This window comes from Chanos chanos, chromosome 5, assembly GCF_902362185.1.
Source record: "Chanos chanos chromosome 5, fChaCha1.1, whole genome shotgun sequence".
Classification (NCBI taxonomy): domain Eukaryota; kingdom Metazoa; phylum Chordata; class Actinopteri; order Gonorynchiformes; family Chanidae; genus Chanos; species Chanos chanos.
This window is the reverse complement of record NC_044499.1, coordinates 6,618,369-6,761,271: the sequence shown is the minus strand read 5'-3', so window position 1 is coordinate 6,761,271 and position 142,903 is coordinate 6,618,369. Positions and strand designations below refer to the sequence as shown.

General features: G+C 43.0%; 8 protein-coding genes across 8 annotated transcripts in view; 3 read left to right on the top strand and 5 right to left on the bottom strand.

Moving 5' to 3' along the window:
* Nucleotides 1-25,991, bottom strand: part of lamc1 (laminin, gamma 1) — a 48,633-nt gene extending 22,642 nt beyond the window's left edge. The window contains exon 1 of the mRNA XM_030774174.1: nucleotides 25,382-25,991. Coding sequence (XP_030630034.1) covers nucleotides 25,382-25,754 — 373 coding nt within the window. The 5' untranslated portion in view covers nucleotides 25,755-25,991. The remainder of the gene's footprint in view (nucleotides 1-25,381) is intronic.
* A 3,253-nt stretch (nucleotides 25,992-29,244) lies between these two features.
* On the top strand, nucleotides 29,245-35,055 carry LOC115811384 (testicular spindle-associated protein SHCBP1L-like). Its single transcript, XM_030773554.1, has 9 exons — nucleotides 29,245-29,619; nucleotides 30,543-30,760; nucleotides 31,036-31,122; nucleotides 31,946-32,164; nucleotides 32,240-32,345; nucleotides 32,888-33,038; nucleotides 33,896-34,146; nucleotides 34,377-34,484; nucleotides 34,825-35,055. The coding sequence occupies exons 1-9, from the start codon at nucleotides 29,245-29,247 to the stop codon at nucleotides 35,053-35,055; spliced, it is 1,746 nt and encodes a 581-aa protein (XP_030629414.1).
* Nucleotides 35,056-35,813: 758 nt separating this feature from the next.
* On the bottom strand, nucleotides 35,814-47,871 carry dhx9 (DEAH (Asp-Glu-Ala-His) box helicase 9). Its single transcript, XM_030774350.1, has 28 exons — nucleotides 47,783-47,871; nucleotides 47,100-47,227; nucleotides 46,498-46,638; nucleotides 46,251-46,365; nucleotides 45,844-45,974; nucleotides 45,408-45,556; nucleotides 44,287-44,333; nucleotides 43,638-43,774; nucleotides 43,426-43,515; nucleotides 43,004-43,165; nucleotides 42,438-42,515; nucleotides 42,139-42,330; nucleotides 41,631-41,772; nucleotides 41,113-41,195; nucleotides 40,856-41,012; nucleotides 40,417-40,514; nucleotides 39,896-40,109; nucleotides 39,606-39,700; nucleotides 39,379-39,452; nucleotides 39,087-39,239; nucleotides 38,689-38,849; nucleotides 38,391-38,502; nucleotides 37,842-38,003; nucleotides 37,522-37,649; nucleotides 36,936-37,165; nucleotides 36,712-36,827; nucleotides 36,380-36,580; nucleotides 35,814-36,172 (listed from the first exon to the last, which is right to left on the bottom strand). Exons 2-28 carry the CDS (start codon nucleotides 47,208-47,210, stop codon nucleotides 35,818-35,820), a joined length of 3,834 nt encoding a protein of 1,277 aa, XP_030630210.1. The 5' UTR covers nucleotides 47,211-47,227; nucleotides 47,783-47,871; the 3' UTR covers nucleotides 35,814-35,817.
* A 1,798-nt stretch (nucleotides 47,872-49,669) lies between these two features.
* rasal2 (RAS protein activator like 2) lies at nucleotides 49,670-103,504 on the bottom strand. The gene is given in 19 exon segments (XM_030775284.1): nucleotides 49,670-50,047; nucleotides 51,821-51,908; nucleotides 52,279-52,481; nucleotides 52,705-52,839; nucleotides 53,235-54,017; nucleotides 54,019-54,217; nucleotides 54,557-54,735; nucleotides 55,926-56,127; nucleotides 56,537-56,773; nucleotides 57,168-57,312; nucleotides 57,532-57,676; nucleotides 57,920-58,474; nucleotides 58,671-58,769; nucleotides 58,895-59,048; nucleotides 63,856-63,968; nucleotides 67,565-67,671; nucleotides 78,774-78,903; nucleotides 79,482-79,609; nucleotides 103,449-103,504. Coding segments are annotated over 19 exon segments (3,813 nt in total). The 5' UTR covers nucleotides 103,492-103,504; the 3' UTR covers nucleotides 49,670-49,879.
* Nucleotides 103,505-106,431: 2,927 nt separating this feature from the next.
* Nucleotides 106,432-107,443, bottom strand: ankrd45 (ankyrin repeat domain 45). The gene is made up of 4 exons (XM_030773551.1): nucleotides 107,209-107,443; nucleotides 106,860-107,027; nucleotides 106,679-106,773; nucleotides 106,432-106,578 (listed from the first exon to the last, which is right to left on the bottom strand). Exons 1-4 carry the CDS (start codon nucleotides 107,441-107,443, stop codon nucleotides 106,432-106,434), a joined length of 645 nt encoding a protein of 214 aa, XP_030629411.1.
* A 1,332-nt stretch (nucleotides 107,444-108,775) lies between these two features.
* klhl20 (kelch-like family member 20) lies at nucleotides 108,776-116,098 on the top strand. The gene is made up of 13 exons (XM_030773801.1): nucleotides 108,776-108,855; nucleotides 109,584-109,648; nucleotides 110,456-110,822; nucleotides 111,051-111,257; nucleotides 112,548-112,706; nucleotides 113,048-113,142; nucleotides 113,262-113,377; nucleotides 113,791-113,974; nucleotides 114,254-114,397; nucleotides 114,539-114,672; nucleotides 115,148-115,356; nucleotides 115,503-115,609; nucleotides 115,708-116,098. Exons 2-13 carry the CDS (start codon nucleotides 109,626-109,628, stop codon nucleotides 115,790-115,792), a joined length of 1,830 nt encoding a protein of 609 aa, XP_030629661.1. The 5' UTR covers nucleotides 108,776-108,855; nucleotides 109,584-109,625; the 3' UTR covers nucleotides 115,793-116,098.
* A 2,076-nt stretch (nucleotides 116,099-118,174) lies between these two features.
* cenpl (centromere protein L) lies at nucleotides 118,175-120,381 on the bottom strand. The gene is made up of 5 exons (XM_030775932.1): nucleotides 120,359-120,381; nucleotides 119,744-119,903; nucleotides 119,383-119,634; nucleotides 118,723-119,274; nucleotides 118,175-118,249 (listed from the first exon to the last, which is right to left on the bottom strand). Exons 1-5 carry the CDS (start codon nucleotides 120,373-120,375, stop codon nucleotides 118,175-118,177), a joined length of 1,056 nt encoding a protein of 351 aa, XP_030631792.1. The 5' UTR covers nucleotides 120,376-120,381.
* Nucleotides 120,382-121,078: 697 nt separating this feature from the next.
* On the top strand, nucleotides 121,079-130,732 carry dars2 (aspartyl-tRNA synthetase 2, mitochondrial). Its single transcript, XM_030775493.1, has 17 exons — nucleotides 121,079-121,286; nucleotides 121,452-121,551; nucleotides 121,736-121,802; nucleotides 121,971-122,072; nucleotides 122,232-122,327; nucleotides 122,821-122,944; nucleotides 123,032-123,078; nucleotides 123,847-123,953; nucleotides 124,418-124,487; nucleotides 124,944-125,123; nucleotides 125,372-125,479; nucleotides 125,644-125,706; nucleotides 126,580-126,732; nucleotides 128,174-128,392; nucleotides 128,880-128,990; nucleotides 129,564-129,639; nucleotides 130,377-130,732. The coding sequence occupies exons 1-17, from the start codon at nucleotides 121,094-121,096 to the stop codon at nucleotides 130,565-130,567; spliced, it is 2,007 nt and encodes a 668-aa protein (XP_030631353.1). The 5' UTR covers nucleotides 121,079-121,093; the 3' UTR covers nucleotides 130,568-130,732.
* Nucleotides 130,733-142,903: the final 12,171 nt, after the last annotated feature.

Sequence of the window (142,903 nt, the reverse complement as noted above, 5' to 3'; positions counted from 1 at the left end):
TGGCAAAGTCAAGGAAAACTCCTCTACATAAATATGTAAAATATGTAGGTAAAGAAATAAAAGTTATCATGGATGTCATCCTATGCACTAAAATGCACCACGATCAGCTTTCAGTCAAACCTGTCTTACTTAAACTTATACTCTCTTTGAACTTTATGGCAAATCAGACTTGGATTAAATCTGAAGTTTAATCTACCAGTCATTCCCAAGGTGAGAGCATTTACACAGATTTTTGTCAGTTTCCAAACAGGCAAAAAGATATGCAAACTATTCAGACGACTCCACTTCATTACTGCACTCAAACGACCTGGCACCAGTTTACCTTAGTATGTCTCATAACCTTTACACAAGTGTCTAAGCAGCTTGCCCTTGCCTTGATTAGACTATGAGTCAACACACAGCTGAAGTCTGAGGTATGGGTCCCATCTCTCTCACACACACACACTCACGCACACACACAGATAAAGAAATCTCCTGGTGCCACATACATAAACACAGGCACTGAGCTGTTATTCAGACAGCTGTGTTTTACGTACACTAATGGGGGCAAGGGCAAATATAGCATGACTGGAGTGGCTAAATGGTAGAGGAAGTGTGAAATACATAATGAAGACTGAACTTAACTAAACTACTTAACTATTCAACTAAAAGGGTCATAAGTATCCTTTTCCATAATCTCCCATAACCATAACTCACCTGCCCTTTCCATAATCTAACGTTTAGTGTCACAGGTTAACTCTCCCAGTTCGCTTATAGTTCACAGCCACTCACAGTGTGTTATCTGAGTGGACGCGCTCAAACAAGAGCAGCAAACGTTAAGGCAGCAATAAATGAGTGCATGTGCGTGTGAGAGAGACAGAGAGGCAGAGACAGAGAGAGACAGAGAGAGAGACAGAGAGAGAGACAGAGATAGAGAGAGAGAGAGACAGACAGAGAGACAGAGAGGGGGAGGGGGGGGGGGGGGGGGGGGGGGGGACAGAGGGGCCATCATCGGGAACAGACAGCGTCATTGATCTGTCATTGCTGAAACCACCCCCGCATCTTTCCGAAACAAGACAAACAGCATGTGTTGGCGCAGTGATGAAGAGGGAGGCAAGCCTGAGAGGCAAACAACAAAGCCTGTTCATCCGTCTATAACACGGGACAGAGGGAGGGAGGGAGAGAGAGAGAGAGAGAACACACAAAGGACACTTCAACACTGAACACAGGTGCTCAGTAGAGCTTTGCTGTGGTATAGAGACCAGGGTAGCGAGGAGAAGGACGGGAACCAGAGGGCTTTGGACATACAGACCCAAGTCCACATCTAAACTGGGCTTTGACAAGACGCAGTGTTTATGACCAAAGAACTGATGGAGAGGTACGATAATGCCCGTCTGACGGTTGCATGAACAGACGAGGGACGTCTTTAATACCACATTTTCCAAATGACCTTCTAAAAACATCGTTTAATTAATGTAGTCAGAGTTTAAATAGGGAATGAAACAAAAAAAAAAAGATAAGTTACTCTTTGTGATATTAGGATTAGAGTGTAATTTACAGAGGCCTGTAGTGGGGAATCAAGATAGTGACAATGGCCAAAGCACCCAAGAGAAAAGGGCAAATACACACACATACACACAGAGTGATATGGTTTGGATGTATGCCACAAACCACACAATATGAAATAGACGGTCAGAAAAATGATCAATGAAAAGGAAAATTAAGCATTGCCCAGTGCTGAACATCCCTTCAGTATTGGCATCTAAGCTGGGAGCAGATTTTACTGGGAAACGAAACTCAGTGCCAAATAAGGCTCAGACCCGGAGCATTTGACCGTCCTCACTCGCTTGTGATCCAAGAAATATTACGCACGCAAAGAACTATGTTTCACTTCCTTTGGGTCAACAGCAGGATCTCAGAGTTCTACAAGACACGGACACATTACACAAACTGACACAGTCCTCGAGTGCAGCTGTGAGAGAGATGACCACAGATGTCCCCCACCCCCAAAGCCAAAAACGTCATTTATGAATTATGACCACAGAGAAGAGCATTATTGAGATATCTCCAGCTGGGAGTCTAGTAGTATGAAGCGTGAACGATTTTAATACTGAATGTGGCAGGACAATAATCGGCATGGCAGCAGCAGTTTTAGCGGTGCTAAGCCAACAGGAGGTACCGGAGGTTGATTAACTTCAGATTTAAAGCCCATTGTAAACTTTGGACCTAATTTAATTCAAATAGGAGCCGTGTGAGAAAGGCTTTGTTCAGGAATTGATGCAAAGTCCTCCGACAGATGCTTTGCGCAACGCTTCAAAATTCACTTTTTTTTCCTTTTTTTTTTTTTTAATGGCATAGTCACTCTCTGCAGTTCTTGAAAATAATCCTTCAATAACATACAGAAGTAAAATGAGTGGATGCCAATTAGTTCACAATTTAAAGTCCATTGTAAAAAGCTCTAAGAAACCAATTGAGAGGGGCTAAGAATTGAGCTCCATGAATGACAGTAATCCATGGTTTTACTCAGACTTCAAGTCCAGGGCAGCCCCCGGAACAGAGAGTCCAGAGGAATTCCACCACTCCTTCTAGAACAATCCGGGTATTGATAACAAAAGCTGTAGGCTCCCTATTGTGAAGATGAAAAGGAAGAGGCTCCTGACATAGACCACAAAAGAGTAAAGTTTCTTTACCGAAGGCTAATAAACCAACACCGTTGCCCAAAAATATATATCACATATCTAGAGGTCTGCTTTCTGGAGGTATGGTTGAGTGGACGTATAAAAATGAACTTCCTTTCTATTCATGTCAGGGTGCACGCTTGCTTTCATGCAGCCGTCCCCTGTCCACAATTCTTGAAAGTTCACTGAGAAACTTAATCTCCCAACACAGCCCTAACCAAGCTGAGGCTCTCAACAGGATTTTAATACATTTAAAGGACTTCACATAACTCTATTACAGCGCCAAACCTAAGTGCACTTAATCCAGCGACTGTGTCCATTTGCATACCTGCATACAACACCGCTGCTGCTGTCTCCCTGCATAAGGGTGAAAGCAGGGAGAGAGAGAGTGAGTGAGTGACTGAGAGAGAGAGAGGGATTGGGGGTTGGTGGGGGGGGGGGGGGGGGGCGACTGGTCTCTGCGTGAACTGCCTGGAATGTGCTTCCGCACAGCACAGTGACGCCAGTGGAGAGGGGGGTCAGAGAGAGAGAGAGAGGCAAAACAAGAAAGAGAGAAGAAAGAAGTGGGAGAGAGAGGAGAAGGAGAGATAGATCAAATGAAAACGGGATGGGGTGTGTGGGGGTGGGGGGGACACCAGTAAAGGAGCAGAGAGGAAGGGAGAAGAGATGAAACGTATTAAAAGATGGCATGGGATGATAGAGGAGTGGCTATACAGGAAGAATAGGTCTTAGCAAAACTGAAAAAGCAAAAACAGATAAAAAAGAAAAACAGAGTAAATAAGCTGAAATGTCTGCGTTATTACAACAGACCACGACAACTTGTCAGATAGGAGGTCTGAAAAACATAAGATCAAAAAAGCTTTAATTATTTGCCGTCATATATGCAGATGTGTACTTAACATCAAAGCTTTGACATGACTGTCCTCAAGATGAGAACTTAAGATTTCTGTAGATCACAAGTCAGCCATGGCTTTTCCCTGAAACATTATTATGTGGTTTGGGGCAGCTTAACAGGTCATCATGGAACATGGGGTAAAGTGTTTGGGTAGCAGGCTGAGGCTTGTACAGTAACCATAAATACTGGTCTTTTTAAACCACCTGATCTCTGGCTGCTTCATAAAACTACACAGGGAAGGAAAGCAGACTACATACGGATAAGACAGAAATTGCTGTCAGTACCTTTGACCGTCTAACAAAAAGAATGTTTCTACCAGTGGAGCTTAAAAATTACATGACTACTTCTGAATTTGAAAGCAAAAGAAGAGGATGAAATAGAAGAAGGGGGATGAGGAGTAGAAGAAAAACAACTTGACAAAACTTAACATACTGATACGTGCTGTATATCTGTGTCTCCAGTTATCCAAACAGATCCTTATGGCTGTTATACTGTAGATTGAAGGGCAACAGCTGTGAGTAGGACGTCATAAATCCAGTTGAAGTTTGGGAGGGTTGGAGGTGGGGGGGGGGGGGGGAGGTGGGGGTGGTAGGAAAGATCCTTGAGAAGACAGTAGATTGGTCCTGAGGGACGGTCTAAGCGCCCACGCACAACCTGGGAAAGCACAGCGTGAGTTAAGAGGACCAATCTGTTAACAGAAACAGAGCGTCCTTGAGGTTCTCACATGTGACCTGCCTGCTAAAACCTCCCACTGACATTTTTTTCTCATTGCCAATTAACTGCGATCATTGTGTCCTCGTTTAGAAAGGGCTACCAGCGTCTGATTCAGTGACTCTCCAGACTCCTGTTTTTAAAAGCGTGAAAGATGATTAAGGAGAAAGCCCAACGGGATTCTTCCATATAATATAGTCACTTAGTGGACAACTCGTCTATAAAAGTGCCAAGAGCGTTAATTTGTGAGCCGAAGTCAGAGCAAAGTTTTTATGGGTGGATGACCGAACTGAGAGGCCCTCGGACGGAGCGTTGTTCTCGATTCACAAAACAACTTAGCGAGTAACCATTCAAAACAGGGCCGTTGCTAAGAGGCCCTTCATGCTAAAAAAAAAAAAAAATTACAAAAGATAGTCTTGCTGGTATGGGCTTCAAGTGTGCTCTGCAAATTCATCCCGAGGAATTTAAACCCTTAATCTGGAATCCAAAAACAAAAACAGGAATCCGAAAACAAAAACAAAAACAAAAACAAAAAGTTTTGGAAAGTTTCTGCAGGAGCAGAAGCAAAAGCCAGTGTGCCTTTCACATTCAATCCTTTTAAGAGGTGATGTTCTCCGTCTCTGACTTTCAAAAATTCCTTCGGGGCACGGAATTCTCAGGGCTTGAGAACAAGGCAAAGCATTTAACTGCTAGTCATGCAATGTAGTCAAGCCTTTAAGATGCCAACTCTGAGATGTTTTATGGAGATAGCAGCAACAGAGTTCATTTGCTGTGAAACATTTAAAACATTAAAAAAAAAAAAAAACCCTAACGAACAAATCAGCTACACAGAAGAAAAAGTTGTAAGCCCCAGTCTGCCTGGCTCCTGAAGAGTAATTATGACTGCGAGGTTGTTTAAGCATCTTGCTGTGCTGGCCAAAATTCAGAACACCCCCCCACCCAAAAAAAAAAACAAAACAAAAAAAACAAACCATTTGTCTTGTTAGCCAAATAACTAGTCTGAAAGTGCTTCCTCAGGAAGTTTACCCTTGCATACATGGTATCTGGGCTCAAGTAACTTTATTTGCTATTTACTGCAAACAGCACAAGAACCAGTTTTGTAAGGGTGATGGGAGGGGGGTGGGGGGGCAGAAGAGGAAAAAAGGTGTTCTGTAACAGCAGGTCAGAATTAGAGGCTTGTGATTTCTGGTCTTTTCCTGCGAGAACCACCATCTCTGCCCCACCTTTACCTCTGACTTGGGGGGGGGGGCCATAGCAGGGCTGGGCTGGGTACCCATGCACTGCTCTGTCATTAGAGCTCATCCTTACAGGTAAGCACAGGGCTGGGTAACTCCAGGTACAAGCCCAGACTCCAGGCACCTTTTGATAGTTCTCCTGAGCACATGAAGAGCGTCCTGTATAAATGGAATAAAGCAAAAGCAAAAAAAAAAAAAAAAAGGATTTTTTTTTTTTTTTGGAAAAGCAATAAAACACAAACCTGATGACGACTGTCAAAAAGACAGCGGCGGTAAAAAATCAAAGGCTGCACCGTAGGCTTTATTTCAGACAACAATGGAGGAAGAACCGGAGGCGAATCCCTCTCAATGTATGCACGGGTAATTTAAAAAAAAAAAGGGAAAAAGAGCTACAAGGTGGTCCCACACACTGTCATACAAATTCAATCCCCCCCCCCCCCCCCCCAAACTGTAAACAAGAGCAGCTAAGGTGTGTCTTTATCTGCTTTGCTGAATTAGCTCTGTGATTAGTTCAAGCTTTTGACTGCATTCCTTCTACTTCTCCCTCTATAGCCCAGCCTCAGGGAGGGAGTAAGAAAGAGCTCCCCCAGGGGGAAGAAAAGAACAGGGAAGGGGGGGGGGGTTCACTGTGTGTGTTTGTGGTTTGAGGAGGGTTAATGTCCAGGGTAAGGCCTCGTCCCACAGCTACAGCCCAATTAAATTTCCTCCCATGACATCATTGCATTCTTCCCCTTGCAGGATGAACAATGATGGCTTTGACTTTTTCACGTGTGGGCATGACCAATTCTATTTTTTTTTTTTTTTTTGGGGCTGTACACAGATTTTTACCATTGGCCATGCTGGAGGATATGCACAACAGATGTTTGACAGTTCACTCTCATAGCGAATAGCATCAAGCTAATGCTCACACAAAGAGATAGCACATAAGATGGGGTAACGGAGACTCAAGACACGGTTGTGCACCCACACACAGACAAAAAAGAAAAAAAAAAAATCTCCACTCTGTGTGTTTTTAAAACTGAGGTCTTAGTTTGTTTAAGCTTGGCAAAATGTGGAAATTGTTGGGAAATATAGAGTAAATAATTAAACTAAATGGGCTGAAGAAAGCGAATAACATGGTAAAGTGTGTGTGTGCGCGCGCGTGTGTGAGCAAGAGGAAGACGCGCTCTTCATTTTTCTTCTCTGAGTCGTCTTCTTTGGTATAAATTTGGCGAAGTGGCCCTGGGAGCTGCAGAGACTTATGAAGTTCCCACAGGACACAGTTACAAACACAACCACGCAGCAACAGACATGCTCAATTGAATCACTGCCCCTGCAACCGAGGTATTTCCAAGAAAAACCACAGGATGAACTTCTCCTTCTTTCCCAGAAAAAAAAAAAAATTAGTTTAAGTACTCATTCTGAAATTGAGAAAATCCCTGGCCAGATTCAATGGAACAGATTGAGAGATTTCTTTGAAAAAAAAAAAAAAAAAAGAAAGAAAAAAAAAAAAGGTGGGTGAGAGGAGGAGGAGGGAGAAAGACATGCATTACAATAGAGGAATGCAAAGAATGCGCCAAAGGACATCATCGGAGGAGAGCCTGATAGCCGTTTACTAAACAGCCAGGATAAGAGCATCTGATGCAGTTAAAGATTTCCTCACCTACCCGACCCCACCCCCACCTCTCCACGTGACTAAACTTCTAATCCAACTGACCAGGCACAACCACATAATGCCTTCCATCCTGAACATGAACGAACAGGCACAGAGGCTTAAACACCTGCCCAAAGGTTAGTCTGACGGCCAAAAAACAAGATAATTACATATTAGTCAGTTCGTTTATATGGCAGCTAAGAAAACTTAAATTTGCAGGTGAGACCGGTGGTATGTTTCTCCACTTGACAGTACATTTTACATAATGCCCCACACCAGTAAGCCTGGCTCACCAAACCGAGGGCTCGGTGATCAATAGATGAAGGTGTGACAATGCCAGGACAGAGGGGAAAAAAAAAAGTGCTATCTTGTGGGTCCCCGGGACTGGAGTTGAGAAACACTGAGCTAACGCATGTGACCTTGTTGCAGAATCAGAACTGATAAACTTTGTATGAAACTTTGGAGCAACAAGCTTCATTTCAGTGACGTTCTGACGAAACCTTGGTAGTGTCTTTGTGTGCTCTCTGGTGAGAGCTCATGGCTGTGGTGGTGTTGAGCCTAAAAGGGGTGGGGTGGGGGTGGGGTGTGTATGAAGGACAGATGGGTACAGCCCCCCCCCCCCCCCCCCCCCCCCCCCCAATCCCCAGTGTTTTTTCTCGGTTGGGCGGAGAAGAACAAGCAGGAAGGAGGGAGGGCAGGAGACAGAGAGTAGAGGGTGGGAAGTAATGATTGAGTTTAATGCCCAAACCCTCAACTCATTACTGAAGATGCAGAACATGTGAGCTCTGGCCTGAGAAGCACTAATGCATAGCATTAACATATGGAACTGTGTGTGAGAGCAGGAGGCTGACACACACACACACACACACACACAGCAATTAAAAGGCCATACAGGCTGGGACTAGTCAAGTCAAATCCCGATCCAAACCATTTGATAAACAATTATCCAGCGGCGCAAAAATGCTTTTTAATCTGAAATTCCCCTTCAGATTATCCTCAGGAACATCCCGTTCTAACCCTGAATAACAAGCCGCAAACTGTCCAAAACCCAGCGGGAGTTAAGGAGGACACGTTTTGGGACTGTCTTGGCCTAATTTGAATGATTCTGACCACCTACGAAGCACCGAGCCACTGAGAGGTGTTACGGCACAGGAAAACCCGGGAAACAAACATACAGTAAAACAGCCAAGCTCAGCCCACCCTGTCTGTCCTCACACACACGCACGCGCGCACACACACGCACGTGCACACACACGCACACAAAGGAAGCCAGTGGGACACTCCGCAAACAATCGCCATACCACACAGGTGTACGTCTCCCCCCCCCCCGCTGCTTGTGCTGAATGGAAGCTTTCCAGCTGTGCTTGTAATAAGATCAGTTATATGATAAGTGGCTGACTGACTGACCTTAGCGCAATTCCCGTGGTATGAATGAGCCTTTTCATTTTGATTTTGAGCAGCACTGACCTCAGCATCATTATTCAAATTATATGAGTTGCGGCTTTGACGATAATAAACGGTAATTCTGTGTTAAGTACATGCATGTGTCAATTCAGGCTGCTCCAGGGGTCCAGGTTTTAATGTTGGGAGGGTGAGGGGGGGGTGTGACTGTTTCAATATCCTGAAACGTCTGTAGTCAACAGCTTTGGAATTTTCAACTGTGACACAAATCACATGAAAGCCACCAGCAGAGATGCGAGGGATTGGATTTGAGCTCGTTTTAAATCACAGGCTTCCACACTGTTGATAGACAACACACAAAAGAACAACTTCAAGGCATGTGGGTGCATCGTAGCATATAGCGCGACAGACACATCCATACGCTGAGAGACCGCCGTTCATACAATATGACCTTCAAGGAACCACATCAGACACAATTCACAGACAAGCATTTGCCAGACTAGTCAAAACAATGAGCTTCTCTGAGCTGCTCCGAGTAATACCCCACATAACGGTAGCGTGTTGTGTTCTAGACAGCCTGAGGACACTGACGTTTGCTAGTCTGATCTAGTTCTGTCTGAGGTTAAAAATAGATAATAAGATTTTCATGTGTGCAGCAGTTGGCACTGACGATGAGGATGATAAAACACTGCCTGTGAAACTCGAAAAAGAGAAACGCTCATCTTAATGTGCTACATTCGATAAAATCCTCAGTGGGCAAAGAATACGTGAACACCACACTATCTGACTTTACACAGCCTGATATCAAACACAGCAGTCAACTGAAACTTTGTTCAAGGGGGACGAAAAAAAAAAAAAAAAAGAAAGAAAGTAACCAAGGCAACAGAAACTACTTCTTGAACTTCACGCCTTGGTTACATGCCTACACACTTGCACTTGTATACATTAGAGTTAATTATAAACCCTAATGCATTCTTTACATCTGTTAAAACTATACCAGAAAAGAGCGCTTTTGCACTGCACTGCACTGTTCATTAACCTGAATCTTTCTGGCTTGCAAGGACTCATCGCCAAACCCAATGTTGACTGTCTTGAGAACGTTATACTCAAGTTAAGCCTGGATTTGAACATGGGAAAGTTTTGAGACGGGGGCTTAAGACATCCAAATTACTCACAGGAAATACAACAAACAAGTTCTTCTTCTTTTTTTTCCCCCCTCCACTAGTAAAACTGTATTCTGAGGATGCAAGTTTTAACATGGATGCCAAACATGCAGCAGCTGCATAAACAGTTGCTGAAGCCAGGCCAAGCTCCAAATGGAGGCTGGATTTGGGGGGGAGGGTGGTAGGGGGTGGGGGCAGGCAGTATTTTAAGGACCTCTTACTGAAAGGCCATGTCACTGTCTCTGGGTAAAGACTAACTTATGAGAATAATTCTATTACATGTATTAAATCCACAAATTCAAATATTACGCTTTCAAACTTTTCAAAACACAAATTAGCCTATGTCTTACATCACAGTCCTCAATGCTGAATGAACAATACCAAGAAATCTTAGTCATGATGACTAGTAAGCATATCAAATCTATGATTTGTGGTTAGGTTGGCAAGAATGATTTGAAACAGTATCTCAGAGCACACCTGTATCCACACACAGGTAAAAAGGTGACAGACAGTGTGTTCTGCATAACAAAAGAAACTGATTTAACTCTTTGATACACCTTTCTGTGGCTTATCAGAATAATCTGCCTGTTAAAATGAATGCATCGGTTTAATTCTGGGCATCCGTCTCTGACGAAATCAGCTTATCTCGAGCAGCTGCGACTAACGTCTTCAAGGGAGAAAGAGCTAACAAAAGGACCACAGTGCTTGGTTTCAGTCCCTTGTGTGTGTGTGTGTGTGTGTGTGTGTGTATGTGTGTGTGTAAGTAAATCAGTCCGCATGTTGCACACGTTCTTCATAATTACCTGTTTACAGCTCCTTCTGCAGGGCACTTTGAACCAGTCACTTCTTACCCCCTTTCTTTTCCGATTGCCCCCCTCCTCAACCTCAACCGCAAAAAGGATCATACCTTACACCAGACAAAAAATTACACAGCAAGCATCTGCATGTCTGTGAAATGCATCTCTGTCTCTTTCACAGGCATGCACATGCATACAGACACACACACACACACACACACACACACACACAGAGCGTCTACAATAAGGAAAATCTTGCCCCTCCGGCATTCAATCATTTCCTGCGTGACATAAATCAACATCTCAGATGTATACAAAAGAGAGGATACGTGCACGCCTCTTCCTCTTCTCCCACAAAGGCAGTCGAGGCAAAACTTCCACCATGAGACTCCAAGAGGTCAGCCTACATCCTTAAGCCCAATCACTCAACTCTGTTTCCAAAACCTTTGTCTCTTAGAACCGTGGTTTCCTTTAGGTCAGGGATACACAGATTATACTGAATCCTCGTTGTATTTTTTTTTTTTCGCTCTCTTACTGCACAAGAGGAGATAGAGGAGGAAAAACAAAACAAAAACAAAAAAAAAACATAAAGGAAAATGATGCCCTACGGGAGAAAAATGTTTTCGTTGGCAAGTAGACGTCTAAATGGAGTGCGAATTTAAAAGACGAAGATAACTGCGGGTCGATTAATTCCACATGGTCACAAAAAAAAATGCCAGCTGAAAACTGAGTCAAAACATCTCCATCTGGAAATAAGTACATTCAAGTGTTTGCATAGAATTTACGCAAACAATTTGATTCAGAAACCACACTTGGTTAGAGGGACTTCTTATCAAACAAAACGAAACAAAACAAAAAAAAGGTATGGTCCTTTAATTCAGCAGGGGTACATTCGGGTAAGATTCAACTTTCAGCTGCTCACCCCTTCAAAAGAACCACCACCAGACAGCAAGTAGTAGATATTGTGATAACAGTCCAATATGAAAAAGACCCCCCTCACACAAACATACAGCTCTAACTCAGATCCAGGGGGTACTTTCAAAGGGTCCCGTCTCGAATAGATAAGCAGGAGACATCTATCTGTCCTACAACACAATCACAGAACCTAGCCGCATATCTCCTTTTCGTCTTTTTCTTGCTGGCATCAAGGTTTGAATTTCATATCTATGGATCTTTTGGATTTTGGTGTTGTTTAGTCTAAACCAGCATGCATTAGGCATGAGAGATAAGGATGAAATTTTTTCAGTCACTGTTTTATGCTACTTCAATCTTCTACCTCGTCGCATAAATCCATCATGAAATAGCCCAAACACAGGCTAAGCAATATTAAATAGTCCCCACCTTTCGGCCTGAAACGATACATTGATTTCATGTTGTAAATGACTGTGATTTTTTTTTTTTTTTTTTTTAAAGAGCACATTTGTTGATATGCCAGATGGTATGATGACAAGTGTTCGGTCTGGAGAGCTTAGCTGAGGCTCAGGGCAGACATACAAAATATGCTAATTAGCTCTTGCTCTATGTGTAGAATGGTCCTTGTGAGAGAGAGCTGTAAACAAATGGACCAGACAAATTCTCTGGACCATTAAAATAAATAAATTAATCAATAAATAAAACCTGACAGGTAATTGGAGTGTTCTTATCTGCCAATACTTAATATGGCTCTGCAAAAAAAAAAACGTTGGACAGTTGCTACAGCTATCACAGTGGAAAAAGTTCCAAGTGCCCCACCATACACAATGGCTTAAGGGCGGAAGAGTAATGATACAGAGGCTTACATTTTCTGTCTTGATGCACTATAGTTCCAAGACAACAGATACAAGTAGCAATTAGAGACGCTCCAGTAACGTACAGTTGCATTCTTTTTCAGCTCAGCACTGTCCTGAATTATAAAATGTTGAGCAACTTCAAACCTTTGGACTTCCTGTATAGCCAGCAGCAAGCTACATGACTAAATCCAGATGTTACTCTATAAACTGTAACAGACTACATAACCCCTACATTTATTTCCTTTTCCATCCATCTCCAGGATCAACATATAGCCACCTGTTCTCATGGTATGGAAATATTAACCAATAGCTCCAATGACAGCTCAGTACAAAAAACGAAAGAGAAAAAAAAGAGCCCACTCCTAAATGAACAGAAAAAAAACAAAAACAAAAAAAAAAAGGATGATTTTTATGGAAGGTATTTATCATTAATGGGTACAGGCTTGTTCTAGGCCTTACGAGCAGGATGTGCTGATCACACAATCAAGACATTTTGACAGATGCGAAAGCCAAACTCCCACCGTCCTCCATCTTAATCACCCACTCCTACTGACACCACAAACTGACAGCTACAATTCCCCTAACGCTACCAGTTCCTCGTCTCTGGATAACTTATCTGATTCTCAGGGCAGAAAACACAGGCTTGTTAGATGTCCTGTTTCCCAACACCAAGTTGGTGATAGGTTCATTTATTCAGCAGGGCGTCAGTGAAAAGGGATGCTCATTCGACAAACTTTTTTTTGTCTTTTTAAGTACTACACCAAAATTCTCTACAACCCAGACAATCGCAGGTGTTCTTCAAAGTAGTAACGAAGCATATATGATCATGTAACAACGATGCTCCCTTACAATGTACAAGGGGAACTGGCGAGCTTACCATTACAAGGCCTGTAGTTTATCTGGATTTCAATTGTGGGAACCGGGCTGATAATCGCAAGAATGGCATGTACTGCAAGGCCAATAAACCCATCCAAGATTCACCCATGTATGCACAATTTCTGTTTTGGGAACTGCAAACAACTTGCAGGTGGACGAGTTTGTAAGGGATAAAGCCGGGAAGGCATGTGCTTGGAGCTCAAGCACAGAGATGGTTGAGTGACCTTACAGCAGTGTCCTTTCCTGTCCTGCAAACCTATTTGTGCTTCACTGTACGTCTCTGTGGCTCATTTCCCCTCATTTCAACTCTGTGAACTGTATTTCTGAGGCTTCAACCCAAAAATAGTTAAGGAAATAAGAATGTAAACATTGGCCCCCTGTAATTTTGGCTGGAGGGGAACAGGGGCTGAATAAGAGCTAAAGAGAGGTCATGAGTTAATATGAGTCATTGACGAGGAAAGGGTTGGGAGGGTACGGTTAGGTTACTGGTTGTTGGTGTCCTGGGGGCACCATCTGCAGCAATGTATCTGATGAACAGGCAGCCATGTTGGGTCATTAGTGTTCCTATAGAATTCATGTCTTGCTGAGTGTGTTTAAATTGTTTAAATTCAAAAAAAAAAAAAAAAAAAAGAAAAACGAAAAACAACTCACAAGCATGAATTTAAAGAGACATATACACAAAGAGATGAATGTGCAGACATTCTGGCCAGTCATAAACTCTGAGACCTTTACAGGCCACCATACACTTCACATCAACTTAAGATCTCATGAATGAAGTTCCCTTTGGTTGGTTATGGGAACATGTGCTGAAAAACACCCTGGTGACATTGTATGACAGTGAAGCGGTGGCACTCCAGTTTGGTGACCCCCCCCCCCAGACCCTCCCCCTCTCAACCCCTCCTCATCTTGTCACTAGCCTTTCAATTAGCTCCCAACAGCAAGAATGTTAAGTTTCAACTTCAAAGTAAACAGTGATGAATGGTCAGCAAACAGAGACAGTGGTTAAAGCTTTTTTGAAACTATTTGAGTGCAAATCTGAAGGAGTGGAACATCTCATCTAGACGAGGATTGGCTGGTTGACTCCTTGTGTGAAAGATCAAGAGACATGGAAAAGGAGTGAGAAAGAGGTGACTTCCAGCGAGGAGAATGAAGTGAGAAAGTCTGGGGAGGAAATAAGGTAAGTAGGATAAGAAAGAATGAATGAAAAAAAAAAAAAAAGGAGGAAAAAAAGTGAAGGGGGGGGGGGGTATATGGACAGACGTGTAGGAATGACCAAACAAAAAGACTAATCCAGTGACTGGAGAACCCTCCCCCCCATGTAAAGAGAGAGAGAGAGAAAAAAAAAAAAGACAAAGAGGTTTTGTGAGGTTGTAGAACTTGGAGAGACCAGGCAGGACATGGAGGGGGGAGCGCTGGCCCCTGTCTCAGATCTAAAGATAGGATCCTGACGTCGTCACACACACACACACACACACACACACACACACACACACACACACACACAGGAGGCTTCTTTGAAGAGACGACAGTCGATTCAAAGGGCTTTAAGAGTGAGCTGCCATTGAAGACATTCCTAAACCAATTACATTTTTACTTTAACAAGACCTTCAGCAAATGACCCTTTACCACCATGAGGCCAAAGAATTTCAGGGAAACTAAGTAAATGCGGTTAATCAAATGCTATACCATTAACCACCTCCACCAAATATACATAACACAGGCTATTTAGGTCACTGTGATAAGACAGGAGAGATAAAAACAAATCTCTTCCAAGATTTTCAGTCTGAGAAGTATTTTGCAGCTACTGCTGGAGCATACTGCTTCAGCTTACAATCTCATTAAGAATGTAAACTAGATTTCAGATGTAGTTTACAACAACTAAACAGTGAGAGAGGTACAGGTGGTGGGGGGGCAAGAGACTAAAACGTCTTAACTAAACATAAACGAAACGGCAGAAATGTAGATTTCAAAAGCAGTTAAATAAAGGCAGACATGCTTTCAACCACGCAGAGGACAAAATGGCTCTTCTTCTTCTTAACCCACACAGAGCAAGCAGTAGGGTACTTTCTTAAATTTAAGAATTGAATTTATATTGCACAGATATTTACTGACCAGTTTTAATTCCTAAAGCAGATCACTAGAGCCATCGAGTTTTTCAGCTCTACACACCGAGTTGCCACATTGAACCTGAACTTTGCCTCACCTCTTTGTTACTGCTAGCTGATCATATAGCTTAAAGTCATGCCGCTTCTTGTTTGTGGAGGGGGAAAAAAAAAAAAGAAAAGTCATCATTATGCTCCAGTAGAATTCACACCAAAAACAGCCACAGATGGCTCAGATGAACTCAACCAAACAAATGCAGATGACTGAGACTGTCTTGTAGAAAATACAGTTGTCTTTTTTTTTTTTCCCCCCTTACCTCCTTCATGATCTATACCACATTATCTGCACCAATTAAATTCATATTCATCTCGTAGTTCAAGTGCACTATTTCAATGCACGTTCATTTTGGAGTACACACATTAAAAACATACGCTGTGCTCATAAGCCAAGCCTGGGCCTTTTCACGTTCATAGGACAGAGAAGGTCATAAAAGACGAGACCACAAACTTGCGACCGGGAAGTGTATTATGGTTAAGCAGATCTGCTGTCCTGTGAGTGGTCACACCACACAAAGGCTAGAGGAATGTGACAACACAGTGAAACATTTGCCTTGTTGTTCTCTAGGACGGAGATTGTGTTTGGTCAGGACAGACACAGGAAGTGGCTGCTGGGAATCCGATTACAGTCAAGGTCCTACTTTTTTTTTTTTTTTTTTTTTTAAGGGGGGTTTGAGTGACCTTCGGTAAACTCTGCGGATGAGATGGGACCGATATAAACCGCCGTGGAGAGCGCCGGTCCATGAGGCCCCCTACGACATTCCCAAGAACCACACTGAGGTGTTCCTGGCGTTTTAAGTGGAGTCTGATATTACAGAGGAAATTATGCATTCTCTGAAACCTTATACAAGTTTCTTACGAACAAACTCCAAAGCAAGATCGACTTTGGCCCTGCAAAAAAAAAAAAAAAAAAAAAAAAAAGACATAAACGTGATGGATGCGATAAAACGACCCGGTCCAATTCAGAAGTTTAAAAAGTGCAAGCAAACGAAGCCCTGGGATTTTATATGTTTAACTCTGTTACTTTATAATCTGAGAGAGAAGAGCACTTTGTTAACCAGCTGAAACGAGCTCTTTGCCTGTACTGAAGTCAAGCCTGCGGTTCTCCACACAGATATTTAACGTGTCTCTAAGGAGCTATACCAGACCCAGAGTTTAAAGGACATCTCGTGATCAGAACAGATAAGTCATGATGATTAATGTGCCGCAGGCAGTCACGGGGTGCAGAGAGTGCATCATCAGCACCTGCTGAAAGTTGTTGCGGAGAAAAAAAAAAAAAAAAAAAAGAATGTGCTGAAGAACACTTTCTCGTGTGTCTTTCAGTGTTGAGGTAAATCGGCGTCGAACAATTTGACAGAAGGAATTCTGAGAGATACAGTCTCGGCAAAAAAAATAAATAAAACGCAACCCAAAATCATAGGTCTGTATGGACATAATCACCTCACTTCTAAAGACGAGATGCTTAATAGAATGATCTAGAATGTCAAGTACAAATGCCCTGTGAATGAGTTCAGTCACTGGTTTAACCAACTTGGTTGCTGAATTTGGTTACTTACTTTTAGGGAAAGCATGATGAGCTGGTTTGTGAGCGCACATTCAAAATAATCAGTCTACAAAAAGGCAACGTGATGTAAAAATCCAGTCGGGATGTTGAACTGATTTGTGTACCTGCATCAAATGCCTTTCCTTTTACAGTACAGACAGCAGGGGCATCTGACTGGGTCTGTCTGCCGCGTCTCTAATGTGACCTGCATTCTGTTCCATGGCCTATTTTTGATTGTTTCTTTCCTAGACTCCGTGCTTTGTCAAGTGAGTGCTAGTGAATGCGATGGCGTTATGGATGGAAATACAGTGTCTTTTTTATGGCTGGTTCACATGCACACCTGCAGTCACCGGGGCAAAGGTCCTAAATACAACCATGACGATATGAGTTATTCAGCTGTGAGGCAACGATAACCGAAGTATGTGCTTTATATAAAAAGGTTTTCAGATATAAAAGTCTACCAGAGTCATAGTGCATAAATTACAGTCAACAAGAACTGGCACACAGAGGTGTTGTCTATCAGCATTATTGCAAGCAGAGCCACATTCATGGCAACAAACGTAATTTAATGAGAATGGCTTCAAGCGCCATAAATATGAAAACATTAGCTGGTTCAAAGTCATCTGAAATTAGTTCAGTTCGATATAACCACATGATGCATAGCATGGAAAATTCCCGAAGGGCTCCATCCTCTCTTCCAAAGGAATCTAGGAGGATTGTTTGTTTCCCCACTCTGTCACACTAAGACCGTAGTTTGTCATTTTAACCACTTCAGTCTATCACAATAAAGGAAACCCTACAGGCAGATTTATCAGTACGATTGTCTTGTCACTCGGGAGGGGAAAACAATGTCAGTTTTTACAAAAAAAAGAGTCTGCTCAACTCACCATCGTCACGAACCACGTTTTAAGTACAAGGTTAATTTTAATCTTAAAAACAGATTAAGATATGACAAACAAAAAAAAAAGCAAGAGGGAAACATCAGGAAAAATGTGATAGTCGACAGAAACAGTGACAGCGCTCTGATGGTAGAGTTGGATACGTTAAAAACACAACGCAGCAAAAGCAGGTGTTGCCAGAGATGCCTTGAGGAAGTTTTTTTCTTCCCTTGATATGAACCAGTCATAAACCATACCCCACAAACTCTTTAAAAACCTCCTCTCCAGTCATGAACGGAAGTAGTTTTTAAAGGAATGGTGATAAAAAAAAAAAAAACGATAAAAAATGTCCATCGTAGGTGATCTCATAAAATGAGGCCAGACCACTTTGGGACAGAAGTTACACTGAAGTACTCTGTTGATGGGGGTAAAAACAGCTGTATTTGGACATAGACAGTCTGCAAAGAACCCAAAGGATTGGTTTCACACTTCAGTGCCTGGCTGCTCTTCTTTGAAGTCCTTAAACTGTTTGTTGAAAAATAATGAAGAAAAACTCCAACATTGGATATGCTTTTTAAGTATCAAAGACACTCCAAGTTGCTTAGGAAAATAACAAGGCTGTCCAACCACCTGTTTTCAGGGGCACGCTTTGTAGACAAACATTTAAAGTGTAAAGAAATCCTCTTCAGTCAAACAGCAGAAAATCAAATGGAACCGCATACCATGTGGACTTTTTCAAAAAACTATATATATATATATATATATAAAATAAACATTTTGGTAATGAATCATCTTTCCAAGAAATGTACTTTTCACCTTCAGTGTCAGGCATACCCTAAGTCTAACAGATGTCATTCCTGTAAAAAGATGAAGGTTATGCCATTGCTATGGTTCCAAAATTCATTCTGAGACAGGTTTCCCCCCACTGTTCTCTATCCAAACTTCTCCAGAGAGAGAGAGAGGTGCTTGGCAGAGAAGAAATAAGTTTTCCTGATCAAACATGGCTCCAGACAAACCTTTGAGAGGAACACAGGAATTTTTAACTGTTGTTTATGGAGCCCATCAGAACGTTTTACTTTTATACTGAGTGAAGGGTCAGAACCACAGGACGTGAGCGATGACGTGAGTGCTTTGGACCGTCTTTAGACTGGGAAAATGAAAAAAAAGCCATCTCTAAATATATGTTCTCACCTGAAAGGTATTCTCACGTCGTCCAGATACGATGGTGTAAGGGACGCCGAACAACCGAGGGCCTGAGGGCATCCGACTGTTTAAAGGGTCCGACACAAACGAGAACTTCTAATTGGAGCGGGAACAAAGAAAGCTGTGCCTTTTAAACTTAAAGGATTTGAAAGGGCCAGGCTTTACAAATGAGTGAACACTGTGTTTCCTGTGTCTCTGCTGTGCGTAAAAAAAAAACCCCAAAAAACGTGGGAGCAAAGTTAGGAAGGGGTGACAGTTGCACTCTTAATACGATCTCACTGAAAAGGAATGAAAGAGTCCCCGTCCGCAAATCGAGCGAACGAGAGCTTTCAGACCCAACAAAATGGAACAGGTTATTACAACAACATTACAAACGGGTTATTACAACCATCTTCATGATACACTTTCCCTTTCCATTTCATCATCCTCAACATTAAAAATGTCTTCAAAGTACGTGAAGCTTTTACAAACACAGCATATAGGCTATAGATTTTTACGACTAAGCGAATTGCAAAATAAGTTGGCTATGACTTTAAACAAACACGCCCTGTATACTGTAAATTGCATCTCCTCAGGGTATGAGCGCTTCAACCGAAAGATTAGCGCAGCCGCATGTGGAGACTGTCTCCCATTATGAGGACAAGCTAATTTGACCCAAACTTGCGGAAAATCTCGAGAGCTTAACTTTTAATGGGGTTCCAGGTTTTTTTCATGGCCACTAATCAGTAACGGTCATAGACCTCTGCAAGTGAACCCTGTGGGACTCATCCTCCCTAATTTCACAGTCAGACGGGTACGTTACGGATGCACTGAAAAGTAGAAACCAACAAGAATTTGACATGTCCCATCAGCTACAACACAGGCCCAGTATGGGTGTATTCGTGAAGTGTTTGGCCAAATTGGTCAAGACCAACGCTTCACAATGGCTTTATCACCAGGAGGTGAAAGGGAGTCTGTACTTTGTCCTCACTGGGTGGTCTGAATCCCAAAAACCTGCCCCCTCATAATACAATTAAGGAAATCCACAAAAAGCCCTGGCCAATGCCTTTTCATTAGGCACCAGGCTTTGTCAAAATGCAACATAACCTGTGGCGGACATCTTAATAACAGCCAACTAAGCAACATAAGCAGAATAAATATTTGTAGGGGGGGAAAACCCCAAAGCACAAAACATGAGTTAAAGAAAATCTACACATGCGTCATTAATTCCTAATTTCAGTAATTACTGAACAAGTCTTGACAAAACTCTCATGAAAAAAGAAAAAAAGAAAAAAAAAAAGATCAGAACAGAACTTCTTCTCATTCTAGTTCAGAGGAGGAAAGGAAGAAGTCTGGGTAGGAATTGCAATTCCCAGTTTTCAGTTCATTCATACGTCTAAATAAACACCAAGACTACAGGCCACTTCATATACACGAGTTTCCCACGCTGAGATCATACCTTTAACAGAATAACAATAGGCTCTAAACCAGATAACTTGCTCTCCACCATCCCCCTTGACTCAGATTGGTATAATTTGGACCATCTGGTGTCTCTTCAGAAATGACAAGGTCTTTAATGGAGTTTGGGAAAGAAAAAAAGTCGAGAGGGATGAGAGAGAGATACCCTAGGGCCCACAACGCACACTGTTCCCACACTCCTGCTCCATATTCTCACTGAAGACTAGATAGAGAGAGAGGAAGAGAAAAGAGAGCTTGAAAGAGAGAAAGACACAGACAGAGAGGAGGGGGAGGGGAACAAAGATGAGAGGCAGCAAGAGAAGAGAGAAGGAGAGAAAGAGAGAGGAGAGATAGTAAGGGGGGGGGACAACCGAGGTCGAGAGCGAGAGCGAGGTCGAGAGCGAGAGCGAGGTCGAGAGCGAGAGAGAATTCTCTCTTCCCAAATGCACCTCAGGATCCTGTCAGGATTGAAAGTTCACAACTGGTCGGCATACTTCACACCATAACGAGCCAACAGCTTATAGTATTTGTGTTTAGACAATCTTTTATTTATCGGCAGATGTAACGCCTGTAGGCACTGTTCGGAACATTAACGCACAAAGGAGGGGAGAGAGTCTGTTTTGTTTGGCACATATTGGGGGGGAAGAGTACCAATAGGAAAAGAAATTCACTCATATTTAAACAATTAGAAAACAGCTGTACAGTCAGCCCCACTCCACAAAAACATAAGTAAAAACAGGACTGGCTTCTGTTGAGGGAACATGTGGACGACAGAAACGCCGTTGCACATCGAGAGCGAGAGGACATCGGGGGCCCTGGGCGAGAAAAACCAGTAGAAGCCATTGAGATTTCGCAAACCAAGGCCCCTGACCGCAGATGAAATCAAAGTTTACTCAGGTATCGCCACATCCGGCCAATGGCAGCTTGCTCAAGCTCGACTCATTCAGGATAGTTCAAAAGAACGTATCATAAAGGACTGAGGAGCTGGGTGTAAAAAGCCCAAAACAATAACCGACCGCTAATTTATCTATGTTGGCTTTTCTTTTATTAGAAGCAGGAAACAGCGCCAGATAAGGGGAGAATGCCACAACGCTATTTGGGCAGAACCGGATCAGTGACTGAGGGCCTTGAGTTAATGAATCACCCTGCTATAGCAGCTGTGCTGGGGAGGGGTAGTCATCTCTGGGAATTCTTGACAATATGTAGACAGAGCAGAGCGTTTATAAAGACAAAAGGCAGAGGGTTCTTGGGAAGGGAGTGAATAGTGAATTATGTTTACTTTTTTTTTTCCCCCCAAAATCCAGAAATCAACCACAGGATAACAGTAAAACAATACCTCACATGATCCTACTGAAAATACACACTCTAAAAGTTACAGACAGTTTGGAGCTCTGGCTTGGCTTTGTGCTATGTTGTTTGGTCCTATTGGAGTGACAATCTACTATGTGAGCTGTGATGTAAGGGCCTCCTGTCCCTGGGGGGTGGGATGGGGCGGGGGTGGGGGGTCCCTCACGTAACCTGCATAACAAACTCGCAAGTTCTAGTACTGCTAAAGGCCAGAGTGATAGCTAGGCCTATATTCGGAACACCAAATGCAAAAGAGCGCAGATTTACAATTTATCGCACATTAAAAATGAATTCTGTATTCTGTATTTATTGTGTATTTGTGGACTGCACGGACAACACCAAGTATAATTCCTAGTGAATGTAATGTACCATGGCGAATAAAGGTGATTCTGATTCTGAAAAAAAGTTTCCAGATATGATAATAAAAAACCACACACACTCACACACACACGCATGCACACATGAATGTTTGAAGCTCCTCCAGGATGCTGATGAGAGCAATGCAATGCATTTTCATGGTTATGCGTATAAAAACCTCTTGACTCAGTGATCCATACGCAATCTGAAGCATGCTGGACATATTTTCTATGCTTTGAATCAGAGGAGCTCGTCGACACACTGAAACTGATGTGGAACAACTGCCATGTAACCAACCACACAAATCATTCTGCAGAATTTCGATAACATTCGTTGCCACTTAGAATAATGTTGATGGTAGGCAATCTTATCTACTGAATGATTAGCATCTTGAGAGAAAACAAAAAAACCCACGACCAACTAATGTTTCTACTGTATGAGCGGTCAGCTGTCAGTAGTGTATCATCTCCGCCTCTGATCCTTGGAACGTCTATAAAAAAAAATACCGAATTAAAAAAATCTACTGTTCTCATCTCTGCTCAGCCAAGCCTGCCCACTAGAGCAGCACACAGCTAGAATCTTTAGAGAGGAGTGCTGCAGCCGTGTCAAGTCAGGACATGCCTGCTTCCTCACAAAAAAAAAAAACAGTCTCTGAGGGTAGAATACAGATAAAAGCCACCAAAGGCTAAGCACAGAGAAATAAAAGCTTAAGCCTTAGACATGCTTTCTTCTGGTTTGCCACCTACCAAGTAACACACGGAAAGAAAGAAAGCTCCCACCACCGCCTAAACGTATGCACGCGCTCTCACGTGCACAAAAAAAGACTATAACTCAAGGACACCAATTATGACCTCATCTCCCGCATTAAATGGAGAGAAAAATTAAACAAGAGGGCGTGTTCGTTTCGGCTCAGCGTTAGCAGTGATCAAAGTCACGTGTAACTACTGATCACGATCCCTGTGACTCTCTTGATAAAGGAACCAGGAGGCAGATAACCGCTTGTTCAAATTTAGGAGGCTTAAAACAGTAACTAAACACTGAAGCATCACTAAAATGTGCCACTAAAAACAAAGTTTAAAACAATTATGTCCAATTAACTTCTTTGAAGGCAGTGTCTAGATATGGTCTGAATACCACAGAACAGCTACAGCTACAAGTAGATGGACAAATGCTGAGTAAGAGAGATAGCGTTTCAGTTTTGGTTCTTTTTCTCCACTCTCATTTAACCTAGTAAATTGTCAGAACACTGAACATGACAGACAGTGCAAATTCTTTTGATACCATCAAACATCGATAAAGCTGATTTGCGTGGGATACTGTTTGAGAAAGCGTATAAGGCTGAATGTTGCCCTGGACCATCTCGACTATAGTCGCCCTGGTCCGCTGCCTCGTTTTGATTGGTCGTTCTGGGACCTCTCTTTTCCCACTCCCAGAAACACCTCCTCCTCTACCGTATCGTTTTGCTTAGGGTGGCAGAAATTCAATGATTCGCGTAATGCAAACAATTTCATCAGTGAACTCATGCCTGCAGAGCGAGAATGGGAAACTAGCAGAGAGGGCATTCTATGCCAAGTCGTGGCCCCCTCCTATCTCCTGCTTTGTCATTTTTGTTAAAACATAATTTTCACGAACAATCAAATGCGAGCGATGCTCTGTTACCATGAGTTTGAAGTGGAAGCTACTCTGCTTGTAGAGATGGAGTGACTACAACAGCAACACACAGTCCGCATATTATAAATTTATTAACAGGCTTCTGGCTGATGGTAATTTAGCCCAGATTATAAATGAATCCTGAGTCAAGTCATGTTGGGAGCATTTACCAAGTATGGAGTCAATTACTGATGAATTTCACTGTGAACATATACAAATCCATAATCTGTGGCATAAAAAAAAAAACCTTACGCATCCAAGTGAAGTATCATAAAACAGACAATGTACTTGAAACAGAGAAACCTGTCCATACCATTCTGCTATATGTACCATTCTGAGTTTTGCTTCTGAATGTTGTCTTTCCCTTTTCTCCTCAGAGGCTTAATCATGAAATATCTAGTTTTGTTCTTATCACATTTTAGGTTCAAATTCAATGAAAATCCCTGTCTGTGCCTCATGACACATTTCTTTACTCTATGAAAGCACTTGATTCTGACATTGCAAATACATTTGATCAAAATTCAAAATTTAGGAGTACCGTAGTTTCGACTTCCATACTACCTCACACGCAAAGTATAACATTTGTAGTCGTGATAAGGAATTTCAGTTCACACTGCGACTAGATACTGCGAGAGATAACAGTGGCACGTGGTGATTCCGCATCAGAACGTACTTGTTCACCTCGCATTTCTTATATGGAGAGTGGTTTGAAACACAGTAGATTTAAAAGAAAATTTAGAAAGTTACGATTTTTAAAAAGCAAACATCAAACCCTTAAAGTTTTACAGTGGATAAAATAAGTGGGCGTCAGGTGTGCTGTTTTAAGATCACCTTAAATACAGAGGAACCTGACGCCATCTTGAGAAGAACAGACGCTTTTAAGCAGATGTTTTCAAGAAACTAACTTCCAGTAAAATGGTACATGTAACATGTAGATAATGTAACGGGCTACCAGCAGTTATGTTGTGAGCTAAAAAGCATTAGCAAGGAAAGCCCTAACAATATTGTGAAATTATGTAGGAGCAATAGGCTGCTCTGAGATTTAAAAAAAAAACGCGAATCCTAAACCACCAAAAGGATTTCAGTGACAGCTCATTGGGAATTTAAATCTTCCGTAAAACTACCGATTTTCCAAAATAACTAGCTTCCGGACAGAGTCGCATACATGACGTTAGTAAAGTTCTGCAATTCTGCGCTTCATTGCAAATCTACACTAGCAGAATCTGCGTTTGATGGTTATCCTATACTCAGAGAGCTTATCGGATTGCTCTCAAGTCTGTCATTAAATGTGAGTCATTCTAAATTCATACGTGCGCGTAGTCACAGACATTTGACTAACCTGTATCACTTTCAGAAATCAAAAAAGTCCTTGTCATACAGTTTTCGACTTGATCTCTTCAGTAAAACGGACAAAAGAGTGTTTACTCGAGAAACTTTTTGAGCAAAGGAAGGTGAAAATGTATTGCAAAATAATAATAAAAACAACTCATAACAACTGCAGACTTCTGAAAGTGAGATGTGTGGTACAATTAAAGAAGTGGACAGGGATGCAGCCTAATTCCATTCAGTATCATACTGAGGTAAGATAATGATGTTCAGAATAATGTCATGACGGCGGGGGGAAAAGTAAGCTACTCCACATTGGAAGTGGGTGAGAAATAAATACTTACCCAGGTGAAGTGTTAGATTGATAGAGTTGGGATACTGGATGCCCGCTAACATTGTCTGACTTTGCCACCAAGTGGTATCCGCTTGGTTGTTGTAATCGGTGAGAAATACAGCGCTGTGATGCAGCCTAGGGTCCGAGGCATCGCAGATGTGGCATGACTTTGTGACCCCTGTAACCCCAGTTTGTACGCAGTACTCTTCAGGGGGAGAACCACAAGTGTTGGTGGCTACCACGGTTACATTGAAAGCTGCGTTAACAAACTCAGGCATGCACCGCTGAGGCCGATTCGATTCGTCCATACATTCATCCATTGCTCCATGACTGCACGCTGCCAACAAAGTCAATAAAATCAGAACACGAGCTAAACAAAACATTATTGTGGGACCTTGTTTACACGACCTCGAAACCTTCACTTGCCAAACAACAATAATCTCAAATCCCTGCAGCTTCTAAAATTGCGGTAACTCGCCAGCTACCGTGTTCTAATATTTATAAATAAAACCATGCGGGAAACGGTGTTATTCGCTTGTCCTGGGCAAAACGAATTCTTCTGTATAGAACTTCTCCCCTTTCGAGCGCACTCCCCTCTCCTGCTCTTTCGCAAACTTCCCTGTGTTAGCGTTTTGTCACCACCGCCATGGAAAAACTTTTGAAGGAAAAGAACTATATCCGACTACACCCTGCCAGCCAGTGCGCAAGTCAAAGAACTTAAAAAAAAAAAAAAAAAACTACGTCTACTTCCGCCTGAAGGATGATGCTTTGATGACTGCCGACCCGCTGAAAAAGGCAAGTCCGAATGGTTGCGGCCTTAGGGACGGCTAGTGGTGGGAGTGGCGAAGCCAATGGGCGTGTCATCAGACATTCCAAATGGTCAGTACCCGTCAACTTTCGCCCTAACCAGATGGGCGTCAACAATCATTTGCATTAACGAGTTTGTCAATGATGCGCAGAACTATAAATATGCAAGAGCGTGTGTCAACTTCAACAGCATCTCTTACAGTTAGTACACAAGCAGTGGTCAACAGGATTCAATTAGACACAGCGATGGGAACCAGCGTAGTTCAAACAGTAACGAAGAACTTTGTAAAATGCTTCCTTCTGATGCATTATCTATTTGCGTACTGAGAACAACGGTTCACATCTAAATTACTAAATGAACATGTACATTAGTAAATAAAGGATTATACAGATTCACATGCACTAATACATATTTATATATGTTCAAAAAGAACATATATTAGGAGGGAAAAAAATAAATCATATTTGAACAGATGGTTGTCTTATTTTAATGCGTACTTCCACATTGTTTTGAGGTGAAAGCTCTGTGCTTGGAATAACCACAAGCAGTTTTCTTCTTGCTTAGACCAGTGGGGTCAAAGAGCAAGGTTAAATATACTCTACCAGGCAAGGGTGTCTCTTAAATAAGAAACCTAGAATAGCAGTGGGGGTGTTAACAATTTATAGCAGTTGAGTCTTTCGTTACATGATATCCCTCACAGAGTCTAAGTGTGTGGACTGTGTATTTGTTATATCTTTATTAATGCTTTATGTTCTAGTGTGTTCAGTACTTTCATGTGTACTACAAGTTAGCCTGGTGTTTACAGCTTAGGCTCTCATTCTTTGACTGTTTCTACAAATATGTACAATCAACAAGAGCTAATATCAGTATTTCTTTTTTTCCCGCTATCAAACCACAAGGGTGGGTATGTGTTTGGTCGTGCCAGTGTGGAGGAGAGTACATTAAATCTAAATCTAAATCATGAGCATATACATATGTTGCTTGTGAGACTAATTATATCATTCATTCTTCTTAAGGTTTTATAAATGTATTAGAGCTGTCCAGCAGTATTCCAACTCAGTAGACAACCCAGTTGTCAAAAACAAATAAGAGATTTTTTTTTTTTTTAAATCCGTATGTATCAGTGTCACAAACTATCTGCAACTCTCCTCTGCACAATTAGTTTTTAAATTACCTTAGTTTACTCCCCATTCTGTATGTATGTGACCACAGTTCAAACTCTAAATTCCCCACTTCTGTGTAAACACCCTCAAAGGCCTTGTTTGTCTGTCCACACATTCACTGAACAGGAGATGAGGATTAGCATTGCAAGCACAATTCTTAAGGTGCATGTCAGCTTTTAAATGTGGACTCCACTCCTTTCCAATTTACAGAGTACCAGAAAGCAGATTATAAAAAAGAGTTGTTCGCTCTGCAGATAAGTGATTAGCTGGCTATAACATCAATGTTACCATACCTATCACAAGAGAAGTCACTGATACAGTAAAAAAAAATGTTTAGTGATAGGTATGCATCTGCAATTAGACATTATCACATTATCAGTTTTAAGCTTTGGTGACCATTTCATTAGAGAAAGGCAGCTTTTACTCATTGCTGGTTGACACATACCTTGAGATAATTCCATTGCAGGCTGTCAAGAGCCTTCTAATACAGGCTATCAAAGCCAGAAAACTGTCTTAGATGATCCAATCAATCAGTGTCATACCAAAATCTCTTGATCTAAGCAGCAGTGTAATTCCTCATTGAATGGAAAGAGAATGGTTCAGTGGATTGATCTTTGTTATGGAACCGTCCAATACTATGCCTTTTTTAAATTTTATTTATTTGTTTATTTATTTATTTATTCATTTTACAATTGGTTGATGTCACCGAACAGAGGATTTAATCAGTCCCAGAGAATATGATGTGTAACGAAGTGTATTTTTACAGCCCCCCTGTGTTGTGATTCCCCAGCAGGAGGCTCACCTGTGCACTGAAATTTCTCTAATATCAGATCAAATCTCATTCCATTTGTCCAGCTATAATATATATGGATAAGATTACTATGCCCTTGTGCCATGAGCCTGTCCACAATTTTAACCCAGCTCCACCCAACCCAGTATCTATCCAGACAAGTCCTTTAGTCTCTTTGAAATCAATTCTTGGAAAAAAGTGTAAGATTTATCCCTTTGTCACAAACAGAGGACCGACTGCCAATGCTTTCTGTTAAATTCTCATTCCACTCTCCCCTCCACAGACAGGGCCTTGATGATTCAAGCATAGGCACGTCCAAAACATGCATTGTCTTGTATGCTTCAGAACTCTGGGCACATTCATCAACAATTATTCTCTAAGGGGGCTTATGTTAGTTGAGGATACTGGAGGTATGTACTCTGCAATCATCAGAATTCACCCTGGAGGGTTGTGAGACTTTGCTCTTTCATGGGGATGTGGTGAAATTTTCTGGTGTTTTGAAGTATTGCCATATTGATTAAGTGAGTCTGGAATGTGAACAATAATGGTTTTGTAAAAGACTTGTGCTAGAATAAAATGAGCCCTTGTTCTGAATGTCACGCTTTTACAGAATATGATTTAATCCGAGGCAGCCTTAAATTCACACTAATGGAAGTTTCGGATGCCTCTGAAATGTTTAAACTGTAAATAATGCATTTTTATAATGTTATTTAGGGTATTCATTAAATGCATCTTATTGAATATATATTCACAGATTATTGGTGAATTTGCAATGAACAGTTGATTCCTCCGTTTAACATTTGTCGACTGAGTGGAGGTCTGTTTAAGGGTTCCCCCTATCGTCTTTTTGTGGTACTTGACTGCTTTTTGACGCAGGGATTTATTAATACCAAGTCTTTAACTCAACAATAATTAACATACATGATAAAGTTGGAGGATTCTTTTAAATGAACACTTTACAGTACATCCAAGTGTAACTGATTTCTTTCGCGCCATGGTTCACGAGGCTGGACAGACGATTGTAAAAAGTGGATAACATGCATAGCTCGTGCAGTGAAACCGCCGGTTGGACTCCGAGAGTTACCTGGAGTCAACGGAGTCTTAGGTTAGAGATGGCGAGTGATCCTTCGCTAAATGTTTCCGAGGAAGATTTTGAATTCGACGAAACAGAATATACGACAGATGAGGATAATTCAGAGATGAATTCCCTCAAAGTAACGAACCATCAGACTGACGAAACAAACAATGTTCATACTACTGAAGAGCCAAACACCAACGTCGAGACCGCTGTCGAGCCCCCCCCTAACGTTAGCAGTCCTGAAAGTGTGAGGGGGAAGGTAACGATGGATCAGGCAAACCACGACCAAGAGAAACTAGATGACAGCATCGAAGAAGCTAAAATGTTACCACAAATATACACCTCAAAAACACTCACACAAGAAGAGATGTTAGCCCTGTACTGCGATAACTTGATAAGGGATTCTACGGTAAGAGAGGACACAATAATGTATCCAACCTGTCTGTTAGCCTTGTCAGTTAACATATGAATGGTAAATTATCCAGCTAGCAAAGATAATGAGGAGGTGTACATTAGTCAAGAGCGAGGAGCAGCATTTGTCAGGCCCTTTGTATATACATTGCAACATTTTAGTTCTAGTTCAGCACTGGCAATTCTGACCCCAATATTAGAGAGTATGATGACTTGATAAAGTTACACAAGTGTTAATCTGAGTCTAAAACAAAAATATGAACAGTATGAGTGATAGAGAAAAGCAGAGCAAAAGCATATGGACACATAAACAAATATCCTATATGAAAACTTACACATGCCATATTGTAGTGAACCTTGTATTAAACCATTTAATGATGTTTTGCCTCGTTTTGTAAATGTCGGATTTCTCTGAAAGGTACCAAAAATATTTTGTAAAGCTTGTTTGTTTGTTTATGTTCATCATCAGTCTATGACCATATGTCTGTACTTTATACTGATAAAGGGTGAAGATGCAGATGAGCGGATCTGTTTTTATGTTATTGAGAGAATGTGGAGAAAACATTCCTGGACCGCAGTGTGGAGGGCAGAACCAGATCTTTTTTTGGTGAACTGTGATACTGAGGATATACCATTTATCGATATACTGGTTGAGGTAGGTCACTTCTAAGCAGTTAGCAGATAGTTTTTATGTTTATTTTTTGAGTAATAATTCACAGGACAGGGTCCCCAAGTGGAGTAATCAGTATTTTTTTTTAAAAGATATGTGAATATTTTGTTAGTCCTCACATTGGAAATCTATGTGAAATGGTGGTGTTTAATGCCACGGCTATTGCATGCGTCCCTCAGAAATACGGAAAACTAAGACTTTGTTTCGTTAACAAGGTGACCTTTAATGTCTAACATTTGTCATGTGTTCAGGTGAACTTCACATCATGTGATGGAAAAGGTCTACAGTCACTTCAGGTCACAGTCTTTCTTGCTGAACCTTTTTCCTCAAATGTGGCCAATCTGCCGAGGGAGCTAGTTGAGGAAGTTCTGAAGGAACTCAATTATACAGTGCCAGTCTTGGATGTGTACCCCATAGCGGGACAAGGCTCTGGTGTAGACAAAATTGCTGAGGCTCTCGAGCATGCCAGGTTGAAACAGTTTATACATCTGGGCCCTTAGCTGTTTATTAAATATACATACAGTGTTCCTAACTATAAACTGTGACTCTTAGAAGCTTGAAAATATTTACAAATGTCACATGTATGCATATATATATATATATATATATATATATATATATATATATATATATATATATATATATATATATATATATGTATGTATGTATATGTATATGTATATATATATATTCTTATCTCTTTTTGGCTCTCTCCTAAATTTATATTCATTTTTACTTTATTAGGTTTTTTAATGATGTCTTATGGAGAGAATGGGACACTGAGTATAAGTTTGGAGACTATGCGAATGTCATCAAGAAACGGATACAGCTGTGAGTGATGCAGATGTTATCCCAGCTATTACAACAATATTAGCAATATCACACCTCTAAAAATAACAATATCATAACTCCCTCTAGTTATTCTGCAAGTATGATTATAATATGCAGCGTTAATTTCCCAGTTACATTACTCAAAGCAGAACTGTTCTGTTCAGAACTGAAATGCAATATACTTATTTATATATATACACACACACACACACACACACACATACATACATATATATATATATATATATATACATGTGTGTGTGTGTGTGTGTGTGTGTGTGTTACAAACCAGAGCAGTGTGAGAAACTGGTGATGTCCTGCGGACACAGATGTGCTGAAGTCATTCAAAGCAAAGGCCTCTACACTTTATTCATTTTTGAAAGCTGTAACCATCAAAAATTTCACTTCTTTTGCTTCTTTTCTGCTACAGTGGTTTCTGTTCTCTAATTTTGATTGCTGTATTTTCCACAATATAATGTTTTTTTGTTGAATTGCCTTGGTGATTTTGAAAAACATGCTAGTAGAACAGTGGTATAACCACAGCTAATATTCTGTCAGGTATACACGTATTCCTTCAAATTTTGAGTGATGAAGGTCACCAATATTTGAGAAAAAATCAATTATTTATGAATCGTTCTCTTATTTTGATCTCTACTATATATATATATATATATATATATATATATATACACACACACACACACACACACACACACACACACACATATATATATATATATATATATTTACATATATTTACACACACACGTATGTATGTATATATCTCTTGATTTTAGTTTCAACTACATATCTGTGATTGTAGGCATCATAAAACTCAAAATGGATCAATTCCTGGCCCAGCTTGCGAGTGGTATCGCGTAGCACTTGAAGAATACCGCACCAAAAGGCAGGAACTCTACAAGTTTCAGAAGAACCTCAGCGGGGAGGTTTCACCTATGGAAGCCATTGAATGCTGGAAGAAATACTATGAAGTGATGATGCACTCTGGCATTCTCAAGTTTTGGGAGGATTTCAGTGTCTGGTAAGAGCTTTCATTATTTCTTCACAAGACTGGTCAGTTAGCTGCAGATAACCCAGTGACATGATTTTCTTTCAGGAGCCATGCCCTGCCCTATCCGAGGATCATTAAATGCAAAGCGGGATGCAGGGCATCTGGGAGGACGTTTACTCATGTAGTCGCTCTCTCTCTAACAACTGCCATGGTAGGTTCACTGTCCTGGTCACAGGTCAGTGTTGTTTTGGTGGATTAACCCTGACACGTGGCACACAAAGAGTTCAAAAGTTACCAAGTTTGGGCTCGATAGCACACATTAACGAGCAACTAAATGTTTCAGTTTACAGCTGTAGAATTGTACTTTTTTTTCAGTTCAGACTACATTGTTCAAAGGGGATTGAATATAGCTTAAGAAAATAATTTTCTCATCACAGAGCCTCATATTCACTTCAAATATATATATATATATTTTTTTTTCATAAATTATTTAGGCAGCATTAATTTTTGGTTTTGTTTAGATTGCACTACTGGTACACTTAACTCTAATTAAACTCTAATTTACTCTGCAGCTGTTTTATTTTGTGTGTGTGTTTTTTTAAGCTGAGACTTGAAAAAAGATCAGGATTTTTTGGTATAATTACATAATTATAATTACATAATTAAAGTAATTTTTAATATACCTCTTAGCATAGTTCACTGTAATTACATAATTATATACTATTGGTTCCTTCCCTCTCTCTCTGTTTATAGATGAAAAGTTTTCCGCCAGACATGTGTATCAAGCAGCATGACAGTTTATCGGCTGCCTTGAGCCACTGTTTTGCCGGGGACACAGTGGTCATTTACCCAGGAGAATGGGAGGGTCATTTGGCACCGCTCACCGATGATATTGTCATTAAGGGTACCGCTTTATTCATAACCAGGAGTTTCATAAATTTGGATCAAGTAATTTCCTGTTTTCAGTCTGTAGAGTTACATTTAGCCGCAACACAAGCACACGTTTGATTCACTTTAATGATTGACTCTGTTTATGTCTGAGAATCACTTGACAGTAATTGACAGGACAGTGAGAAAATAGCCAGACTCAAAATAACATCTATGACATGCAGTACTAGAAAGCCTTGAGGAGTAAGTTCACCCGTCTGGACATGTGTGCCAATTTTAACCGCTGTAATTAAGTCATCCAGCGTGTCTTTTCCAGTAGGATATTTCAGAAGATTAGTATTTACTATTAGTAGTACATTATTGGTTCAGTGTGTCTGAGCACTACATACTGAATTAGAAGAGATTTAGATCCTCTATTAAAGACCATGAGTGGAGGATACTTCATCCTGTCTCCTGTTAGAAGGAACCACATGAGTAATGACACGATTACACATCAAAAACACTGATTTTTGTTTTTACCAGTGCAATGGGTAAATGCCATTTGACAGGTAAAAAAGAAATCATTCATTGGGAAATAAATATTTTTTTAAAATGAATCATTAATCATAAATCATTTATTTATCCGCTGTTGTTGTGGCCATTATGATTCATGACACAGTTCATTAGCAAGGTCTTCAGTGTAATGTAGTCACTGTAGAAAATCCCTGGTTTTTTTTGTGTTTTTCTAAACATGGCGATAAATCCAGACTGTCTGTCTGAAAGACAAACTTGGAGGTACTGGTTATGATGAGCCCATGTGCCAAAAGTTGTTAACCTCACTACTGAGTTCTGGGTGCTAAGCTCTGTGGCATTGGCTTCCACGTCCTTTTTTAGGCAGTGAAGATAAGCATGAAGTGGTGATCATCTCTGACCCCACCTGCGAAAACTTTGTGACGTCCAACGCCTCTAAGGTGACACTGCAGAACCTGACGCTGGTTCAGAAGGGCACATGCGACGGGATCGTAGTGGTGGAATCAGGACGGATGTGTCTGGATAACTGTGTGCTAAAATGTGAGGGAACCGGGGTACGCGTCTTCACTGGGGCATCTCTCATCATGACCAACTGTGAGGTCACTGGAGCTCAGGTATTTGTCAGTGTTCATACCAGTTCAGCACTTAGTCCATGATATATATATATATATATATATATATATATATATAAATATAAAAATAAAATCACACACATAAATATACACACACACACACATATATTTATTTGTACAAAATGATATATACAGAGAGTAGAGCATTCAGTGACTATTACGTGAAATGACCTGGCCTTGTCACCATGCCATTTTGGGCTGAACCGATTCAGGGTGCTGGGGTAGAGCTGTACCCAGGGAGTGCCGCTGAGTTGCATGGGAATGAAATCCATCACTGCAGTAAAGATCTCAACATTTCATCAGGAGGCATCTGCATGAAGGTAGGCAAGAGGAACTAGACAGTTTGTTTTGTTTTGTCTTACCTTACATCAAATAATGCTTAAAATCATGATCGGCAAGATTGTAAAAGAAAAAAAAACATGCAATAGAGTGATACTGTAACTGACAGTATTTACCACACAAATGGGCCACTGATAAAAAAAAATGGCAAGTTAAAGTTTACTTCTCTGTACGATCCTGTAGAAGGGCAACCTTTATGAAATGATTTCCCCTCCATGTTCATGTGGTACTCCAGTGGTTTTATCACTATTTGATAGCATTCATCTTTGAGCGCAGACATAGCAGTGTCTGAAGTTGAAACACAGTGCTGTCTTTTGTCAGGTTATACCTCACCCGCAGCTGAAGATGAGTAACAATTATCTCCATGACAACCAGGGGTATGGGGTCACAGTGTCAGTGCCTGAAAACACCGCTGTTGACATTACGGAAGTAAAACCTAAGCCAGTAGAAGCAGATGAGTTGTCCGAGACATTTCAGAAACTCCACATGGAAATCTATGCTAATAAAATGGAGGCTAATAGTATGGGAGATATAGGGTTGAAAAAAAACTAGGTCAGTTTCTGATTAAATAAGCTCGGTGCAACTAGTATTAACTATGGCTAGTGCCTGTATGAACGTTTGCAATATAGTGTTTTTTTAGATAATATAATTAGATTTTCTTTCTTTAGGGGTTTTCCCTCAATAGTACACATACCAGGAAGGATATACTGAAACTGTTTCGTTATGCTGTTTCAGACACGATAATTGATCTTTGTTGTTTGATATTCTCTTAATTTTAAATGTGATGTTAGTTTTGAAAGAATGTATGAGGCAATTTTTCAAAATGACCTGGTACAACAGTTCAATAAACACTGTTCTACTGAGTTTTACTTAAACTTGTTTTTAGAAAACTACACACTACACAATGTAAATGTTTCCCCAAAACATCAGTGAGATTTGACATATCCATATTTATTCATAGAAAACTCAACAAAATCAGACTTTCGTGAGACTTGAAGCTACTAAATGTGCATCCTCAAATTTTACCCACATTTTGACTTTTCCAGGAATTAGAAACTTCAGCTTTTCTTGCAGGACCCTGGCATATCCATTACACTGTTAATAGGTTGAACACTTGCAAATATCTTTTATTTAATATATTCTCATAAATGGCTTGGAAAACTTGGTTTAGGAGTGTGGATAATATTGACAGAACTTGAACAGAACATCAAGGTAAACAATCACACCGTAAAAATATGAAGCTCTGTATGAATCAGGTCATACATAACAATACTAAACCTTAACACACACTGTAATGAACTTAAGCTTTAACATCTAAAAACCTCCATAGCCCCCCCGGAAGCCACCTCGACCTCCCCCACTTCCATATCCTCCTCTGCCATATCCCCCTCCTCCTCTGTACCCACCCGACCCCCCGTAACCACCTCCGCCACGGTAACCGCCAGACCCTCTGTATCCTCCTCCACCACCACCACCACCACCATAGTAGCCTCCTCCTCTTCCTCCTCCTTGGTAGCCTCCTCCTCCTTGGTAGCCTCCCCCTCCTCTATAACCTCCACTGCCACCTCTATAACCTCCACCACCCTGATACCCTCCGTGCCCTCTGAAGCCTCGATCTCCTCCGCCATCAAACCGCCCCACCTTTGGGGGCCGAGGGCCGTCTCCGAAGCTGCACAAGACAAAGAAACGAAGAGGAGGTCAGAGGTCAGAGAGTACTTCAGCGCAGGTTTTCCCATATTCAAAACACCATTGTTACAGATTGAACCTGAGGCTGTGGGGAAGGGGTAATTCTCCTCTCAAATACAGACTGATTTCAAGATCTGAAACAAAATCTTGTTCCCTAGCATCTCTGACAGAGTCTGTGTGGTTCACCCACCGTGGGTTACTGGCCAGGAGGTTGATGCCTGCAGAAGAGGGCTTTGAAACCAGCCGTATGACTTGCAGCATGCGTTGGTTGGTTGGATCCATCTGTTTAATGTACTCTGGGTCTTTAGTTACCTCAACAACCAAGGCCTCCATAGCTGCCCTAAGAGCTGCCACACCACCAGCAACATAATGAGGGATTCGGAGCTTGAGCCTGGTCAGGAAATTGATAAGCACTGTCAATAAATCTGAATTTGAAAGGTTGGAGACTTTCATTAAGCTTTCAACTTAATTACTATTTCAGATTTCACTTAATGCTGTAAACATGTTTTTGATGTGACATACCAGTCATCAAGCTCAACGATGTCCCCATTTGAGACGATTTTCTTGGAGGCAAACAGAATAAGCTGTAGAGGGCTGACCAGCGTCATGCCTTTGGCCGAGATTGCTCGGGTTCGGATCTGAAATCCAATCCAAATGAAACACTAGTTTGCTTGCTCCCAGATCTTTTGCTGTTAATTATTCAGACACGAAAGCAGAGCACAACATGTCTTTATTTTGAAACTGACCTTCTCTCCAAAGACAAAGAACGGTGAAGGGTACGTCATGTCCTGGCTGCTGAAGGGACAGTTAACAGAAGATTTGTGGATGAGAGCATTTCGCCCCTCTGTGGTCAAGATCTTCCTCTTCTCTTTATGGTAACACACATTGGGATAGGAGCCAAAGGTAATTAGGGAGATCACCACATCCAGGTTATTGTCAGGTCCCACGTTATTAAACATCTGATTCAGCAAGCACTCTGTATTCAACAAGAAAGGGACAATTTGTGTGAAGGGTGATTCAGCAGCTAATTAAGTGAACTAACTGATCTGTTCAGATCACAAAAAAAAGAGAAGACAAGATTAAAACATGATAAATTAGGCCGCGTGAAGGTCTTGGCAGCAATGTTTGGCAGCAACGTTCATGCCACTGAATTACAATAAGGAAAAAAATGGACAGTTTGAATGAATGCAAATCAGTCTGTGTGGTCACGAAGACATCAATAAGAAAACCAAAACATAATAAGATAATCAACCCAAAATACACTTTTCATACAATAACATCGCAACCAAATGCCAAATCATTTTCTGAAAGTCTGGTGGAAGGTTGACGGACCTTCAGGGAAGCCTGTGTTGATGAGAATTTCCTTCAGCTGAACCTTGGCCTCCCAGGTCATCCTTAGAGTGGGCATGTTCAGCCGTTTTTGCTCACAGAACCTGGTCTCGGCATCCTCGCCTCCCATTCTGAAAATTAACGCAAGGCGTTACTGTTATTTTTTTTTACATCTCCACCTATCACTCAGTCATGTACTCGTTTTAGACTTGTGCTTTTTAAACACCCCTCCTAAATTCTACTGATTACTTCTCAGCCATCACGCCCTCCCAAACACAGTTCATCTGAGAGGGAAAACTGTTCTGCTTCTACTTAAGCCGTACCTGACTTCATCCCAGGTCTGAAAAACAGAGAGCACAGCTACGTGGTCAGAGAAGCGTGTGCCGGCAAAGTTTCTGTGAACGTAACCCAAGCGTTTGCCCTCCGTGATGAAGGGCTCAGGGAAACAGGAGGCTGCTGCGATGGTACACATGGCATCACCAACACTGAGGAAAAAAAAAGAAATGGCCGTCGGTAATGATTAAAAGTTTGAAAGACAGACACAGTAATGAGTAATGCTGATGACAATACGTGAACATGTCCTTCGATGGATGTTTTTTCTTTATCCAGTTAAAAAAAAAATGTATATACAACTCAAACATTTAGAGTATTTCAGCCTTTTTTTAATCACAGAGATATCAGCTGAATATGGTTGTTATATGTAATATGAAATATCAAGTCCTGATGCTCTAAACTAGTTTAGAGTGAGAGAGGGACCTGGTCTGGAACTGGTCCAGAATCACTGTAATACAAAAGACTTGGTCCTGATATTTTAAGATGGCCTTAATATAAAAGGATTTTTCCCCTCATAGTCCTGTTACTGAAACACCTACTAGAGGATGCACCCCATGATCATCATCTTCCCCAGCCGAGGTTCAATGGGCAGCCTGGCCAGGATTCGCCCCAGTGGGGTCAGCTCATCGTTACAGTCCAGGGCATCCAACTCTAACAGAAATAAATAAATAGGCTCAAAAGAAAGGGAGGTGTCTGTGCATCATCTGGACACGGGGTAGTAAGAACTGTATCACCAGCTTTTGTGAAATTGCCTGCAAAATTTTGTGCAATTGCTAGTTTGACGTGTATGAATAACGTGACAGGTGTCAGTGATCACGGGGAATATGTGCGCGGTACCTCTGAGTGTGTGTTCAGCTTCAATAACAGCGTCCAGTGGAGGCGGCTCGATGGCTTTGGCTAGGAACTGGCCAATCGCACCCAGTCTGAGCAGCTTAATGCTGAGGGCCACCTCATGCAGCGGAGTGCGGAAAATCTCCGGGGTCATGTGTGTTTCCAGTCTATGCACGTGCGCACACACACACACACGTACACACACACGTACACACACATCCATAACCCATCTAATCTTAGAGTGTCCAATAAAGAGGCTCTGCTATTTTTGTTGTAGTTGAATAAATCTTCATCAAATCCTTCAGTATACTTATTCACAACATAAGAGCACGAATAAGAACTCCTTAATCCTACAATTTCATCCCCAAATCTTAATCTCAAAGCTCAGTAGTCCTTGGCAGTACCTTTCAAAGCGAGCTCGGCTGCACAGATGGAAGCAGAAGCCCGGTCTAACTCTCCCCGCTCGACCCTTCCTCTGCTCCAGGTTAGTCTTAGAGGCCCACACTGTGGCATAGTTAGTCATGTTGTTATGAGATGTGAACAGCTTCACTTTCTGCCTGTAAACAAGTTCAAATAAAATGTCAGTGACCAAGCTCTGACCGACATAAGTAACTAGACACAAAAACTTGAGGTGAATTTTCTTTAAAATGGACAAGATGTAACGACCTGTTACACTGGTTAAAGATAAACACTTACTTGCAAGAGTCAATAACATAAACAACATCGTTAATGGTGATGCTGGTCTCAGCAATGTTTGTAGACAAGATCACCTGAAAAGACAGGGGGGGGGGAGGTAATTACCAGATAATCTGGATATAATATATAATTATATTCTATGTACATTACTGAGTGACAGGTAACATAGTTTAAAGAGTTCACTTGCATGATTGTGTAAAACTTCAGTCTATGGATATGACACTGACCTTAGTCACACTCTGAGGTACAGGCTCAAACACTCTTCTCTGCTCCTCTCTGGGGATCTGAGAGTGAAGAGGCAAGATCCTGTAACGATGACTACCTAACGCACACACACACACACGTACATAAACAGAGACATGCATCACAAACACATATGCAAAGACCATGTGTTTTTGCCTTATCAGAGTGATTTCTTATCTAGATACGTTAAAAGTAAAGTAATAAAATGTATAAAAAGGAATAATTAAAGGAAGGATGATGTGCTTTATCTGGTGAAAGAGACGTTTTCACAGACCAAAATGAGGGTTCATCTCCAGATGTTTCTGCATGGCGAAAATGAGGTTCCATCCAGGCAGAAAGACCAGTACAGCCCCCTCCACTCGCAGCGTCTCAATGTATTTCAGCAGAGCTTCAATCAGCTCAAACGGAGTCTCCTTCTCGTTCATCTGAGCCATGGAGCGTTTGGTCTCTACATTGTACTCAGGCCCACAGATCACATTACAGTTGGTCTGGGAGACAGGGAGAAAGTAACGTGAAGAATTAAAGCCTTCAGGAAGAAACTGTGATTTCTGGTCTTCTCGATAGAGAAAATAACTAGTGAGATATTATATATTGTACTGAGATGTATTTATGCACATGGTTTGTTGTGTGGTTAATTTATTCCTCGTTTGAATGTTAAGAATTCATACCCATAGTTACCGAAGATTCACTCAATTTGATTAAAACATCAAATTAATTAGAAACGAGATCAATTTTTTAATTACTGGTTGAAACAACATTATGTTGCTCTGAAAAAACAGAAAAAGAAGCACTTACATCATCGTCCCCGCCTTCCTCATCCTTGTCCTTCTTCTTCTTGTCCATTGGTGGAGGGACAAACTGCGTCATTTGAATGCAGTCTTCCAGGAAATATTCTGGAATAGATTACAGGACTTTACTGCATTCGTTTATGGGATTATAATCTGTACTGCTTCTCTGGCTAGTGTGAAATATAACTTATGCGCATTTTACATTGAAAACCTCAGTCTAAACCAGATGCATAGAAGTCTGTCTTTTTTCTGTATACAGGGTATGCATGTGAAATCCAACACACAACAATACAGTACACAATTATTCTACATATGAAAAGGAAAGCAATATGTTAATTACATGATGTAACTGTGATGTAATAATGGTTTAATCAAACTAGTGCAATTATATTGAAGAAAGAGAGCGTGCTCCTCGGCGCTCTGAGGAAGAGGATGGTAGGTCTCACCCTCGACAGGGAAAGTGCGTCCATACACTTCTATGATGGGACAGTTGAAGAAGTACTCTCTGAACATGGTGGTATCGATGGTGGCCGACATGAGGATGACGCGAACATCAGGGTAGGCCTGGACCACGTCCCTCAAAACCACCAGGAGAAAATCGGTCTGGGGAAATACGAAAGCCATACCGTCGAACAACACAGCAGCATGTCTTAATGTTTAAATGTCTTGGAAAACTGGCTGAAGTCAGTAAGTCAGGACTTACGTTCAGGTCCCTCTCGTGAATCTCGTCAACAATCACGTGACTTATGCCTCGGATTCCGGATTCCAGTTTCCTCAGTAGGACGCCTATGAGAAGAGCCAGATCACATTTCCATTTCATTATACTGCAGGGAGAAGACCCATCTGTCCATTTTAGTCTGCATGTATCCATAAATATATAGTTGGATTTAGATACAGATAAACATTATGAGATCATTTTCATATGTGTTTATTTGAGGTCTTCAACAAGTCATCTAAAATCTAACCAACTGTTATGTACAATGCTGTTTTTTTCCCCCAGATCTATTCCCACGGACCGGCTAGATCTGAAACACTTTAAATGTTGCCCCGTGCCGAGTTTCTTCATTTGGCAAAGTGAGAGCAGATTAGAGGAAGAGTAGTAGTTGGTGTATGAAAGCTATAAAAAAAAAAAAAAAAAAAAAGGATTTCGGTCCAGGTGGGCTGGGGTTGAGCAGACGCTAGGTTTATGTCGCTGAGAGGTGTGTGTCGTGGTTGCCGTACCGACGGTGCAGAAGAGGACGCTGGCGTGCGGTCTGGGAAGGGCGGACTCGAAGCGCACGCTGTATCCGCAGCTTTTTCCCACCTCCTCTCCTCTCTCATAGGCCACGCGCTCCGCCACCGACACCGCGCTGATCCGCCTCGGCTACGGACGGGAGCACGCCGCCGTTACGTTCACAGCACTCAACGGACACGCATAAAACCTCACTCTCAGCCATTCACAGAGCTTTCCGCATTACGGGAAGGGAGTGAAGCTGATAGAGCAGTATGAAGTCTAATTACACCTCAAGTTTCTTTCTTTCTTTCTTTTTTTTTTGGTAAAGCACTTTGTTATGCAATGTGGCCATGTACAGTGTTTAGAAACCTTTTTACCTACATTTATAGGACTGAAATTCAGTCACTGTATGTTGTACAGTAGAATACATCAGAGTGAAAAAGTACATCACTGAGGAAACATGATCATCACAAGAAAACATGCTGTAATTGATGAATCTCTGTTAGTCAGTCAGACCTGAGTGACAACAATGTTGCAGTCGGCAGCCCTGCCGCTCTGAATAAACTGGTCCAGGATGTACTGGGGCACCTGGGTGGTTTTTCCACAGCCTGTGGCCCCTCGGATAATCACCACTGGACAGTTCTTGATCGTGTTCAATATCTCCTCTTCAAATTTTTTCACCGGCAGCTGGTTTCTCTCCTCCAGCACCTACGACATAAGTAACCCAACGCAACGACTTGGTCAGGACCCGGAGGGAGGTACGTCTACAGGCATGTGTGTGTGTGTGTGTATGTGTGTGTTACTGACCAACTCACCAACTGCAGGTTTTTGTCCTGTTCTAGCTGATAGCTGAGCTCATGTTGGAGATCACAGCTGATCTGCTCTGGAGTGCACTGTTAGAGAAGGAGCAGAGATTTACAAAGTGAGATTTATAAAGTGAGAAACCCTCCTCCCCATCTCCTCACTGATTTCAGACGTCCATTTACACCTTCACATAACAGCCACCTCCACTAACACATGAAGCCTCCCACTGCGTGCCTTAACAATGTTGCTTAGGGCTATCAAGCAACATAAACTGCTTGGAGTGACATTCACACATAATGTTGACAATTCCATAGTCGCCTGACCTTCACTGACTAGGGACCCCAGTTGAATATGGTAATTGTGGCATGGCCAACAGTGTTCCCTTTAACCCCTAATCACAGTTGGGAAATGTGGCATAGCTGGGATTTGAACTAGGAACTCACGGTTCCTAATAATTCACTAAGCAGGTATATTTCTCTTTAGCTTTCCTAATGCTGCACCTTACGGTTACCCGGTACTGTGATGTTGACATGAAAAACAAACAGTGAGAACAGAGATTTATTCAGTGTTCACTCACGTATGCCAGCGGGCCTTCGTCGATGTTACAACTAGTCCAGGGATTCCAGTTAACCTGAGGGGGGGACCAGGGGACGACGCCCGCTGTGCACTGTCTCTGAGAGGGCTCAAAGTGGGCCATCTTCCCCTGCACCAGAGACACTGGAGCACTGGGATCCAGCGGCTGTCAGCACAGCACAGAGAAACGCATCACAGTACATCTGTTACTAACCAGGTTCTTCACTTTACAAACGTGCCTCATATTAATCCCTTAAATATGCTTTTCAGCCGAGAGGCTTGATACCTTTACATGTTTTTAATGTGAACAAGAATGCGCTTAACACATAACCACGATTCATTGAAGTACTATGAGCCCAAGTTAAGGTCTAGTTGAAACACCAATCTCACAACCATAGAGACTGAGTAGAAAAGAGACCCACGCACAGGTGGAGGGATCTGGATGCCCAGGTCCTGCACCACACTCTGCAACTGCTGCTGGAGCTCATTCACCAGCTGCACCTCATACACCTCCACCTATCACACACACACACACACACACACACAGACAGACAGACAGACAGAGACAATAAATCAAGTGACATACAAATATATTATCAACAGCCACGAGTGTGAACTGTCATAGCTGATGAACTCACAGTCTCTCCCTCTTTTTTCTTGGTCTGTCCCGTGTAGGCCTCGATCACGCCCAGATGATAAAGCTGACGGATGATAGACAGAGCGCACGACTGAGCCGCCAGTTTCTTAGTGGAGCCATGTTCACGCGCAAAGATCTCTGTGGAGACACGGACAGAACCATCAGCTGCTCAGCGCCCGCAATCATACAACCACGCAGCTGGAACACCTGGGAATACTCAGATCTGTTTACACTGATAGGGTCATGCATGCAGCTGGAATACCTGTGAATATTCAGATCTGTTTACATTGATAGGGTCATGCATGCAGCTGGAATACCTGGGAATACTCAGATCTGTTTACACTGATAGGGTCATGCATGCAGCTGGAATACCGGTGAATATTCAGATCTGTTTACATTGATAGGGTCATGCATGCAGCTGGAATACCTGCAAATACTCAGATCTGTTTACACTGATAGGGTCATGCATGCAGCTGGAATACCTGGGAATACTCAGATCTGTTTACATTGTTAGGGTCATGCATGCAGCTGGAATACCTGCGAATACTCAGATCTGTTTACACTGATAGGGTCAAGCACGCAGCTGGAATACCTGTGAATACTCAGATCTGTTTACACTGAAAGGGTCATGATGAAAGAATGGTACTTACTTCTACCCAGCTGTCTGACAAAGAGTGTCATTTCAGCTATGAAACTCCTGAAACCATACGGAGAGATCAGATCAGCCAGCCTGTACACAAAACTAAAGGTCCTGTCAAATTATCCAGTGAATCTGCTTGATTCCAGAGAAGCAGAGAAAAGCACAAAGACTGACTGTACTTAGAAAAGTGTCAGAGGGAAAAAAAAAAAAAAAAAAGATACTTTTTATTTTTTTTTTATTTTACTATTGTCAAGTTCATAATAATTTTCAATCAAAGCACCAACCTCTAACGTGAACGGGTAATGTTTTGTATCGAGCTTAGCCCCAAATCACAGGCCCAGTATCCGCTGTGGTGATGTGTCCCATCATGGGCGCGTATGTTTTTCTGCCAGACTTCCAACCGCCAATCAGAAACCTCTCTCACTCTCCCCCTCAGCCCCTTGGCTCCTTCCAAGTCCTGATGGAGGAGCGACACCAGAAATCACAACCAGACATTGACGCAGGCCAGCCAGATTACCCAGAGACACACCATGTGACAGCTTAGTGCAGCCTAAGCGGTGTCACATGTATTTCCGCATGTAAGAGTGTGATCTCTGGTGTCGCCATCGTCCTCCCAAAAGCTCCTCCTATGTAAACCACCAGGACTCCCTCGGGGAATGTTCTCCCTGAAGGAGCCGTGGTCATTTTCTAGTTTGAGAACTTCATAAATAGGCTTTGTAGTTGTTTTGCTTTTGTACGAATACTCTAATGACGTGTCTGTTAGTGGCCTTTCGGGTAATTATTATTGTTAGGCATCGATTGCTGTTCAAGTCCTCTGAGATCTCTTTGGGGTTAACTGTACACCAAGGAGTTCTCCGTTACCATAGCAGTCCAGCAGAAAAACATACGCTTTACACACCTGGGATAATGTTGATAGCAAACACCCTCCGACACCCTACTCCACTAGATCGGGCAAATTCTTACTAAATCCCCAATCTCACTCTCTCGACAGCACTGGTGCTGTTGAACTGTGCGTTGTACAGACGTCCAAAAACATCAAACCGAAAATGCATTGTGTGCTTTGTAATAGGCTCTCCTGTCATTATGTTTCTGACTGTTGATTTGAGATAGGATCCCTTTGATCTGCCAAACCTGTTGTGGTCAGGTCCCACTTGGCTGTATTTGTAATCTGTTTGGTTTTTCTCCTTTTGGAAGAACTGATTAAGACGGGCCTTGGCGTTCTCCAAAGTCCAGTTGCCATGTAGACCTGCATTCAGGTCAACTTCCTCTGACTCGAACGTCTGAGGGCACAGAGACAGAGTGACACAACATGTCACCAGCACACCTGCCTCAGTTTAAAAAAAAAAGAGGTCATACCTCCTCGTGCTAATGTATCTGGTTAAACACAAAAAAACGGCATACATCATGTTTAAAACTAGAATAAAACCCTGAGGACATTCGCTCTGTGCAGAAATCGATCAATCGCTTCATTCAGTGAAAGTCATACCTTGACTATTCCGTCTCTAAAAGGTAAACAACCTGATTCAGCATAACAGACGTATTTGTTTGTCAGCTGTTCCAATCGTACCGCTTGCGCGTCTTGTTCCTCACGTCTGGAGTAATAGTCCTTTAGGTTGGCACCACGTTCCCACTGGGCATTGGCGTTGATCCCAGAGTAGCCCATGCCAGTCACCCCCGCGACAGGCCCAGAACCAGCTCCTGAGCAAACAGGACCAAATGAACAGTATAGTGCTCCATGGACAAATATCCCCCTGACTAATTTTAAGAGAAGCTACTTTTATATGACATGTAACCTCACAGACGCGCACTGCCATTGAGGTGAAATGTAAAAACACTACAGTGCAGTATATTTTCACAGATGTGCATCCTTATCGACTGTTTAAAAACAGGGAGAAATGCTGAGGGTGTTGGTTTTGTGGGTACAGTGGAGTGGAAACATGTAAGCCCACTGTTTAACTGAAACGACCGTTTTACCGAGTTCAGTCTTAACCGCCAGGTGAGGAGGGAGAGGACAGTTTGGTGGAGGAGTTCCAGAACCACCACCTTCAAAACCAGAACCATCAGGAATGCTCATGTCAGGTCTACCAATCTATAAAAAAGTAGCAACATTGAATGTTCTCTGTGTGTGTGTGTATCTATGAGCATAATAGACAGAGAGAGGAAGGGACAGGGTGTATGGGTAGTCTGTTATTTTAAAAAGTTGTAGAAATCTGATATTAACCCCAGCAGCTGGGACTTCATTGGCGCTTATCTCCCCAGTTCGGACCAGGTAATTGACAAAATCCCGGGCAGCATTGGTCTGGGCATCCTTCTTATTGGTGGAGTTTCCCATTCCAATGTAGTTGAATCCTTCAACACGAACCTGTGAGAGAACAAAACGCTTCTTAAGGTAAAGATGATCAAAGTGTTATAGCTACAGCATTTCTGTGCCATTCAAGGTTATGTAAAATGGCAACTGCTAATCTTGGGCAGTTGTCTGGATGCAGATTATGCTTAGTCACTGATTACATTTCTCTGTTAACTACTGTTTCCCATTGAAAAGCAATGTCAGCTTTCCATGAATGTTTGCAGGAAATACACAAAAGAAAACACTGGTATCACCACAACTGTCCAACTTTTCTAATTTTCAACTGATTATCATTAGGCCTAGTCAATTATCTTTTAGAAAGCATTTTCCATGAAAATGTGTAAGATATATAAGATCCATATGAAAACAACAGCATCACATAAAGTGTTTATACTTTTTCGTTGCTTTGTGAGGCACACAAAGGTTTAAAAGAGAATCACACAGAGAGGAAAGACACATGTCTTATGGCTGCTTACCTCACACATAAACTTCTGCCTGTTTTTAGTTCCAGCTGCTCGAATGTCATAGTTGGGTGTTAATTTCTTTTTTCCACACCATGCATATAGGAAGTTTTTGATGTCTGCCATCTCTATACCTGGTTTCCCTGTTAGCAGAAACAAGCAGCAAACAGACAGACACGCAATTTAATACTGCGAGTACTACTACTACAATTAACAGGAGTGCTCACAAAGTGGCACGAGATCACGTCCGCCTCCAAAACGTCAAAAAGAAACGTTCATACAAAACATTCACAGCGTGATAAAGCATTCCTTGGCCTTCTGTATTATAATAAAGGTCTAACACACCTAGCAAGACTCAACCAGACAGTTCAACCTCATTTCACATTCCCCATGGAACTCCCAGTTTAAATCTTACCTTCGTAGCTGATTTTAGGTCATGTTTGAATATACAGTCCCATATGGATATAAGCACGCTTAAATTTGCAAAAAATAACCTTGATGCGGGTAGAAGAATGCAATGCGGCTAGATGCGAGTGGAAGCACGCAATCTCTGTTTACCATGTATGATATGTCAAGTCAGTACCGGACAGCACGATCGAACCTCAGTATACGCACCATGAATGCCATCTGTCTGCAGTAATGCACAAATATATGCATTTCGCATCTACAGAAATTGTTGAGTATGACACTGAACTTACCCGTGACCCTTAGACTGAGCAAATATCTTTCGTGGTCTTGTACAGTCTGACACTAAATTGTTATTTTAGATAAAAACGTTACATCAGTGCTTTATTTACCGGCGCGCAAGGCAACTTCCTCTTCCGGAAATCTGGCGGATGCGGTACACTGCATTGCCACCTGCTGGAGCGGATGTCAAATTACATCACAAATCACGTCTCGGTTTGGTTACGTCGTGCCATGTTTCCCACTAAGGCTACAACACTGCTTAATTGTGTAGCCTTAGGTTACTTCGGTTGAATAAAATTCCCAGTTATTGGCTTTTATTTAGTTATTTGCTGGACCTGGCATAATGGCCTCAGGTTGAGGAAATAATTAGCTCCTTCAAACAGCGTACCATACTTCGTCATGGCTTTGCCTGTCGTAATATGGCAGCATATGCCACCTTAAAAATAAACAGGCTCTTCTGATTGTACTGTTAGATAACAGTGAGAACAGTAGTAGTCAAACATAAAGTAACAGTGATCCTAAAACGGGGCTAGACAAAACACGACATCCCCCCCGGTAGTATCGCCGGTTTATACAGTTTATAAACACATTGCCTGGATATTGAAATATGAATAATTCACTCTGTATGCTTTAAGCAGGACCTGTTCACCTTTTTTTTGGAAGTGTCCCTCTATTACAGGAGAAGTCACAGAATCTCTCTCCTTAAAGGCTTCCTAAAATTACGCAGAAACATTCTGGGACAGGGCTGGGTAGGATGCTAAATTGAGTGCCATCAGTGCCTTCCTTTCAGTGCTTACAGCACACACATTTTCCAACCCCCCCCCCCCCCCCCCCAAAGAAAAAAAACAACAAAAGAAAAAAAAAAGGTTCTTAAAATTGAAACATGACGGTTAAAATACAGACCACATTAAAACACGCGATGTTACATGAGGGAATAGTCTGTCTTTATTCCAAACTCTTTGCTTCCAAATATTCAATATTTGAAATGGACCATAAGAGACAAATGCAAACATTCAAGATCTCTGTGCTACAAAAATATTCATTTAAAGGGTATTGTCGTGGATACTGACAGTGAAAACTCTGACAGAGGAAACAGTGTCTTTTAGCAGTAGTCATTAACATAAATTCAAACACTTAACAAAGACAGTAAAATGAAATTTTCACACAGAATCCTGATGCTTAACTGGTAAACTGGTAAAATAAATAAAAAAAGGGAAAACAGGAAGCTCATTTCTGACACGTCCATCACTTCAGTTAACACATGGCTTGGTGAGCTAACGGATATTCCTAGGGTAGACATAGAACCAGACATCTGAGCAAATCCATCACAAATTTGCTTTTTTTTGTTTGTTTGTTTGTTTTTTCTTTAAATTTCCAATCAGATATATATTTATTGTTGGCTTCAGATAAGTAACTGATATACTTCACTTAAAGGCAAGTCATCTACAGTAAAACAATTCATTCCTTGGCAACAAAATAAAACAGCTTTCCAAAAAAGAAAAAAAGAACAACAACAACAACAAAAAAAAAAAGTCAGCAAAGTTGGGTTAGAAAACAGAGTGCATCAAACCGCTTTTGGTTTATTTTAGCCTTCCTACTCCTTCTAGAACTCTTCAACACTTTACAGCTACAATCTCTCTCTATGTGCTTCTTCTTTTTAAAATCATATTTCTTTCCAAACAGTCCCCCTTTACGATATGTACACCTCAATATAACATATCTTATTTAGACAATACTTAAAACTCTTTTTAACTGCCATTTTTACTCTGCATGTGTGGGCATATCTGTATTTATAAAACACAAATTCACTAACTACAATAGTTACCCCCCCCCCCCCCCCAATGCCCCAAAACAACTCACTCCAAATTTCAAAACTGCTGCCCTCCCCTCTCCAGTAATCTCTGTACAAGACCAATACAAGATACATTTTATATACATTTATAACCAGACATTCTTTATTAATCTGCGTACGTAGTAGTCAGAAAGAAACGTGGCTATGAACCAAATGCTTGTCAGTGTCTTCAGTCTGGGGTTTGACCAATCGGCACCCTTTGTCGGTTTGAAAGAGCACCTATCAGCGGAGCTCGTTCGGCTTGGACAGCACCGGGTCAGCAGCTGCTGTTCTTGAACTCTCCGTTCTCGGTGATGGAGAGTTTGGTGGGATTGGTGGGCGAGAGGCCGTTACGCATATTGTGCATATTGTAACGCTCTTTCACCTGCGTCAGGGCACTCATTAGCCGCGAGTTAGCTGCATCCAGGGAGCTGATTCGTTTCTCCTGAGAGAGAGAGAGCGCGAGAGAGAGAGAGCGAGAGAGACAGAGCGAGAGAGAGAGAGAGCGAGAGAGAGAGAGAGAATGTCAGGAAGTGTGGAAACAGATGGCAGGTATTTTTACAGAAATGCAAGGTACAAAATTACAATGGTACCTGCCAAAAATTGTAATTTAGGTCCAAAAACAAAGAAAAAGCTCAAATTGCCTTTTGTTTTGTGAGACTCAAACTCTTTTATTGAGAATTCACTTTCTAACTTGTATGCTTTATTTAAACTCAGTCAGATCCACAGCAGTGGCGGCTGGTGAGCTAGAAACAGAGGAGGAACAACCCCCCCCTTTAAATCTGTCTTTTGTTTCAATCCTGTTAATCCGCCTTGATCAACAGTACAACTAACGATTCGCAGAATAATTTACACCAGTCACGTTAAAGGGGAGGTTTGTTCCTCCTCTGTTTCCAGCTCACCAGCCGCCTCTGACTGACAGTCACTTTGTTAAAATGAGAATTCGTGATGTCTCATGAGTGTCTGGAGCGGCTGAGGCAGGATGATTCTCCGCAGCCCTGATGCGTCCAGCCTGGTGCACACTCATGCATTCTCTCAAGACCAACAGCTGACCTCAGAGTGGCAACACAAATAATAACAATAATAATAATAATAATAATAATAATAATAATAATAATAAAAAGCCATTCATGAAGGCAGAAAAAAAAAAAAAAACTGACTGAAACTCTAAACAAACGCTCCGTGGGTGTTGCTGTGCCGAGAAATGAAATCATTCATAAATCATAAACCGAAGGAGAAATGCAAGGCAAGGTGTCCCATTCTGCTTCTGAGTAAAACCAAATGATACGATTTGGAGGCCAGTGGCCGTAGCACAGGGTCTGGGCTAAAGGAACTGTAGGTGAAGGGAAGGTGGAGGGGGGTGGGGTGGGGTGGGAGGGTGGAGGGTCAGGGTGGAAAAGAAGCAGCCAAAAGCTAGAGCTGACAGAGCTGATACTGAGATCTGTTGAGCGCACCTCATCAACACACATTCCCCAAAACGCCGCTAGGGATCAGTCACGCACAAATCTCTTTCATCTTTTCGCCGATTTTTCTGAAACGTCCCAAATCAAAGCCTAACGTTTTTTGCAAGTAACAGAGTTCAGCGAGTGTAAAAGTTTTTACAAGGACGTTAGCACTTCTCACGCTCTTATCATGTAAAGCTTTATACGATTTATTATTGTGAACTCAGAGATGAAAGAAGTTAGCGGCTTGCGCTGTGGTGATAAAGCGGATCAGAGGGTAACGCGCCTGGGCGGGGCACTGGGGTGTCAGGTAAAGGACAGGTATGGGTGTTGTGTTCGGTTGCGCTCACACAATGCTAGCCGTCCTTGGGGAGCGGGATGAACTTTGAACTTGCTTTTTGTTTTTTTTTTTTACTTGCCTGCTTGTATTACCTCAGTTCCTTTAGTGACCTGGAATTCAGTGGGACACAGTCACAGTAAGGCAGTCAGCAGCTTTTTTTTTTTCTTTCTTTCTTTCTTTCTTTCTTTCTTTCTTTCTTTCTTTCTTTCTTTCTTTCTTTTTGTTTTAAATCAGTCAGTACAGCCTGTATTCTCTGCCTGACCTGGGCACGATCAGAAAGTTCGCCCACAGTTTGCTACTAGTGTGTGAATACTAAAGAAGACAGGAGTTTGATGAAATGGAGGTCTTAACTGAGAGAGATTAATACCAGTGCAGATGCGGTAACTCAGCCCTGCAGAGACAGTGTGTGAATCAGCGTCTCTGTGAAGTGTCTTACCTGTGCATCTATAATCTTCTGTTTGGCATCTATGACAGCCTGCATTTCTGCATGGTCTCTCTTCAGCTCCTCCTCCACAGCCATCAACCTGAGAGAGAGAGAAAGAGAGAGAGAGAGAGAGAGAGAGAGACAGACACACAGACAAACAGACAGAGAGACAGAGAGAGCAGCTTTAATACACCCATAGATACATTTTGACATCACATTCTTTCATAACATTTGACATCATTAAGATTCAACATCACTTCCATTTTAGCAAGTAAAATGAGTTATGAGGATGCACAAATCATCTAATCATACCCACCCATTTGAATTTCTGTTACAAAAAAAAAGTGAGATATAATGACTGAGAGAAAAAGCAGAGCTATCATTCTGAGAATATAGTTATGACAGCAGGACAGCCACTGTCTCTGTAGAGTTACCGGAATCTTCCGGAAGCTCTTAACATACTCTCATACCTGCAGATGATGCTCTTCATCTGACTGTCCTTCTCCTCCTGCTGTCTGCGCAGTCGCTCTTCACTGTCCTCTAACCGGTTTTTATATTCCATCAGCAGCTTCTGCATCTGCTGCTCCTGCGCAAGCAGGCGCCTCTCATATTCCTCCAGGCGTCGGCTGGACACGCGCAGACGCTCCTTCAGCTTTGAGATCTCCTGTTCGTACTGGGGAGGTGAAACGGAGGAGATAGAAAAGAACCTGGTTGGTCAGGTGGAAAGAGATGACGGTAGGTCCATGAAGATGACAAGGTTTCATTCATTTACAGTTAAGTTGCAGGATACGCTGATGGCCTCAAGACAAACCATACAGGCTTGTGACACTGGGTTGCCAGGTATTCTGTCAGATGGGTCAGACGTGGCATTTAGTTCTGTGAGGAGCTCTGTGTACCTTCTCCACATGTTTGGTGTCCTCCCTATTCTGGCCCTCCTCCTCCTCCTCATCCTCGTACTGGCCGTTATTCAGCACCCATGCTGCTGTTCTCTCCACGGGAGACATGGTCACCGACTCCACAGGGGACTGAACCTGACACACACACACGCACACGGACACGGACACGGACACAGATACAGACACACACACACACAGACGTACACACGGACACACACAGACAGTGTAAGCACTGGGAAGATGCTTGCGGTGGAGAGTGTCTATGTGAGTGACTATGTGAGAGGAAAAGTGACAGGTTTGGTTTGTTTGGTGTGATGTCTATAAATGTGTGAGTATCTGGCTGTTCTCTCTTGAGAGAGGAAACTCCTGAGAAAGGTTTATAGAGGAGAGTGTGTGTGTGTGTTTACACTTCACGCTTCCCTCTGCTAGCTGACACAAACCAGTCTGTCACAATCCAGTCTGTAAACAATGATGAAGTAGTTTGTGTGTGTATGTGTGTGTGTGTGTGTGTACAGACAGAGAGAGCGTACCTGTTTGTTCCCTCTGCTGGATGGTACAGGGCTGTCTCTGGAGCAGGTCGACTGTTGACGGGAGCGAACTCCGCTCTGCGGGGGAGGCTCCGTGTTGACGCTGCTGCTGCTCCTCAGGGAGGCGCTGTGAGGCAGAGACCTGGGGGTCCTCGCCCCTCCGTTCCCCGCCCCCGCCCCGGCCCCGCCCGTCCGGCTCTGCTGCTCCACCTTCACGATGTGGGCGGTGCCCGCGCTGCTCTGCCTGGGCACCGCCACCACCGCCGCGGCCGGGTGCAGGTCCTGCAGGGGCGGGTGCCAACGGGCCGCGTTGGGCGGCGGGCACTCCTCGCCCTGGGGTCCCCGTCGACTCGCCGCCTCCTCCTCCAGGCTGCTGGCGGAGGGGATTCTGGCCCTGGGCGTGGCGCCCCGCCCTCCTCCCGCCGTGCTGGGGCTGCCGCTGCGTGAGCTGCCACTGCTCAGGTTCTCCGAGCTGGAGTCGGGCTGCAGGGACTGGGCCGAGGGCGTGGAGCGGGTGGAGTGCGTGGACTGGGCGTGGAGGTTGCTCAGGTGATAGACGGGGTTTTGGAAAGAGAGGGGCTGCAGGCTGCGTTGCTGGCTGAGGGACGGGTGGAGGGGCCGGCGAACCTGGGGGGCGCTTTGAGGGAGGTTGTCCCTCAGCTGCGGGGCTTTGGGCTGGGCCGGCAGGGGCGCGTTCGGATGGTGGGGAGGCGGGAGGGGGCCGATGGAGGCCTGGGAACCCACGCGGCCCAGTCTCGGGGGGGGCCTCGTGGAGAGGGAGGCCGGGCTGTTGGCCCTGGTGGAGGTGGGAGTCCTGGAGATCCATGAGAGAGATGCTGCGCCCGTTGGGCAGGTGACTCTCTCTCTCCTCCTTGTCAGAGAAGCTCATGCTGTGCGCGGAGGACTGCTGACCCAGCGAGGGGTGTTTTCCCCGGGCGGCAGGCTCCGCTTGCTCCTGGACTGGAGATTTGACGCTGCGGATCTCACTGACGGGAAAGAGAGTAGAAAGAACGCAGCCTGAGCAAACGGCAGAACCGTACAGAGAGCCCGTCACCGCAGAGCGTCGACGTAAAGATACGTCTTGCCCAAGCGCACCACTGAAACCATCGCGCTTTAATCTGACTGGTATTCTGCACGCATTAGAAGTGGAGCATTTGGTTGTGCCTGGCTATGTTGTGTGTTTGTGTCCTGGCTGACTGTACCTGCCTGGGAGACTTGATGTGCCATCTGTTGTGAGGCCGTGTAAAAGTCCTGCCTATCTCGTGTATGTGGGTAGCTTTGGGGTTTTTTTTTTGTCGTTAAGGTTTAGGTCAAGAGGCGCCTACCTGTCTGCCGGGTCCTCGAATATCCTCTGCAGTCCTGATGAGACGCTGCCGCTGATATTGTGGGCGGAGCTGTGGTCCTGGAATCGACGCAGCTGCTGTTGGATGGGGGTGGGGCTGGACAGCGAGCGGGTGATGTCGCCAAGGATACGCGGAAGGGGCCCCAGTTTGGCCACCGTTGCCTGCAGGAAGGAATTTTCACCCTGGGTTTGCGCGTTTCCAAGGCAACCGCAGTGTTTTTTTTTTTGGGCACACCGACCCGCGCGTTTTGAAGGGGTGGTGGGGTGTAGATGGATTGTTGGGTTTGGTGGAGTGGGGGGTTTTTTTTTGGTTGGTCGGCAAAAGAGTCACCATAATGCATTGGTGGCAGGACAGCGTAACCATGGAGACACAGTGTGTGTTGGTCAGGAAGGGGTGAAGTGAAAAAGGGGGGGGGGGGGGGGGGGGGGGGGGGGGGGGGGGGGGGGTAAGGGTGGGAGAGGGGGCGAGGAGACAGAACAGGACAGAGAGAGAGAGAGAGGGAGAGTAGGTAACACAGAGGAAAAAACAAAAGGAAACCAAATTAGGGATGAATGAAAAAGATAACACATGCTTCAAAAACAAGAGCCATTCCAAAAAAAACAAAACAAAACAACACAAACCAAAGCAAAAATAAAACATAAACAAACGAACGAAACCCCCTAAATGCAGGCCATGCAATCAAACGGCACTGAAGGGTTCCGTCTGTGACGAGATGCAGGAAGGGTTCAGACGAGTTGTCTAATGAGCAGGGCTAACTGAATGATGCAGGAAGGTTTTAATGCAGTCAAAACAAGTCATGCTCTGAGCGAGATGGAGGGGGGCAGGTGGGGCGGGGGGCAGGCAGTGGAGTTAGAGCAGCTGGGTTTGGGAATGAGTGAGTGTCAAACATCCCATGCCATCGAAAACCTCCATCATAAACACACGACTGACCAGAACTAATTCCGTCATACGCATCATTAATCCTTACAGACTGACCTAATGAAGGTCTTCTTCAATTACTTACACGGCTACGCATGTTAGAAAAGTCTAGAAAGCCTGACACATGTTGTACGTTATCATATATGACGTTATGCTGAGTAAAAGTCTCCACGACCTGTTTCATAAGGTATTCTATGTTCTTATTGTCCTTGCAATACTCTTACAGAATCTGCTGTGAAATACAGTTTAGTTGAGTCAGGAAAGCTGAAAAACTCACACCCAGTTCAAGGCATCTGCAGCAAAACCTTATTAGGACGTATTATGGACAAAACCATATAGTAAATCGTGTAAATGAAACAGAGCCCCAGACATTACGATGAGAACACAGGTAGTGCTGCAGTGCTCTGACTGATAAAGTGAAGGAATTCAGTACCTTGTCTAGCTGAGACACCACCTCCCAGAGCAGGGAGTGGAGTACGGACAGCTCCCTGCCCAGGTCCACATAGCCTTCGAAACCTGGCGTGTTGGAGATGGTCTCTGGGTTGGAGATCTCCAGCAGGAACTTGGTCATGCCTGCCCACTCATGCTCCAGGAAATCATTCATAAAGGCCATGTACTCCTCTTTGTTCCCAAATCTACAGAGAGCAAGAAAAAAAAAAAAAAAAAAAAAAAAAATCAAGACACATATCCCATAAATCCTCACCGCGCTGAGATGTTCACGGCTGAGCGAGCAACCAGGATAACTCACTTTTTCAATTCTCTTGTTATTTTAAATATGCAATAATCAAGGGTTTTAAGACTTTCAATGGAGTGAGGCAGAAAAGGTTGTCAAAGCTGTAAGCTGAGAATAACCAACTATTAAAATAAAATATGTTAATAGATCTATAATATTAAAATGTATAAAGGGAAGATTCTGATTCCAACAGGGAAGAACAGTTATACATGCAACATACTACAGCCTCTCTGTGTACACATAGTGCGTGCATGCGTGTGTGTGTGTGTGTGTGCGTGCGTGCGTGCGTGTGCGTGTGTGGCGAGGCGTACTTGGCGAAGTTGGCGAGGTTCTGGATGACTTTGGCGATAAGGGTGAGTGTTCGGGAGGTGCGGTCATCCGGGTACTCCTGCATGAGGTTGAAGAGGGAAGGAGACATGATGGCCGGACAGAGGAAGCGCAGGAACAGGGAGGCGCTGATTAGCCTATGACTTATGTCCTGTTTCCCCCGCATCTGACACCGCTGCTCCCACGAAGCAAACACCTCCTTCAGCTCCCGTGGAAACACGCTGCGGAGACGGGAGAGGGTTAGTGAAACACTCCTTTTAAAGCTCAAATACAACAGAACGTTAGAATTGGAAGTCGATGAATGAATTTACACTGAACTGGCCAAATCCCACAGAATGCAGAAGTTACATTTGAGTGAGCGGAAACGAATTCTATGTGAATGTACTTTGGAAACGAAGCGTAATTTTCTCCAGTCAGTCTGACTACTGATCATCTACAGCCAGAGACTAAGGTGACACAGAGGAGTCAATTCCAGAATTAACTGGACGCAAAACTGGAACTAGAGCTAGAGTTTAAACACACACACATTCCTCACACATTCACACACACTCGCTGCAGAGGCTCTGATAACCCAGTGAGAAAGAGGGAGTCTAACAGTGCACAGTGTGCCTTTACCAGTAAGAGTTGATGATCTTGCAAAAGGCCAGCTCACAGCACATCTTAAGGTTGCTCTGGTGTTCCAGCAGTTCGCTGCCGGGACACTTTGACGGATCCACCTCACAGTTCTCGTCTGACTCATACAGAGCTTTGATGAACTCTCCTAAATGAGACAAACACACACATCACGCCCACGCTGCTAGAAAATCCATTACCGTGAACTTATCATTACAGATATTCAGAATTCACTCATATGACCGGAGCCACATGATTTTTTTTTTACCGAGCAAATATGATCACACTGCAGAGAATTACATATCAAACGTGACCACAAGGGCATAAGCCCAGAGAGACTGTGTAATGTCTGGAGTCCAGCTCTTACCCAGTGCATCGTGCAGGTATCTCTGGCCAACCAGTTTGAGGTACTCCTCAATGGCTTTGGTGGCCAGAGTGTTCTCCCTGAATATCAGCACTTCGTGATCAGCACAGCGGTCCACTTCTGACATCACCAGGTCTGTCAGGAAGTCCTGATGGAAGTGGAGAAATCGTCTGTGATTAGCTTACACAAAACAGAACACAACACAACAAAACAGAACAATTATCCCCACATCCAACCAGTTTGTGAACTCAGGGGTTTTCATACCCACCCCCCCTTTGACAGGTGCTCCTGACAGGTGGGCCCCACAGGTTGAAAACCCCTGTGTTAACTGGTGATGGGTATACCTATGGAGTATAAGCCTTTTTCGGATAGGTGTGAAAGCCACGTGTACCTTAGCTCTCCCCGTGCTCTGTAGGATGTGAACCAGAGCACTGGCCATCTCTTCCTTATTCTTCACGCTGATCACGGGCTCCAGCACCGAACAAAGCATGGTGTAGTTGTTCGTCACGAACTCCGCAAACTCCTTATACTGTTCCATGGGCAGGATGGAGATGGTCTGGAACCTGGACTTGATTCGGATGGAGGGGCCTCCACCCTTCCCCTTGTTGGTGGTGGGGGTGCTGACCGGGTACCACTTCTCCACGAACTGCCTCCCCGTCACCCCCAGCACGGGGATGTTCACCAGACCCACGTAGTTGTTCTTGTCCTTCCTTTTCTTCTTGTCCACCTCGCGGTAGATGTGGACGGTGATGCTCTTGACGGAGGGCAGGGTGGAGAACTCGAACTGCTCGCCCCAGAACAGGCAGTCGGTGCGGGTTTTGCTGGTGGTGCGAGCGTAAAGCACGTCATCCAGGCACAGTTCGCAGAAGTACCTCTTCTTGGGCGGCAGGTCTTTGGCCTCGATGATCCACAGACGGAGCACGTTCTCCGCCCGCCGGCAGTTGTCCTGGAGATAAGACGTCGTGATCGATGAGTTAAAGCGTGCGCCGTATCGACTACGGCCTAAGTTTGACACCAAGAGTAATTGCTGTGAATTTTTTTTTACTGCGCTCCGACAAGCAGGGGCGCTGAGAACAGAGCCATATTAAAGCTGCTGTCTCTGATGTGCCCTGCTGCGGAGGAGAAGGAAAAACAGGAGGTACCTTGTTGGGCTGTACGGTTCTCTTCAGGTTCTCCATCCATTTATCTCGCTCCGACGCTGAGGAGCAGCTGAAACACTTACTGCCACCTGAGTATGTCACCTGTGAGCAGAGAGAGAGAGAGGGATAAAGAAATATAAGATTTTTGATCTTTTCTGGTAAGAATACTTCGAAACTGGCTTGCAGTAGTAAAGAAAGCAATGAATGCGATGGTTAAATCGTTATACCTCAAAACAGAACTCCTGTCCCAGGATGCTGCTATGTAAGGGTTTGATATAGATGTCTTCCTCCATGCTCAGGTCCAACGCCTCCACTGCACTGCCCGGACTCAGCAAAGACTCATGGGAACAAGACTCCTTCAGCTTGGGCAACGCTCTTGATCTGAAACACGCACACGCACACGCACACGCACGCACACACACACACACGCACACACACACACGCAAACTGAGCTCCTGCTACATCACTTATAATTAAATCATTCAACACAGTATCGGGTCCATCAGATTATTCACGTTGTGTAAAATTAATTGTGTTATTTTGTCGTGTCCTATTTTTCCTGCGATGATGTTCCGCCCTGCAAAACAGGATGTCTGTTATGCAAAGAGAAATAAAGTTGATGAAATGATTACTGCTGTTTCCGCCCAAAGCGAAAGCATAATCAGAGTCCTAATGCAACATGAATCTTCTGTCAGAATCTACCCAGAGACGAGCCAGCTGCTTAAATGATGGTAAATGAAGTGTCAGGACGAGTAGGGCTAAAGCTGGTTACGCAGTCTCTGCCCACCAGGGGGCAGTCATAGGCTGTGTTAAGCAACTCGCTTTGGGGAAAAACTCAGAATCTCTCATCTGCACAGACACACAGACACAGACACACACACACCCAGTCATTAAAACTTCTTCTCTGCACTTAATGCAAGCTTGTTTTCCTCCATTTACAATGTCAGGCACAACAAAGCAAACTCTACAGCTTTCCTTTTATCCAGATAGAGAGAGGCTATACCCACGAAAAACAACTAAAGAGCCAGTTAAAGGAATATCCCCAGAGCATATCAGCATCTCAGTGGCCGTCAGGAAAAACGCATCTCCTCGCACCACGTTAGACGGCGTCAATCTCCCTCTCCGTGCCAGCGACGCAGGGAAACATGCTACATTCTTGCCCAGTTAAAGAGCACTGGATGGGAACGGTTGGGAGTAAATCTCTTCCCTTTACCTCTCTCCTCTACTGAGTTACAGGTGATAAACAAGAATGAGGGCTAGCCAATGGGTGGCTCCGCTGAGGCCGTTTCTATGGGGACGGCTCTTGGAAGAGCTGGAGCCCAGGGCAGCAGGGAATGAACAGCACTCACAAACATCCTGAAAGCCTCAGACTCGTCAAACATATCCGCCCAAGTGTCACCTGACCTACGCTCGTTCTCATAAAACTCAAGTCAAATAAGACTAGAGGCATTAACTCACCACAGGGATGTGACTGACGGATCCCTACATTACTGTCATACATTTACAACAATTCAAACAATTCAGCGTTGATTAACAAAAGTCGGTTTTGCAATACTTCCCATTCACGGATGTATAATGACAGTAAATGTCAACGCTGGGGCAGGCTTTAACCTGAACACCTGAGACAACAGCTGACTGACACCATGTTTCCATACCGCGAACCCAGCTCAAGAAGACTATGTGGGTTTTGCAGTCTTATGTCAGACACAGGCCTGTAAACAAGTCTGTCTTCACTCAACTTGTTTACTGTCAGTACTTTTCCCAGCGACGAAACGCGTTAGTCTCCTCTGTTCTGCTGGGAATTCTGTGTGGCTTTTCTCCGAGCAAACCGTGAATTAGGCGTCAAACAGAACAATTCGGTCTCAGTCGGGTTTTGTTCTAAACTGGCACCGCTCGGATGAAAGTTAAATTACCGACTCGATCAAAGCGCCCGGCCGACACAACTCATCTTCATTAATTAGGACGGAATCAATAACAAACGCAACGCAACAAATGACAATCAAGCTTTTAGAAGAGGCTGTTTGCTCAGAGAGGAGGCTGACACTCCTGCTGTGTCCTCAGCAGTGGAACGGAGGAGTAATTGAGGGTGTGGAGTATGAGGGAGCTTTCAGATGTCTGGATTTAAAGAAAAGAAACGCTGTCAATCGATGGCCATTTTGCAACAATCCAGCACAGACGTGCAGTGTAGGCAGACAGCTAAACCAAAGCCATCTGAGAACACTATTTATAACACAATATAGCCCTGTAACCATATTACACAGAGTGCTGAAGACTAGACGAAGTGAGATAGGCTTTAATCTCTTTTAAAGTATAGATATCCATACAGTCCAGTCATACGTAGGCATTATAACCATTAGAGTACTTAAACTCATTATCATTTCATTTGATTACTAATAACTTTTTTTTCTCCCCCACTAGGGCCCATAACATTCATAGGCACATGAGATGTGACATTACATGACTGCACATTCATGAGAACTGTATATTGACACACAGACACACACATCATTCATGTATACATTCTTTCTTTCTTTTTTTTTTTTCTTTCTTTCTTTCTGTCTTTCTTTCTTTTTTTTTTTCTTTTACATACTTGGGTTTTAAGCTCCAAATAGGGCTTTAAAAAAATTATATCATTCTTGTTCATTTCGCAATGTTAGCTCAAGCTTAATCACTGACATAATACTACAGCACAGTAACACACACAAACGCACAAACACACACACACACACACACACCCTGCATGGGGGATAGACATAAAAGAACCCGTATAATCCCGAGGCATCAGTCTCGGCCAATGACACGGCCATTCTGGAGCCAGTGGAATTACGTAAGATCAGATTAACAGAGCGAGCGGTTACCGGCACACCAGCAAAAACCCAATCAACGTCAAACAGGAACCTTCAGCTCAAACTGATTATCTGCATTCACGCTCCGGTTATCACCGGCATGCGTCCCAGCTCGGAGAAACCAACGCTCCTCCAACCAGAGGGCTCAGTTCGCCGCAGACGCAAACCTGCACGCGCATCCTGCTCACACACCTCTCCCCGACCCTGTGTCTAATAAAACACAGGGCAGAGGAAACAGCGGACGGGTCAGGAGAAGTCTGAGCAGTGTGGTCTGTGGATGTGTGTGATGGGTTTTAACCTGGAATGGCCAGAGAGAGTTTGATTTGATCAGTTTGCAGCGGTCTGGGGCATCCGGGCACTGAACGCCACGTTATACCTGAAACCGGATCACTCTACTGGGAGAGGGCGGGAGAGTTTTCCCCTGCTCCACCTCGATCACACACGCTACAACTGCCGCACGTAGCCTTGGTATACAGATAAAGGCTACCTCACAAACCAAATCCACCGAACAAACAAAAAAAAAAGTCATTAATGTTCATACGACATTGAAACAAATCACCTCCTACATGTATTTACACTAAACATTAAAATCAGTCAGACTGTGAGTGACTGCATCAGTTCAGTATGATAATCCTACAGAGGAAGGTTCCAGAAGCTGAAGTCTTACCTGAAGAGCGTTTTGGGGAGGTGGGCACCGCGGGCCCGCCTGAGGAAAGGGGACGAGGCCATGTTTTATAGAGGGAGCCAGCAGAAAGGCAGAGGCCATAGCGGAGAGAAGAGAAAAGAGGAGGAGAGAGGAGAAGCTCCCAGAGTCAAAGAGCTTTATTCCCTCCTCTGCCCTCTTTCTCTCTCTCTCTCTCTCTTTTTTCTCTCTCGCTCTCTCTCCCCCTCCCTAGCATGCTAAAAACAAAGCACATGTGGGGACACACACACACACAGAGTGGCAGATGTCTGCTCAAGCCTGTGTTCTGTGTGTGTGTGTGCGTGTGTGTGTGTGTGTGTGTGAGAGAGAGTGTGTGTGTGAGAGTGTATGCGTGTTCTCATATCCAAAACTCATCTCAGTTTCAAACCCTGAGCAGACAGTGTGTGTATTGACATGTACATTCTGCCGCAGGCCTGACACACAGACTGCCACTCTCGCTGTCACTCTCAGACCTCTGTCTCACCCCCTCCAATCCCCGACATGCAGTCAGCTAATGCATACACCAACACACAAAACAAGGATCAACATGACTGTGGTCATCTGAGCAGACAGACAGGAGTGAGAGAGACAGCTCCCTGACAGTCCTATTCATGCACTGGCTACCCCACTACTAGCTCTGGCCATTAAGAGTTCAGTGGAGCTTCTGGTGACATTAAGCCCCGCCCACGCAGGTCCACAACCCCAGTGCACTCGTTAATGCACCCTCGTCCCACACACACACACACACACACACACACACACACAGGCCAGCTCTAATTCTTCACCGCAGAATGGTGTATCATTGACTGTATGGCAGCAGAGCAGGTCTGGTTTACAGTAATGACATTATCTTTTCCCTGCTTCAAATTAATCCTCAAGTCAAAGCAACACTAAGCGAGATTCACTCCCAACAACCAGTGCGCACATATGCACACGCACACACATACGCGCACCAGTAGAAATAAATCTCTTGATGGCTGATATGAGAGAGTCGAAACCTAGTAACCTAAAAGGGGAAAATGACTAAAACAAATGGAGCCAAAATCAATAGGAAGGTGTTTTAATCATACATCCAGTCTTAACAATCCACAAGGGGGCGATGAAGAGTAAGTGGTACTGAGAGACTGTACCCTGACAGGACACTGATGAATTTCATGAGGTGAATTCGAGTTTTGAGGGAGGAGGTGACAATTGTTCAGAATCTAATAAACTGTGCCAGACTGCCTGTGCTTCTTCTCTGTGCAATGGCCTTGTGGCTTTTCCAACTGGACAGACTGCACTGACTTTTCTTCTCTGGATCCACTGACTCATCGCCCATCCGATGAGTTATTTTTACAATCGGCAACGATCCTCCTTTAAAACACGTCTCCACTTCTCCCAAAGCCCACAAGCTTTTCAGTAAATATCAGGCTACCTTAGATTTAAGCTGGGCAACAAGGAGAGACGATTTACAAGGCTCCTCTGGCATCTCATTTTAAAGCCAAACACTTAAAGAGAAGAGCTCCCTCAGTACAATCTAATGTATAAAGCACGTTTGAGATGACCATAAGGAAAATGTCAAACGTACTTGACCTGACAATAAAGAAACACAGAGATAATAGAGGGGTAATGAGGGTCTGTGGGAGAGAGGTTTAAAGAATGATCCGGACAGAGGTCCTACCTGTCGTTTTCGCTGGACCGAATGGAGGGCAACCTGAAGCTTGTGTTCCGGTCCAGTTTGGTCTGGCTCTTTGTTCTCTTGATTGATCCTTTCAGTCGTTTACTGAAAAAACCCTGAGAGAGACAGATAAAGAGAGAGAGAGAGAGAGAGAGAGAGAGAGACAGAGAGAGAGAGAGAGAGAGAGAGAGAGAGAGAGAGAGAGAGTGTGAGTGATTGGGTATAAGAAAAAAGGCAAAACAAAGGCTCACAGAGACAGAGAGAGAGAGAGAGAGAGAGAGAGAGAGAAAGAAAGAGAGAGAGAGAGAGAGAGAGAGAAAGAAAGAGAGAGAGAGAGAGAGAGAGAGAGAGAGAGAGAGAGAGAGAGAGAGAAAGAAAGAGAGAGAGAGAGAGAGAGAGAGAGAGAGAGAGAAAGAAAGAGAGAGAGAGAGAGAGAGAGAGAGAGAGAGATCTCCCCTCATGTTATAAAACATTTCCTTGTGTGACTACAAAAGAACAACACGCCACCAGAATCCATGCCTGTCTGCATGATTCAGGCTCGGTAACGAAGGTCTGAGTACATTCCCGATAAGTTAGTGAGTAATAATCATTTACATAATGTGAAGTAGTCTCACAAAACTCGAACATAATCTCTGAGTTTCACACCGCGCTCATCGGCGGGGAATGTGAGAATTCACTCTCAAAGGAAAAATACTTATCGAAATGTTAAAACAATTCTAACAACGACTGGCCCTTTAAAAAAAAAAAAAAAGCACAGACAAAGATATTAGGACCCAGACAAAGCCCTTTCTGACTAGTTCAGAGGTCTTGCTCAACGTCTTGAGCGGAGAAAATTAATCAGTAACTGTGTGAGAGTAAAACGTTTGTGTGCCAGTAGAGCCTGGAGTAATTTCTCTCTGTGCCACTGCTGTGTGTAGATATCAGCCCCAAAGCTAAGGCTGGACAGGAAAAGAACAAAAACCCCCCCCCCCCCCAAAAAAACCCATGACTGCTGACCTTTATTCTTGATGGAGCTAAAAGAACACAATCAAAAACAAAATGGGAAGAAAAAAAACAAAAACCAAAAACCCTCCTTGTTTGTATCCGCGGGTGTTGGTGCTAGCTCCAGTCCAGTTGAGACGGGTCAAAAGCAAACATAAAACCATGTTGTGAACTCTATCACCATCCTATTTTTATCTCTGTTAAAACGCTTTGCGGCGTTTGCTTTGGTGATAGATCAAATCTTTCTGAAGAGGTAAAAGCTAAAGTGATGACAACATACCTGTCCCACTTCCTGGTGATAAGCCGGAGGAGACAGGCCTGTGTGTTTGGTAATAAAACTATGCCATAAAACTTGAGGTCAGTGTTGCAGATACGGGCCAAGCCTGTACTAAGTGCTTTCTCAATACCCAGTGCCGTGATGATGTCCTGTCCAGAGTGGCTCATGGTGAAGCAGCCAAAACAGTTATTACTAACCAGACGCCGCACTTCATGAAATCCATTTCACTATCAGATCATAACCTTCTCAGTGGAAATGACTCATAACTGCCATCAGCGGGCAGGGAGGGGAACTAAACAAGAAGAAAGAGAGGGGGAGAGAGAGAGAGAGATAGAAAGAAAGATAGAGGGCGGGAGGGAGAGACAGACCGCAAGAGAGATCGAAAGCTGGAAAATTAGAGAAAACCGATAAAACGACACTGATACTTCGCGGCCGAGCCAAGACGAGGATAAAGGGAGAGAGATAGAGAGAGAGAGATAGAGAGAGAGAGAGAGAGAGAGAGAGAGAAGAGGAGAGATGAGCAGACATGGAGTGAAAATTGGGAAGGGACAAAGAGAGAAGGAGAGAGAGAGGAAAAAAAGGAAGAAAAGAACAGAGTGTCCACAGAATGAGAGAGTGAGCAAGCGAGCGAGCGAGCGAGAAAGAGAGAGAGAAAGAGATGGAGAGGCACAGAAAAGTCCATCACGTTCTCATCATTCACCTTGGTATAGCAGAGGAGTGAAAGAGACAGATACACACACACACAGTCCCTCTCTTTGGAGAAATCAGACTGCATAAGGCTCAATTACAGCGAGAGAGAGAGAGAGAGAGAGAGAGAGAGAGAGAGAGACTCCCTTCCCTTCCCAACCCTAAAATATGAGAGGCTAGTGAGAGCAGTGCTCTGATCTTAGGAATGCAGAGTGTTCTTAAAGCAATGTGGGCTCAGGACTGTCACCTCTCTCTCTGATACTGCACGGGGCTTATCACCAGGGAGAGAGGAGGGGGGCGCGAGAAACACCCGGCAGACACACCCTCTGAAACCCAAACTTAAGCCGACATTTGACACCTGAACACAGAGTACTTTATCCATCTGTTGTGGTACAAACATCAGTTGTCCTGGATGCTGGAGCCACCGTGAGGAGTCTCAAAACTCCATATTGTGTCAGTAAGCCATACCTGACAGGAAGAAAATATTTGCTATCCTCATGCTGCGAGGTAAAACAAAAACCAAGAAAAACGAACAAAAACTGACAATTAACATACTGAGATGGTCCCCTATGAGGTGCATTGTTCATGACAAATAAAAAAAAAAAAAAGAAAAGAAAAGAAAAGAAAAGAAAAAAGAAACACACACTTAAAACACGGTATACAGTGTGAATGCTAATGATTTCTTTCGGCGGGCAAACGCTTATGAGTCATCACTGTCGCGCGTCTAACTAGCTGCAAGTGCGATGGAATAGCGGAGTTGGCCCACTTCTTGACGGGATAAAAATATCATCAAAAGGATTCAAATCCATCTCGCCTTCCTCTTCAGGCACACGCAACTCCCACGGTGGGTCTTGTTACTGAGCTTAGACTTGGACCAGGGGTATTTAGAAACAATTGTTTTCAACAGCATGTTTGTTGTTCCTATTGTTGTTGTTGTGGCATGAACAGCGCTGAACATCTTGGTTTCAGTGGATTTATATATTTACCCTCCGATACAGCGTTACAACATGAAATTATCCAAATATAAAACGCAAGTCCCCCCCCCCCAAAAAAAGAAGAAAGACAGCATGAAAGAGTGAAAGACCCACCAAATGTATTCAACTACTTAGAAACTTGAGAGAGTGAGTAATAAACTACAGTAGAGTACCCTCTTCTTCCAATGCACATTTGCTCTGATGAAAGGTAATTGTCATTTCAAACCCTTCAAGTGGATATTTTTTTTCCCCTCCTTTGCTGGTTTCATCTGAAGCGCTATTGGACAGGGGTGCCGTAGTAGTATTGAATAAGTGAATGATCTCATTTAGCCATGGTATTTGGCAGAGGACAGATAAATGCCTGGTAATCTCACACATGACAGATTTTATGCTGACTGAGTCACTGCGGAGCAATTGGATTGGGAGAGAGAGAGAGAGAGAGAGCATGCGGGGTGACTGAGAGACGGGACGATACGGGGTTCGCAGGGTTAATTCAAACAAAGCGTTTATCAGGAGCTGTAGCGCTGGGTGATTCTGATACAGAACAAGCTAATGACTGAATGGACAGGCTAAGACGACGGTCTTAAAACGCGCGTACGCGGACAAGCTTCTGGCCGGCGCCCTCTGACCCACGGTGGTGTGCGTTTAAGGCAAAGTCCATTAATAAAAGCCGATTCGTGCTTGAGGCCCCAGTGGAGAGGAGAGGAAAGGGGGGGCGGCATTTCATTCTGCTGGTGTGTCTCAGACGTGATGAGCACGTGTAATTCTGAATGGCTGGACTGACTTGACTCACCGGCACTTTGAAGGGCGAGGAGTTGGGCCCGTCCATGGATATGTTCTTCTCTGAGCTTCCCAGGCCCGATATACTCCTCCGCCTGGGAGAACGCTCAGCCGACACCTCTACAGAAAAAAAACACAGACAGAGAGAGAGAGAGAGAAGGATTAGACACCAGCCTGGTTAACACAGAAAAACAGAGAGACAGAGAGAGAGAGAGAGAGAGAGAGAGAGAGAGAGAGAGAAGAAGGGAGAGAGGGAGGGAGACAAGGAGAGAGAGAGGGAGGGAGAGAAAAGGAAAGCACCGACAAGATAGGAGCCAACAGTGTATTTGCTGAGACGAGTACAGTATGACATAGGTATCTTATATATATTTATTTTGTCATTTAGGTAAGAAGTTGCATTAAACAGGTCAGCAGACCAAGATGGTGATGAGCAGAATAGCCCTCTCCACCGACAGCAGGGCTCCCCCTGATGAACGAGGCTTAGAGCAAGAAGTCTACTGACACAAGAGGTCATTTATCTTTTCTACTTTCACCAGGGCTTGTTTGAAATGGAGTCCAGGGTCCAATCAAGCTAAACGGCTTCAATAAATCAATGCTCCTAATGACAGCCTCTACCAGGTCACTTACCAAGGGGCTCCGTGCTCCCATAAACAGGAGTGTCTGGTTAGAACCCTAATCAGGGTGGGCTTACACATATATTGACACTCAACAAGCCCCAAGCCAATGTAATCCTCCATTCGACCCTCATCACCCAAATCCCACTGACTAAACCATCTAAAAGCCACTCTACTGTTCAGGTGGTCTCTGGCATTTTGATTTTTCTTGTAGAACGTGTGTGAATAACACTGATGGAGAAGAACATGTCTCTGAATATCGATGTATCAATCTAAATATCAATATCTTTTAAGGTTCTTCATCAAGAACATCACACAAACCCATGTCGACTGCACAGTGACGACCAACTGCTCTGTCCTTTTTCAGATCAACGTGCAGCTACGTCGATATGAGCGAACCAGGTTCCCGATTCATAAGACCAGGGCTTAGAGCTACTTCATTTCTTTATGTGGATTCATATTATTCCATTATAATTTATATTATGGAAGCTCTGAGTAATGGTCTCTCGTGTTCTTCTGCTTAGAATCATTACTTAGTTGACATTGTCTTTAAAGCTGCTGTAATCATCTGCTCAATTAAAGACTGTGTGCCCCACATGGTAAGGATGGAGCTTGCATTTCCTCACAGTGAGAAAAGAAAAGAGAAGAAAAGAGAAAAAGAAAAAAGATGTGCTGGCTTCAGATTAAGATGAACATTGATTAACATAATTCACTTTCAGGAGCTGAGGTGAAAAAAAAAAAAAAAACACTGTTCACTACATAAGTACCATGAACCGAACAGAAGCACGGTGTTCGGTTTCAGCACAAGGTCTTTTTTACCCCCCTACTCTGAAGGACTAGTTTATTTTTAGTTCACTTTGACCAAATTACTGGAAATATCCACAAACAGTATGTGTGTCAAAGATGATGCAGGACAGAACCTACATCTCCAGATTTTCTTTTCCGCTTCCTCTAGAGACGGCCTGAGAGTTTATCGGTCAAAAATTAGATCACGACAGGAAATACTCTCCCTCGTGAGCCCAGCCCAACTCACACAGGTTTCCACGGAGAACCAACCGCCACTGAATTGTGACTCCGCGGTAGAAAACGAGCCCTTCGTTTCCGGCTACTACGCCTGGTCCGCGGGGGCGTTTACAATTTCAGCCGCCAGGCCCCAGTGAGTCTGGACAATGGAGTCTCAGCCCAGCCCGCTCAGGTTTGAGGCATTCTTAAAGGAATATCTCAGCATACAACAAAACCACATTCAGGTTTCAAAGAGCTTATGGTACCTGTGTGCCACGGTGCTGCACACATGCTACTGCATTCCCTTCTCGTTCCCAATTCAATTCAATGGCAGCGCTAAAGAAACTAAGGTAAGGCAATACTCAAATCTTCGACATGCAGGCTACTTCACATGTTTCGTCAGGGTGCATTTCTCTGGCTTTTACCCAAGTCAATGATTGATCTGTGGCTAAATTTAGATGTTTAGCTGGCTTTTTTCTTTTTTTTCGGTCAAAGAGCAGGACAGTCGACCTTTCTGTGGTGGGTTCTACCGGACCAACCGTGGACACATGGGACACATACTGACTAATATGATCTTTCTGGTCATAGTGTCATCTGAAGAAGTGAAGACAATGGAGCGCTGTCAGTCTTACACATGCAAAACATGAGGACATGTGGGATTGTTCATACACACACACACACATCTCTGTCAGTATACCTCTTTTTTCTCTGTCCCATGGGGTAACCCGAGAGCGAGCGAGAGAGAGAGAGAGAGAGAGAGAGAGAGAGAGAGAGAGAGAGAGAGAACGTGTGTGCAGCAATCAGCAGTCTTTGGGCGGAAAAAAAAAAAAAAGCTACTTTGCAAAACTGCAACATCAAGTTTTCTCCATCTCCATTTACTCATTCGGACAAGCCTGAGCTCTGGTTTAGGAGTGTCAGGCAGTAACGTTTGTAGGAAGCGCTCGAATGTTTACACCCGTAAAGACATCACACATTAAATCAATGTGTTTATACTCTGCAGCGCCTAACATGAGAGAGCACCAAGCCATAAGCTGAATGACTAAGCAGATCTCTCGAATGTGAGGTGTTTTTGAGCGATGAGCCAAGCTTCGACCCGAGTAGCGGAGAGGCAGACTGAACGCGAACGGTGCAGGCTTGCAGCAGTGTGTTCTGTCCCTAACTTGAAACGTTATGGGTTTTTAATGGCGCTCCGCAGCGCGTGTGGAAACAAGCATGTATAACCCAGTTAATGTTGCCAAGTGCAGCCTAATTACAATGAGAAAATTGAGAGAGAGAGAAAGAGAGAGAGAGAGATACCTCTATCACAGCTGTTTCCCATCACCGGCTAGACAAATGGACCGGGTCAAGATCGGATTGGCCGGAGAGCAAGCATTATCCTGGTCCAATGAGGTACAGCCGTTTCCTTCTAAGTGTCCATCATTCAGCTAGTAATCCCAACGGACTGATAAACTCTTTTCTCTTCACGGATCGTTCTGGTCCTGCTGCCTCTCATATCTTTCCACTCTTCCCTTTTTTTCAGCACTAGTGTTCCATCCTCCTCTCTCTCTCGGGTCTCCCTCAAACAGTCCCTCTCTCTCTCTCTCTCTCTCTCTCTCTCTCTGTCTAACCAAACCTGGCCCCCCTTCTCTCTCCCTATCTCTTTTTCTCGGCAGCAGTCCTACCCTTCACTTCATCGGCCTCTCCTGCTCTCTCTCTCTTTTTTGGCAAGCCAGCGGAAAGAGATTTTACCGCATTTACTCAATCAATCAGTGTAACCTCACTCCTCTGTTCCTCTCAGCAGAACTGCAAGCACTTCCTTCTCCCTCCCTCCCTCCCTTTCTCTCTCTCTCTCTCTCTCTCTTTCCCTCCCGGTGCATCTGCCTCCGTCAGGGCTGCTGCAACCGCGTACTCAGAAGCCTCAGAATGAGCCTCTAGGACGAATTAAGAGGCACGCGTTGCTTCAGGCCTCGTTTTAAAAACTTTTTTTTTCCCCCCCTCGCGCTTCATGTAGGACACAACTCTGGGGGATTTCTAGCCCCCCCCCCCCCAATCACTGTCGTGTGTATGAGTGTGCCCGTTGGTACGTATATGCGAGCACATGTGAGTGCACGGAGAAGAAAACATTTTAAAAAAGCGCCGAGAAATAGCGAGAGAGAATGTATTAGATGTTTAATTACGTTCCAAGAGAACCAGAAAAATTGCTTTTGTGTGAAAACTTAACAGTGTGTAAGAAGCAGCGCAGCAGGCGTGAAGAGCTAAGCGACTTCATAGCACAGACTCAACTGTAGATTTTTCTTTTTTCAAACACGGCTCTCACTGCTGTCTCTAACACAGAGCAGGGATTTCTCAAAAGCCTAACCTTTGAGGTACAAGACAGAATTTCATCAGCAGTCAAAAACTATTCAGTGTGTGGGCTTTTGTTGATCAGAACGCCATGGAAACAGTGGCACTGCTCTCTCTGAGCGACTAAAGCGTTTCTGAGAACACGGCCAACAGGACAAATAAGTTAGAAGAAAAAAAAAAAAGGGGAAAAAAACAAAAAAAAAAAGAGAGAGAGAGAACATTAAACAATTTTCTTCTGAGGCCAGCTCACTAGCTTGTCACTGTGCCGTTTAGCCTAATGCTGCATCCCAAAAAAACATCCTCCTGAGTTCTGGACTTAGTTCCTGCCAAAAAATTTCACTGCAGAATTTCTTAATAGGTTAATACAATTAGAATTAAAGTCAGCCTGCAGCATGCTTTGATCGTGCAAACCAACCACGCGCGCACACACACACACACACACACACACACTCACCCACCCACCCACCCACACATCCCACAAAAAGACCGTACTGTGTTTTATCACAACTGCTAAATATTCTCGTCCACTCCTGCTTCCTCTCTGGGGCTGTTATCTAGCGCGGTGAGTCAAGGTCAAATTGCACACGGCCGTCCCCTTGTCCCCTATGTTAATGTCACCATCCCGTCAGCCTGTCTGTCTGTCTGGCAGGCATAGCGTCTCTCTCTCTCTCTTTCTCTCACGCTACGTCTGCCCCTGCAAATCCACTTAGAGCATTGATTGTGCCCTGGCCTTCCTGAGATCAATATCTTGCTGAAGACGACACAAGGGTTAAAAGACACAGAGTCTGGGTGGGGGGGTGTCAGCGGGGCTGGGCCCTCACTGTAATTAGAGGTGATGCTCAACTACAGGTGGAGGGAGCTTTTATTACTAATCTTCATGGCCTCCACTTCCTCATCTGAATGCCAACAAAGACAGTGTGAATAAATTGATACAAAATGTACACAGAATTCACAATGACAGACTTCATTTGATGTGCTTCTCTCTCTCTCTCTCTCTATAATACTTTTTTTGAATCATGCCTCACATACCTTCTCTCTCTCGTTTTTCATTCATCAGCGAAAATAAATGTATTACTTCACGGTACTGTAAAAGTGCATAACTGCGCATGGTGGAGATGACCTTGCAGGGAAATGTACAGGATGGGAAAGTTCATTCAAACACAAACGTATTTAAACACGAGTGGATTCATTCACAGAGACAACGGGCTCAGAGAATAATAAAGGCTTTTTTCTCCATGCTGGAAAACGAGAAGAAAAAAAAAGAAAAGGAAAGAAAAGCAAAGAAAAGAAGAAAGACTCCGGAGCCCAGACCTCTCCATGCTTTCTTTGTAATACGGATGACATCTGATATGAAATGTGGATGGACATTGGGCATTAATTATTCACATTCAGCAGTGCATAAGAGTTTCATTGGACCTCAGCATACAAGCTTTTTTTTTTTTCCTTGCCATACACAGCACTAAGAGTTTATTTTTTTCTCTCTTTCTCCTGATAATGCAAAAAAAAAAAAAAAAAAAAAAGGTAGAAATTCTAAAAGGACGTTGCTACGGTGACGCTGTAATAAGCTTCTATCCAAGTTCCTCTATGTCGGCATGAGGTGGAGAATATCTGCTCTCCTATTCATGGACCAAGCTACTCCATTCAGTCAGTATCAGTCACTGTATGCTGTTGGTAAACAGGTTCATTCGGTCTGCCAAATGCCTCCTTTCTCTCTCTGTTCCTGTTAGTCATGTTGTACCGACATGTGGAAGCGCTTTGTTATGTCATAAGAGTGTGTTATTACAAATCATTGTTTTTTTTAGACAGGAAAAAAAAACAAAACAAAAAGAAAAACAGTGGAAATGGTGAAACTACCCAAAACCACAAACACTTTTTTTCTTTCTCTTCTTATCGCATGTGCGGTCAATATTTATTTCTTAGAACTGTCTGGAATGCAGTGATGTCATACCATTGTGTTGAATGATGACATAGTAATGTGAGGAATGTGAAACTCTCTCCCTTACACACACACACACACACAGTATCTCAGACTCTTCCACTCCTCGCCCAGTTGGCTTATCAGCACGGCACACCTGGCTACACTGACTCAGGCTACACTGACTCAGGCTACACAGACTCAGGCTACACAGACTCAGGCTACACAGACTCAGGCTACACTGACTCAGGCTACACTGACTCAGGCTACACTGACTCAGGCTACACTGACTCAGGCTACACAGACTCAGGCTACACAGACTCAGGCTACACGGCAAAATGCCTTGACACACAACATCTGAAGATTTAAAAAAAAACCAAACAGCACAAACCAAAGACACCGACAAACCCACAAAGGCGAGACTTCCCGCCTTGTTTTGTGTGTTAAGCCTGGGTTCAAAGATCAGTTTAATATAAACTCCAACACTTCAAAGACTTCTTTGAGGAGCAGTTCTACATATGTTCACTGCCAACACAGAGGTCAGTCGAAAAGACAGAAAACATCTTAAATGTTGTCACTTGACTACTAATAACTTTCAGAACTATGCTTAACTAAGCCTAACACATAAGAAAGCTTCCAAACACAAATACAAAAAACAACCCAACAACAACAAACAAACAAAGGTTTAAAAATAACCCTGGTCAGCTTGATAAACTATTCAGAGAATTTTATAAGAAGTCACAGAGCGAGTTTGGCATCTCAAGCAGGCCTGGCATTCGTGTAAGATATGTATGATATGTGGCTACTTTAACGTCAGCTAAACCTCTCCACTTCCACTTGTCTCCACCACTGGCCAGGTGTGTGGAAATTCCTCCTAATTGTTTACGTAGATAAAAATATGAAACATGAAAACACGTGCCATTCCTTACACCCGACACAGTCAGTGTTGTTAAGACTAATGAAATGAGTATCTTGAAAGAGCATTTTAAACAAAGAGAGAGAGAGATAAACAATGACACAGCCAAAAACAATATGAATGTCCATGAACCAGGAATAGGAGTCGCCTAATCCTTGACGGTTATCCCAAGAAGGGGGGAGGGGTGTTGGGGGGCGGGGGCGGGGGACATTTGAAAGAACAAGATAGTTAATTGTTTAATTATTTTCTTTAGTTGAAACACAAGGAAAGTAACTAGACATACCGGGATATGTGGAACACTGGAACATGGAACAATGTAACAGCAGAAGTCCAGTTAACGCAGCAGTGACCTCAGCTAGCATTCAAAACCCCAGCGCCGCTGGGCGACTGACCGTTGATAAAACGCAGAAAAGTGCGGGCAACCGGAAGAATTGATGCGTTCAGCTACATTATGTCAAAGGACAGTATGACACTCACGCATTGTTAGCCTAACTGGGGATTTAGACTGAATAGGCCTAGGATAATTGATGTTGGATAAAGTGTCTGGGTTCATGGAGACATATGCAGAGGCTATGTTAAAGCTGAGCGAACCCGAGATGAGTTTCCTCTCCTGGCCATGAGCCTTAATACACGCAAACATCGACTGAAATATTACACAATAACACACCAAACAACATTAAGGACTTCAATAAATGTTTCAGCCACGACCAGCTGAAATGTATACACTTAAAAGTCTAACACAGTTCAACCATCTTTTAGTTTGTGCTTTGTTAACGCTGTTGGATACAGTTAGGTTATGACAGGGCAAGTCAGACACCTTACACTCCGATATCTGTAATGTGGTTTCGTAAAAGCAATTGACTTAACATAAAGTCGATTTCAAAATCTTACCGAAGAAGTCCATAATTTGGAATCCAAATGTTTCTTACATCCCTGAGCCCCGAGGACAAATTATTCCACAGACACGAGGGATCCTTCTGAGTTACTCTCGGCACAGCGTCTTGTAGGGCTGCCTATCTCTCACAAGACACTGTGGAATGCAGAAAAGCCTGCGCCCGACCCAGTCACAACCAGTCGGCTTTTCTCTGTTCTATTAGTCTATTGAAAAGACGACAACAATAGCAGTCCTATCCGCGCTTCCCCCGTCACTCATTCTCCGGGTCCACCTCGACCATCTCGGTGCCGGCTTCTGCCAAATGTTTGGAAAAGGGCTTTAAAAGCTATCTAAAGTGGAAAAGGCTTTAACCGATCTCAAAAATATTTTGTTTCCTTTTTTTGGGAAGACTAACTGACAGCAACGAGATAACGAGGCGGATTACAATGTGTAATCATTCATTTGGTATTCATGAGCACGATTCATTTAAACATAAGCCCGATATTTACATTAAATGAACATGAAGCTATTAATATTCCGCGGACACATTTTCTTCATGCGTTTGTAAGGAATTATATCGGCTGTTGCGCAACACTGAACTGAGTTTCACCTGTTACGCTTGAAAACGTCCCGAGAACTTGGTGCAGTAATCCTCAATTGGCGAGTGGGTAGTCCAGGGTAAGAACGTAAACTGAAAGAAGACACCTGACGTCTTCGAGGGATATTTGCCGGGATAACTTGGCTTTCCTGGTGCTTTTCTCTTCCCTTCTCGATTACCATAAACACAGCTCTAAACTGAAGCGGTTGGTCACTACGTGGCATCAAGTGCCACTGATGCATTATCACTAATGGGTAAACCATGCAAAAGCAATTAAAACATAAAAAAAAATCACTCTGTCAAAGCAAAACTTTTCTGTTTTTGTCCGTATCACAAATAACTTCTGCAAATAAAACATGGAGTTTACAAATCATGCGTGACAGGACAGCATTCTTCATTGAACAGTAAAAGAGAAACGACATTGATGAGATGCGATAAAGGGCAGAATCAATAAAAGCTAAAAGAGAGGGGATATCACACAGTGAATGTGGCTCTTCAGTGCTTATTAATGCAGCCCCAAACAGTGGAACCACGTAATAATTAACAAAACAATCTGATCATCAAAGTAAAGGATGAAAACAAACAAACACATCTTATTAACGACACTCACTCGTAATCTAAATCTCTTGGCTATGTGCACAGCTGCTTCTCACAACCAACAGCATAAAAGGGGGGGAAAAAAAACAGATGACGATTTCCATCCATATTAATGGAAAATCTGTCCAGTTTCGGCATGCTGTTCTTCAATTTTAATCAAGCAAGTAGGAGACCTCAAAGCCTCGAGTCTCATAAACTAAGAGAGGGGGAAAAAAAGGGCCGCTTCTCCCGCAATACTCTTAGCTATTCTCGTCTATTTTATTTGGTTCAATAAAACGTTATTGAACTAAAGCTCGTCTGAGAGGCATATATAATTTAGAGACGGAACGGTATGAAACAAAGCCACAGAGAACCGATATTATTTACAGTTTGTTCAGTCGCTCTGCTCAACGGACTTATTCACTGATTAATAATTAATAAATACCAACAGTATTGTCAGAGAGAGAGATTAAATGAACAAAGCTTATTTAATCACATTACAAAAACAATATTCATTCACTTGTAGAGTCGAAGTAAAAACCCATAACGATCTTTCACATTTTGGGTGTAAATCAAATAGCATTAAACAAGATTCAATTGGTGGTTTGGTGCCTGTGGCTATTTTGGTACCACATAACACTGGCAGATTTCTGGGGCTTATCGTCAAGGCAACCCTGATGTTGTGAGACATCTTCAGAAAATAGCAGAAGGACAGCATATCTAACATCTAATGTCTAACACTTAAAAAAAGAAAAAAAACAACAACAAAAAACAAGCTCTTGCAAATCCATGTTCAGGTTTAGAGAAAATGTTCAGAAATATCTAAATCGGTGCATTAAAAAAAACCCAAAAACAAAGCACATGACTCATCAGTCTTTTATGGCTTTGAGGGAAAAACAGAGAAGTTTTTTTTTTTTCCCCCCTTCTTCTCCTTTACCTCTAGAGGCTCATCAAACCTATAGTCTGAATGGCTACAGAAACCCATTACTCTACTTCATTCTGGCAGTAGAGGGACTCATTGTCAAACAGAATGTAGATTAACATATAAATAACCCCCTTGCCCCCACCCCAACAGAATCCGCGGCAGCCCACATCAGGAGGGTCAGGGGCAAAGAGAAAAAAAAAAAAGAGAGAGAGAATGACTCACTCCGTGACAGGGGTTTGTCCGTTTCTCTGAGCTGTGTCGTCGGTCACAAAGCTCCAGCTCTGGACCCCTGCCCTGTTCCCACTGTCCCTTTTCTCAGCACCCCCTCCCCCCCGGGTCAGCGTTCATGCCCCCCCCACCCCAAAAAAACCCCTACAATCTCCTGCACTGTTCTCGTACTGAATACAGGACTAGTGAGGGGCAGCCTATGCTATTAGCCCAGGGGTCAGGAGCTGAGAGAGGAGGGCTGTCGGACACTGGCCTGTCCTGTTTTCTTAGACTCACATTCTCAACGCCACCTACATCCACAGGCATTCTCTACCCACGGAGACCAGCGCTCACGGCATGCCTGCCAAGCGCACACCGCCAGTGTGGGGGATCAGCATTACAAACTCTCACTGTTACTGTTCAGTTAGATCAACTACAAACCAGTCAGCGTCCAGATCTCTGAAGAGCCGGTAGAAACCCTCAGTAGGCTGAGGTAGAGATAAAGAAAACAAGAAAAGGGGTTCCGTTAAACGACCGGCTTGTGAGGAGCAAGGCACAGAGAGAGAAACAGACAGAGACTGTGATCTGCCTCACTGTGCTATACCTATGCTAGCTTTCACCTGACTGCAGCGCTGTGGGAGTCGAGACTGTCTGCTTGGATCAAAGTAACAGCTCAGAGCTGTTTGAACTGGTCAAACTGAGCATATCAAACTGAGTCATGAGAAGACTGGACCAGAAATGAATGATTCACATAACAAAGAAGTGGGAATCAGCCTCTGTTGACCACTGAAGAACAAACCGCTCTACTTCATGATACTCTGATGTTACTGACTCTGTTTTCTCGGAAAAAAAAAAATCTGTTACATAATATAAACAACACATCTCTTAAATCCCTCCCACCAAATTCTGCCATATCTCCACCCTATTTGCACATTCTTTGTTAAGCTCTAATGCTCTATTCATAAACTTCAGATCATGGCATACTAAGGCAATTTAGCCTCTTTTTCCACTAAACTTATTTAAAAGACTCCTGTCTATAGGGTAGCTGTATATCTCACATATTCAGGTGATCCAACAGCCAAGTTGCCACAAAAACGTTTGACATTTACTGTATATTTCCTCTGCAATAAAACACTTTTTCAGTCTAATATTTCATTTATAAAAACACAGGTTTTCATCCCCTCCAGTCCTTAACTGGCAACTGTCAACAGATTATAATCCAGTTTTGGAGTTTCGGTCACAAAAACTGCTCAGTGGTGTTGTGTTGTCTTACCTAACATGGGAGCTCCCTCTGCTGGATACTCGGGGAACTGTCCCTCAGAAGGCACGCTGACTGTCCGTCTCAGGCTCCTGCCTTTGGACGACATGGCCGTGGGGCACTCGTGGACGACTTCGACCGGCATCTGGGAGGCAAGGGTCGGAGGTCAAAGGGCGGAGGTTAAAGCGCTACGCATTCCCAAAAGCAGTTTGGCCGGCGCGCTATTTCCAATCGGAAAATAATCTCATCTCAAATCCAAGGGCAGTCTGCCAGTTTCGATAAAAACAAAGTCATTATTTTAGGCACTGGCAAAATTGACCTTCCTGACTGTATTCCTCACCGTGACCTGGATGCACCTTGGACGGTATAACTGCGCCAGAGGACTGTGTATCAGTGTGCAGGCACTAAACACATTAGGTAAGACTTGAGGGGAAACTCTAAACACACAATAGCATTGAGGAAACGATGCTACACAGAAGGAGCTGAGCGTTAGGTGTCAACAGTTAGTGCCACTGATGAATATCCTTTGAGGGGAAACGCATACCAGAACACAAATTCAAGAGTCGCCCCCCCCACTCCCCCTTTTTCCCTTAACTCCAACTGTGTTTGCATTATCTCTTACTCTCTCTCCCTCTCCCCCCCTCTCTCTCTCTCTCTCAGTGGGGAAGAGGAAAGAAGAGATTAAAGGAAGGGGGGGGGGACGCAGAGGAAAAGTGTTCTCACCTCTTCCTCCTTGTTGAGCAGGATCAGCTGGCTATCGGTCAGGATACAGTACTTCCTCTCCCACACGCACGGGTCGGAGAAAGGCGACTGTCCGCAGGAGAAGCGGTGCGTGGGCGGGCCCTTCACATCTGCACACAGAGGACACAACACACACCTGAGCGGAGAGAAACACAGCATGGGGCGGGACGAACCCCGTTTTCTGCCTAAAGGACAAAAACACACTCTCCACATTCGGCTCCTCAAAACCCAGGACGCCGAAGAGCCCAGGATCCAGAGGAGTTTAGAAGAATAACTTAACCCCCCTGGGAGAAAGAGAGTCTTCTGATATCGTGCGAGTCCAAACACCTCACGCAGATACACGGTCTGGAGCAAATCTGTTGAGCTGATAGCGTGAGGGCCACTAAAAGCTTCTCTCTGCCTTTATCAGTATCACCTGCTTACACCCAAAATAGAGCTCACTTCAACACAGTGCTATTGTTGACTAAAAACTGAATCACATCTTACTCATTTAAAACAAGGGAAAATACTTGGCTATCTTTTTGAATTTTGGCCTCTAGGGGGCAGTATTGGGCAAAAATATCTGCAGTTGAGAGCGAAAGAAAAAAAAAAAAAATTACTGTTCCCAGAGAATCAATAAAACTATTTTCAGCATTGTAAAGACAAAGATACACTGGATATTAATATGTCAAGGGAAGTGTTTAATGTTTTACATATGATACCACTGAAAATGAATCGGTTTCCTGAGGGAAGAATAAAACCAAATATGCCCACCAATGCTCTCTAATTTCAGTTTAAAAAGTCCACATCAATTAAAAAAGAAAAAGAAAAGAAAAGAAAAAAAGCTCTTCACCAGTCAAACAAAGGCCACAATTTGCCTTTTTTTAAAAAACCAAACAGTAAAAGAGCTGTCCTGATTTGTCAGGAGTGCATTTAGCATGTATGTGGCATTTTAACAATCCAGTCTGAGGAGTTCTTTGGCACATGTCAAATCCAGTTGCTGCTAAAACGGTTGACGGTGGGTGTGTGGGGTCTATTAATTGATCATTTAAGCCTTCTTGGAGTTTCATCAATCAGCACTAACTGACAGAATTGCTGCACGGGTGATTGGAGCTGGGCATAGAGAAAGCACAGGCCAAGGGTCAAGGTCAGAGGTCATCCACCCTAATGTCACACTTCATCAGGTAAGTGGGCAATTAATGCCCAAACTTCATCAATCTTTCAGAACTTGTGACTGAATGGTGTGTGTGTGTGTATATATATATATATATATATATAGAGAGAGAGAGAGAGAGAGAGAGAGAGGGAGAGAGAGAGAGATGACCAGGGATATGATGTCATCTGTTTGAGGGGAATGGGTGTGACCCTTGTACTCCTCTTCATTACTGAACACGGCTCCCATCCTCTCACTGGACTGTTTTTGTTTTGTTTTGTTTTGTTTTTTTTTGTTTTCCATGAGAGATATCAGCCCACTGCCTAGACATACTGCTACTAATGCTACAGCAATGAGTGCTCGCTGCCCAGTGATAGAAAGGAAACTCTGGAAGATCAGAGAGGCTGAGAGGAAGATAGTGATGGAAAAAGGAAAGGGGGGGGGGGGGGGGTGGGGGTGGGAGTGGGTACATGCAGAGAGAGGAAAGACAGAAGGAGAGAGAGAGAGAGAGAGAGAGAGAGAGAGAGAGAGAGAGAGAGAGAGAGAGAGGAAGTAGAAAGAAAGACAGTGAGGAACAGACAGAAATAGCAGGAAAATAAAACAGAATGTGCGTGGGTGACATTTAAAAACAAAAAAAGAAAAAGGGCGAAAGTCCAAACTGCCATCACAAACTGTTTTTACATGCGCTGCTATACAAACACAGATGTAATGAGCGAGTAAACAGAACGTGTTTTTATGGGCTCTGATGAGAGTGGAGACCGAGCTGCTTTCTCCGTGCCACAGCCTGGATCCGCTCCACACGTGGCAACCTTGCCAAGACTGGGGGGGGGGAGGCGTAGGAGAGACAGGAGCCAGCCCAGGAGTGTGTGCACCAAGTCGGGCTCATACACCAGCTTGGGTGGGTTGGGGGGGGAGGGGGGGGCAGCATATGGGAGGGTGAGATAAGTGCCTCCCTACGAGATTTCATGTGCCATTTTCAGACTCGCGAAACGGTTTTGGGAAACAATTGACGGCTCCATCTGATGGAAACTCGGCGCTCTCAGGATGTCAAGACTTTTCCACGCGTCCAGAGCGGAAATATGGACGGCCCTCAAATAACCATTAAAACTATGTTCTGCCGTCTATAAATACTCCTGTTCTGTAAAGCAAAGCAAACATATCGCATTCTGCGTAATCGCATGATGTACAAAGCCGAATTCCTCTGTGAGAAACGAGCATAACATTTGACCAAAGCGGAGTTTTGGCCTGCCAAGTCTGAAACTTGCCAGCATGTTTAACGTTTCGTTCGAACCCAAAACATTTTGCACGATTTTTAGTCCCTCCATAAGCCTCCCCATTGGACCAGAATGAAACCAGCCCAATCTGAGACTCGTACCCCACGTTTAAAAAGCTTAGCGCAACATGGCAAGGTCACCTCACCGCCGGGGCCTATGGAGTCAAGGACTGTTTTTAATTACGTTCCGGCAGGTTCCCCCGCTTCACAATTCTCATGAGGATGGCATCTTCGTCACTCTGTACAGTTCAAACAAACCACGTGTAAAAACCACAGTCTCCCTCTAGGGACATTCAAAGGGACACAGAATCCGGAGGAGCTCAAAGAGGGAGGACTGGAAACCCAGCAAACGGGACGGCTCTTCAAAAGGCCTTTTATTCTTATCTTTGGAAAAGAGAGAACGTTGTGGAATTTTAAATACCCATTTATCCCCTTTGTGAAAATGAAATCTTATGACCTCCACGTCCCGATTGGCTGAAGATCTGCCTTGCGTTCCCAAAACCAATGTTCCTTGACAGCGGACGGCAAAAATTGTTTTGGGTCTTTAGGCCTAACCAAAGCGTGGGGAAGTTTAGTTCCTCAATGTAGTAAGTACTTTTTTTCCCCAAGAGTTGAGCCAACACACGGGGTGTTTAGTTTTCTATATATGCAGGAGTCTGGCGGTTTTAGCATTTTGTCTAAAGGGGCGGACATGTGCGTGTGGGAGGGGAGCAGTGTGATTTTTAGATGCCTAATTCCACAGAGGGTGTGCCACGAATTAATTGCGACGAGCTGTTTGTCCAGGTATAGAGAGCGTTTATAGAGTAGCCTTTTCACGCAGCTGTTGGGAGCGGGGGAATCTAAAGCACAACCCGAGAACGTCATCTGAACGCTAGCGTGAAAACAACATCTGCTGGAAACGAGGCTACGCCGCTGGCCACGTCCATTACGCAACCTCTCCACAGGAACGTCACCCCGCTATTACAAACAAGGGCCTCACTTTGCCCTGCTCTGCATCTCTGACGCGAGCGTCCAACGAAACCCTTTCATAACACTCATCGCTTCTGTCCCTCTGAGAACAGGGGCGAGAAAAAGCTTTTACGGTTTCTGCACGAGGCCAAAATTTACCCTGAATGCCACCGTCACGTCCTTTTCATGTTACGCTAAACTGTGTTTATATTACTTTGAATCAGAGATGAAATCAAGCCAGTATTTAAGAATGCTACATAGGTTTGTGCTGTCTCATACATTCCATTCAAAAATAAACAGATATTTCTTAGCCAACCACATCATCTATTGCTACAGTAAAACAACAAATCACCTTGACGCCAGACAGGCTCCACCTTGAAATCAAATGATTCATTTGGAGGAGGAAAGAAAACATAACATTACTTAAATAATCCCAGTATCTGACCTTGAGCAAACATTGCCGCTGTTCAGCTAACAGAGCTCTTGTGTTTTTGCGATCGAACAAGCAATAAATCAAACGGTTTTAACGGGTGCTGAATGCCGCGTGACTGTATGGCTTTATCTGTGAGCAGAGACGTAACACAGCAAAACCTCAACGCCGTTGGCCTTTTTTTTTTTGGGCCTACAGAATGATGCTCTGCTAATACTTGTGGTTTTAGTTAACGGGCCATGTTCTCGGGGAAGTGAGCATCGCACCACAGAACCACTTATGCCACTAGGGGTTGAGGTCCAAAGTGGGACAGAGAATTACGCACATCGAAATCGTTCCTGATACTGCGGCTCGGGCGGGGGAAAAAAAAAGAAAGAAAGAAAATAAAAGAGAGGAGGCATAAATCGTGTCTTGGTTAAAATGACACAGTTTTGGTTGACTGATTCAACGCGATGTTCTCCTCGTTGGTTTTGGGTAGCATATGTTCGACCGCTGAGCCTCTTTTCCCTCTTTTTGGTTTTTCGGAGCGTGTTTTGGGGGTTACAGATCGAGCGCTGCGTACTTTCGGGCGCTAGCGGTAATTACAGCGCGCATTTCCTTGGCGTGTGTAACCTGCTCCTGGGCTCTAGAGAGAGAGGGAGAGAGAGAGAGAGAGAGAGAGAGTGTAATGAGGCAATAACTGTGTGGGTGTCCTGGAGCTGGTCCTGTGCGCTGCCGTATGTTTGTCTGTACGCTTGTACTGCCTGAAAACAATTACTGTAGGGCGGGTGCCAACTGGACGCTAAACCTGCCAGTTTGCGACCCCGGAGGGGGGTCAAAGAACACAAATAGCTCTCCCCGGCGAGGGCAAGGAAGGGCCTGTCAGAGCTGCGTGATGTGTGTATGTGTGTGTGTATGTGTGTGTGTGTGTGACAGACAGACAGACATGTGAGAGAGCCAACAGTGCTGTGTGTGTGAAAAAGTGGTTGTTTATGCGTCTGTATGGAGATCGTGTACATGACACGGCTGTAAAGAGCAAACCCATGGTTTACTGCTCTCTCTCTCACACACACATACACACACACACACACACACACACACACACACAAACACACAGCTACTGATGTCTTGGGCAGTTACACATGTCTCTGATGCGGGTGGGAGGTAACCTTACTCCCCAGGAGTCCTGTGTGGAATGTCTGGGACCCAGGGTGAGGCGATGCCACCTGTCCAGGATGAGGTTTCAGAAGGGAATGCTTTTGGATGCTAATTACCACCAACACGGAGACCCCTCCGCCGACCCCCTTTAAATATCACCCACCAGACTGGACACCCTCGCCAAATCACATCGCCCGACACTCTTGGATCTTCGACGCCCCTAGAACTCACAGCCTAGCATACCTTAATGTCATGTACGAAACCCAGTCATCTTACCAGCCCTCAGAATCACATAACTGCCCCCCCCGCCCCCCCCATATACACACACCCGTCACAGACTGAACTCTTTCAACATGTCTACCACAAGAAACCTACAAAGGACATCATTTCTTAATCTGCTTTTCCATCTCACTTCTGCATATGATCCTTTTCAAAAAGAAAAAAAAAAACTGTTCACACTTGTCTGCCCCCCCTCTCGCTCTCTCTCTCTCTCTCTCTGTGACCTCTCTGCATTGAGAAGGAAGGCAGACTATATTCACTGTCTATTAGTTCTGTTTTCCACTGAAAGTCTCATGATAAACGGTTGGTTCCCCGTTTCATCAGACAGAGGGAACAAAACAGACACAGAAGAACTTCTTTTGCAAACACAGTGATCTGCATGTGGGAAGAAAAATGAGAAGCTGGATGAACGTGAGCACCGAGGTTGAAACAGAGAAGCGTTCACCGTCGGGGGAACTAAAAATATGAATGTTGTTATTGTAGCCAAGTGGATCATTCACACCCTTAATTACTGAAGCACAGAGAGATGCACTTCTCTGAAATCCACAGGTATGTAAAAGGTAAACTAACAACCGACATGCATTCTTCATTAATTTACATTCGACTCTGATAAGTATAATTAAAAAGATTAAAAAAAAAAAAAAAAAACAAATAAAAAAAACAGTGCCAAATTCCCACATTGTTTGCCAGGTGAGCACACACACACACACACACACACACACACACCCTCACACGCGGCTAAGTCAGGGAAACAGAAGATGCTTTGTGTTCTGCTGCTGCAGAGCCCATAGAACTTTACCTCCTTCACTGTACACAGCCGAGCTGCATAGCACCCTGCCGCCAGGTCGCCAAGGCAACCGCTAAACACAAACAGCTCCTCCAATAACAACACGGTGACATCACCTTTCTTATCTAGCCACCCGGTCAGGCTAGGGGTTAGTGCAAAGAGAGAAGAAGGGAGGGGGGGGGTGGGGGTGGTGGTGACAGGAAGAAGGGTGTGGTACTGATACTGACCTTAAACCTGTCATTTTTCATCTGGAGAGATTCCTCCGTTTTTATTTATATTTTCAAAGCCTAACAAAAATTAAACAGAAAGAAAACAAACCAAACCAAAACAAAAATAAATAACCCAACTCATGAACGAGAGTATTTTTTTTTTTTTGCCAAGCTGTTTACATTCCAAGTCTTCCTGCCTCTCATCTGCCACTGCTCTTTTCTGTCTGTCCAATGTACTTTGGATTGCATTTAAAAATAAATAAATAAATAAAAAACCCCAACCCAAACCAAAACCAAAACAAGAAAAGAAAGTGCTTTGGATGAAATTAAAAGCTGAATGGATTAGCAGTCATGTGGGAATTGGGCACTCGTGCTCTATCTCTCGCTAACAGATGTTGACCGTGCCTGCGACGCGGCCTTTTACTACAATCCCACTCTGAGATGCCAATTTATCAGCATTGCAAATTAGCGCGTGTAATTGGTATCTGGGGAGAAAAGAGGGTTGAGACACTGTCTATGGAGGGAGGAAATGACTGCAATTAACAGATTGGGTGATGATTGCCGCTTCGTATCTCTCTGCCTGTGTGCCGATTCCAGCTGTAGAAGGAGAGAGGGGGAAGGCTTTGGGGAGTTTGGCTTTGTTTTGACGTTGGTGGATGTGCCGTGCCGCTTGGTTAATCAGTAATCTAATAGAGAGCCACTCACAGAAGCAGCTGTTAATGCGGAGGGAAGACAGGTGGACCTCTGTCTTCCCTTTTGTCCATCAGGCTTCACAGTACAAAACACGAGGACTCGAGTGAACACCAGACACACAACCTGTCTGCTGCTTCATTCAGAGAGATTCAATGCAAAACAGATTACGGTTCGAATTGTAAATTCCCCCCCCCCCCCCCTCACGTGACTTTGTTTTCTTCGCCGTCTTCTTCTTCTTCTCTAGGCCCAGTCATTGCTATTTATACCTCGTGTCTTCACTGACGGAAGAAAACCCATTGTTTTCAATCTGATAAGGCCAGATACATCTATGCCATGTCATCATGAGAAACTTCTAATCAGCAAATCAAACTGAAAAATCTTGCCAGCTGTAAGCGCTCATGAATACCCCTTAGATGTGACTGGGGTTTTAGGTTGCGTGATTGCAGTCATAACTGTCATTTAACCCTGAAGGTCCAAAATAACCTCACTGCGCTTTTCTCTTTGAAGCTGACTGCGCTATAAGTGTAGCGTAGCGTAGCGTAGCGTGCTTTGTTGTGCAGTTTGTGTTGCGTGATGTGAGCGTGTCTTTCTGGTCCTTCGGTGCTTTGCCGCGTAGTCTGGTGTCGCGTGATCCCGGAGCGGCTTTCTGGGCCTCCAGTGGATGTGCTGTGTCAGAGCAGTTTGAAGAGTGCTCCGCGCTATTCATAATTCAGAGACCTGTGAACCGTCCCTTTTATCACCTCACTGCAGGGTCACTTTGAGAAGACAAGACAGGAGCCAAAGAATAAATAAATAAATAAACAAACAAATAAATAAATAAATAAATAAAGCCACGCTGACTTGCCAAAAAAACGCTCATGTCCTTGTCTGTTTTAACTTGTACACCCGACAAGCAGTCTGACAAATCAGTCAAGCTTCATTTGTTCAAAAACAGTGAGGCCGTCCCTCTCGGCCTTTCTGGCTTTAACAGGCGACCAAATTCGGCTCAGAACAACATCGCTCACTGGAAACAGCGGCCTGCAAGATTCTGATCTTCGTTTATCACCGGCTGATAAACGAGAACTGTGTGATGGAATGAATTAATTAACGGATTCCTTTCCGTCCTCTACGTACATGAGAGTCTATTCCTGTCCTTTGGAGCACACACAGAAATGCCATTGATTCTTTTAGTAACCTCGTCAAAGAATCTCCCATTCATACGTTTCAAAATGTATGCGTGTGTGTGTGTGTGTGTGTGGATCCCCCCCACCCCCACCCCACATGCATCTCAAACAGGTCAATCAGTGCTCGAATTCAAAAATCCTGGGGCGGTATCAGATATACATGGAATTGCTGTGCTGTTGGAGAACATCTGTTCTACGGTTTTAGCCGACGGCGTCGTCGGAGGCGGGGCAGAGAGCGCGTGTTCTTTTGTCGCTCCGCGCGATCCCACACACACGGCAACTGAGTGACATTGTTTAATATTTAAATAAGCAGCAGTCACTGAGTCTGCTACATTTGCATCTCTTTCGCATCTGTTCTCCCACCGCAGAAACTGCTGTTGTGTCATTGCTTCGGCTCTGTGTGTGTGTGTGTGTGCGTGTGTGCATAAATACAGGAGGTGGACAGGCGCGCAGACCGGGGGGTTAGATGAGTACGATGATGGTTCCTCTGTAAAAAAAAAAAAAAGAAATGAGCTACAGCCTTGGGCGGGACGGGGTTATAACGTGCCAGAGGCTATGAAATGTGCTGTGGATTAGGAGCTTACTTTCTCCATGAAAAAAAACAAAAAAAACTGCTGTTCTTTCTCTCTCTCTCTCCACACGCAAGGCCAAAAAGGTAGGTTTGCGTCACCAATTCTGAAAGGTGAGATCCAGCACGCCTCCCGGAACTAGGTTATGTGAGGTAAACAGAAGAGGCCGATGCTAAAACTGCACGGCGGTTTTTCGGCGGGCAAGGTTTCTGTCCCCTCCCACATCGTCTCTGTACGACTGGGTTATTCCTACAGTTACCAACCCATGACGGCAAGACCCAAATGACAAAGTGCTTGTCCGCTGTAGAAAGCTACTGGGGTTAGATCTAGGCCTAGATAAACGCTTTTTAAAAAAAAGGAGGCTCAGAGTGAGAGAGAATGAAATTATGGTTCCTTCAGGCGCAAATTACACCCTCCTCTCACACCCCCTCATTCACCAGTTGATCTTATAGCTGAAATGAAAGCCCAAGGATTTTTTTTTTTTTTTCACATGATTTCAGCTGATCGCTTGTGGCCCAGCTTTTGTAAGGTTAATGAGACCATAGGTGGTGTGGCGAAACTCTTTGTGTTATTGCAGAAGTCGTTATTTACATACAAAAGGAGAGTGAAAAGCTCTCCTTCACCATTTGGAGTGAAGGGGAGGAACAGGAATGAGAGACAAAAAAAAAAAAAAAATGGAGAGATTTGGGGGATGGGTGTCCCTCTTCTACTCCTGGAGAGCCCAAAGGTTTGTCACCATTACTTCACAGATGGACTGCGGGGGGTCGACGTTCAAGCTTTTGAAGTTTAATAATATTTTCCTGAACTGAGAGAGGCCTTCAGCAATCCCAATTAGCGTTGTCACAGACAGCATGAGAGTAATTTCATTTGGAGGGTTCGACACGGATGATACGTACTGTTTCCCTGGGTTAAGCAATTAGCATTTATGGTAATATCGAGGGGGGAAAGCCGCAGACGACATGGCGAGAGCTCCTGGGGGGGGGGGGGGGGGGGGGGGCGTTAGTGAATCTGCAATGAGGAAGAGTGCGTGTTTACTGTTAAGCCACAGAGAAGTGAAACAAAAAAACGTGCACTTCAGAGGCCTCTTGCATCAATGCTACGAGTTGAGGAGGAAGCATTTCAAATCGAAAGCTTGGCTTCACGTTGCCTTAAGCTTGCATTTAAAAGTTATTTTCAAAAATATTTCATGTTGGGAAAAAAAAAAATGAAAAGTACTGCTTGAGTGCAAAACTGAGCCTTGAAATGTGACGTAACAAAACAACGGGCTTTGAATTTCAAACTGCTCGAACATATAAACGATGACCTCAAACCACCTTAGAAAACGGAAAAAAAAAAAGGAGAGAGAGAGAAGAAAAAAGAAAACAAACTCACACTATCAATATAAAGCTTCATTGTCATGTGCTGGAGAAGCTGCACTCTTTTGATCTAGGGTGCATTCCAACATATCAAAATCTTTGACACAGATGTGTTCGTTTCCGTTTAAAAGTAGTACAGTCATCGACCACAAGCTGACGAGGCCTGGGAGACTGGTGTACGACGCAGCACACCCTTAAAAAAAACTGCCCTTCTGCCAGCATGGCATGTGGAGGACAGTCCTGACACAGACAGGAAAAATGAGCTGTGCTTAGGCATGCATCATAGTTTTCACCCTGTGTTTTCGCTGATGTGGAATAAGACGGTGAGACTACGAACGGACGTAGCTGATTTCTACAGCGACACCACTCAGACGAGGGAAATGGAAAAAAAATGGGGGGGGGGGGGGGGGGGGGGGGGGGGGGTTCACAAAAATAGTAAAGAGAGATAAACCTGTTCCCCTGCTCAACGTGTTTTGTTTTCATTTTGATATCTCGTGTGGATGGAAGTAGGAAAATCATTCATTTCTCTTTCCCATAGCTGTGACTCTTGAAGCCTGACATGTATTTGAGATGTAAAACGCAATTTCCACTTCATACTTAACCTCCGCTTTGCTCACACAGTCAAACTCAGCAAGATTACATCTAATGTCAAATATATCTTACTGACGCTGTGCCCAGAGGGCAGATAACGTACGTGACACGATCAAACAAAAACCAAAAAAAAACAAAAACCAAAACGCAAAGCATGATGCACAGAGCTGACGTTTTGAACATCAGTATAATCAACTTCATACGAAAACACTTTGGCACTGACTCAGTGTTTACATAAAGCTTCCCTCTGATCTCTTTCATCAATATAACAACCGTTCTCCGCTGGACAAACAAGAGCTCTATGTTTACCATGAACAAATGTAGAATAAATCGATTAGGAACCTCAATTAAAAAGCACATCCGAGCTCTGCGGCTCTCCAACTGGGCAGATCAGCCACGCAAGTGAAACGGTCATGTGGCGAATGTTGATAAAATCCGTTTTAATCTTACTAGACAAACGACCGTGGTTTGCTTAAATCGAATTATCAAATAAGAGACCCCATCAAATTCAAAACATGTTATTACTCTGTTTCAATTAAGCTCGTGAAATGACCGAAGAGTAGATCTGTTGAATCCCTGTTACATTTTTTTTTTTTAATGAGATAGCAACAGGAGCTTCCTACCATCCTCCTCCTGTTCCTCGTTGTCAGACTCCTCTTTGGCTTTCAGTATCTTGCTGATCCTTCTTGACATGGACAGCAAAATCCCATGAAATGGCAGGGCGGCCTGTTCCCTATGGAGCGGCGGCGCGGTTTCTATGGCAACGCCAGACCCCAGTTCGGAGACGGAGCGCGGGTAGGACGCGGGGATCTGGGATGACTGCGTTCTCTCGGGCCGAACGTGCTCCATCAGGACCCCTGAGCTGGTGACCCTGTCGGGGTGGGGGAGGCTGTGGATACTGGAGACGGGGACGGCGCTGGCGAAACCGGTGCTACTGATCCTGGACCAGGTCAAGCTGCGGGGTTCGCTGGCGAGCCTGGCTAGAGTCCTCCTTTCAGGTCTTTCCAAAGGCTGCTCCGGGACAGAATGGGAGCGTTTCTTTAGCCAGGGCCTGGCCAGGACCTGCCAAAGCGGACCGCTTTCCCTGCCCGACGCGCTGCGTGACGGGCTTCTGTCAGAGCTGCGACGGTCCTCCAGAGTGGCCCCCCTCTGCAGACTCATGATGGACGACAGACGGATGGAATCAGAGCGACAAAGGCCACGATGAGGAAGCCGTTTCTTCACGACACACACGAGGACATCTCAGGCCAGATCTTCACTGGAAACCAGCCTCGCTTCTCGATTTCAGCTTGATGGTACGTAAATGGCGTCCTCTATCATTGTATTACGAGGTTGCTAAGAGTCAAAACGCCAAACTGTCTGTGACGAACGTTGGTAGTCAGCATTCCTCTACACCCTGAGCCGCAGTGTAAAGACCAGACACTGGTTTTCAGCTTCAGTTCACCATTTCCTGCTTTCTGGGCTGATACTACGCTTCCTGGGAGGAAACGGGGTGTCAGACGTACACATGCGTACAAACCTTCTTCATCCTGCTGTCCAATCAGATAGTGTAGTGCCTAGCTTGGGCCCCTTATTGTGGTTTACCTCAACATCAGCCGGCATCAGTTATATGACAAGTATTAGTCATCATGGCAAAACTCAGAACGACCGTGTCCTGCAACAAACAAGCCACCTACTGAGCCCTGTAGGTGGTCTGTTTTATATCATAGAATGACATTATACCGTGATAGAATGACTGAGGAATATTCTAGAACATTCTGTTGAAATGCTTTTGTTCTCTGTCAGAGTATTACTTGAGCAAACGACGAACTTGACCGATATTCTTCAGCCGAGAACCAGGCCGCTGTTAATCAACTTATCACGCCACTGAAAATGAAACAAAGCCGAAATGACTGGTACCAGAACGCGCACATGCACACACGCGCACACACAGCGTACAAACAAAGGCTCTGGTGGAGGCTGAATTTTTCAGTAGGCCCGCACTGTAAAATCACTTTAAACACTCTTTTGTCCGGGAATCCCGCGAAAATGAGAACATCGGGAGGATTTCGACGTGAAACCGCAGCAAGTGTGCCCAATTTTGCAAGAGGCTTGGGTTACGAACAGACCCGGTGTATAGATTTGATAAGCCGTTTCATACGAAAGCTGTTGACTTGAGGTTCCCAAATAATACCAGTGGGACTCTAATCCCTCTTTCCGTTGACTCGCTGAAGGTGAAAACCATGTCAATGGAACTTCAGGGAAATTGAACACCTACACTCACAAGCTCAAGAGGGAGATGAGGACAGTAAACGAGGGTCTTAAAACCGCAGAGTTCCACTCTGACCGTCCCTTAATCCAAATTGTTTTCCATACCCCATATTCCATACTGGATTAACAGCAGTGGCCTCAGTTTAGTGAGACAGCCTGAGAATACAAATTCCGTGGACTGTGTCAGAATTGGAACCTAAGTAAATAAATAATAAAAAAAATGCTACTGACGCTTACTTTGTTTGTTTTATGTGAGAAAAAAAAACAGAAAACAAAAACAAAAAAACAAAAAAAAAAAACTCCAAAATGATCTTAGAACTACTGGCAAAATAATATCAGAATGTGAAAATGATGAGAAAATATTTGTTTGGACTGCAAAGCACTGAGAGATGGTCAAGTAGATAAAAAAAAACCCTCTTTCCTCACCACTGCTTCCTGTTTACAAGGTCTTAAGGTTACAGTCTGTACTGAGAGGACAGTAACATAAATCTCCGGGGAAGGAGAGTGTCTGATATGGTTACATAATTGAGATAAGCACGAGCATAATGCGTCCTACACAGTCTTTAGGGGGGAAAAAAAAACAAAAAAACAGACAGATGTGGACTAACTACCTTTAAGAAAAAAGGCTGTTTCCAGTGTCACTGAATCATCCAGTTTCTCCGCTGGGCGATGCTAACAGCTTCATACTGGGTAAAAAAAAATGAAATTGTACTGTAACGAGATTTCCTGTTTTACATTGTTGCAAAGCTAAAAGAAAAAAAAAAAAACTTAATCGTGTTCATTTAAAGAACTTATTCACAGATGAGGTCCATTTTTTTATCGTTAATTTCTCAACCCAATCTCGTGTGATTTTAGGTCAGATCTCATAAGACATGCCACTCATCTAGCGAAAGCAAAGGCAAAAGCAAAGAACCGGTTGGTTTTCTCTGAGTAAAAGACCCCTGCCTGAATTCCTGCCTCGTTAAGGGCTTTGGAGCCCGCGGAGACTCTGAGAGGAGTCTGGTCTGGACAGCGGCAATTAACACCTTGTTATTTCCCTGATACCCTGGTGACTGAGTGACAAAGCAATCACTAAACACCGAGACCCTTCCTTCTCCACCACACCGACACCCCAAATACACGACAGTCACTCAGAGAGACTGGTTTAAATACCGTTCTACGCCGCCCCAATCCGACAAAGACACCGTTCATCGCTCTTCCATGCGTTGTGAAGTAGCTTCATTTGTTCGCTGAGCAAAATGGGACGTCGCCTCGAGAGGGGCTATTGTAACAAAGGAATGTCACAGGTCAATTTTAGGCATGTATCATACGAGCCTGACAATCGGATTAAGCTGAGACAAAGGATGAAGTGCTCTCAGAATTAATACGTATAAACTCATGTCTCGCTCCGATTGTCCATCACTCTCCCTCGTAGCCTTTTGAGCATGACGTAGAAGGACGCATTGTCTCCACTCAGGAGTACAGGAAGTTTGACACACTAGACCACCCCCCCCCCCCTTTGCACCTACCGCCACTTAGTCGGGGGATTCTTTTTCGGCGCTGTTCTGTCCAGAAGGAAACCAGGAGGAGCACGGCCATGCACGCACAACCCCTTCCTAAAAATAGCACCTCTCTATAAAAAGAAGGCCATAAATCAGCCCAGGGGTAATTCAGCAGGGAAGGAGAAGAGAAGGGACAGCAGGCCTCTTTACAAAAACACACAGCAAAACACAAAAGCTAAAGCAGAGATGCAGAGGAAGATTTCTTTTTTTTTTTCAGAATAAAGGAGGAGAAAACTACTTCAGTAAGAGAAAGCAGCTCAACAGAAATAACTGCGGCAAAAAAAAAAAAAGTCCTGACGACCTTTCATGGGCTTTGAGGTTTGAGTGAAAAGTCCCTAAAAAACCCAAGAGTTCAACTCTAACCCCCAGAAAGTAGGCTAATTGAATCCTAAAATGCATATTTCTCCACTTTCACAATGTGGTTAAACCCCAAGTTAGAACAGTGAGCACAATTTGCCCTGGTTCATAGGTCAGGGTTCTTGTCTTAGAGTTTAAGGAGGGGAAATCCAGGAACCCCCACGCACGTAACCCCGACACAGATTTAGCTGAGGCCGGGGTGAAAGTGCGAGGGGGCGGGAGGCAGAGAACGATCCAGCGCTGCCTCCTCCGTCACGGCTGCTCACAGGAAAAGAGGGTTCAGGCAGTCTTCGTACAGCGTCGCTCGAAACGCATCAGCCCATTACGCAGGAGGGCAGGGATATTTCCATTATATAAATGAACTTAAGTTCAGCATCTGAGCAGGGAGCTTACACTTCTAATGCGTTTAGTGCTTTTCACATGACCTGGGGCAGATGAATTAGATAAAAACCTGAAATCCTCTGAATTTGCAAGGAGAAGATCAGAGCATAGAATTGATCCGTAAAGCGGTAAGCGTACGCTGGGGAGCTGAGAGGGGAAGCCAGGGAGGCTTTTTTTTTTGAAAGGAGACGTCGGCCGATGAGCCATTGTCTTTCTGCCTCCACCGACAGGATGCCTGGGTGGTATGGGAAAAGGATGTGCATCACGACAGCTCTGTCTTCACCAGCCTGCTTGTCTCTGTCTTTTTTCTTTTTCTTTAAGTGTCTTTCTCTTACAGAAGCTTTGAACCATGTGCTGCGGCGCTCTGATAAGACAGAGGACGTGGAGATGGATGGGGTGGAGAGACAGGTTAAAAAAGAAAATAAAAAAATAAAGGAGAGACAACAAGTTAAAGCAAAACAAACGGCGACGGTGGAAAAAAAAAAAAAAACAGACGACAAGCAGTGATTTCATACGACACAATGCAAACAAAGACAAATGACTCTGAAATAATGCTCGAAATCAGATTGATCAAGTTATCTGTTTCCAATGAGGCGAGTGTTAAAAACGTTCATTTGTATAGAGGCGCCACATTAGTGAAGCATATCAGCACGCAGAGATGCCTGTCTGAATCAGACCAAACATGACGTAATAATAATAAAACACATCAACCTACAGCGATGGCTATCTGAATCTTATCGTCTCTGAAGTCTCTGTACAGCTTTTGTGTTGCAGTTGCTATTGCATTAGAACAGTTTTTTTTTTTTTTTTTTTTTCGTTTTTTTTTGTTTTTCAAAGAGGCGATTCCCATAGCCCCCATCCAATAAGAGTCAAGGGACGTAATGGCTCAGCCAATCACCTGACCTCATTTAGTGCTCTTCAATCAAATGAGCCTTTCTGTGTTGCCAAAAAAAAAAAATCACCTTGGGCTGTGTAATACTGCCAACTGAGTCAGGCCAATGAGGCAAGACACACACACACACACACACACACACACACTCACACACACATATACACTCACACTCACACACACAAAGCTCACCAGCTCTCTCCCACACAAAAATGCATGTCTGACCCTTAAACAACATTTCCAACAGTTTGACTCTTGTACTGTTCTCTCTTGGCTGCTGGCTTTGAATTGCCAAACTGGGCGGCGTGATCTTAGACCATTATCAGTGGCAGCGCGTGCCAAGTCATTCCGCCACAGCAAATCACTTACGTGAGGGGGGGGGGACAATATGTATCTACACGTTTTGGACTGCGTTTCTCGCAAAGTAGGAAACAGCGTGCCTTTTCAAGTAATAAATTAATTATAAAAAACGCCTGAACACGGAATCTGTCAGCACCCCGACGACTATCTCGGTCATTTACAGCGTGTTAAATTAGAGCTCGCGGGTTCTTCTTAAAAGATTTATGCACGGGGAATAAATCGAAACAACACATAAGTCATTTCGAATAATCACAACACCAGTGAGCTGGATCTCTCAATCTGCACCCAGTGTCTTGGTCCTGCTCCAGAGGCCATCCCTGTTCTCCTGACACTGGGTGAAATGGGGGTGAGTATACAGTAACAGCATTGAGTAATATTCTATAGATGTTCATTTGGCATCGGGGGTGGGGGGTTGTGAAAACAGAAGCCTTTAGGGTACTGGGAGGACTCTGAAGCAACGGGAATGATACGATCTGACAAACCTGCAATTTCTTGTCTGTCTCGCCCCAACGCCCGAGAAATGTCCTACCTGCCAACTCCTCAACACACAAGCGCCCATACAGGCTTGCATCTGAAGAGAGTCGGCCAATGACGGGTAGAGCTGGATTCAGGGAGGAACTGGAGCATTGTATGGTCACTCAGGCATGTCCGGCGTGCTTTATCAAAGCTCAGACAAGTGAACTGACTCACTCTGATTGGAAGTGTGAGCGTGCATGTATCTTTCTTGGCGTGTGTGTGTGTGTGTGTGTGTGTGTGTGTGTGTGTGTGTGTGTGTGTGTATGTGTGTGTGTGTGTGTGTATACACGTTTGTTTGTGTACGCTTCTTCTTGCGTGAGAAAGTCGCTGATGTGACCTCTGCGTGACCTCTGAGTAAGTGACAGCTCAAAAAGTCTAAGAAGAATATCCCAGAGGGACATAAACAAACATTCAAAATGATTCTGTTTCCACAAAGACTGACATACACTCACTCACACAAGGGGGGAAACCCCCCCCCCCCCCCAAAAAAAACCCATGACACAGCATATGAAAAACCATACTGTCTATACTCTATACTACACACTTACAGCTGTGTTCCAATGAGCCAAATAAAAGAGACAGCATCAGAAACTGAAAGTAAAGCTCCATCACTAGCCTACCATTCACACACACACAGACAGTAGCTCAGTCTCTTGTCAAAGCATATTAAATATCCTACTCAACGTCACATGAGTCCTTGGCAGTAACCTGAAACCATGTCCGCCCTGGTGCAGGGTGTCTTTCATTCTCTTTTCATTCAGACATCTTTGTTCCCCGTGCTTCCGGAGAATCAGAGCAGACAGGTGGAAAATTACCATCCTGCCTTTCAGCATTTAAAGAAAAAAAAAAAAAAGAGAGAGAGAGAGAAAAAAAAACGTGAAAGGTTCTTTTATTCAAAATGAATTTTTTTATTAATGCTACAAAATACGAACAGTCATACATCAAAGCGGTTCTGGACGTTAAACAAAAGCGCCTAAAGGATTATCTAGCGTATATATGTGCCCCCCCCCCCGTTTCTCTTTTCCTCCCTCTCTCTCTCTCTCTCTTCTCCTGTATCCATCCATCTCTCGTTCCCTCCAGCACCCAGCACTCTCATTACCTCTATCCTGTTCTAGATCTCTCCTCCTTTATAGTCCAATAACAATGAAGACTTATCAGCACTAATACCAGGAGTAGTATTGATTAGGCAGCGACGTTTTCTTCTGTAGCTCTGTGGCTTGCCTAGTGTCAGTAATTCATGAGTGGTTAAGAGACCCGAGGTGTGTCAGATCACACCAACACATCGTGTTTTGTCATCACAATGACAAAATGTTACCTTGCTGGTATAATTACATCCAGGAAAAACAAGATTCTTCTCTGATAATTAAATCTGTGAGAACCCCCCCCCCCCCCCCCGACTGACCTTATTGGATTAGAATCAACATTAAAATATATGCTAAATGCAGCAGACAACAGAAACACAGATTGTTGTCCTACGCAGACACCTGGCCGGCGTTAATGAACCACTGTTCTGACTGGCTTGGCAAGTTTACAACGCTCGGCAATTATGCGTCGAACGAGCGGGATCCGTCACGGCCCGAACGTTCGGCTAACTCATAACGCGGGGATGAGATGATTAATGGGAGTGGCTGTCTCGCAGCCTGCGGGGCACCGTCACGTTTAAACCAATTAAGACAATCAATCCAGCTTTATTTAACACATTAACACGAGTCTTTGGGACTTGTGGGGGCAGAGCTCTTGGCTAATCTACTAATAAAAAAAAAAAAGACAGGAAACACGTGCTGGGACTTTTCACCGTAGCGTATCCTAATCAATAGGACAGAATATGAGACCTTGAGTTTTTCCACGAGATCCATCCCATGAGGAATTCAGATCTGGATAATTCCAAGGCTGCTGAAGGCAAAAAAAAAAAAAAAAAAAAAACCCAAAGGGTTGGAGCGAGCTCCTCATCCACCCTCCCCCCACCCCTGGCTCCCCTACCATGTGGACGTTAAGGGAGGATAGATTTGTGCGCATGGCGTATTCATTTGCTGCGAGTAAATGAGATGGATGCCCGACAGTCCCTGAACATCTCTGAACATCTCTGAGCATTAGCGTTTACCCCAATTCGTTCCTAATGAAAAATGTCTGAAACATGGGGGGGGCGGTGTATTTCGAAATGAAAGAAGAAAATAGTAAATAGTACATCTGCGGCGTCCTGTGCTGAATTATGAAACCAGGAGATGAAAACACGCGCGCTGGATCCTGAGAATTTTGTTTGAGTCTCTCCGGCGTTCGCTACACCTACAAAAGGCGAGGACCAAAATATTTATCCAAGAACGATCAGGAATTGGCTTGAAAAACAGGAAGGTGGGCTTCCTGTGTTTTCAGGTAACGCCTGGATCCCCACAACTCTGTCCTCTAGCCAGTTAGCCCACTCTGTATGCCTCTGAGGAAAAAGTGGAGATATATACAGATAACTTTTTTTTTTATCTGTGAGGAAAAAATGGACAAGCTTAACCTTTACAGATTTTTAGGTCAGAGAGAGAGAGAGAGAGAGAGAGAGAGAGAGAGAGAGAGAGAGAGAGAGAGGGAGAGAGAGAGAGAGAGAGAGAGAGAGAAGAGAACAAATGGCCAAAGAACATGAAATAGTTGCAGCATTTTACTTTCTTTTTTTTTTTTTTTTTGAATGATCTGAAAATACAAAGCCACTTTTGACATGGAACTTGCGAGGATGAGAAAAATCAAGTGCTTAACCAAAATCGAGAATGCAACCATGTGAAGCTCTTGTGACTGCAATGAACTCAATTCCTGGCGCCTGGCTCTTTGACTGAAAAGACCATTTAAAACCCTAAAGTACTCTAAATGAATTTCACTGTGTGTGCTAGCAAGCAATATTACAATGACTCAAATGTGTTACATTCTCTGATAACACAGGTCTTTTTAATACATTTCTTTAAGTAACAATTCACCTTACACAGAATCCAGTGCAACAGGGAGCAAAGATAAATTGTCCTGTCATAATCCTATGGAGCAAGCAAAAGACAAACCACCTTCTCATCTTCCCTTATTTGGTAAACCCTTAATAGGCTTAGACACAAGAGTCTTTCTCCAAAGTAACGCTTTTTTGTCATACTTTTCAATGGCACCAAGCAGGGGAAAACCACAAGCCGTATTTAAGGGGGAGCTAATCCTAATCCATACGGTGTTTAAAAGTCGGAAAATCTGGGATTATTTCTCCCACTCCGCTTAAAGGCATGGCCTGCAATTTAATTGCTATTAAACCTGACTTTGTAATTGAATTTTGGTCAGAATTTGAAAAAAAAAAAAAAAAAAGAAAAAGAAAATTGTGGACACAGCTGCTGCTCTGGTATTACTCAAGATTCGTTTTCTTTGCCAGACAGCCATGGCAACCACTATTTCAACCCAAATTACGGACAGAGCTGTTCCTGCCCATAAGGGAACAGCAAAACTGAATCTGGCACATTCCCATTTTCTCTGCCTTTAAAAAACATCTCTATGGCAAAAAAATTACTGGATGTCTACACACACACACACACACACAAAAAAGAGAAGACAAATAAAAATATTATCCTGTACGAGGAGAAATGGTCGCCTTGTACGAGAAATAAAACAAACCTCCACTACTAAATTTGTCTATGTGTTTGGGAATGTAGAGATTTACAGTAGCACAGAGTGGGAGAGGCGGGGGGGGGGAAGCGGAATGGGCAGCCCGGCCAGCCGTTCGCCCCGGCATCCTTATTGAGTTATTTCAGCTCTGGAACGCAGTGACGAACGCAGGCACTGGTGCCTGTTGCTCTGGAATCCTGAAATCCTGACCACTGAGGTCATTTGCCAAATAGTCTGCTTACATCACAGTCCCGGCCCCCATCTGCTGACGGCCTCCTGGCCAGCAGGCAGGCCGACGGGAGAGGAAAGAGGAACAAGGCGGCGGCGGGGGGGGTTACACACATCCTGAGAGACAGGGAGAGAGCTGTCCACAAACACAATCCTACCATTCACTGGAACTACCTAAACCTCCCCTCACCCACCTCCATCTCCGTTACTCCCATGTTCTCCGAGCGTTTCTCCTTAAACGCCAAAACCATCCGAGCAATAACCGCCGCCACCCCCCCCCCCCTCCCCCCCCTTTGCTTTGACGGAAACTTTAGTTCACTGCCACGTGACAGGACAGACAAGGTCAAAAAAATGTACAGACAACTTTGAGAGACAAGGTCAAACGTATAGCCGCGGTGAGTTTTGTTTTGAAACATTTCCACCGATGCAGCCTTTGGTTTTACACGGATGACGGATTAACAAACGCAAGGTAAAAGGTAAAATTTCCCCAAATATAAAAGCGCAGACTTCCCCTTTATTGTTTTGCCCTCACTGAATAGACCAGTCTAATACCATCTCTTTCTGAGCTCTAGAAGCTATTGCGTAGGCAGAGACTTTTTTCAATAGCCCAATTTGACATCATCATCGCCAGCAAAGATAGAAAACATGAACCAAACCTGTTTTCGGGCGATGGGAGAGTATCCTTGAGTAATCAAAAACAAAGACCCATTTGTGTAGTGCAAACAATGCAGATTACATAAGATGATAAAAATACCCAGCTATCTGCTGGAGGACTTTAATATAGCTTACTACAACAACAGCTCTGTACATAGCTAAAATCAAATTTCCCTAAGATATGAAAAACAAACAAATAAGAAACCAAAAAACTACTAATAAAAAGGACAAGTTTTCCCTAAGATAATATTTCACATACAGAACACACTAAGCATCTTCCACTATAGATTTCCTATTATGACAAACATACATGTGCTTCTTGGCTGCAGTTTGTTTATCGCCAATAAATCGTCTGAATAAACATGGCTTGGGCAGATGACAAGAAGGAGGAGAAGCAAAAGTAAGCCTGAAACTGCTTATGACTCGTTCAGTCTCGGTGTAGCGCCAGTTTCAATTTGGGTTGCTCAAGAAACAGCAAAATTACATTTCGAATGAAAAGCAGATTCTGAACAACAGAGTATTTTGTGGAGGGGCAGACTGCAAGGCATCTATGTAAGGAAGAAACTTGAAGCGACAGTATTATCTGACAATGTGTTAGGTTGGCCAAGAAATACACTGAGCCCTACTAAAAATGGACTTCTTTTTTTTTTTTTTTTCCTCCTAGCTCTTTGTGAGCCATTGTGTGTTTGTGTGGTGTGTGTTTTTAAGCAATGAAATACTACATTAAAAGGGGTCCAAGGAAGCTAAGGTTGTGATGAAGAGTTAAGAGAGGTTGGAAGGTACCAGATGTTCTGTGTGTTAGTTAGCAATATCATAAAGTACAAGGTTTGACCTTCTGTTCTCTGGAAAATGAGGAGAAGCTACCATGACAACAGCTCCTGCTAGCATTGCTATAGAATCCAGCTTAGGTTCAAACCCACGATCCCATGGTTACAGATGCCTCATTCGAATGTAGAAAAAAAAAACCATTGGCTTCACATGAAAATGGGTGACAGCTTTCTTCTAAGCCTTTAGATAGAGGGAATTTCAGTTGTTTTGCTTGGTTTTCTACATTATTATTTTGCCAGTACATTAAACAGACAGAGAAAATATTCATATGGTAAAAAATACAAGTCTTTTTTTTTTTTGAGAGAGGGAGAGAGAGAGGGAGAAATAAAGAGTTTGAAATACCCTGTGTACACACTATGACATGGCTCACGCTCCCAAATCATGCAGCTGTCTTTATGATCACATCAGTTGTGTGAATATTACTAAACAATTCACACTCTGCTGAGCTGTAGGCTATCCAAATGACATCATCCCAGCTTCCAGTGGGGCTTTCCCACTGGAATTTGCATCATCCATAATCGTCATGGCGACTGAATGTTCAGGCACATATTAAAACTTTCTCTTAATGTATCTTAAGTTGTTTAAAAAAAATCAACTCTATCTCCATTACTGAACAAGGTGAAGTATTTGAGAAAAAGTGAGTACTTCATGACTGACTGATCCAACTCACGTCACATGGCAAATACTAAAGTAAATGCGTGATTCAGTTGGTCACCAAACAGTGCGTCACTGAGGGCTTTGACAAGTCCTACGAATAAGTCACCAGTAGCAATACACAAGTCTCTTCTATACACCCTCAATTTAAAGAGATCAGAAAAAATAGACAACTGCTGTTTCGTTTTAAAAACTTCCATTAAAAAAAAAATCATTTCTTTTTTCTGTGTTCAGCCTTGTTCAAGAATGTCATCAACTGTCAATTCATTGATGCAAATTGTGGGCTGAGCCACAGGTAAACCTCCAGTGCCTCTAGTTTAAACTGCTGGTAATAAATGGTGCTACCATGACAACGTGCTGCTGAACTGAACTACATTTAAAAAGAACCGTAAAATCGGCCAGGGTGTTCGTCAATACCCTGGGCAGTTCTACCGTAACTCTAACTGATTCATATACTCAGCTGTGGCGGATCTGTTTGACAGAGGATGACTGAACCACTCGTCAAGTATTGCAGATGGGAATGACACTGTGTTTGGTGGTGCTCTCTAAATAATGCTAAGGGGATTTAAAGTTAATCTGATCATTCACACCCAATCGTGGTTATTAACAGAAATGAAAAATACACCGTGACACACCCTCTCTAGGTCAAGCTATAGCATGATTCTATCGCTTAAGTATCTGACTGTTTGAGTAAAAGACAAGAGATGGATTTTTGCTTTTGTTGTGAACATGTTCATGTAACTGGTCGTGTTTAACACAGTGGCCTCAAAAACAACCTGTCTTGTCAGTACAAACAGAATTTCGGATGTGAAGAAAACATCGTGGCGAACCCACCATGTGACAAGTTGTCTAAGCTTATTATTAGAGCTGCGGTCGGACACTGTATGGCCTGTGTCCTATTGATGGCAAGAGAATTAGAAGAGAGCAGCGACACATATTTGCCATTACCTCATATTCGCACTTCATTTCATATACCGCATTGAAAGGGTGACAAAGATATGGCATCTGCGTTCCAGATAGTTCAGTGTAGTTTAGAGTGTGTATAAAATGGATTTGAAAACAGAGATGTCTGTCAGTATGTAAAACAAGAGAGAAAATTTACTAAACATATCTTACCATGAACGCGCACCCATCCTTGTTGCTGGCAAAAAGAGTCCATTAAGATACCGTCAACCACTGGGTCCACAGAAATCATTCCTCCCTGAATTGAGTCCACGTCGCCAGCCATTGAATCAGTCTCCATGCCGGATACACCTCCACGGTAAAGTCCAGGTACTGATAGTGAGTCCATCCCTGGGAAGTTCGATGTTATTTATCGGTAAAAGGCGACAGATTTCTACGACGAAACTCCAGCTACTTGCATTGGTTGGTTTATTCCTTTGTCGAGCTGGCTATGAGTTTGTATTTTCTGATTGAGGGGTGAGCTGGCTATGACTTCAGTGTCCTAATGCAGACCTCTATGGGTTTCCCATCCTCTTCGTCTTTGTTTAACAGTGAGTCAGAGTAAGAAAACTGGCAAACCTCGTGCTCAGAAACACCCTACATTCGAACTCTACCGTTAAATATAGTCACCTAAATAAGTTATTTGAAAAAGATTAATTAACACGGAATCGACTTGTGTCGGTTTTCTCTTCCTTTACATCCAATGTTAAGCGAGTACACGTTAAGTTCTTTTAGTCTAACGTTCGACTAGTAGCGAAAAACACCAGTTTTTAGTCTTATGTTCACATGGAGGAGAGAAACACCAGTTTTTGGTGTTAGACCTGAACGGCTGTTGTGAGTACTACGCTAGCTAACGTTCACTAATGCCAGTAGCAGCAAATAACCAATAAAAGGATGAAAACGTCGTTCTTCCCTCCCGAAAACCGATGAGAGAAGTTTGCCTCTTCGTCAAGAGTTCCCAGAACAATGTCAATTCATTGATAATTCTTCCTTGGAGCACGTATTTGCGTTGCCTGAATCTCACGAGGTTGAGAGTATCCTCCTTCCCCGAAGGGGTCAGTTAGCCCCTTTCACATTTAAAAATCCAGACCCCCTTTCCCATTTCAATCACATGCCAGTGTCAGCCCCTGGTGCTATAGGGATTCAGGGAAAACCAGAGGATATCCGAGAGCCTCGATCAGCAGTAGCCCTAGTGTCTCATTGCAAGACGAAGTTAAGTACAAAGTGCGCTGGATCAAAGTGTATATCAGCCCAGAGCTAATGAGAGGCATTAAGAAGTCGACTTCTTCCCAAATAACCATTGACTTAAAGTAAAAACAAAAGTCCTTAAGTCGGTTAAATCTAGCTTGTCGCTTATGGAGCACTTGGGACACCTGCCGGTTTCAGTCGAGTAGATATTTTTCCAAAAATTGCTGTAGGCGTATTGTCTAGAGCCGGCTTAATCAGTCCGGCCCGGAGGCTATCACACTCAAATTGGAATTATAAAACAGTTGGTTCCGGTCGAGTAATTTGATTGAACACAACGCATTCCGTGAGCGTTGAAATGTACACAATATACAATATAAACAAATATATACGCAGCACCAGGGCACTTCACCATATTTACCACACCGATTTACGACATCATGAATTTCTTGCTGGCCACTCAAAGTCGATTAAATAAACGCAAATATGTAACTGTATAGGAGTGCCAAAACATTCTGGCCCATGAACAACTCATGGTTTTAAAATCTGGCCCATCTGATTTGTACATGTATAGCACTGATCTTGAGGAATGTAAATGAGCTTTGTCAAAGAAACAGAAAAGAGACCTTTTATACTTAATTCTTTGATACAGACGTTCTGTGATTATGAACTTGAAAGAAGTCTAGGTCCTTCTTGAGGTGAAGTGCTATCACCTGGAATGACACAGCCTACGAGCTTGAAAAACCAACAAGATTAACTCGAACATTCTACAGACGTTCCGTTCAGATAATTCGGACAAATATTTGCAAGCAAGCCCACATCAGTTTCCACAGGCACTACATTAAGCCATCAGTTGGCACGGATGGAGTAGGCGTAGTCATGACATGATGGTAAACATTTGGCTGAACACGTATAAGGATCAAAATATCTAGACAGTGATACTATTGGAATTTTTTAAAAGACTAACGTCAAGTATATAGATAAATTATCTTTAGGTTGAATAATCCTACTGTAGGATCCAGAGGATATCTAGAGTTATCTAAATAATCTATTTCTAGTTAAGCTTACAACCCACTAACGTTTCAATATCTCTTTTTTTGCCCTCCCAAAAATTTTACACAATTGGTGTATAAGGTGATACACCAATAAGGTCTATGAGTTGATGCTTTATGCGTTCATGATTGTGTCACCATTTTCTCGTTGGTAATACGTGTCTAATCTTATTTAGTGCACAAGACGTGTACACGATCTGAAGAACTCTTAAAATGAAGAAAATACGAGAAACATTCCTAAATTATACACAGATATCACTGACGCGGAGACTCCTTTATTACATTACAATAACATTTTCAGTTCACAGTGACATGTTGAGAGGAATTATACATTGCAGGCTTTAGAATAGATTTTACGTGCTCTCTGTCTCCCCCTTGTGTTCGAAAACCTAAAACGAAAACCTCTAATTGTATACAACCAATGTTTATATCCCCCCATTGATTCATTTACCACTCCATTCTGACATAGTTTAAGTCTTTGAGGTTATTTGGAGATCTTTTCTAAAAGCACATAATTAGGTAAATACGTAAAAATGCACTACTACTTATGTTATGATAAAGATAAATCAGAAAAGAGAGAGGTGTAATATTGTCCAGTTTTGCTAGGTCCCAACATTGATCTCATCTTGTAAGCAGCATTGTGTCTAGTTTTGTGTAAAATGTCAAGTGAAAAGAAAAAAGGAGAATTAAATTAAATGAAACATTTGTAATCTTCTGCTTTTCCTCTCATCCTCAATTCTTGCTTGACTTGGTTGTATCTTCAGCTGTGAAGAGAAATGTTTCTATGTAAGTCAGTAGCTTTGCACAAGAGAACAGACCCATAGTAAAATATAAAGGGAGATAATTTAACCCCCTTCCCCAAATACAGACACACACACACACACACACAGACACACACACACACACACAAAATGGTAGAATCACTCACACAGAGGATTAAGCCTCTCTAGTATAGGGGCAACCAGATCCACAAGCTGTTTTCTCTGTTCACTGAAGTCTTCGGCTGTTGGGTTTTTGACACTCTGAAGCCAATCTGACTTTGCCGAGAGGGCGTTTGTGCATATGTTCTAAAAAAAATGTTCAGGCTCGTCAAATGAGAATGACAGCTCAGTAAATGCACTTTTAAAGAGAAACTGTGTCAAGTGATGACAAATAGTTAGTCTCTACCTTCTCATCTTTTGTAAGCTTTCCTTGAATTTTCCCCGGATCAGTTAAAGCGTCTTTGAAATGTCCAATACAGGCCTGTAAACTCTGTTTAGCCTCTGAAAAAAAAAGAAGCGAGAACATACAATAGCGCTCACATAAATATGGATTTACACAGACTGCATTCACAGAAGTATTCTCTTACCAATCCAAGCAAGATATTCTGCGCAATCCAATTTCGAGTAGCGAATCGCTACATCAGCCGCGCGTTCCCCCCTGAAGTTAACGGCTTGCAAATTGGCATTGAGCTCCACCAGTGTTTTCAGGGTGTCCAGCTGGCCCCACATGGCGGCGCAGTGCAGTGGGGTATAGCCTGCGGCATGTATACATTTCCCTGATTATTTATTTAAAATGTTTAAGAAGAATGCTGGTATAAAAAGAAAAAGAGGGCGTTTAAATGACGTTTATATATTGAATCGTTGGAAAGAGTTTAAAACCCACAGGTCGCAGCAGGTTTGTATGTGATCCAGAAAGAACTTAGATATAAGAATTACCCCTTGCTGTGATCGAGTTCACTTGACCCCCATTTTTCACAAGTTCCTGTATAATGCAACTTCTTCCAAGCATACACGCAAAGAATAAGGCATTCCTTCCAACATCATCCGTTTCCCCAAACATATCCGGAGATTCTTCGCCAGAGATCCCTTCATTGTTAAATACACTCTGGAGACCCTCAACATCGCCTGCCAACGTACTGTTAAAAACAGTTATTGCGACAGACGATTGCATTTTTAAAATGCCTGTCTTGTTTTGTTGTTGCCTTTGGCGTCCATAGTAACCAGTCGCGTGCGAGGTTGGAAAAAAGGTCTTTGGGCTGTCCGCTATATTTAATAACAGCCGTTATGTACTTAGACACAGTGAATTTGGTTAGCCGTTTCTTTAAAGTGTAGCCAAGTGTTTTTGCGATTGTGTTTTCATGCACAGAATGAACCGAGCATACTATGTTTTAGGCTCATATATTGTTTTCAGTTATATATGAAACTATTTGAACTCTTTCCCCTAAACAGGACCACTTTCTTATTTTAAAATAAAAGTAGCAAGTTTTCACATGAAATCCTCTGTGTGTCCTCACAACAGAAGTCATACTACTGACTACTGTGTGCCAGTTAAAATACATATACATAAACACACACACACACACACACACACACACACACACACACACACACACATATGTTGTTCATTTACAAACTGGTGAAATGTTGACAGCAGCTGAATGAGTATATGGGAGCATGCCATCATCAGCAGAAGTTGCCTCTGGGAGGTTTTTTTTGATCAGTTGTAATAGGCTGGCATGCATTATGAGTAACAGCTGAAGAGTGGATCTAAATCTTGCCAGCAGCTGTAAAATACACTGATAATGATATTGGGCTCTAAATAAATATTATTATTGTTATTATTATTATTATTATTATTATTATTATTATTATTATTATTATAAGCCTTTCCAGTTAGTTGATGTCATACATTCCTAGCAAACAGACATGTAACTGGTTCGATAATTTGTATGTCAGACCTACACATAAGCACCACAATGGTCACTGACATTATGAAAATTCCTCTTAACTAACCAACTCTTTTCTTGAATTTTCTAGCGAGTCAGAGCTTCTGTGTAGTCAATAAAATAGAAGCTATATGTGTCAGTAATGCATGTAGCAGAATGACACTGCGATGATCGACTGACATTATCAATGCAGATTAGGGGATGTTTCTTGGTTTTTACTGTCATTGGCTGTATGTTGATAACCTACTGATTTTGTTAGCAGTGTAAACAACATCCTTGTAAAACTTATAAAGAGCTTATTGCATAAAATGAGTGAATATATTTTTGTATAACTAAGAGCTGTAGCCTGCAGAATCCTCTCATATGCGGAACATTGTTCAACACACTCATTTGTCCACTTCTACTTTTTTCCCTTTATTTCTAAAATGATTTTTGTCGTCTCTGACGAACTTTTCTTTTGAAGACTACAGAAGTCCTTTACTCTGACATCCGAGAACCGGATGTATTAGAAGAGCTCAGCGTTCAGCCTGCTAATGTTGTCAAATGGCGTAAGGTAACATTTGCAGCACTAGTCTTACATTCCCCCTCCTTCGACGATTTAAACGCTGCCTTTGAATCACTCTAATGGACATCTAAGGTGAGAAAGTACTATCTATGTGTACACATTTAATCATTCAAATAAGTCTCTGACGACGCCCCGGACTGTATCAACAGATAAAGAGACGCTGAAGTTAGCTAATTGCTAATTCTGTTAGTTTGACCGAACATTGCTACCACGGGCTTAGTTAAATAGCTAGGTGAGAACTTGAATATCTAGTGTCTGCCCATTAACAATGGGCCTTCGGCATTGATATTTGAATATAAGCCTGACATCTGTTGTTTTAAATCGCGACATGCAGCAAATTATGGGCCTGGAAGTTCTTGTAGGGAAGGGAAAGATTCGCTAGCTATCGTGAATTCTGTACGAGGGTGATAACATCGGCTTGGTATGTTACCTGTTCAGGTTGCACACTTCAGCCTCATCCATCAGCCAGACATAAACTGATTAGAGTTCCGACTTTAGCATTCATCCAAATTATTGAGCCCATTTTCGGAAACACTTAGTCAGTTGTGCGTTTTGAAGATCTGAGTAACTAGTCCGTCAATCTGACATCACCACTGCAGCAGTAGATTTTCAGCCCATGTTGTTGATAACTGTTTGTTTATGTTCGTAAACTGTGTTTTATTTATATGTTTAATTTGAAATGGTAAATAAAGCCTGCCTAAAAACCTACTGAATATATGTTTCCCTCCTCTTGAACATATTACAGTGGGGCTGGAATGAGAGCGTTTTCACAGTCGATACAAACCTTATCTCATTCACAGGATAACCACCAAGTGAGCGACACAGGGCTGTTTTTACTGTGCATGGACGGAAAGCCAATGCGCAGGTATGCAAATTGATGTAATGTAACGACGCCATGGAATTATGATTGTTTCAAATAACAGACTCTTAAACGTTTTAACAAAATGCGTTGATTGTACTTTCAGTAGCAGTACACGTAAGCTTGGTGATGGTTCTGTATTTGATTTGGAATTAGTTAAACTTAAAATGATCCACTGAGGACTCACGTTTTTGCTTGTGCTAGGGTGTTTGCGTAACCTCATGGTTTTTCCTATTGGAGCCTTATCCCTGCTGAGGACATGTTTACATTCTGCATCATACTGAACATAACAATAATTTGCCCTGAGCAAAACAGACAGCTGGAGATAATGAGTTGTTGGGACCATAAGCCCAGCTGGCACAGGGCTTGTCTTTGCTCTCCAGTGGACATTTGCGTAGGACTCAACTCTTTTTCTGTCCAGTTCGATCTTTGTCACAGTGTATATTTTGTGTCAACAGAACACACCTTAAGTAAACTACCCCGATTGATTATGGGACTTTGATCTTGTCTTCTGGATATTAACACTGAATTCATGTTAGATGCTTCATAGGTGTGGCCTAACCATCTCTTGTTTTCCTGAAGAAGAAGAGTATGTTTTTGACTATTGGTAAAGGCGATCATGACTAGAGCATTTTATTTTAGCAGTACATTTGATCATTCAAGTGTGGTTTGGGCTTTCATATCAACTCTGACGCTGATTTCCTCAAGTCATCATGATTGTTACGTCTCCCTTCAAAATATGAAATAAAGTCGTATTCTAACCGCATCTAGTGATATACCTGCGCATAATGTTGACTCTCATGTCGTACCCAGGGGTACCAGCGTTCGCCCAGATACCACCGGAATGGATATTACCAGCCGTTGCACCCTGGGTGACCCCAACAAACTCCCCGAGGGGGTGCCCCAGCCGGCGCGGATGCCCTACGTCTCCGACAAGCACCCTCGCCAGACTCTGGAGGTGATCAACCTACTGCGCAAGCACCGGGAGCTTTGCGACGTGGTCCTGGTGGTTGGAGCCAAGAAGATCTACGCCCACCGGGTCATCCTGTCCGCCTGCAGCCCCTACTTCAGGGCCATGTTCACCGGCGAGCTGGCGGAGAGCAGGCAGACGGAAGTGGTCATTCGCGACATTGACGAACGAGCCATGGAGCTGCTCATTGATTTCGCCTACACTTCACAGGTGGGACTCTGGCTGGTGAAATGTGATTTGTTTGATAAATTACTGCTTTGAGGGTAGATTTTTTTGGAGTGATGATGCGGCCACGCTGTGCACATTACTGATGACCGTACCCGGGTGCCCACAGGGTCGTCACATGTAGCATCTCCCATGTGAAACAGTTTGTTTGATTGTTTTTTGTTTTGTTTTAATATATCGGGGGTAACGTTAGGTTGCTTTTTGCACTGGCAGGTGACTGTGGAGGAGGGGAATGTGCAGACGTTGCTGCCTGCCGCCTGCTTGCTGCAGTTAGCAGAGATCCAGGAGGCCTGCTGCGAGTTTCTCAAACGGCAGCTGGATCCGTCTAACTGCCTGGGGATCCGTGCCTTCGCGGACACGCACTCCTGCAGAGAACTACTGCGCATCGCGGACAAATTTACTCAGCACAACTTTCAGGAGGTAATGGCTTATTATTATTATCTCTCTTTTTTTCTTCCTATCACTGCATGTCATATCGCCCACTCCTCCTCCATTCTGATTGGTCTGTTGTTTTCTGAACTCAGCCTCTCCCCTCTCGTCGTTTGCAGTTCCGTAATCCCTTTTGCGCTTTTTTTTCTGTCTGATTGGCTTCTCCTTCGTTGTTAATGATAACAAAGACTCCTTTAAAGTCATGTAATCATTGACGGTCTTTCGTTGTAATAGTGCGGTGGTTAGCAGACTGCGGTCTGGGAGGTTTGTTTGATCAGTTGTAACGGGCTGACATGCAGTATGAGTAATAGCTGAGGAGTGGATTCCCCCCCCCCCCCCCCCCCCCCCGAGTCTAATTTTAACCCCTCTCCCCAGCCTTGAAGTCGATCCTCAGACTGCACCGAGTGTGTCCGTCTCCCTTCTACCCAGTTTAGTGTTTCCCCTATGGGGCTGCTCGCCCTTATTATTTTTACCCTGCGCGAAGAATGTATAGACTCCCAGTAACAGGAGTCGAGTTTATTTTGCCAAGTTTACCTCTCTCTCTCTCTCTCTCTCTCTCTCTCTCTCTCTCTCTCTCTCTCTCTCTCTCTCTCTCTCTCTCTGTCCCTCCCGCATTGTGAATGAGTTTGGAGGTAGCACTGTTTACATCTGGATTTTTCCATTATGTGATAGAGGGACTCCACCTAAAAGCTGTTTCAGCTTCAGCGCTTTTCATCGCAGTACAATTAATGTAACACAAAGAATTTATTGTGCGCGTTCCCAGGGGAGTGTTTTTATACTTCTCATTTTTTTTTCCCAACACGAGTGTAGAATCAGTTGATTGTATTTCATTAAATTGAGCGAATGTGTGTAGAAGCATTTAGAGAGCAAAACGCAGTCTATTCTGTGAAATGTACATTGGGGTTAACTAACTGTTACATTTTGCTTAGGCACTCCATTTTAGATAATAAAGTCTTCATTTCTGACTCAGCAGTGTTTAGCTCTGAATCGTGTTTTTGTTTTCAGGTTGTTTGGAATTTAATTGTCTACTCCAACCAGACAGGACCTGGACATGTTATGGTTGATTTATGTAGCTTCTCTGATACTGGGTTGAAAAGGAATATCCTACAGGCCTATCTAAATTTCTACTTTGCTTTGTTTTTTTGGGGTGGGGTGGGCGGTAGCTTAAGTGGATGAGAGTTTACTGGTCTGTTTGTTTCATCAGCATTGAGGTGGAAAATGAAATGTTTTCCTGTGGAAAATAAGTGTTGCCACCTGCTGACTGTCTTTTTTTTCCCTCAGGTGATGGAAAGTGAAGAGTTTATGTTGCTACCTGCCAACCAACTGATAGACATCATTTCCAGTGATGAGCTGAATGTTCGTAGTGAGGAGCAGGTGTTTAATGCAGTCATGGCCTGGGTTAAATACAGCATCCAGGAACGCAGGCCTCAGCTCCCACAGGTCAGATAAACAACAACAATAATAACAACAACAACAAACATGCTATTCCTTTGGCTATAGTTACATTGTGCCTGTATATATGCGAGTACACATATGTGTGTCATAGTTGTTATGGTTGTAAGCAAGTGATTGTTATAGATAAAAAAAAATAGTGTTGACAAGTGAAAATGAAATCTAATCTAAGTCAGCAACATGTTATTTACCATTTGTGAAACCTTTGACCTAGACATTAGAACTATTCTTTTTGGCTTTCTTTAAACCTAGCGCCTTTATGGATTTACACCATCTAAATGATTAGTTTTATTAATAGTCCTCATGATCGGTTGTCTCCATGGCAACAGGTTCTCCAACACGTACGCCTTCCTCTCCTAAGTCCAAAGTTCCTGGTGGGGACAGTGGGCTCTGATCCTCTGATTAAAAGTGATGAGGAGTGCAGGTGAGGATGTCTTAAAAACAAAAACAATGTCTAATAAACAATAAGCATTTGTGACAGGAACCTGTCCGTGGTCGGCGGTTGATGGTAGAGTTCAATATCTTTTTATGTGCTCTTTGCAGAGACCTGGTAGATGAGGCAAAGAACTATCTCCTGCTGCCACAAGAGCGCCCCCTAATGCAAGGACCACGTACACGGCCTCGAAAACCCATTCGCTGCGGAGAGGTGCTCTTCGCAGGTTTGTGTGTAAAGACACATTGCTCTGATCTTATGGCAGTTTTAAATATTTTTTTATCAGTTGCTCCATAGTTGCCAGTCCTGCTATCTTGCTATATAAAAAATTGTCTGCCTTGTTAAAATATAGTTCTGAGTTGGTGCATTTGTGCTCGAATAAATGTTGTGATGTAAAGTTTAAACTTAGTTTGATTCACAAATGTAGGCTTTTAAGAAGAAAGTTGAAATCGGTTATCTCTGTATGGCTTGGTTCAGTTCTGCTGTCTCGTTCCCGTCAGAGTTCACTGTAAAAAGAACCAGGAAGCCATCTGTTCACACAGACTGGATAATATGTGCGACTCAGTGACGGCCAACCCGTTCAGATCTCCCATATGTAAATATAACCAGATCAGTTTAAGCCTATTGTTTGCCTCTCAGTGGGCGGATGGTGCAGCGGAGACGCCATCTCCAGCGTGGAGCGGTACGACCCGCAGACAAACGAGTGGAGGATGGTCGCTTCCATGAGCAAACGGCGATGCGGCGTCGGCGTCAGCGTCCTCGATGACCTCTTATACGCCGTGGGCGGCCACGACGGGTCGTCATATCTAAACAGCGTGGAAAGGTCAGCACCTTGCGGGTTTTCTCTCTTTGCGAACGGATTTGTTTTGGACGCAGATAGATAGAAATTCCGTTTTTACATAACTCATTTGTGAAACCGCCCATACATCCTCCCAAAACCTGATAGATTTGAATGCGCAGCGGCGGACTGGGACAAATTTGTATCCTAAATATCTGATGGGTCAGGTGTGGTGCAGGAGGGTTTTTTTTTTCCTGTCCTTTCATATCGGCCTTCTGTCTTGAACAAAATGAGCTTAGGACTCCCTCTTCTGGCCGTTCGTAGGTATGATCCAAAGACCAACCAGTGGAGCAGTGATGTGGCTCCCACCAGTACCTGTAGGACCAGTGTCGGTGTCGCTGTGCTGGGCGGATACCTGTATGCCGTGGGGGGTCAGGATGGAGTCTCCTGTCTTAACATAGTGGAGAGGTGGGTGGATTTGTGGACGTGGACTTGAAGAAGGTGATAAGCTGTTTGATGACGGCGCTTGAGTATAGATGTACTCCGCTGTGCTTGTTGCGTACAAACACGCCGTGTTTATCGCTGATATAACTGTGCACGCTGTCACAGATACGACCCTAAGGAGAACAAATGGACGCGTGTGGCCTCCATGAGCACCAGGCGTTTGGGCGTGGCTGTGGCTGTGCTGGGAGGATTTCTCTACGCAGTGGGAGGATCAGACGGCACATCCCCTCTTAACACAGGTACTGCTCACGTGTGGTATTGTCTTATGTTGTGCCTTTCAGTTCTACACGCTTCTGCTTACGTACATGATGTAGGATATATGTACTGTTTTTCTCTCTCCCTCTCTGTGTCTGTCCATGTGTCGGTATGTCTATCTACCCGTCTTGTCTATCTATAGATAGGCAGGCATAGATGCATAAGTAGATAGGTCCATGGAGAGATGAAGAGAGAATTATTCTGTGTAATGTTTATTCGATGTGCGGGGTGCTTCACAGAGAGAGTGAGAAACTGTGTAAGCACGACGTCTTAGACAACCAGTGAAAGCATGTGCTATCCTCTTGCCGCTGAAGTGTAAAACATCGCGCCAATGCAATTCACGCTGTGTAAAGCGTAGAGTTTGCGTGTTTACTCTGACGTGCTGTCAGGCGTTTTAGTTAGCACTTCTGAAAGCCAGAGACACTTCGTCTGACCGCGCTGCTCTCTCGTTCCCCTCAGTGGAACGGTATAACCCTCAGGAGAATCGCTGGCACACGGTGGCACCCATGGGCACGCGGCGGAAACACTTGGGTTGCGCCGTGTACCAGGACATGATTTACTCAGTGGGAGGTCGAGATGACACCACAGAACTGAGCAGCGCTGAACGATACAACCCCAGAACCAATCAGTGGTCACCCGTCGTCGCCATGACGTCCAGACGGAGTGGGGTGAGTTTTCATTTTTACATTCGATATTTTGATGTTAAAGCAGGTAAATATAACTTACAGTAACAGTTTACAAAAATCAATATCAGTAATAATAATAATAATAATAATAATAATAATAATAATAAACTCTGCAACTCATGCGTCAGGTTGGTTTGGCAGTAGTGAATGGCCAGTTGATGGCTGTAGGAGGCTTTGACGGCACAACATATCTGAAAACAATAGAAGTCTATGACCCTGATGCTAATACGTGGAGGTAAGTCCTCGGCGACATTACAACTTCGAAAGGTAAATCTGAACTTTATTAAACTGCTCTGATCTGAACGGATAACTCACTCGCTTTGTCTCGGGCAGGCTCTACGGTGGAATGAACTACCGAAGGTTAGGGGGCGGGGTCGGCGTGATCAAAATGACTCACTGTGAATCCCATATATGGTAGCGCCATCTCCTGTCCCCGCCCACAGATGCCTCACCATAGCTTGTGCCTCCCATAGAGACATTGTGCATCTTGCAAGAGAGAGAGAGGAAACTAAAAAAAAAGACTGTGTAAGACTGTACTGCATCTCTCTAGCCACTTGAGATGCCAAGCCAAGGATTAATAATCTGCCGTAGTTATCTTCATGAAAGCTGCTTTGAGAAGGCTCAGACCAGCAGGCCCACAGTCTGTCTCTTCTTGTCTTGGACCACACTCCATTAGACTTACCCTCAGCCAAAGGCCACGCTCAAGCCGGCAGAGAATGGGGGGGGGGAAAAACAAACAAACAAACAAGAAAAACAAAAACCTTCGCTATCACTACGGCAAGCTCTGCTTAACCCTTCCTTTAACGAAACACAAAAAGCAAGGCAAGGCCACACTAAAGCGGGCTTAAGAGACTTTTATTGAAGGACCATAAACCACCAGGCGTTTGTTTGGACTCTGAATCGGAGGCGACTCCTTGCGATGATGAATGCTGGGACGTGGCAATTTAGCGTCATTCAGATGGACAGAAGTTTGTTTGACACATGTTTTTGACTCTTATTTTTTTTTTGGATTGGATGCACTGTGACTTGAGTATTTTTTTTTTTTCCCCTCTTTTTTGAGTTGTACACTGAGCTGTTTTTTTTTTTTTCCTTCTTCTTTTTTTTCCCCCCTTCAGATGTAAAGTGCACGTTTATCTTATGACACAGTTCTTTTTGTGGTGCTCACAGAATTGAAGTAATGTACAGTATCCCTCTCTTTCAAGCAATTGCAGTCTAATGAAGGCAGTACAAGAATGGGATAAGTTTATTTTTTTAATCGTAGGTCACATAAAGAATCCGTTTGTGCACTTTAACCCGTTTTTTTTTTTTTTTTTTAGCAAGTTCAGCCACTGTTCACACAAAAGAAATGCAGTCGTGTAGGGCAACATGGTAAAAAGAATTAGAGCAGAGGTAATGAAATGTAACGTCTTATGCAACTGGGTTCTTAAGGCACGTCCTAAGAAATGAGAGCCTTCAATATATCACTGTATGTAAAACCTGCCCAAATATATATATCAAGAGCAAAACTGTTTCTATGACAACATGCATCCATTATGCTGAAAATGGAAACGTATCAAATGTTAATGCTGATTATTAAATATGCATTTGGAACCTGAGTTAGTAAGAGAGTCTACATCTGCCATAAGCGAACAATGTTTCTGTTGGGGCTATTTCCACTGTGTAACTCCAAGTGAGAATTGCTCATTTTGAAGATTAATGGTTTTGCTCCTTTCACATGTAAAGAAACAAAAAAAAATGATGTTTACATACTGTCCATTTATTTCAAACAAGCATTTAAACAACAACAACAATAAAAAAAAAGGAAGATTCAGCTTTTTGTATACGCATTGTCTGAAAGTTGAATTTGTATTCTCAATACCATAGGACTGGCACACTCAAAGATGGTTCATGAATGCATTTATGTACAATAATCTGTTAATATTCCTGTAAGAGCTGGAAGTCTTGATAAAAAAAAAAAATAGATTGTGAGGTTCTAGTTAAATGGACCTTTTTGTCTTTTTACAGAAAGATTGACTTCATGCAGTTAATAAAGAGACTTTTCAGTTGACCTCTGTGTTCCTGTATGTGATATTTATGAATTGTTAGAAAGGCAGTCTTTAAATATTCAAAAAAATACAAAGGGCCAAAAAAATGGCAAAAGCGACATTAGTTCTTAAGCTGGAAAAACCTCGGAGAATTTGCGAACTCTCTTTCCCACTGCATTAAGCCAGACCACTTTGCTGTTCTAATCTTCTCCAGGGTGGGATTTATAAAGACTGAGAACCTACAGATTGTGAGTTAGTGTAATTTCACCAGTATATGTAGCTGAATTTTCACTAAGACAAGAAAACAAACAAACAGGGGAGACATTTTTGTTTAAAGGTGAATATTAATCAGAACTTGATCTTCTTGTTCGAGTTGGTCTCGTGTTGAAAAAAAAAACACACACTTGCTGTGGATTTCTGGGAAAAGAGGCATTCATTTCATTACTGCTTTACCGTGCTGCCTGTTAGCACAACTGCCAACATGACAGGACTATGCTGACGTACTGTTCAACACTGCTCAGACTTACTGATCTGAAATCAGAATGAAACTGGAAAGAGTTAAACAAAACTGATCAAACGATACTCTTCATAATCAAGACAGTCAGGACAGACACACATACAAGACAGAAAAATAATAAATAGGAGTTTAGGAAACAAGATTAAAATCAGGAATATACAAAGTGTATTATCTATACATCTGTACATTTATTTAGACAAAAAAAAAAAACAAAACAAAAAAAACAGGCTATTTACAGATATAAAACATGCAGCAGAATTTAGATTGGCATTCTCAGAATGGCGCATTCTGTTAGCAGTGTCAGGACTGTGGGGATGTAGTTGCTGCAGGCAATCTAGAAAAAACAAAACCAACACATTTAGTACCATATTTATCGAGTGCCTCTTGTTAAAACATTTTGATCAGTTTCTTAGAAGCTTTAGAAGTTTTGGGTGATGATTTTAAACTGATAGGAGCTACGAAAGAATTAAATATGCCATATTTCAATTTTTCTCGATCACAGTGAATCTGTATCGCTGCAGACACTTATTTGGGGGTGTCTGTCTAGCTGCAATCGTTCCAAATTAAGATCTACTGCCGTGTAAAAAATTCTTTAGTTTGGCCAGACAACGAATGTGTAATTAGTTATTTAGAAAGCATGATAACGAATGATCCTTTAGACAGAAGGCCAAGGAAAATCTAGAAAACAATTCTTCCAGAACTCCTAGAACAAATCAAATTCCCTCAATTCTAAACCTATCTGCAAGCAGTGGATCTGGGGAAAAACAAAAAACAAAACAAAAAACTGTACACTAGATGAGAAAATACCTTAATCTTTCCATTGTGATGTGCAGATCCCAGGGAAGTGGAGACTTTCATGAGCGTTCCTGCAGACAGATAGATCCTAAAGTGTCTGAAGAAATGTGACTCCAGTCCCGTCATGAACCGGTTGACCTCCTCCAGACTGACTGTGTCATCCGCACTGTCCTCCTGATGGATGCTGTTCCACAGCTCCCAGACGTCCTGCGGGCTTAACCTGTACGATATATCCAAGGACGGATCAGTAGGAAGAGTCCAATCCAGCTTCAGGTATCTGATGTCAGTGGTGGGGTGACAACCCGTCCAGAGGACGGCGAGCCAGTTGAGGATGGTGGAGTTTAGAATGAGTGAGCGACAGTTACAGTCGAAAGTCCTCTCAAGCCAGGACTTAACCAGGGTTGTCAGAGCTTCCGGCCCATTGGTGCAAAACAAGGGCAGGCTGACGAAGTCGGGGGGCAGAGATCTGAGGTACTCAGGATCGCCATTAACGCAGGTCAGCCAACCGCTCCACACAACCTTTGGGACGTCCCCTGCCGCTGCAAACATGGGCTTGGAGTGAATCTGAAAGAAAGAGGGTCAAAGATACATAAATGAGACCTCACAATGAACTTCTGACAGACGGATGGGTACGTAGAATGTCATTTAAACGACAGCAGTGTTATTTCAAACCTGTATGAAAACAGTCTCTGCATCCTCTTCTGTCTCTGCCAGACCAAGAACTGTTGAAAACGTAACCTTAAACGTTGTCTCCGGACCAACTTCAACCGCAACACCCTGCTGCTTCTCGGCCATGATAAAAGCAGAAAGGTGCCGGGAGTATTGTTTCAGTTGTGTGTGTCTGAACCGGTACAGTGGTGTCACGTGCGACAGCTTCCATTCATTTTTCACCAAAAGGGCAACTTTCTCTGGGTCAACCTTCTCCTGTGGAATATAACAGAACAATATTGTCAAAATATGAATGACTAACACAGTCTAGCACTAACGCAAGCTAAGTGATATGAATAGTACTGTGTAAGCACCGGTTACTTACTGTGATGTTTCGTGACTTCGCGGCCTCTCTGCTGGTTGGTATCCTCACAATTGTTAACTGGCCAGGAGTGTACCAAAACTGAGAAGGAGGTTCAACGCAGCTTCGGCCATAACTCTTACTTCTTCGCTTAACAATCCTGCTAGCCGGTGTCTTCACGGCACTGACAAAACAACCAGAAATCAGGACTCTAGCTGCAATCCCACAATTCGAGACAAACGCTTCTCACTGTTTCAATGCAATGTTAGTCAACTCGTTAGTTAACATGTAAACAATTCGCTAGCAAAACTATATCACGCTTTGACAAGAGATAAGAAGTGCATTTAGCCAAAAATTCTTAGCTTTAACTTCACAATCGTTAGTTATGCAGTGTTCAGTATAGAATTATTTTAGTATTCTCGTATATTTTACTGTTCTAAATGTCCTGATTGACTCGTTTTTCTTGTCCCTGCTACGCTACACCAAACAAGTTGACTACTTTAACAAACAAGTTAGTAGAGTTAAATGTATGTAGCGTAGGTACAACAGTGTAAAACGGATTTTGTCTGTTACATTTCACCTCAGATATGAACCAAAAGTACAAGGTGAACAAAAAGCGACGACAATTTAGCAACCAACCTTCCGCGCCCCTCCATGACCGTCAACAACGCAGCCGAAAAATGGAGGAGAAAAAAATTTGAACCTCGCGCTTTCCCATCATGCAACAAAACTCTAGGAAGAGTAAGCAATCGCAGTTATGCGTGAACTTTATGGAATGTTGATTGTAAATAAATAGATTATGTACAGAAAATTAAAATAAATGTGTTGATTTTGAATTGGTAAATGATTTTTAAAAACGTAATCCACTATTACATATTTGGTTTGACAATAATGAAAAATAATCGGCAAGATGGATGATTGACTAGTATGGTCTGAGAGTTACGTGATGAAGTCATTCATAAGCATGAAACATTTGTACCATGTTGCAGTCTTGTAAATTACTGAATCTTAAAAGAAGACAATGTACATATGAACGTTTATCGTGTGTGTGTTTGTGTGGCCGTCGTACTTCATGCCATTGAGATCTGTAATCGGTGGCCAATGGTACATAGTTTTTGCGAGTATCTCGCAGGACTGGAGGACATGGATCGTAGCTAATTGTAATGAGAATATTTCTGGGTAACATGTACATAATTGACTTGGTGACACCATCAGCGTGTTAATTACGTAGGTGACCTCTCTTAGTGTAACTTTTTTTTGTATAGCTGGCTCATTCATGTCACAGGCTTGGCAGTTAATTTAGCAGCACGTTGTCTGTAAAGATAAAGAGGAAAGACCTTGTATATTTGACAGGTTCCCCACAAGATAGAAATAATGTCCCGCAAGTGCAACTCTTTGGTTCTGAACAGTGTCAGGCAGATGTTAATACAGCATCGTCATGGCATCACCGGAATCGCTAGGACAGCATTACTGACCTCCAGACGTCAGCGATGCGAGCCAAAACCTGGATTTACTTTCTCTGTCTGGACTATTGATCCTTTTAGAAACCTGTGCAGTTACACTTCAGGTAACGTAGCCTAACATTTTATGATAGAATTAGAATTCATGCTTGTTTTTTCAAGATTGGTTTCAAAATTCACGATTCAAGGCAGTCATATACATGGTCCCGCTTTGGACTTTAAATATTTACATCTTATGAATCCACCAGTAGTGCTTTTTTTTCCCTCTAAAGGTCAGAGCAGTTTCTCGTTGAGAAGTCACACCTGTGGAGAACTGAGATCCAGCAATATCGGACAAGAAGTTACGTTATGTGGCTGGGTTCAGTATCTGAGGTTTGATATTATACAAGCTAATTTAAAATACTTTATAGCTACAGTATTTTGAATCGGAATGTGTTTAATGGAATGTATTTAGGCTCTTTCCTAATCAAATCTAATCACCAGAGCGAATCTTCAAAACACTTCAGCGTGATGCTGTGTTAATAAACATTTTTCTTTGTATCTGTTGTTCTGACAGACAGGATTTCTTTGTGATTCTGAGAGACTTCAGTGGTTTGACGCAAATTCTGATCCCACAAGATGAGGTATTAATAATATTTCAACAAATGTTAAAATAAATGTTTTTTTAGTGTGTCAGAGGGCATCTCCTATTGTGTCTTACGTTTAATTTGCTTTATTCCGATTGAAGAGCATCTGTGAACTGCCTTTAAACTAGCGCATTTTGCTCTTGATGTTATCCTTTCCATCGTTAGTCCAACCATGAGCTGAAGAAAGCCTTTTCTGAACTGACCTTAGAGTCTGTCATCATGGTCAAAGGGAGAGTGAAACGCCGCCCAGAGGGCCAGGAGAATGAGGTGTGTCTGAGGTCTTCATTACCTGCATCACATGCACATAGTCTCTCAATATTGTATAAAGTTGAACAGTAAATGTGGAATCCCTTACCACAGTCCTGACGACATGCTTGAATGAAATGGTGAAATACGCTGTGTTTTTACACATACTATCTATTCCAGAAAATGCCTACAGGCGAAATCGAAGTCTGCGCTCAGAGCATGGAAGTACTGAACATCTGTCAAAAGTTACCTTTTGAGATTAAGAACTTTGTCAAAGTAAGTTTATCGACCGTCACATTTCAGTATATTGAAGAATTAAGAGTTATCAGCATTGGTCGAAAGAGTATCTTGTCTTCATACAAGATGAACAACAACATATCTTTTTTTTTAATAGCTCATATGCTGTTTATCTTTTTTTCTCCCTGTGAATTCTGTGGTGTAGTGATTAGACTACTGGTGCTCACCCAAGTCAGTGGATTTTGAAGAGCTAGTAAATTATGCATTAGACGAGAGATAATTGGGAAGTTCACACAGAGTTTCGGGTCAAGGGTGTACCTGCTAATTTGTGTTTAATGGGAGCCTTTTCTTTGACATTTAGAAGTGAATTATCTGACACATGAGGGCAGCTTTTTTTTCTCTCTTTCAGTTGGGTGCCTCATTTTAATATTAAATTGTTGAACCGTGATTAAACCTGGATTAGACCACCCTAGCGTGTGGCTAGCTAAAATGCAACCCTTCTTTGGCGTTAAAATAATTTCTTATTCCACAGAAATCTGAAGCTCTCCGGATGCAGTACAGATATCTTGACCTGCGCTCTTCTCAGATGCAATATAACTTAAGACTGCGATCTCAGCTGGTAATGAAAATGAGAGAGTACCTTTGCAATTTTAATGGTACGTCCATCAGAAATGCTACTCTCGTCAGGGTACAGATACACTGCTTCTGTTTTTCATAAACTCATGGAAATTGTGTTGATGTAGGATTTGTGGATGTGGAAACGCCGACTTTATTTAAAAGGACTCCAGGGGTAAGCAATGTCTCTGTCTCCATAACATCTTCAACATAATTTACAGGCAGTGTGACTTAACCATCCTGCCCATGGTTTCATTTGATTTAGCTCATGAAGTTGATCATTAAATAAAGAAAATGTATAATGTGCATTTGTATTGTTCATTCATTTAAAAATATTCACATAATCACAAGCCCACTATCTTTTGTGGTGGTTTTCGCCCCTTTTCACCTCAAAATTCAGCAGTAGCCAATTTCCTTTGTATTTGTATTTCTGTGCCTCATCACTAGCACAACCCCTAGGCTGGCAGGGGAGGGGAGGGTATAGACTGACAAATACCCCATCCAGTACATGTGGGGGGGGGTCACCAGCCTCTTCTTTTCACCAGACGGTGAAGGACTAGTCAGGGCAGCTGTAATGTATGTAGAGGGTCGCAATGTGCTCCCCAATTCCGATCACCACAAATCTGGTGCCTTGACCTACCAGTGGGAGGAGCTGTGGCAGTAATAGCGAGACAATCCCCTGCCGGTGTACTGCCCATGAACAACACTAATTACGTTTGTGTGTACATCTGGCCAAGCCAGAGGCACCACTACCAGGGACCGAACCCAGGTCTCTGCGACGGTGGGCCAGTGTCGTTTTTTCTGTTGCTCCACCTGAGCTCCCGAGCCCCCTTTCGGTACTTATTCTGAGAACCTCTTCATTAATGGAAATAAGCTCTGGAAGTGGAAACTGCGATCTCTGAGATACAGCAGGAGTCTACCTAACTGTTTTCCTGCTCCTCAGGGTGCCAGGGAGTTTTTAGTGCCGTCTGGAGAGCCCGGAAGATTTTACTGTTTACCTCAGAGTCCCCAGCAATTCAAACAGTTACTAATGGTAGCTGGCGTCGACAGGTAGGAAAACAAACTTTTTATGGTCTTTCGATGGGTTTTTTTTTTTTTGCCTTCAATATATGTCTTGTTGCTTATCTGTACAAACTGATTCTCCAGACTCATCAAGAGAAATGCAGGGGAAGGCACATGTGTTTTTAAGCACAACTTAAATATATCATATTTACAGTATTTTTATGTTATGTTATATAAATGTTATGTTGTATAACATATATTATATATGTTATATATATTTTTATGTTATGTTATATAAAACCAAATTGGATGAAAACCATGTTGGCTTCGTATTAGGTGTAAGGGAGGAAAAAAAAAAGAAAAAAAAACTCTCTACTCTCGCTGTCTGGTAATGGAAATGCCCAATTTAAAAAAAAAAAAGAAAAGAAAAGAAAAGGAAAAAAAAAAGAAAGAAAAAAGCCATTATTGATCCCGGCACACTCTGATCTGTGTCTGATTTGCTCTGGTGTCAGGTACTTTCAGCTGGCGCGCTGCTATAGAGATGAGGGTTCCAAGCCTGACAGACAGCCCGAATTTACACAGGTAATGATGTGATAAAGGCTGAGAGGGGAGACGGGCCATGGCACATCTGAGGGGGGGGGGGATGAACGCAGATGAACACTGAACGGTCGTAATGATGTGCCGCTTTCTCGCTCCCGCGCGCTAAGCTAGCTCTGCTAATAGGCTTAGCTCGGAGCCCGCTTCCAATAAAAGAACTACATTTTCAGATTTCTGTCAGCCCACCAAGGCCGTTTTAATAAGGAGACAGTTTCGCTGGCTTCTTCTGGAAGTGTCAGCATTATCAGTGTGTACAAAATTATTTACGTGACCAGTTTGGTTTATGGGGTATACCTCAACCAGTCACACACTGTTGTTTATTTTCATGGCACATTAACATGAAGTAATAAATACATATAGAACAATCATTTCAAATTAGGCTTTTGGTCTGTTAAGAGCTTTAGCCAGTCAGGTCCTGTGTATCTGTGTTTGTATTCTCAGGTGGACATTGAGATGTCCTTTGTAGACCAGGCTGGAATCAGGACATTGATCGAGGGATTAGTCCAGTACTCTTGGCCAGAGGACAAGGGTACAATCAACATCCCTTTTCCATCCATGACCTATGAGGAAGCCATGAGAGACTACGGAGTAGACAAACCTGACACCAGATTTGGAATGAAGGTAAACATATCACAGAGTGAACTGCAGCGATTGATTTCCACACCATACTTTTTCTCTTAATGAATGTGAGTACACTCTCTGCTTTCTGTCTGTGGTGAATAAATAAATAAACACTGTCACGTGCCAAGCTGCTTTAAGAAATATCTATAAGTCATTTTTATGTCAGTATCTTGTTCAGTTTATGTTATGAGAGAAAGCATAATTCAGGGAATGTTTCTTATAGATTCTCTTTTTTTTTGTATGTGTAGCTTGTTGATGTAAGCGAAGCATTCCGGAACTCTGAGATCAGGTTCCTCAGGGACGCTCTCGACCAATCAGGAGGCTGTATTCAGGCCATCTGTGTTCCGGAAGGAGCAGTAAGTGCTGCAGAGCGTGGGCCCTGCTAATATCTCAGCCAAAAAAACCCCCCAAAAAACAGTGAACTCGGTTGAACTCCCTCTTTCAAAACACTTTTCAATTTGTTAAAAGGTAAATTCACACTGAAGTAGAAGTTAACTGTATTGTGTTGTTTCATTTACAGAACCACCTGAAAGGGAAGGACTTGGAGTTGCTTAAACAAACAGCTAAGACCCAGTTCAATCAGGTATGGTGTTTTAGTGTGTGTGTTTGTGTTTTTGTGTGTGTGTGTGTGTGTTTCTTTCACCATGCGCTCCCCAACCAGGAACACTGCCTCCTCTTAAAATGCTCATGGCAATGGTAGACTCAGACAGCACTTATCAAATATTCATCTAAAAACTAGTCAATAAGTCAAGATTGTGCTGTAAAAGACTCAAACATAGGCACGTGGACTACTTAGCCCGTGGCAAAGGTAGACCTCACTCAAGGCTTACAACCTACAGAAATCAACTCATAGAGAAAGAGTGCAAAATTATTAGAATTCTGAAGATGCTTCTGTAATAAACAGTCATGTGTCTAAACATGTAATTACCAATTAAGTTTGTACTGAAATATGCATACAGATTTTTCATGTCTTGTAGGTAGCTGTTTATAATGATTTTTTTTTTTTTTTTTTGCTTCTGTTCAACTTTCAATAATTATGACACCGGAAGAGGCAACATGCGCTTCTCTCCTTCAACTCTGAGTCTTTTCTGATGCTGTATCATGCTAAAGCGGTGTTACTGAATGTGGCCAAAACAGCCTCTAGTTTCACTTCCTGTTTTACACTGTTTTGCACAGTGTTTGCTGTCGGGGAAAAATAAATGATATGTGATATGCGATGATGATTCAAATAATAGTAGAGGAAGAAAAATGTCTTCAAACAGTTGGGAAAAACTGTTATATTTCCATATAGTCAAAAGATGACTGCATTTAAAGTGTACTCTATGCCAAATTATCCCTCCTAGATATTGAAGTTATATGAAATGTTGTGGTAACAAACTTGTTATCACTCCTCATTTGAATCATCCTGATCTATGCATATTTCTGTTTTTTGTTTTTTTGGTTTTTTTTTCTTCAGGAAGTGAGCGTGGTGTCGGTGAGGCCAGATGGTTCGGTGAAATCTCCCTTCAGCCGTCTCCTGTCTGACGGAGCCAGGCGGCAGCTGCTCCAGATGGTCCAGGCCAAAGCTGGAGACCTGATTCTCATTACGGCCGGACCCCTGGAAGGCGCGGTGGGTACGGCTCGCGTTCGGCCCGCTTTCCACTCTCTGGATCCCCCGGGTTCATCGCCCGTGCTGTTTAACAAACCCATTAAGCATCATCAAGCCCGGCTGACATGTATTTGAAACAAACACAGCTGGTACCTCTAAATATGGTCAAACACAAAACTGCGCGATAGGAGGCTCTTTAATAGTGGCGTAACGGTGATCCAGACTGAAGAGCCAGGCCAAAGATACAGAAATCTATTTTCTATTTCAAAGACCCGTTGTTTAGGCTATTGTTAGGGACACAGGACCTCCATAAGATTGGTATTTTAAAGCAGTGTAGCTTTGGCAGGGAGTGAATTTGAACTTCATCTAATCTCTCAGTGTTCAGATTCTGTCTCTGTTTTTTTTTTTCTTTTTTTTTTTTTTCTTTTTTTGCCTCTTTGCTCTTTCGGGGCGAGTACAGATGGTTTGTTTGGCTCCGTGTGAAATAGCTGTTTTGTCCGAAAGCACAGATCTTGAAAATGGCACAGGATCAATGGCAAAGCTTTGTTGTTGGAGTATGTGTTGAGAATTGTGATGGTCAGAGACGAACAGAGGGAAAGGAGGGTTGAAACTCTCCAGCACAGAAAAACACAGAGAGAGAGAGAGAGACAGACTTACCCAAATCCTGCTGCGTTTAAGACCTAATCAGCTTTAACCAGTCTTTTAGTTTATGACTCTGGTAAATAACAAAAAAGAAAAAACATGAAAGTACACTGCTATATCTGCTTAAGTTTATCATTTTGCTCTGTTCTGTCATGTTTCATGTAATGATGCTTTGATCATTACACACTATAAATGCATGAATGCAGTTTAATATGCAGTTTGTATCTAGTAGCAATAGCAGTTACTAGAGTCACTTTATGAACATATCGTTATTCAAGACAGTTCAATAAAGCATAACCAGTTTAGTTTGATGCATATTAATGGGATCTTCAGTAGCTTAGGTATTTGAACTCAGTACTAGATACTGAGTATACTAATGTGTTTTATTCACAAATTGTTTCACTCATCACCACATCACTCACATTATTATTATTAATAGCAGCAGCAGTAGTTGTAGTAGTAGTAGTAGTAGTAGTAGTAGTAGTAGTTGTGGTATAAGTATTACTACTACTACCATTACTACTACTTTTCCTACTACAAGCAATAATAATAATGATAATGATAATTATAATCACCACCAGCATCGTCATCATCACAATTATTACCTTTAAATAAAACGCAGGTGACCGTGATTCAACATCTACCCATTTTGTGCTTTCTGTACTGTAATACTGTTGTACACACAGACCATTCAGTCACTCTGTTCATTATTATGAACATGACACGGTCATTATTACGTAATTCCATCATTAATCCCATTTGCCCTGTGTGTGTGTGCGTGTGTGTGCGTGTGTGTGCGTGTGTGTGTGTGCGTGTGCAGCGGCCAGCATTGGGGAAGCTGAGACTGCAGTGCGCTGAGTTGCTGGAGGGGCACGGTGTGACCGTGCGAGACCCCTCTGTCTTTCACTTCCTGTGGGTGGTGGACTTTCCCCTCTTTCTGCCCAAAGAGGACGCCCCGGACGAGCTGGAGTCCGCCCATCACCCTTTCACTGCTCCTGTTCCCGAGGACGCCCACCTGCTGTACACCCAGCCCCACAAGGTTAGCCTCTGCCCTCTTCATCTTAATGACACAGCTTATATCATCAGTAAAACTGGTCCTGTGTTCTAGAAGGCACCGTGTGTAAGCTGTATGGAAATGCTTTTCTGTAAGGAACTGTATTCTTGTTGTGCTCCTCATGTAAACATGTTTGTGTAAGTGTCGGACTCCCTGTTTCAAAGTAACGTCACGTACTGACAACGAAAGTCGTTTTTTGCATTTACTTATTTCTGTGTTTTTTTTTTGTTTTGTTTTTTTTCGTTCGTTCATCTTTGTTCTCGCTCTTTCTTTAAATCTTAACTTTAGAACTCATGGGCTTCATTTGACCAGAGTTTGATCCAGTCAGTTTTATTTAAGTTTTAAAGCCACCCTTTTTTTTTTTCCTTTAATCCTTTCCGCTGGTGCAGCACACACACACACACACACACACACACAGAGGCACACTGCTTCACTCCCTCTCTCTCTCTCCGTCTCTCACCTGTGGTGGCAGGTACGTGGCCAGCATTATGACCTGGTGTTGAACGGCTGCGAGATTGGGGGAGGCTCCATCCGGATTCACAGCGCCTCCGAGCAGCATCACGTCTTAGCGACTGTCCTCAAGGTAATGGAACGGGAGAACGTGAGGAAACCGGAGGAATGCAAAACAGCTTCGGCCTGAGCGCCGTTCACTTTAACCTCCCTCGCTTTCAGCCGAACGTTAAGTTTCAGTCAGCCTTTTTTTTTTTTTTTCCTTTAAAGGTTTCAGTATGCGCAACACGATCACTAAACACAGTCGCTGTTTTTTTTCGTTTTTTTTTTCAGCAAGTCTAGAGCCGGGATAACATGATGTCTCAACCAGGTTTTGAGTAAACAACCGCTTCAAGCCATGTCGGTTGTTTTAGATGAATTCTTCAAGTGCTTTATCTATGTACGATAAAAAAAAAAAAACTGTGAAGCTTTTGTTGTGATATTACAAAGATTTTTCACAGCAAGTAAGGCTGTGAAAGTACCATTGATATTTTTTTTTCTCAGTTACTGTACAAGAAGTTATTTCATTTAACTTTGCCCCAAAACGTTCTCAAACGATAACGCTTACCGAATCTATTTAACAGCTGTAGTTAGCAGAAAGTCCTTTGCTTCAGGTATAGGATTTTAATTGTTTTTTTTTTTTGTTTTTTTTTTTACTGTGTTTCAGGAGGATCCCTCTCTCTTGTCTCATCTTTTGGAGGCTTTGGATTCTGGTGCTCCCCCACACGGTGGAATTGCCCTCGGTACACGAAAACAAACATATTCAAGAAACTGAAAAAAACATACCCGTTTTAGAACTGCAGTAGGGTTTGCAGTCGGATAGGTTTAAATCAATAGCATGCAGATGAAACGAGAGGCATGCCGCACGGTAGTTTGAAAAGCATGGGGGGGGCAAGAACTGTATTGATTTGAATGAAACTTTTATAGAGTGTCAGCATACACTGTGAAGAACATTCAAGGGGATTTAGGTTTTCCAAGGAAGAAAAATTGCATCTGGGAACAGATGCTGCAGGACAGCTGTGACAGTGGCACTTCAAGAAGTTATTATCTTCTCGTATTAGCCGTTAAAGCGGAACTTGGCGCGCTCGAGTTGAAATTGATTGTAAAGCAGGGGTTCCATAGCAGCAGTGTTTCTGTTCAAGGACTCGAGACCGAATCGGGGAGAGGAGAGTTTAGATTTCCACAAGATATCAGTGAAGAGAGCACACCAGAGTAGAATTCGCCAGCTGGGTTTGCGTCTTTGCCTGTGAGCCGCGTAGAGTTACTTTGTATGCGCTGCAGTGGTTAGCAGATAACACTTTATTTTACAGTTATATTTCTTTTCCATGTTTGTTTTTGTTTTGTTTTTTTTTTTTGCGATTGAGGTGAAATAATTCTTCTTTTGCTATCCTCTTGAATGAAGTTCTTCTGAAGTCAAAACACTACAGAGTGACTTGACCCCCCCCCCCCCCCCCCTCCGTTTTTCTTTCTTTCCCCTCAGGGCTGGATCGGCTCGTGTCCATCATCGTTGGTGCTCCCAGCATCAGGGATGTCATCGCTTTCCCGAAATCGTTCCGAGGTCACGACCTTATGAGCCGAGCCCCCGATTTTGTCTCCGAAGAGGAGCTGAGGCCGTACCATATCTCAGTGACGTGGCCGAAGGCAAACGAAAGCGACCAGCCAGACAAATAGACCTCATCTTGACATATTCCTTCTGTCCGCTTCTGTCTGTGGGATTATGGGAAAACTCCGCTTCGGCAGAAACTGCCATTTCATGTTCGCCTGTGTCTTTCAGAGGGGGACTTGTCTCCCTCAGCCTGACTATCTCCAATAAAACTCCAATGGACTTTTCAAACAGAGATATGTGTTTTAAGGGTGTAATCATCTCCGAAATCAGGGACATCAGGAACATTATTAATCTTATATTATGAATCATCTATGAAGTGGTGGCATAAAGCAGTCATCGCTTTCTGTCATTTTTATTGATTTTTTTTTTTTTAAATATATATCCTATTCAAAATCACTGGTCTTAGTTTGTTCGTTTATTTGTGAGTCTTGCACTTGTTGGCTGAGGAGAATCTAGACTATTCCAACAGGGGGTAGCGTTGTTCCACAGAAATGCTAGCTAAGCTTCTCTCTGCAGTAACTTCATAACTGGGCAACATTGTTTTGTTGAAGAAGCTGGGCAGAAATGAATGTAAACATGTTAGCAGCCTCAGTATGGATGTATAAAGTGTACGGTCAGAACAAAAAAACGTAGTATCAGATGGAAAAGCCCGTTGAGTAATTTAGTTCTGTTCTTGAGCAATTTCCCCTGTGTAAAGCACCATTTTGCTGTCTGTTTGCTGCCTGCCCACTCTGCCACCTTTGCTAGGAGACGGTTGCTAACGCGGGTAGGCTTGTGTGTTCACGTTAATGCGTAATGCTTTAAAAATACAGAGAGCCAACACATCCAGCCTCTGCTGTCTCCTGCGTTCCCCTCAGACCAAAAGGTGGAAATGCTAGAGGAAAGGAAAGAGCCTTCATCCTGTCTTTGTCCTTGTGTCCTCAATGCCACTGGCACACACACACACACGGAGAGGTTTAAAACATTTTTTTTTATTTCACCTCACTCGATGAACTGAGAGGAATGCTCTACTTGATCCAGGTGAAGGTAAAGTTTGTCATATGAGCACCTACACTGGCAGGAACAAGGTTAGTATTACTGATGTTGTCCCAAAAAAAACTGGCTGGTTGGTATCTAAAGGAATTCTTGATTCGGCCTCTAGAAGAATTCTCTCTGTTAGTCATACGGTGGTTCACACACAGGAAAAAAAAAAAAGGCAGCCAAACAGGGGCTGCCAGAAGCACATCACAAACAGACAAGGGGAACTGGAGGACAGGAAAGATTCTCCTTTAACTAACTTGTTGGAGTTTGCATGCGGTCACACCCTCTAGCTTCACCACAGAGGAAGTGTAATTATAATGGCTTCCAACCGAGAGGCTTTTTTTCCCCAGTCTAATTTGTCTCTATGTAATTCTCAGTATTTTATAATCTCTGGGGACAGCAGTCTTTGGAGATTAAGACAAGCGGATATGGTCGAGAGGAAGGACCCTTAGGTAGCTCGATCATATGCCAGAAGATAATAAGCTCTCCGACAATGTTCTCTTTTGTCTCTCTTGAGCATCTTTAAAGGGCTTCACACTCAATCTTAATTTAACCTATAAAATTATGCTTGCTAAACTTTATCACAAGAGAATACTCCATGTTTAGCTCAAGATATGCTCATAATTTAAAATTGCAACAATAGTTTACACATTTCATTCGGCTTTGATAGATAAAAGGTGTTTTTTTTTTCTTTCTTTCATTTTTTAAAATGTGAGAGATGAACAAGCAAACAGACATACAAAAATAGACATGTTTTGAGATAATGAGTTCCATATTGTGAGAGCATTAGCTTTCCATTTAATGACACAGCTATTTGCAGTAGGAGAACAGGAATGTGAAAAGCAATTAGGTGAAAATGGGGCTATTGCTGAGATCATATCTTCATTTCAAAGAGCATGATATGAATATTAAAGAGATTTCTTTTTCTGAATACCAATATTACATTTTATTTTATTTTTTTTCATAGGGCTCATTGATGAGTTCCTGAGAATTCTCTGGGGATTATTCAGAAATTTCCAGAGAAAAGCTGACACTTTGTTTTCAGGTACCAGTCTGTGCACTGGGGGGTGGGGGGGGGGGGGGGGGTGTTTACTAAGTCCAGCGAGGGGCGTAACCCAACTGTCTCAATGTAAGCATTGAGACATTACCACGCTGCATTTTACCTTAGGTTATGGTTGGAGTTAAATTCAACTGGCCAGTCACATATGTGGCTATGGTAACATCTGTTAACATGTGTGCAATCAGATATCAAGTCCCTTTGTCTCTGAGTAAAAGTTTGCAGTCGAGCAGTGGAAAGGAATACCAGCACTGAGGTGTCAAGTTCCACTGTTTGAATTCAACTGTTTGAATACATAAAATTGCAGCTTTTTAATCTGAATAAACCCCGCAGAGCGTGAAGCCACGCGCTCTCTCTCTCTCTCTTGCTCTCTCTTTCTCTCTGTTTCAAACACTAGGACATACAAGGCGGAAGGTTTAAGCATGATTACAAGAGTGGAGTCTCTGTGTTGGCACAGAGATTCTCAGTCTATTACATCCACTGGGACAGAAAAAAAAAAATCAGGAGAGTTCAAAAAGGCAATGGGGTAGAATTATTTAAAGGTACAGTACTGTGTCAAGCCATCCTCTCCTTATTAAGACTCATTAAGTGTGGCTAGCTGGCAGATTCCCTGGGGCCAGAGAGAAGATTGCATTAATGATGTCTCACCAAGCTAATAGTAGTCTGGCAAGTTTTAGCTCAGCCTACATATTCATGTGGCACCCACTTGATTTACCCTCAATTTTTTTTTTCCAGAACATTCTACATGCTTGTGGACTATTAGAGTGACGCATTGTGACGTACACTACGAAGTAAAAGCGAAATCCAATCCGTAACTTGAGTATAAAAAATTATATTCAATTTATATTTTGACATTTATATTTTATATTTGTATTTTTTTTTTCAAGAGTCATACACTTTGAAATGTGAAACTTTTTGCAGTTTGACAGAAATCATTCATGTTCCTGTTTAATAACTAAGATTTGAAAGTAAGCTAGATCCTCTAAAAAAAAAAATTGTTTTCAGCTAGTCCAGTAACAGATGAAAAAAAAAAAATTGTTTGAAAATGACCAGTATTTTCCACGGCTAAAGCTGTTTCATTTTGGCCGGGCCGGCGTTGAGATGATTGAATCTTTTATACGTTTGTTGTCTCCTCCTGACTGAAACGACTAAGATATTGGTTTCGTTTCCCTCATTCTATCAAGCTATTTTCAGGTTTGAATAATAGATTCAGTGTCTGTCATGCCTCTTTGTGCCATTTTGTGTAAATATTTAAGCAGCTTTCCGTAACACAGTATGCTAAGGGATTCACCATAGAGAACACAGTAGCTATAGTATTCTGAGCGGGGAAAAAAAGATGAAGAGGAAGAGGAAGAAAAAGAGGCCCACACATAATGTCAATGTTTAATTTTGCGCTCCAGCAACTGACTAAAAAAGGAGCAATAACATTGACAAATTAGAGAGATCTCAAATCGGATATATGATCAATACAGGATGTGATCTGATGTACAGGGAGTTGTTGTTAGTCATTGCAATTTAGAAACCGGTAACCAATAGATGGAAAGATAGATGAATATATACATTTCCCCTTTTTACCGTACTTGTTTACGCCAATGGAGCTAAAACTTAGAGTTTTTCTTTGCCGGAGCTTGACTTAATTATGCTTTACTTCAGACGTTGAAAACACTGATATAATTCTGGAAATGTAGTATTTCTGTCTGGTCGAGCTTTTCTTAGGGAACACTAAACTTTTCAATTATTATAGGATAAAATCAACACTGACAACCAGCTGGTGACACCTGTCCCTTTCTAAATGACAAACCCCCCCCAAAAAACAGAAACAGATTGGAATGAAGATCAGTTGCTTCCGGCAATATCTACAAAGTGGCAAACTCACATCAGAAAAGTTTTAGTCTTTCTTCTGTTTCAGTTCACATCTAACACCTTCAGAGAATCTTTGGAGAGTGCTGTCTTTGAACATTTTTTTTAAAAAATTTGATAGATACTTGTGTCTGGCACCAAGACACCGACATGACAGAATGTGAATGCACACCACATGGGTGAAGTACTTTCTTCAGAGTTTGGTACAAATATATGAGATTACAGTCCATGCATAATACAATAGTTTTCTGAGATGCATTTTGATAGTGAGATTTGGTTATTGATACAGATCCCCAGCTGTCGTAATTGAATTTTCGTGCTTGAGATTTAGACAGCAATAGATTTTGGACTAGATTTTAAACTGATGTGTACAGGTCTCTCAAGTTTTATTTACAAAAGGAAAGAAAATTGCAACGCCTAATCCAAATCGTACATTTCCAAATTGAACGACTGTGAAAGCAATCAGTCGCTTAATCAAAACAATCTTTAGGGACTTAGAGTGAAGAAGCAGGTTAAGAGTGAATAATGACACTGCTGAGGAGGAAATACCTATCTTGTGTACGTTCTCTCTCCACTAAGGTCTGATTTAAAAGGCATTTGTGTCATTTCCCACTTGTCACAAGGGAAAAGCTATAGATTTCTGAAAGCCTCTCTCTGTATGGGAAGGCAAATAGGAATGTGTACTCTTATTTACAGACAGTTTAAAGGAGACTGAAGTGTGGTTAACTCAAGAGGCTTCGGAACAGGCAGCGTGCATGAGGAGAAGAGACAGTTACTCCGAACACACACACACACACACACACACACACACACACAAACAAACAGATGGTGGTCTGGTCCTGCTTCATCTCGTTTGACTAAACAAGATTTCTAAGAAGAGACTTGTTTTTGTCTTAAGGACAGGAGAAATATCCAAAGACTTTCATTCTGAAATGAATTCATGCTGTATAAACTGACAGCACGTCAAATCAATGTGTGTTTTTCGGGGGTGTGGGGGGACAAGATGTTCTTGAATTTGGGCCACCAAAAAAACTGGAGTATTTATAGGGCAATACATGTGAAACTTATCTCTTTTCCAGGCTGCTCCGTCTTCCCGATGAAACAGTATTTCTTAAAATGTGCAATGCATAGTTCAACCATTTAACAGAGTCATGCTGTTCTATGGGACCAGCGATAATGTTATAGTATAAAATATAATATTACAAACAAAGCCTGCCCCCAGGCACTGACTCTGATTCAGTCACTTACATTTTAAGCTTAACATTACAATGCGAACTATGACTGATAATACTTCTTACATCACCAAATGATCCTTGGTAAGGTTGCTCTTTCTTACAATGGATATTTATGGGCAGTTTTGTGATAGTTTTTTTTTTCTGGAAATAGCGTGATAAACACAAATTAATGGCTGATTTTTGTTTATTGCCATTACCACTAATTGATTGTTTCGTTTGGACTGTCTTTTAACCATTAATTGATTCCTGTCACAGTTATTGACTGGTGACCCCATTTATGACCCTGTGAGTATGTCCATCACCTCTCATCCATTTCCTACAGATAGCACCATATCTCTCTGAAATAGGTTACTGTGGGAGCGACAGGGCTGTCAGTCATCCTGAATGTCACAAAAAAAAAAAACAAAAAAAGAAAAAGAAAAAGAAACCCCACTGAAAACCGTACGAATCAGACATGTGTGCTGTTTTCATTATTTTTCAAACCAAATACCAAATATCTATAAGTCTGTCTGTGGTGTAATGGCAACGATTTATCATTGAAGAGATGAAGCAGCTGCAGCTGGATTTGAAAAAAAATACTAGTATAGTTTCTTTACATCTGTATCAGAGGTGTGGGTTGTGTGTCTCATTGTCATGTATGTATGTATAAAGGTGTGTGTGTGTATATATATATATATATATATATATATATATATATGTATATATGCGCGCGTGTGTGTGTGTGTGTGTGTGTGTATATATATATATGTGTGTGTGTGTGTGTGTGTGTGTGTGTGTGTGTGTGTGTGTGTGTATATATATATATATATATATATATATGCGTGGAAAAGGACATGCACACTGTGTCTTAATTGGTTTACATGTCATTCCTGTGCTGCTGTTTGATCTGAATGGGCTCTTCCACTTTTCATCTGAATCCTCTCATCCATGTCAGTTCCATGTTCATACATATCTGCAAAGATTCTGAAAACCTTTACATGCTACTTTGATCTTAAATGGAGAAAATTTCCATTTTTGACATTCTACTACACGATGTCTTGGAGGGCAACCGGATCAGAGAGAATAAACTTGTGAATAACACACTTCTTATATGGTCTGGGGAGCAGGAGAAATCTCTCTCTCTTTCCCTCTCTCTCTCTCTCTCTCTCTCTCTCTCACACACGTATCTGTATCCTTTTATCTCTCTTCTAGTAGGTATGTCTCTTATTTCTCTCTCCAGATTGTCATTCTTCTTGTCATTTTGACCTTCGGAATGTGTGTGTGAGTGTGTGTATGTGTGTGTGTGTGTGTGTGTCTGCATGTGTGTGTGAGCATATGTAAAGTAGGTGGTTTGAGCCCCCCTCTCAAAATGCTTATAGATGTTGTGGTGGGGATATGCCGGTGAAGTTGTTTGATGTGGTTTAATTAGCTCTTTTGTGGTCGCTCACGCGTGAAGAGCCTGAGTACAACGCTGCCCACAAAAGATGGAAATGCAGGGCTCGCGGTGAAGTGCCCCCTCTGTTTGACAATCCCAATGACTATTCTGTGCCAACAAAGACGGAGCCGTGAGGGGTAAGATCGGGGCGCGTGGGGGATGGGGGGGGGATCCCCCCCCCCAGCCCCCCACCTCCTCTTTCGATTGGAATATTATTCCACGACCGGGCTCCAATGAACTGCAGTTTCCTTCCTGAAGTGTGTAGAGCTGCGCGGCTTCTCTGAATTTCATCAGTCAAAGCAGCTGCAGGCAGGTTAGCTGTTCTCCATTGATTTCAACCTGGGGACTAAGGCACTGACTGACAGCACGCCGTTTCAATCTTCTCAGCTCGCGCTGCCGTGAGGAGTTGCATAAATAACATATCTGATGCGTTTTCATCCGCGTTCATGTTTCCCGTGTGCGGCGCACATGCCGTGACCAGGCCAAGCAGACTCAGAAACGAAGATATGCATGTAGAATAGCATTGATATGGCGCACGAATAGCGGCGCTGGCATAAATATCTCCGCTCTCAGGCGGCGGTGTTTTGTTTCGAGACACCATCAATACTTCATGTCTGAGGTGTGACGAAGGAGAATGAATAGTTCATATTACTGTCATGCACTGACAATGATTAACTGGAATTATTACTAGAGTCTTAACGGCCATATGCAAGACGTTCTGTCTCAGCCCGGTGATGAATGATAGAATCATCTCGAGACTTGAGAGTACCCCAGACATCCGTTATACAAAGTTCAATGAGAAGCCATCTGCTAAAGGCATCCTCAGCTATTTCTTTTTAATAAGTGGGCATTTTTCTTAGGGCTTCTGATTTGTCTCTTCAGAGATTTCAGGTCGCATTAATTCATCGACATTTACCACTGTCTGACAAAAAAATAAAACTTGTGAATAATGGTCTACAGCACATGCTGGAAATCTATTCACGCTATAAATCTGGCGGCGGGGAACAGGCTGGCGGCTGATATCAGAGCGCCGCTGACTCCCGAACATTTTATCTGGGTTAACCTTGAATTTGAGCCTCATATTCATCCCCCTCATCTCGAAGAAGTTACCCTTCCTTAAAATGTTTCGACGATAAGGGGATGAACGTTAACACACAAGACTTGTGTGCGTGTTTCATTTACACGTGGTATTTCAATCTACCTGTATCTCATTAGCACTTCATAAAAATAGCGCTCCCTTTAAGTCTAAGTGTCATTGGTAATTATTTTATGTGTTAATTGTCCACCCGCCCCCCCGTTTTTCCTCTCTCACCTCCATCTCACGGCAGGGAGAACGGCCTCCCGGAGTTTCCCATTCTTTGTATTTGTGTATGCGTGTGTTCAGCGACACGCACGGGCATGCTCATTTTTAAGACACTGGCCACCCGTGCAGATGCTGCTGGTCGGGCTTGGCATAGACAGATTCCCTCCGTGTGTCCCTCACTCGCCCTGCGCTAGGATTACTCTGACCTCACGCATTGATTAACATCGTTTTTGCATATTTTTTTTTTTTCAACGGGCTGTAATTACAAGACAGACTAATCCCCATATCTAATCCTCCTGCCATTTTCCTTGGGTGGGTTGACCTCTATCAGAGATAAAGAGACCACCTTCTGCACTCTTCAGTAATTCTACATAGTGCAGGCTGATAAACTTCTCCCTTTAACCGTCTTTTGTCAAACATCGAACTCTGACCCCCCCCAGAACGTTCTACATGCACGTTTACCTTATAGATTTCACAAGCCGAGGCCCAGGAGAGATCTATAGAGGGCAGCATTGACCTGGCTGACTGCTGCACGTGCTTAATCGGAGAGAGATTTAGACGATCTCAACATTTATATTTTACAGCGAGAAGTGTGAATCCCGCTGCTGAGGCATAACTGTGGCGCTTAAACAAAAGAAGAGACAAACAAAAAGACAGAGAAAGAAAGAAAGAAAGAAAGAAAGAAAGAAAGAAAGAAAGAAAGAAAGAAAGAAAAAAAACGCAGAACATGTTCTGTTGTGGTTGTTGACAGAAAAAAATAGCCTATGATATCGAAAAGCAACCATGACAGGAGGGACACAATGAAAAGAAAGAAAGAAAGAAAGAATGAAAAAAAAAGATTGATGGGTTGTAACGGTTATATAATGTAGTCATGGCAACCACACAAGCATGTCATAACCAATCATTCAACCCAACCTGGTCCTGAGGCGTGCGGTAATATATTGCTGGTGAGATAAGTGAGCTAGCTTGCTAATATTTCAGATTTGGTCAGGCATTCAATCTGTTTATGCTACAGCAGGTTAATACAGTGAGGTCATCTGTAAAAGATTGTTGGGAAGAGCCAGAACTCCCCAGCGTGTCTATCAGATGCGGACGATGTCAGCACAATGGCTTGAGAATGCTTTAAGTGTGCTACAGAATCAAAACCAAATTGGGTAGAGCAGACTAGAATTCAGACCAGGTCATTAGTTACCTGTGTGCTCTGTTTCACCGTCGCTAGGTCTGACTGTGGGTCTCCCGGGCTAGTGCAGTGTGCTGTGTGTGTGTGTGTGTGTGTGTGTGTGTGAGTGTGTTTTTTGGGGGGGGGGGTTAGTGGAGGTGTAGGAGAATACTTGTCTTATTTGTGATGACAGGGCTTGGGGAGCTGTAATCGAGGCCTGAGGTACTGTCACACACTCTCAGGGCCACTCTCTGTGCTGATAGGCAGCTGGGGAGCTTTCAATGACTTCCAGCAAAGTCCTGACAAGACTGGCTAATAAACTATACTGCCATTCCCTCCTGTGTGTGTGTGTGTGTGTGTGTCTGTGTGAGACCAGTGACAGGTAGCCATCACGGCTCTGCATTTCAGTGCCTTTAGTGGACATTCAAAAGGAACATTGCACATGTTGAACATGGCGAGGGACACACACCGATCATATACAACACACGCAAACACACGCCACTCACACACACACACACACACACACACACACACACACTCACCCACCCACAAACACACTCATATCTACACAGGCATCTGTTTTGGGAACAGTGTGAGACATTGTCCTTATGAGTGAAGAAGGATTAAGGGCTTTTAAAGCAAGAGAGTGAGGTAAGAGTGAGAACAGTGTCTGGGATGCTATTTCATGGTCTAAAGTGCAATTTCATGTTTCCAACAAAGCTCCCCTGCTCTTGTTTTCTTCCATTCGGCAGCTCAGGTATTCACTCAGCAGAAGACAAAGCATAAATCCAGCGTTCCCGTCTCTGGACTGAGAAACAGAGTGGGCTGGAGAAACGGGAAAAGAGAGGCTAAAAGTGTTGCTCGCGTATTGAAGTATGCGTCGGGAGAGCAGAAAGTAACTAATGAGGTGGAGAGGTCTTATATTTCACGGCCTGAGATAATTATCTGGCTGCATGGACAAATCTCTCATTTAGGGGATTGCAATAGGTTAATTCCAATAATGGTAAATCTATATTAAAAGCAGTAAATAATTGTTCGGTTAGATGTGGAAGGTAATTGGATGCTGAAAAGGTTAGGTTATGCGCCCCAATTAGAGAGAAGTCTTTGGCCAAGTGTCATGTCATAAGGTGATGAATAAATATAACCAACCCACCCACCCCCCCCCCCCAAAAAAAGGTCTTTTGTAAGACCTACATATGTTTAATAGCACTCATAACGAGCCTTAAAGTTCTGCTTTAAACATAGACATCGGACAGGAAGTGAAAGATTGATAGGCTGTTAGGTGCTTAATGTTTACTTTGTCTGTATTCTGACTTTCTCATCACAGATCTTTATAAGAGGTCATACAGATAACATACGAACATGAAAGCATGACAATAACACATAATCTGCTATTAGTGTGAGAGCAGTTGCTGTATGTGAACAGAGTGGAGTTTCGCCGTATCTACATATGTATGCATTTTGAGACAAATTTAATTGGAAAGATTTCATTGTGTACTAATTGTTCATTTAAAGACAAGATAAGCAGTAAGGGAAAAGGCCTTACGATGCCAAAAAAAAAAAAAAAAAAAGAAAAAGAAAAAAAATCTTGGCACCCCATTCCCTCAATTCAGTATGTTTTGAACAAGTGGAGGGAAAACTTTTCATGCACAAAGTAAATTGACTTGAGTTGTCACAGGCCATACACTGTTAAGCTCCAATTAGGCCAAATGTTTTAAGTCAACACTTCAAGAAAATCAATGAAGTCACTTCAGCTCAATCAAATCTTATTAAACTTGCATAAACAAAGTTGTCACAAAGCACTTTGCAGAATCGTTTCAGGACTCTAAATCCCCAGGCAAATCTAAAAATCTAAATGAATAAACCCTCATTAACTTTGATTTATGACTATCACAAACGCCTTTTTGCCTTTGCATATCACAACCGTCTGCTTAGTCTCCATTAGGGCTAGCAGAGCTAGTGGCATTTGGACTGCTGTCCCCACTATCAAGACAAAAGAGCAAGAGAGAAATAGAGGGATAGACAGAGAGAGAGAGAGAGAGAGAGAGAGAGAGAGAGAACAAGAGGAGGGAGGGAGCCCTCAAAAGTGTGAAGTAGAGTAAAGAAAGTCCATCTTTATACTCATTAGGAAGCTTCATCTGTTTGAAAAACAAAACAAAAAAAAGCCTCAGAGCCCCCTCCCTTAACCATCCCTCAAATCCATCCCTTGGCATGAGGCGTCAGAAGAGCAAGAGATGGAGAGGAAACTGCTCCCTGCAATTGAATATCAAAGAGTATGTCTGCCTTTTTTCAGCTGTGTAAAGACCAGATGGGAAAGGAATATTTAGAGATCTGAATAGACCCTTGGCTTGGGAAAGAGAATGAGAGAGAGAGAGAGAGAGAGAGAGAGAGGGCTGTGCTCCACACAAACGCTTTTGCCATTGTTGGCATAGTCTTTTTTTTCTTCTTCTTATTTACAGGGGCACTCATTCTGTTTTTCCCCCCCTTTCTCAAACATAAGATGCAGTCATCCATCAAGTCTGTTCTCTCTCTCTCCCTCTCTCCCCATCCCTCTCTCTCTCTCTCTGAGGTTTGTAGAGCATTTGATGGAGTTTTGAGATGGGTGTGTTTGGGAAAATTAGTCACGTACTGTTTCAGGAGAGATGGAAAAACAAAGGTACACTGACAGAGCCTTCTCTCTCTCTTTCCCTCTCTCTCCCACTCCCTCTCTCTCTCTTTCTCTTTCTCTTTCCCTCTTTGTTTCCTCTCTGTGTTTAGTAGAGGGGCAGTGAGTGGAAAATGTCTAACTTGTACATAAAAAAAGAGAAGAGTTTGCGTGTGAGGTATAAACAACGTGGATTGAATGGGTCTGACAGATCTTTGCCTGGGCTGTAAACACCCCCTTGGTGGCCACAGTCCCTCAATTGCCTACCTTTAAGGCTACACAGAGCTGCAAGTGACTCTCTGTCTCTTACATCCTTCACAAGTAATAGCCGCAGAAACAAAGTAAGTGTATAGCTCAAGCTGCCGACTGATAAATACACATGTGGATGATTGGAGGCTGTTTGTTTAATGGCTCCGATAGTGCTTGTTTGTTATTTCTGAAGATTATATTTTGCCAGCAAACTGTGATAATCATACATTTTTAACCACTTTATGATTTCATACACATTTTCACGGCAATTGAGATAACCCCCCGCCCCCCCCCAAAAAAACCCCAAAATAAAACAACACAACAATAACAACAACAACAACAACAAACGGGTGTTTGTGCTGTCCCCCTAGTACAAAAGCCACAACAAACATGAAACACAGCCCTGAAACCCAAAATTGATAAACCGATTGAAATGGGGCTGGCTCATTAAATTCTACGG

What these genes read in the sequence shown, in the direction of transcription:
- dars2 (XM_030775493.1), top strand. Translation starts at nt 121,094, where the DNA reads ATGTCCCGCAAGTGCAACTCTTTGGTTCTGAACAGTGTCAGGCAGATG. An exon ending in CCTGTGCAGTTACACTTCAG is followed by an intron (nt 121,287 to 121,451) that starts GTAACGTAGCCT and finishes TTCCCTCTAAAG; the next exon opens with GTCAGAGCAGTTTCTCGTTG. An exon ending in ACACCAGATTTGGAATGAAG is followed by an intron (nt 125,124 to 125,371) that starts GTAAACATATCA and finishes TTGTATGTGTAG; the next exon opens with CTTGTTGATGTAAGCGAAGC.
- ankrd45 (XM_030773551.1), bottom strand. Translation starts at nt 107,443, where the DNA reads ATGCAATCGTCTGTCGCAATAACTGTTTTTAACAGTACGTTGGCAGGC. An exon ending in GAACTCGATCACAGCAAGGG is followed by an intron (nt 107,028 to 107,208) that starts GTAATTCTTATA and finishes TACATGCCGCAG; the next exon opens with GCTATACCCCACTGCACTGC. An exon ending in AGAATATCTTGCTTGGATTG is followed by an intron (nt 106,774 to 106,859) that starts GTAAGAGAATAC and finishes TTTTTTTTTCAG; the next exon opens with AGGCTAAACAGAGTTTACAG.
- klhl20 (XM_030773801.1), top strand. Translation starts at nt 109,626, where the DNA reads ATGGACGGAAAGCCAATGCGCAG. An exon ending in CGGAGAGGTGCTCTTCGCAG is followed by an intron (nt 113,378 to 113,790) that starts GTTTGTGTGTAA and finishes TTTGCCTCTCAG; the next exon opens with TGGGCGGATGGTGCAGCGGA. An exon ending in TGACGTCCAGACGGAGTGGG is followed by an intron (nt 115,357 to 115,502) that starts GTGAGTTTTCAT and finishes CTCATGCGTCAG; the next exon opens with GTTGGTTTGGCAGTAGTGAA.
- LOC115811384 (XM_030773554.1), top strand. Translation starts at nt 29,245, where the DNA reads ATGGCGAGTGATCCTTCGCTAAATGTTTCCGAGGAAGATTTTGAATTC. An exon ending in CGATGATATTGTCATTAAGG is followed by an intron (nt 33,039 to 33,895) that starts GTACCGCTTTAT and finishes GTCCTTTTTTAG; the next exon opens with GCAGTGAAGATAAGCATGAA. An exon ending in GTGAGGTCACTGGAGCTCAG is followed by an intron (nt 34,147 to 34,376) that starts GTATTTGTCAGT and finishes GAACCGATTCAG; the next exon opens with GGTGCTGGGGTAGAGCTGTA.
- dhx9 (XM_030774350.1), bottom strand. Translation starts at nt 47,210, where the DNA reads ATGGCAGACATCAAAAACTTCCTATATGCATGGTGTGGAAAAAAGAAA. An exon ending in ACGAAGGCCCGCTGGCATAC is followed by an intron (nt 42,516 to 43,003) that starts GTGAGTGAACAC and finishes CTTCTCTAACAG; the next exon opens with TGCACTCCAGAGCAGATCAG. An exon ending in ATCATGGGGTGCATCCTCTA is followed by an intron (nt 38,004 to 38,390) that starts GTAGGTGTTTCA and finishes TTTTTTCCTCAG; the next exon opens with TGTTGGTGATGCCATGTGTA.
- cenpl (XM_030775932.1), bottom strand. An exon ending in CAGAGACTGTTTTCATACAG is followed by an intron (nt 119,275 to 119,382) that starts GTTTGAAATAAC and finishes TCTTTCTTTCAG; the next exon opens with ATTCACTCCAAGCCCATGTT. An exon ending in ATCACAATGGAAAGATTAAG is followed by an intron (nt 118,250 to 118,722) that starts GTATTTTCTCAT and finishes TGTTTTTTCTAG; the next exon opens with ATTGCCTGCAGCAACTACAT.